Consider the following 144,179-nt stretch of genomic DNA (forward strand, 5'->3'; position numbering starts at 1 on the left):
AAGTCTTTGAGGAAAAATAGGACACTTTAATATTGTACAACTTTCATAGATAGGCCTCCAAGTAGGTTATCAATTTCCCTCATCCTTTGTTTTTGATAAATACTCCCTTCTCTCTCAGTTTGGGGTGGTCATTACCACTTAGGTTTATGGTAAATCCCAGAGAACAAAACTTCATTTCTAATCTATATTTATTGTCATTTTATTTAATCCTATATTTTATAGGGGAAAGGATAAGGATCCTATGATAGACCAATAAGTTTAAGGGCTTGAGTGATCTTTCCAGGACAAGCCTATACCATTCAGGACAATACAAGAATTACATCACTTGTGACCATCCAAGTGCAAAAGTGGTTATTTCAGGGGTACAGAACAATGCAGTACAGTTTATACCATTTCACTTCAGTTAACAAAGGCAAGCCCAGTTTCCCAAGTCCAAAGCCTGCCTGTGAAAAGACTCTCTAGAAACTAAATTATTATTATTATCATCATCATTAAATTCATTGCACATGTCATATTAATATAAAAATAATAAATATTGACAGTGTAAATCTATGTAATATCATTTGGCTTGCTAGTGCCACCTCCTTGCCAACTCTATAGAGGAGTAGGAGGTGAGTGAAGGGTACTAAGCAAGTTCAGGGTCAGTGAACACCAACTCCTGAGCTTGGAGTATTTTTTTTTACCATTTTTTGGATTTTGGGAATCCTAGAAAATGGGAACCATTGAAGTTTCTTTGTCTTCTGTTCTGGAGAGGTTTGAGAGGTCATGGAGATAGGGGGCAAAAGGTCTGGTCTGCCATCTTGGTCCTCATATGATCTCAAGACAAAACTTTGAAGGACTTAATAAGTCTGATCAATGAAGTGACCAGCCATAATCCCAGAGTACCAATAAGAAAGCTCATAAAGATGATAGATCTTAGATATAGAATGAGACATACATTTTTGGAAATAATCAGTGTAGGAATTTGTTTGCTTGACAATGTATATTTGTTATAAAAGCTTTGTTTTTCTTTTTCTTTTGTCTAGTGGGGAAGAAAATGAAAGGAAGAGAAAATAAACAATGGTTATTTGAAACATTAAAATAATAAAATAAGGAATAAATGTTTGGTAGCATCTGACTTTAATAAAAAGAGAATGGGTATGTAGTAAAAGTTATTTTCCTAAAGTGTAGCTCTAACCAAATCACTCTCCTACTTAATAATGTTGTTGTTGTTGTTGTTGATGATGATGATGATGATGATGATGATGGTAGCAAGTATTTTGAGAGTATTTTAATGTTTGCAAATTTTACACATCTCATTTGATCTTCATAAAAACCCTGTGAAATAGGTGCCATTATTACCTTCATTTTATATTTTAGAAAACTGAGACTCAGATAGGTTAAGTGACTTGCCTAGGGTCACACATCTATTTAAGTGTTTGTCATAGGTTTTAAACTCATCTTCCTGATGTCCAGTACATCAATATGTCCACCATGACACCTATCTGCCTCAAATAAGCTTTAGTAGGGCCCTTTCACCTCTTAGGATTAATTATTAACTCTTTTGGCATTCTAAATTCTCTGCAACCCAATCCCACCTTATCTTGCCTTATTATATATCACTTCCCTTCACACACACACTACAAAACTGGTCATCTTAATGTCCCTCCTACACACATACACAACAATCCATCTCTGCCTATATCCCTTTGCATTGACCATTGCCCATGTCTGGGAATATGCTCCACTTCTTGCCTTTACCTCTTAGGGTCATTAGTTTCCTTCAAGACCCAGTTCACATTTGGAACTGAAAATTAAATTGAATTTTTAAAAAGGACTCAGCATGGAGGCCCGGGGCCGGTGCTGAGCCAGGGCTGCTCACCATGCCGGCCAAGCAGCAGCGCTTCCAGGAGCCCGAGGTCGGCTGCTGCAGGAAATACTTCCTATTTGGTTTCAACATTGTTTTCTGGCTTTTGGGGGCTGTGCTGCTGATCATAGGCCTGTGGGCCTGGGGGGAGAAGGGTGTCCTTTCCAACATCTCCTCACTTACCCACCTGAGTGGCCTGGATCCCGTCTGGTTCTTCGTGGTGGTTGGAGGTATCATGTCTGTGCTGGGCTTTGCAGGCTGCATTGGGGCTCTTCGGGAGAACACCTTTTTACTCAAGTTTTTCCTCAGTGTTCCTTGGACTTATCTTCTTTCTGGAGCTGGCCACATCCTGGCCTTCGTCTTCAAGGACTGGATTAGAGACCAGCTTAATATCTTCATCAACAACAATGTCAAGGCCTATCGGGAAGATATCGACCTGCAAAACCTCATTGACTTTGCTCAGGAATATTGGTCTTGCTGGGGAGCCCAAGGGCCCAGCGACTGGAACCTCAACATCTATTTTAACTGCACTGACTGGAACCCCAGCTGTGAGTGGTGTGGAGTGCCCTTCTCCTGCTGTGTCAAGGATCCTGCAGAATTGGAACAACAGAGCTTCATCCATACGAAAGGCTGTGTGGGCCAGTTTGAAAAGTGGCTGCAAGACAACCTGGTTGTGGTGGCCCGGGTCTTTGTGGGCATCGCCATGCTCCAGATCTTTGGCATTTGTTTTGCCCAGAATCTTGTGAGTGACATCAATTCGGTGAAAGCCAATTGGTGAGGGCAGAGAGGGTGACTCTGAGCCAACAGCATCCAGTCCTCAGAGGGTGGGCAGCCCTGGCCGGTGCCACAATCAGCTGAGCTGATGAATTCCAGGGGTGACTTTAGCAGGCCCACCTTGAGGAGCCCCCACTCAGCACCAGGCTCAATGGCCCTGGCACCCCTGAGTTATTGCAGTTGGGTGAAGCTGCAGGGAGGGTATTTATATTTAGGTTACAGAGAACTGTACAGAGTGGGGGTGGGTATGTGTCCATACTGGGGCAATGTGAAGGGCGCAGCTGCCTATTCCCTCCCCTGGGCACAGCTGTGAAGTCCAGAGATGATGTCAAGGACTTCTGGGGTGGCTGGTTGTCATGGAAACAGTTCCATGTAATGAGGGGTAGGGGGGGAGAATAAAAGGTTCTAAATCTAGTACTGGTTCCTGAGAGTCCTGATAACAGGGACAGTATCATTCTCTGATGCTACCCAGACCGCAGTCCCTGGGGTGAGGGGAGGAGGGCGTGTGCTGGGGAAAGCTGGGGTGGGGAGGGGTTCTGCTGTTGCCCTCCACCAACCCCGTGGAGACTAATAAATTGTCCTCAACCTCAAAAAAAAAAAAAAAAGACTCAGCATGAATGCTACATTCTCAATTCCCCCAACCAGTGGTATATCCTTCCCACCCAAAAAGACCATTATCACTTATTTTTTTCTTTTCAAAATAGATATCTTCTTGTTTTACAAAACCTACAATTCTTCCTATATCATTTTTCCTACCTCCTTTAAAGGGAAAGCCATCCCATGAAACAAATAATAAAGAAAAGAAAAAATAAGTTAAAAGCCAATCAACATCACTAAAGTCTGAGATTATATGCAATGTTCTGTACCAATGGACCCCTACCTTTTCAAAGCTAGGAAAGATGTCTCCTTGAATCTTTTGCAATATTCAGTTTCAATTGTTTTATTGTTATCATTCCACTTACATTGTTGTAGACATGGTGCATATTATTTTCTAAGTTCTGCTTGCTTTATTTTGCATTATTTCATAAAAGTCTTTCCATGTTTCTCTGAATTTATCATGTTATTTGTTTCTTACAGCCCAGTACTATTCCATTACATTCTTGTACCATAGGTTTTTGCTTAGTCATACACTCCAATAAATGAGCACCTACTGTTTTCTAGTTCTTTGCTACAACTAGTATGAGAATAAATATTTGATTTATTTTGTAATTCATAGTAAATAGTATCTCTGGGTCTCAGGTAGTATAGACATTTAGCCCATTTATTTGCATAATGCTAAATTCTTTGCAAAATAGTTTTACTGATTTACAATTTCACTAACAATGCATTACCTACTAAGCTATCTCTTAAGATGCTTCACTAAACAAACACACACACGCACATGCCCATTTAGATATCCCATATGGATAGTCACATCTTACATGGATTTATATACACCTTAAATCTTTCTACAACTCTTCTAGTATTGACTCTTTCCACCATTTGTCATCTTTGTCAGTTTACTAAGTATGAGTTCTTGTAATTTGTTTCTCTTTTATTGTTAGTGACTTGGAGAATTTTTTCATATGATTGTTAATAGTTTGCAGTTCTTCTTTAAAGAACTATTATTTGGGGGGGGTGGCTAGGTGGTACAGTGGATAGAGCACCGGCCCTGGAGTCAGGAGAATCTGAGTTCAAATCCAACCTCAGGCACTTAATAATTACCTAGCTGTGTGGCCTTGGGCAAACCACTTAACCCCATTGCCTTGCAAAAACTAAAAAAAAAAAAAAAAAAAAAACTATTGTTCATATCCTTTGACCATGCAAATATTGGGAAACCTTGTATCTCCTTTTCATATATGTATATTTTTTGTCTCCCCTAATGCAACATAAACCCCTTGAGTACTGGGGACTATTTTACTTTTGGTCTTTGTATCACCAGCACCTAAAAATGAATTCTATTAAGTGGTTTACAAAATCCATGGAGTTTTCACTAAAAATTTTTTAATATTAACTTAATAAATAATTACAGAATATCATGTCATATAATTAAATTTTATACTTTATAATTAAAAGCACTAATCCTAAATTAAATTACCCTAAAGGTTCTGAGAGAAATTATTATTTTCTATCACATTAATAACCCATTATTAATTATCATTTAGGTTTTTTTTTTCATTCAGGGACCAACCCCCATAGGTTAGTAAGCCAGACTCTGAAGGGCATGAATGATAAATGAGATTGCCCAATCCTCCAGAAACATGCTTCTTGATCTTGGGCAGGACACCAACAAGTAGGAGACCTTGGTTCTCTTTAGAGTGTAAAAATAATCTAATCCAGATGAATTCCAGCCCTAAAGCATTAAGCCCATGCTCTTGCACCCCTCCCCTGCAGTTTAGGGTGACCCAGCTAATGAAGGAGAAAACTAACCAGAGCCTTCTGATTAGAGATAGATTCCTTTGTCCAGATTGCTGGAGGCAGTGGTCTCATGATTAGTATATGTTCTCAGCAAGAGAAGTTGAAGACTTTTAGCCCACCTCCTCATTGAAGAGCAACCTATTAGAGTTGATTCCTCCCATAGGGGCATTCCCAAAAAAATATTTAAAGTATTTGATATCTCCTTCAGGTATGTTTGGTTACCAAGAGAAACTGACAACAATTTATTGATTATTAGTTACCCTAATTAACAAATTGAATATTAATTATCCAAAAACTCTCTGGTTTTTCATTCATCTTCATTCTCAACTAATTTTTTTTAAATTGAAAGTGATTTGAGAAACAAAAAAACAATGGGAAGCACTGCCCTAAAGCAATAATGGTGGTTAATAATTTTTTTTATTTATTGACTGTTTAAAATGAATGGATTCTACAAAATCGACATTAAGAGAAAGAATTTTCCTTCAAGTAAAACTTTGAAGTACTCATTGAAGTGAAACCTTGTGCTTCAAGTGAAACCTTGAAGCACTCATTGTAAAAATGTACCTAGCCAGTGCATTGTCTTGAATAGTAAAGAAGCAGAAATAATATTTATTTTATATTCAGCTTAGGGATAGACCTGGACTATGATTCCAGTGGTACAATGAATTTCTAGATAAGGAAATTACCAGTTCAAATAGACAATGCATTAGAATCCTTGAGAATTAAGAGATGGTATTACTTGTCCAGAGTCTTAGGGCCAATACACGTCAGGGGCAGGATTTGAACTCAGATCCACATGACTCCAAACCCAGCTTTCTTATCAAAACAATTTTAACAGTGCAGAGGTTCATCACCATCCTGCCCTTGAATTTGACCCATTCAAAGATTAGAAAACATTCTTTTCCAGTGGTATAATGATGGCAAGAAATAATAATCAACAAGAATAACAATTCTCTCTAACCTCAAAATCAGGATACCTGGCTTTAAGCCTCAGCTCTGACCTTAGGCAAATTATTCTTCATTTCTCTGAGTCTCTGTTTCATTTGCAAAGTGAATAATTCTGGCCTACTACACAGGATTGATTTGAAGAAAGCATTGCAGAAGTCTTAAAGATCCATGTAAATATGAATTTTTATTGTATACATACTGTTGCCTCCTTACATTCCTAAACCTGTTCATAAGCCATCGTGTTACTGGAGTCTGCTAAAGAAGAAATGGTACCCAGGACTTTCTAGAACAATACCAATAATAAGTCATAGGCACTAGTAGATATGATGACTCTTGTTATTAATCTCAGCAAGAAGAAAGCTGTAATGGCAGTTGACACTCCCCAAATGAAGGTAGAAAGGTAGCCATAAATAGATTTCAAAAATTTGAAGTTGTACCATTATCCCTAGAGCATGTTTGAGATATAATAGTATTGGGAAGGGCACTGAACAAGGAATCCCTGCTTCCACAAACCATACCAAAGCTAAGGGAAAAGGCAGTATCTTAAATAAGTAATGTGACTGTACAAGATGTTTTTTGATGAGTTCAGATGCTAAAGGAACATATACAGCAGTATAAGCCTATAAGAATAGTATCAGGAAAGATAAAGTTCACAACCTGAGGATTGTGACAAATGATAAGAACTACAAAAAGGCAAGAAGAAATAAAAGGAGGGATACTACTCAGGACAACTGGAGTCAAAAGATGATAGAAAGCCAAAATACTCTACTGTATTTTGTAGTTCAAGAGAGATTCCTACAAAGTAAAATACAGAGTGAGGAAAGTAGAACCAAAATGAATAACATATGTTGTGACTATAATTAAAATGGAAATAAGACTAAAAGGGATCAGAATCCAGATCAAGTATAATGACCAATATTGATTACAAAGGAATAATAATAAACCACACTTTCCTCCTCAGTAAAGCGGGACATATTTAGAGAGGTACAGAACATTAAAATACTGGTTTATGGGAGTCAGGAAATAAGATGGTGGTTAAAACTAATATGGAATTATGAAAATAAACACTTTTAAGTATCTGCTATATGCAAAACAGTGATGTTATAAAAGCAGGTTGCACCAAACTAAACTAATTTTCTAAAGAATGGAATTCCCAGAATAGTCTATTTTATTTTAGCAGGCAATTTACAAAGTCTTTCATACTACACTTGTGGTCAAGAAGGAGAAATGTAAGCTGGATGATAGTATAGTTAGGTTTGTTTGAATAATCATAGTCAAAAAATTTTGAATAATAGATCCATATCAATACACAGAGAGAAAACTCTGAAGTATTAATGAAGTATATAAATGTATAATGGGGCTATCTAAAATGTAGCCATTTATTGTTCAGCATTTTTATCTGTATTTACCCTTGGTGAGTCTCCCATGATTCCCTCCTTAGACTTTAGACAACTGATAATGTCCAAAACAAATAACATAATCTACAACTTCCCCAACAGGTGGCACTGTACTCAAGCCACTAGTGGAGAGTGATTGGATCTGATTCCTGCAAAGTCTAGAAAGTATAGAAAAATACCCAGTTTCTTCAACTGTTCCTAAATAGCCAGAGTCATCTCTGTATTCTTCAAAGGTAAGGGAAATAGGTTGTTGATTAATAGTTACTACTGTGGAATCCTCCAAAGCATTGGAACCACTGATGCAACAATTCAGATTTCTAAGAATGGCAACTAAAATCTCTCTTTCCCCCACCAGGGAAACTTTTTCTATAAAGAGTCAGATAGTAAATATTTGAGTCTTTGTGTGCCAAAAGGAAAAATTGAAGATACTATATAATTACTAAGTAATATGAGAGAAAACAAATTTCTACAAACTTTTAAGTGATAAAGTTTAAAATATAATAACAAATGGGTACTTTTTTTTGCAATATTTATCTACCAGTAAGAAGAATGGAATTTTTATGGGGTTAATATTTTGCTTAATTAGGACCCAAAGTCAGTATTCTCTATCAATAAAATTGACCACAAATATTCATTGTTGATATTTTGTAACGAGATTTTACATATTTCATCATTGAAAATATCTGTTCCCACCAACAGATACCACCAGATACAGATATCAATCCACATGCATCTGATTTCAATTTAGCTGAAAGGCTAATAGTCTTTCTTCATCAGATCCAAGCTACCAAATGACCATTTATGTTGTTGCCATTGTTGTTCAGTTAATTTTGGTCACATCCATCTCTTCAAGCGATAACAAAGATACTTGACATGTTTGTCTTTCCTTCTTCAGTTCTTTCTATAGATGAGGAAACTGATGTAAATAGTGGTAAGTGACTGGATCATATAGCTAATAAGTGTCTGAGGAATTAGCCCTCTATCCACTGCACATTTATGGAATTGCTGTTATTCTTATATTTAAACCAGAGACCAGGGGAAACCAGACCCATGGCCCACAAAATCTTTTGGACTAGAGATGCCATAGAAAGCACAGGTGGGACTTGAAATTCAATAAATCTAGGTGCTTTGGGGGAGTGAATTAATTAAATGTTTAACCAAATATAGCAAGTTAATTTTCAAGTTGATAATTTTGTAGGACCCGCATATAATGTTATGAATATCCAAATGACCTCTGGCAGAAAAAAGGTTACTCACCCCTAATTTAAACAATAAGTTCCTCACATATCTAGGGAAAGATAACTTATCTAAAAATCTTCTGCAAAATTTTTTCCCTGTTTTCCTTTTTTTCTACTAATTTAATGTCAGTTTGAACAAAAACTTTTTAGTTTTATATAATTAAAATTGCATTTTTAAAAAATGATTCTATCTCTGATATAATTATAAGCTATTCCCCTAGCTACAAATTTGAACATTAAATTCTTCCTTCCTCCTCTATTTTGCTTATTTTATTACTTTTTACGTCAAAATTATATATCTGTTTAAATTTTATTTTGGTATAATGTATAAGATAGTGCTCTGTATCTAATTTCTGCCAAACTGCTTCCCCATCAGTAGTCTTTATCCATTTAACTAGAAACTGTATTTATCAATCACTATGCCATTGCAATTGTTAACTTCCAAATATTGGAAAACTTTTCTGTCCTGTTGATCAACTTCTTATTTAAGTTATACCAAATGATTTTTATGATTACTGCTTTGAATTATAATTTGAGAGTTGAACCTTGCAGGCCCCTTTCCTTCACACTTTTTTTCATGATGTGTTTAGTAATTCTGCCTATCAAAAACGTTTGGTGAGATCTTTATGCCCTAATAAAGGGTCAATTCTTATAAGGGGGTTATGTACATCTAAATACCTTTCTTTTCCCATAAACAAGCATCAGATATCTATCATCTCTAATTTTCCTGAAGTTCTTTTCAGGTCCTTAAATTCTTTCTGATTTATATTTTTCTCAAATTTGTCTCGGTTTCTAAAAGGAATAGGTCCTTGAAATTCCCTCATTTATAGTTTTGCTATATATTTGATGAATTTCTCTAAATATTTAGATGCTACTCTGTTTGGGGGTGTGTGTGTGTGTGTGTGTGTGTGTGTGTGTGTGTGTGTGTGTGTTATTGTCATTGATTCATTGATTGGTTATCTAAAGTGCCTTTAAGCATAATACAGTTTTTCTGTTTATCTCTTTTATTCAATTCTATTTGTGTTGTTTTGTCTGAGATCATGATTGCTATACCTGCTTTACTGATTTAGCTGAAGCATAGATTTTGTTTCAATCCCTCATTTAAATTCAATGTGAATCTTTAACCATTTCAGGTGTGTTTCTTGTAAACAAGTTATTATTGGATTCTGCTTTCTAAATCATTCAGCTATTAGCTGCCATTTTATGGATAAGTTCACCCCATTCACATTCACAATTATGACTATTAATTATGTCTTTGCTTTCATCATATCCTTGTATGTTTTATTCTCTTTGTATCTATTCCCTCCCCTTAGAAATTTTTTTTAATGGGGTAAAAGAATGAGAGTTTGCCTGACACTTATGTAAAACAAATCTGTCTCTGCTCTATTGATCCTTTTCCCTTCACCTTGTTCCATACTGGAGCCTAATTTGTTCTTTCTTCCTTTCCCTTCTGATTTCCCCCTTCTTAGCCCCTTCCAAAGTTAAAGTTTCTTAATCTGTCCTCCCCTCTATCAGTCTCTTCCCACCACCACCTTCTCCTATCCCTTTCCCTGCCTACTTTCCTGCATGTTAAAGTTTATTGATGTTGCCTGTTTTTAACATGGCCAATGAGAAAATTTTGTTTTGTCATACACATTTGTTTTTCTTTCTTCTAAAATTGGGAGGGGGAAGGAAGGAGAAAAGATAGCATTTTGCTGATTGAAAAAGCTAAAATTTAATTTTCAAGAATTATTATTCCCCTACCTATCCTCTTTTTCTATCTCCTCCTATAGTCCAATCTTTTTGTCCTTGTGAGATTGTATTCAATCTTCATTGTCCAGCTCAGATGAAATAGAGATTCATGGGATTCCAGTTTCCCCAATGCCTTCCTCCAAGTTTGAATACTTTTCATCTTACACACCTCTGTTATGTGAGGCATGATTTACCTTGTTTTCTCCTCTTTTCTTCCCCAGGATGATCCTTCCCATTTCTGTCTTCTAATACCATCAAAACAGAACACTCCCCTTCTCCCAGGCCCACTGTCTGTATTCTTTAACCCTTATGACTCCTGAAGGTATTAGAGTTCTGAGAAAATATGTATCTCTTATCTATTATTATATAAACAATTCATTTGACATTGTTCCTTCTGCTTGAAAAATCTTTACATTTCTTCCTTTCTCTTTACTTCATTATAAGCTATTCCAAAGTATTTCAACGTATATTCTCATTTCATCAAGCATTCCCTTGGAAATCCTCTATTTCATAATTTGTTAAACTTTTTTATATGATTTATATGATTTATTTTATATGATTTTATATGATTTTTATATGATTTATATGATTATTTGATGAAATCTATTTTCCCTTCTTAGAATGTTTTAATGCATAAAATAAAATGTAGAAGATTACAAAGGAAATGTATGTATATATGTATGTATGTATGTATGTGTGTGTGTATATATACACACACACACACACACACACATATATATATATATATATATATATATATAAAGATCTAATTTTTTCCATTCAAGTTAAGAACCCCTTCTCTATTTAATTAAAGATCTACTTTACCCTTATAGAATTTATTGACTTAGGCCTGATAGGTTATTCTTGGTTGTCTTTTTTTTTTTGTATTTTGAAATAACACGTTTTAAAATCTTTTTCTCCTTTGCAGTGACAGTTTCCAATTCTCCTTAGAACTAGTTGCTTAGAACTAGAATTCTTTCTTGCTGAACACTTGAAGAATTGCTTTTCTTTGACGAGGAAGCTCTGGATTTTGGCAATGGATTTCCTAAGAGTTTGCCTCTGAGGATTTCTTTCAGGAGGTGATGTAGGAGGTTAGATAGGTTAGTTTTACTTATACCTTATCCTCTGTATTCTAAGTTTTATTTATATCTTGTCCTCTTTTTTTTCAATGAAATCTGGGTAGTTTTCATTTATCATTCCTTGAAATCTCCAAGACATAAGGTATTCAAGTTTTTAGAGGACCATGATTTCCGGGTGGTCTCATGATTCTTAAGAGTCTTTCTCAAGTTTATGTTAACTTCCAAAATATAAACTTTATATTTTGGTAGGGTTGAAGGCTCCTCTTTTTGGAGCCAAGAGTTAGAATCAGTTATTCCCAATTATTTTGATATCTACAGGAGAGGTCATACTCAAGTGTTTAAAATAGTACTTGGTGTGCTTTCAAATCTTTTTTGTTTTGAAATTTTGTAGTTGTTGGACTTGAGTTTTGATATGTACTAAGTTTTTGGTTTTGGTTTTATTTTGGGGGGGGTTGGGTTTTTTTTTTTGCTAGGCATTGGGGTTAAGTGGCTTGCCCAAGGCCACACAGCTAGGTAATTATTAAGTGTCTGAGGTTGGATTTGAACTCAGGTCCTCCTGACTTCAGGGCCGGTGCTCTATCCACTACACTACCTAGCCGTCCCTGTACTAAGTTTTAATATGAAATAAAATATTCTATAAAAAATGTATCTTGCACCTGCTTATAAAAAATGGAGTGCAAAGACATTTTATTACTCTGGGAAATGGACTGGAAAGTATATGAGAACATGTGAAATTGCATGTAAAATTTTGTTATTAACTGATTATAAAACTGAAAAGCTAAATCTGTTGTACTTGAATGAATGTACTTAATCTGGTCTTAGTTACTTTGATTTAAATGTCTAAATTTTGTCTCTTGAAAAATATGTTTGACTGTAATTCATGTGTTGGGCTTTGGGGCCATTACTGGACTGCAGGGGTTGTTTGTGTGATTTGTGTTCATTATTTTATAGAATCATACCAATTTTATAATTTAAGTGATATTCAGATAATCCTAATAACTAGGGTCTCTCTCTTTGAACTGTTTTCCAGGTCATTTTTAAAAAATAATATATTGCATGTATTTCCTTCTATGTTTAAAATCTTTTGATTTTGTTTTTAGGCTTTTTGCAAGGCAATGGGGTGAAGCGGCTTGCCCAAGGCCACACAGCTAGGTAATTATTAAGTGTCTGAGGCCGAATTTGAACTCAGGTCCTCCTGACTCCAGGGCCGGTGCTCTATCCACTATACTACCTAGCCAACCCTGATTTTGTTTTAACAATTCTTGTTGAGCTGTTTTCTTTTGATTCCTAATTCTCAGGACAATTAGTTCATGAGTATTTCCTGTTTTCTGTTCTAACACATAAAGTCTTGCCTCTTTCCATCCCTAGTTTCCTATTTTGTTCCTTTTTTTCTATTTCTTCCATACATTCATGTAGTTTTTGCAGTCAATCCATTTTTTTCCCTCTTGGATTCTACTTGGACTCTTTTTGGTATTTATTCTTTGAGTACCTCTCTGCCTAAGGTATTTCTTGGCTGTATATTCTATATTCTTGGATGGTGTGGGTAAGACCTGATTGGTCTTTATTATTTTTTTTTTTGCAAGGCAATGGGGTTAAGTGCCTTGCCCAAGGTCACACAGCTGGGTAATTATCAAGCATCTGAGACCAGACCTGAATTCAGATCTTTCTGACTGCAGGGTTGGTGCTCTTTCCACTGAGCCACCTAGCTGCCCCTGACCTGATTGTCTGTAGTACAGTGCTTAAAACTAGGTCCCCTCTCCTGCAGAAATTATTTTCCTTTATCTCATGCTGTGATTCTGAACCAGACTGCCTACATGATAACAAGGAAGCCTCTTCTTCTGTGTTCAGGGTTCTGGGGCTACCCTGACACCAGAGTCTTTTTCTTCTGCTTCTGTGGGACCCTGGGTTCTTCTCCAGGTCTTTCTCCAATTGCAGTGTTGATCCAGTGCTGTCCCCTTACTGGACCTTTCTGTCCCCTTTCTCCAGTTGTTATTGAGGTCTTGGGCCACACCAGGCTGGTGTCCTTTCACAGGACTCTTCCTCTTAGTCACTCATTATCTTTTTTCCCTCACAACAGAGACTCTGAAGTTGCCCTGTCTCTGGAACTTGGCTTCTTCTCCTTACAGCAAACCTTTTACCTGCCTATCTTGTCTCTTTAGGTTCTATAAGATTCTGACAGTTTGTTTTAAAGCAGGCTTGTACTGGGTAGAAAAGTTTATATCTATTTTCTTTTATATCTTGTGATTGAATAGCTTTACCAGAGTGTTTGTGGGTCATCTGAATTTCTCTAAGTCCTAACACACCATCATCTTCTGAGATTCCCACATATTTTATTAAAGCAATTGCAACACTAGTTTTATCAGGAGCTCTATCACACTATTGATTCATATTGGTTTTGTAGTCAAACTGAAATCCTCTAGGACTTTCTGTCCAGCACAGGCTTGGATCAATATTTATTGGATAAATGAATTGACTAATCAAAGAGTAGCACATTGCAGGACTGGGCATTGCCAATGAGACTGTGATTTAAGGGTCTTGAGGGAATTTTCTATATTCAAATATATCTTTCTCTTTGAAGTTCCTCCATTAGCAAGTATTTCCTATGGACTGGATATTTGCCTTTCCTCTTTTAGAGTTCAAATCTTCCTTGGAAGATCAATATATAGGTCCCTAATGCCCTAGTTGATTTATTTGATATGAAAACAAATCATTTGGAGAATATTGACTTGACTATGAAAAGGGAAAGCCAAGGAATAAAAAAATCAGTCCCCTTACAAATATAAAGATTCTATTGTTGTAGATTTTTTTTTAAATTCTCAGAGACAAAGAGCTAGATGGATGGAAGGATGGATGGACAGACAGATAGTTATAATAAGGATCAACAGTTATCAGCAGAAACCCAAAGAGTTTTAGAGTTGGAAGAAAATTTAGATTTTTCTAAGCCTGTTCATGTAACAAATGAGTAAACAAACTCCTAGGCAATAGTTTTGTTCATTGAAATCTTTTGGAAGGGAAATTATCAGAACAGTTTCTAAATAAGCTCTACTTTATATTTCTAAAACTAGGTCTCAAGTGTTGTACAGTTTAAATTCCTAGATCCAAGGCTGGCAGTTACATTACTGAAAAAAAACTAAACTGGGGAGAAATTCAAGTTTTAAAATTACAGTTATTCCCCTAGATCCATAAGCCAAGAGTCATCCAGAAAAGAAAAAAAAAACTAAAGAAGAAACAACCATGATGAAGGGGCAGCTGCTGGGGTTGTTGCTGGGGCTATGTTTGGATAGCTTCCTTCTGTAGCTGATAGAGTCCCTAGACTCCCACTCCCTAAGAAATCAGAGAATGATCGGGCCATTCTACTGAAGAATCATGGATTATATCTTCAGTATCCTCCTGATTACCATATTACATAGGTCCATTTGTGCCTACAAGCCTTTCACCTTCACTAACGTAGAGTAAAAGAATTCTGCAGATCCTTTCTGGGAACACAAATGGTGGGTGCTACATGGTGGCCAGTAGAGAAACTCACACATACTCTAAATCTGGACAAATAGACCACAAAACTGGAGCTTCTGTTTATAATCTAATGGTTTGGTAGAGGGAACAACTTATAACAACCTTTTTATTTTCTTGGTCTTTCATGTGATTAACAGAAGCTAGATCTGAATCTAGGTTCTGTAAAGAAAATAAGGTTACTTTTTTGTAGTATCTGTAATAGCCCTCTTGAAAGGAATTAATCCTTAAGATGTGGAAATATTAAAAAGGAGAATTTAAACTTTGGCTTTTTTTTCTACTTAGGACTCATTCTGTCATCTGATGGGAGTGGGGAATGAGAACAGCAAAATTCTCTTGAATGACATAATGACAATTCATAGTTGACTTAGTCAAATTAAAAATGGAAAGCCTTTTTTCAGGGATCTAGTACAATTGTGCAAACTTGACTTTTGTGTCTGTTTCCTCATTCTTAATTTTACACTCTAATGCTTCCCCTTAAAAGCATTATCATAATTTAGTCAGGCTTGTCATATCTGTCTAGATGGCACTCTTGTTTAACTGAGAATGTTAAGTGTGCTTTTGTGTATATTTTTTTAATTTTTTTTTTTACTTAAAGCATTGAAGCTTTTTAAAGTACTATTTGAAAAGATCAAGACCTAAAGACCTACTTAAAGATGTGAGAATAAAGCTGAGGCACAGAAATCAAGGGTGGTACTTTGAATCTGGAAATTTTTTTTAAATGTCAGGTATTTTCTACATTTTTAGTTTCTAAAACTAGAAACTGAATCAAACATTCTATAGAGTTCCATTAATAATAATAATAGCTAACATTTAAATAGTGTATACTTTATGCTAGGAAATACACTAAGCATTTTACAATTATCTTATTTAATCCTTCCTATAGTCACTGGAGGTAGATATTAGCCTCACTTTACAGATGACAAATCTCAGGCAAACAAAGGGTAAGTGACTTGTCCAGGAAAACACAGCTTGTTGAGGATCTGAGGTCTCATTTGAACTCCGGTCTTCCTTTCTTCCAGATCAATACTGTGACTGCTTGTGTAATGAAAGGCAGAGCCCAAAGTTCATCAATTTGGAAGGGTGAATGAGAGCATTTTAAAAGAAGCTTCACATGTTTATTTGAAAATTTGTTCAGTCATTTTCCAGTTGTATCTGAGTCTTCCTAATTCTACTTGGAATTTTCTTGGTAAAGATCTTAGAGTGGCTTACCATTTCTTTCTCCAGCTCATTCTGATGTTTGCCCTTCATTCTCAAAGAATTACAACATCAGGGAGGTGATGTCATGACAAGCATGTGAATTAGATTTGAGTAAGGAGGGGGCTGTGCCAAGTCACCAGCCTCACTTTCTCCTCCAGAGTCATCTGGGTCCAATGAACAGATATGAATCAGGATGCCTGGAGATGGCTCTGGATGCAAGGTAATCAGGGTTAAATGACTTGCCCAAGGTCACACAGGTGACTAAGGCTGGATTTGAATTCCCATCCCCCTGACTCCAAGGCCAGTGTTCTATCAATCAGCTGCCCAGTTCATTATACAGATGAGGAAACTGAGGTAAACAGGATTAACTGACATGCCAAGGGTCACACAACTAGTATCTGAGGTCAATTTGAATCTAGATCTTCCTGAATCAAGGTCTAGCATTCTATCTTCTGTACCACCTAGCTGCCCCTATATGAGTGTTTAGACAAACTTAATATATATGTAGTTTTCCTATATTAGACTCCTTTAGATCCTTCCTGAGACTACCTGCTGACCTTCTGCTCTGAGCACCTTTCCATAATATTTGGCACCAGATTTAGAATTGACTCTCTATTGACTTTAGCCTCCTGCAGCTCAAAAATCTCGAGTTATTTAATAATATATAAGCTGCATCTGTATTAATAGAGAGAGTTTCTCCACCACTGGGTTCATTGAAATTTTATGAGAGGGAAATTATCAGAGCAATTTCTAAATAACTGTTTTATATTTCTAAAGCCTAGGTCTCAAAGTGTTGGACAGCTTAAATTCTTACACCAATGAAATAATCTAGCTCCACAATTGCCCTCCCGTACCCACTAAAAGGGAGAGAGCATAGATCACTGGGGCAGATAGAGAGGAACTCTCACCAAGGAAGGAAGAGAGAGAACAAAGAGACTGGAGGACCTGGCTCCAAAACCAAACCTCTAAAAAAATATCAGCAAGTTTAGGTAACACCCCTAACCTATGCCAAGCATTTTCATTTCAGTCATTTATCCACAACTTTTCAAACCCCAAAAGGGAGAAAATTAAGGGAAAATATTCTTCAAATGTCCCTGCAGGATATAAAAATAACTGAGCTATAATTGAAACTCTTGTAGTTAGTGTTAAATTTTAAATTAATTTATGTAGCACCAGGTAGAGTACCTGGTTAAGTAGCAAGAGAGATTTAAAAAAAAGCAACATGTAGCTTATCCTTATCATTAGATCTAGCTCATTGTTTCTACTAAATCTTACAAATAAGGGGAATCTTTAGAACAGTAGACTATTTTGTGGGAATTATTCATTCAGTTCTCACGCATCACCTGTGATGTGCAAAGCATTGTACTAGGCACCAACAATAATAGGCAGCATAGTGGGTAGAGCACCAGCCCTGGAGAGAGGAGGACCTGGTTCAAATACAGCCTCAAACACTTTCTAGCTGTGTGACCTTGGGCAAGTCACTTAACCCTGATTGCTGCACATCTAGGGTCATTTCCAGCTGTCCTTATCCATATCTGACCATTGAACCCAGATGGCTCTGAAGGAGAACGTGAGGCTGGTGACTTAGCACAGCCCCCCTCACTCAAATCCAATTCATCCAATTCAGTGTTTATCCTGGCATTATTTTCCTCATATGAATGAAGGACGAAAAAGATCATCAACACGTATATAGTGCCTGCGCAGTGACTATATCCAGGTCGATTCTAAGAGCTTTACAATTATCACCTCAATTTGATTCTCACAACACTGGGAGGTAGGTATATTATTATCCCCTTTTATAGATGAGGAAACTGAGGCAGGGGTTTAAGTGATGAGGAGGTGAAGAAGAAAGGGAAGGGGGGGAAAGAAAGATCACACAGCTAATAAGTATGTGAATCTAGATTTGAACTCAAATCTTACTAACTCCCAGGCTTAGTTGAGTATCACCTGCACCATCTACCTTCCTCTAGTATGATGTCCTTCACCTCATAATTCCTTATTCTTCCCTTCTACTAGAGGTCTGTGCTAGGAAAAGATTTCTTCATCCAACTAATGTACAGTAATTGATAGATATACTATCCCAAAAAACAAGCAAGCAACATCAACCAACACAAAGACTACATTTGACAGTGCAAACATTTCATGTCTGTACTTCGCAATTTCTCTACTAAAATTAGAAATTTCCTTCTCTTCTCTGAATCCAAGATTTATCATTATAATTGCTATGTTTCAATTTTTTTTGTATTCTTTTATGTCATCTTTGCTTTGGGTCTTTTGTTCTCTTTGTTCTTCACTCTGCATCAGTTCATACAAGTCTTCTCACATTTCTCTGGATTCCTCATATTTTCCTATACTGCAGTAATATTTTATTACCCTCATAGGACACATTTTTTTTCAATCATTCCCCAATCAATGGAAACTCATTTTGTTTTCAGTGTTTCTGATAGTCTCAAAAATGTATCTGTGATAACTTCGATGGAAATATACTTTTCACAATTGCACAGATATAATCTATGTTAAATTACTTGCTTTCTCAATGAGGGGAAGGGAAGGAAAGAATTTGAAACTCAAAATTTGAAAACTGTACCCCTAACTACAGAAAACTACAGTTTTCTATAATTTAGAAAAATATTAAAGAACGAAAAAATGTATCTGAGAAAATTTTGGTGTATATGGGGTCTTTCTATCTTTGATCTTCTCATGGTACAAACCTAGATATTTACACATTTTGACCTATACCTTAAAGGTCATACCTGATTTTACAAATGAAAAAATATGTCTTTTCAGAGTTTGTCCCTTCTTAAGCCTGGAATGCATTCCATTCTCACTTTACCTCCTAGAATTTCTTAATTATTTCAAGGTTTAGATATAATCATATTACATACACACACACACACACACACACAGCCTTCTATCCATCCCTCACTTGTTAGTTCTTTTTCTTACAAATTTTTCTATGTATTTTATACTTATTATTTGTATTTTTAGTGTTATCACCCAATAGGATTTAAGCTCCCTGGGGCCAGGGAGAGGTTCATTTTCTTTTTGTGTTTGTCCAGGGCTAGGATATTATCTGATATGTAGATGGTTTTTAATGAATGTGGGGTGAATAAAACCGAAGACCCGAGAGCATTAGGGCAATGTAAGATCTGGCACTAGAATTCAGATCTCCTGCCTCCTATACAGAATTCCCAACTTAAGACCTGCTGGATCCAGGTCCTCACATTCAGCTTTAACCTGGAGATCTGTTATTGCATCTCTAGAATTTCTTGCATCCCCACAACATATGAAAATGCATAGAAGTGCTTCCATTGCTGCAAATGTTTGCTTGGCTATATTCTTATGTGATGCTGAAATTGGCAATTATTTCCAATTGTCTTCATGATAATTGTCCACTGTTCCAATGTTTTGTATTTTCCCCCAAGATATTTTTGGAGTTTTTCTGTCTGATTATAAAAGATCTAACATTTTGGGATTCTTCTCAACTAATTTAACATGCCTCTTTCCTCCTGGAGTCATGCAGAACCCAGATTATGCTGCCAAAAATAACAACTAGCAGATCAGCAGGAGTTTGATTTCACAGAATCACAGAAATTCAGAGCTGGAAAGAATCTCAGAGGCTGGGAAGTGCAACTTGTCTCTCAAAAAGATCCCTTCCTATAACTGACAACTGGTCCTTCTGCAAGTTCACAAATAATGGAAACCCAATACCTCTCCAAAGTAACCCCTTCACATAGGAACAGCTCTCAATGTTAGGAAGTTTTTCACAACCTCAAGCCTAAATTGGTAATTTCCATCTTTTGTTCCTAATTCTGCTCTCTAGAGACAAGTGGTATCAGTCTAATGTCTCTTCCATATGATGACCCTTCTATTACTTTAAGAATCTTTAATTAATATGCTCAATCATGGAAGGGAGAGAGGGGGAAATGGCAAATATGAAAAATACAAATCAAAATAAAATCTCAGTTAAATGAGAAAAATGAAGTAAAATGACTACTGTATTAAAACAGTATCTGGAATGCTAAAATAATAATCTACACAGTACAAATGAAAAGGATATTTTGTTTTTAATCTATTCTTTGGATCATTGGGGACCACATAGCTATTTGGGGGAATAGTAGGATGTCACAACAAGATTCAGTATTCTGTCCAGAATTTTTTTCCTAACCTACTCCCTGCAGTATATGTTAGCTGGTCAAGTCTTATACCATGTGGTGGTACAGGACTTCACAAAACCAATGGGTCTAAGAAAACATGTTCCTACCCAAAGAGTCCAGCTATTGGGATAAAAACTCTGTTTGATAAAAACTGCTGGGAAAATTGGAAGTTAGTATGGAAGAAACTTAGATTAGACCAACACCTCACACCCTTTACCAAGATAAGATCCAAATGGGTACAGGATCTAGACATAAAAAAAACCAATACTATAAGCAAATTAGAAGATCAAGGATTAGTTTACCTGTCAGATCTATGGAAAGGGGAGCAGTTTATGACTAAGGAAGAGATGGAGAACATCACCAAAAACCAACTAGATGATTTCGATTACATTAAATTAAAAAGCTTTTGCACAGATAAAACCACTGTAACCAAGACCAAAAGAAATGTAGTAAACTGGGAAACAATCTTTACAACTAATGATTCTGACAAAGGACTCATTTCTAAAATATACAGAGAACTGAGTCATATTTTTAAAACAAAAAGCCATTCCCCAATTGACAAATGGTCAAAAGATATGCAAAGGCAATTTACAGAGGAGGAAATCAAAGCAATCCATTGCCATATGAAAAATTGCTCTAAATCATTAATTATTAGAGAAATGCAAATTAAATTATCTCTGAGGTACCACCTCACACCTCTCAGACTGGCCAATATGACTATAAAGGATAATGATCAATGTTGGAAGGGTTGTGGGAAATCTGGGACACTATTATGCTGTTGGTGGAGCTGTGAACTCATCCAACCTTTCTGGAGAGAAATTTGGAACTATGCCCAAAGAGTAACAAAAATACCACTACCTGAGTCTATACCCTAAAGAGATGATGAAAAAGGGTAAAAACATCACTTGTACAAAAATATTCATAGCAGCCCTGTTTGTGGTGACAAAGAATTGGAAATCAAATAAAATGTCCTTCAATTGGGGAATGGCTTAGCAAACTGTGGTATATGTATGTCATGGAACACTATTGTTCTATTGGAAACCAGGGATGGGAATTCAGGGAAGCATGGAAGGATTTGCATGAACTGATGCTGAGTGAGATGAGCAGAACCAGAAAAACACTGTATACCCCAACAGCAACATGAGGGTGATGTTCAACCTTGAAGGACTTGCTCATTCTATCAGTGCAACAATCAGGAACAATTTGGGGCTATATGCAATGGAGAATACCATCTGTATCCAGATAAAGAGTGGTGGAGTTTGAACAAAGTTCAAGGACTATTCCCTTTAATTTAGGGCGAAAAAACATATCTTATTGTCTGATCTTGTTATCTCTAAAACTTTTTTTGTTTCTTACTTAAGGATATGATTTCTCTCTCATCACACTCAATTTGGATCAATGTGCAACATGGAAACAAAGTAAATATTGACAGATTGCTTTCCGTAGGGGCGGGGGGAAGTAAGATTGGGGGAAAAATTGTAAAACTCAAATAAAATCTTTAATAAAAACAAAAGAAAACATGTTCTTCTTTCTGACTCCTTGCTTTCTATCACCATCCCCATTATTTGCCACATCCCACTTTTCTCAGAAATGTCTGTCACCTGTTCTAACAGGTAAGTGCACACATACATATAAATTTGTTGTTCTTCAGTTGTTTCAATCATGTCCAGCTCTTCATGATTTCATTTGGGGGTTTCTTGGCAAAAGCACTGGAGTGGTTTTCCGTTTTTTTTCTACAGTTCAATTTAGAGATAAGGAAATTCAAGAAAAATCCTATTTTGTAAAATGAGAGAGTTGTGTTAAATGACTTCTAAAGTCCCTGGTGACTAAAGGCTTATGAATCATATATTTCATATAGTAATAAAAATGTGTATATCCTCTATATAATGCTCTGTTATCTCGTCTCCATTCATATATATTGATGAGGGTTCTAAGGATACCTCTAAGTCATTGTCCTCTAACACTATTGATTGTGGACCCAGTGCCTTTGTGTACTTCTCACTATCAATTGCTAATGATTTTGTCTCCCTTTTAATCACTCTTTAATGATTAGTTTCCCAACATCGTTCAATTAATTTTCATCAATTTGCTTTTACAAAGGGATATTTGCTAGATATAAAAGAAAATAAACATTCCTTCTCCCCAATAGTTAGGGGTACAGTTTTTTTGAGTGACTCAAACTGAAAGCAATTTCTACAAAGCTTTTGACCCACCAATTTATTTCCAAATGTGACATAGCCAATGGACAACCCCCATCCTCTTGAAGGACCTGGCATCTTGGCTTTGAGGTCAAACAACTACTGAATTGACTCCTAAACACAGCTCAAGGCTCTGCCAGTAGACTGCCAAACCTCTTTAGGACTCTGGTTCCAGGACCTCTGGGGATGCCCCTCCTAATCTTTAGAAGCTAACAAAGTTATAGATTAAAGTTGTTTTAATTTGAATCCTTAAGCTTTAGTTTTGTAAACTTCAAAATGTTAAGAGTTCTTAAATATTTATAGCAGCTCCTGTTGTGGTGGCATAAAACTAGAAATTGAGGGGGTGCCCTTCAATTGAAGAATAACTGAACAAGTTGTGGTTTATAATTGTAATGGAATATTACTGTGCTGTAAGAAATGATGAGTTAGATAATCTTAGAAAAAAGAGAGACATGTACAAAATAATGAAGAGCAAAGTGAGCAAAACCAAGAGAACACTGGAGACAGTAACAATTGTTTTAAAAACTTTGAGTGACTGAGTCATCTTGATTATTAAAAGTACCCAAATTAACCACAAAGGACATATGAAGGAAGACAATATCTGTATCTTGAGAAAGAACTGTTAAATAGAAGCCAAAGCTCAAATGAATCTCCTCCAAACCTCCTCTGTTGAGGAGCTTACCTATGTTCCCACAGATACAAAAGCAACCAAACTGAGTTTTGAATCCATGTTCTCTAAATCTAATTCAATTGCTCTTTCCAATATACCACACTATTTAAGGAATCCCATTATACTTGAATTTGCTCAGCATTTCCCTAATTTCAATTCACACTGCATTTATTAATTTCTTGCTATGTGTTAGGCACTAATCTATATACTGTTGATTCAAAGAGCCTTCCCCAAAATTACGTCCAAATATTCCTTCCCTTTTAGAAGTTTACACATAAATTTTTAAATTAATGAAAAAAAGAATTTATGAAATATTTACTAGATGACAAGAGAGCCCGAACTCTCAAGCTCATATTCTAAACAGAGGAGACAACCCATAAAAAGAAAGTTCTGCTATAGGGCAGATGGAATACAGCAATAGGTTAGATGCTAAAACCCAGGCATTTGTGCATTAGATGACAGTACTGGTGGGGTTCAGGGAAGAAGAAAGGTTTGCAGGTAAGGCAAATGGTAGGAGAACCTTAGAGACAGCAGCAGGATTTATGTATAAAGACTAACAGAAGGAACTGAATTGGCAACTTCCATTAAACAAAGCCATCTTGCTATAAAAAACATTTAACAAATGAACAGCCAGACAGTCCAGATGGGTTCTGGGTGGCCAGGAAGGGAATTGTGGCAATCAGAATTTAGCTTGACCTGACAGAGATAGACAGGTGATATCTGCCTTTCTCTGATCATCAGAGAATTTGAACAATTCCATTCATTGTTGATAGTCTGAATTCTTATTTTTTTGTAATATTTGAAAAAAGAATTTAAAACATCAATACATAGAAGACCTAGATGAAAAAAGAGGGAATCAAAAATGACCAAAGTTAGCCACTGAATATAGATTTCTATATTATTCAACTTGACTGGAGTAATCCCTATGAAGAGTATCCCTATTTCAGAGTATCCACATTTTCCAGCCATTTTCCTTCCAATTTCCAATCCACCCTTTAGATGAAAAATGGATTGTGCCCACAATCAGTTTCTTCATATTTGGACCTTTTGCTAGCTTGATCCTTTTGGCAGCTTCTAATGCTGGGATTTGTTTGTTTGTTGTCAACGTATACATACCACTGATGTATAGAGCATTATCTGGTCCCCAGTAGATACCCATACTTCCTTGTGCCTTTTCTGTTCCATTATTTCTGCCAGTGCTCTTTATCTTGATAGAGTCCATCCCCATCAGTAAGCTATCTCCACCTTCCAAAGTCATATGTCTATCAGTCACCAGAACAGCCCCCCAAGTGGCCTTCCTCCAATTCTCTCCTGCCTCTCTGTAGGTTTGGCAGTTAAGAGTGATCCTGTCTGTTGGAGAATGGAGCAACTTATGTTCAGTGTAATTAATTGTTCCTTTGACAGCCATTTAAACTCAATGTCCTATTCCTGAACTTGCAGAAAATGTTTTCTTTAGAACTCATTAGATCAATTCAAAAAGAAGACATTCTTAATTAATATTTAATGTGTGTCATTCTTTGTAGGCATTAGAAATACAAGGATAAAATTTAAAAACTCTTCAGATCTTAAAGAGCTTCTCTCCTCTTTTGAGTGGTCCTATCTAAGGGATCACTAGGCCTCTGACTCAACTTCCTTCTTTTTCTTTATCTTTTCTGGCTATCCTATCCATAAAGCTTAAAACATTTACAGAAACCACTCATTTTCCTGATTGACTTCTAATTTCTGTCACTGCCAGAATGTTTTTCTGTTGTTTTTTTTATGAGTAGACTGAAGCATCTCCTTCCTGTTTCAAATTTAACACACTGTTAAGACAGTTCTAAGACCTAAAAATCTAGGAAAAGCACAGATGTTAACGATTTTGGTACAGAGTCAAAATTAATTCTAGGTAATGAAATGATCAAATTAAATAGAAACTCCCCTTTGTGCTGTAGCATAACAATTGAAGAATAATTTTTCAAAACCATTCATACTAATTAACTAATTATTTATGTGAACAAAGAAAATAGTTACCCTCTTACATTACATCTTTTAAACTCTAACACAAAAAATAACAAAAAACTGATGTCACTCAAAATAAGACAAATGTGTGTAACTGTAAGTGTTGATAATATATTTTAATATATATTTATTTATTTACTACAAATTTACAATATTTACTACAATATTTAAAACTCTATTTGAAATATAAGTTGTCCATTCTTTTTATTTCTTCTAATGAGCATCCATCCTAAGGAGGGAAACCAGGATGGTAAAAGCTCATAAAATTATGCCACATGAGAACTGGTTGAAGAAATTGGGAACATTTGACATGATAGTTATTTGAAGTTACTTGTAGGATTGTCATATGTAAAAGAAATTAAACTCGTTCTCCTTGAACCCAAAGGCTAGAGAAATGAGCAGAACAATAAAATTTAAAAATTACTAAAAATATCAGAATGCAGGTAAATTCAGTCACCAGTCAAATTCAGAGGTGGAAGATTTCTAGTGAGAAAAGAGCTATATACCAGCAAACATGATCAATGCTTTTGTGGTTGTTGTTATATTTAACTACACTTTGTTATACAAGAAGTTTCTATTAGGAATACAGCAATGGGAAATATTAGCAAGGAAAAACATGAAAGAATAAAAAAGATATTAATAAAAGTAGGGGGTTTAAAAAGTAGAAACTGCAAAATAAAAAAAAAAATTCCTAGCAATTAGAATTATCCAAAAGTATTCATGAGGAAGAGGAGGAAGAGGAGGACAGTAGTAGTGATGATGAAGATGGTGAAGATGATGGTGATGATGACGATGGCTAACATTTATATAATACTTTAAGTTTTGCAAAATAATAACATAGACAAACACAGAGAGAGAGAGAGAGAGAGAGAGAGAGAGAGAGAGAGAGAGAGACAAAATATAATATTCAGTTGCATTCATGTAAGGCAGACATGCCTTAGAACAAGAAGACCTAGGTTCAACTCACACCTGTGACATATACTGGGTTTTTTTAAGACAATTCATATAATTGGTTTAAAGTCTATATTGTATCATGGAAGGCAGAGATTTAGCTTTCCAAAAGTTTATGATTTGAACTTTTCTTAGTACAGACAAAACTAGAAAGGAATAGAATTCTCCCTTTGTTACCTCCTATGCATTCTCACAGGAGAAACTACTTATCAAATTTCTAATTTTCTTTTTCTTGCAACTTGGGGGCAAAACCTTCCCTCTAGAAACACAGGATTAAAAAAGGCAAGTTAAATAAAAGCAACAAGTCGGTCTCTGAAAATGGGGCTCTTTACCACAATACCACATTTTTCCTCTAGATGGCACAGTATCCCTTCTCCTTGGAATGAACCAGCTGGTTTTAAATTCCTACTACTGCAGTAATTTAAGTAAAGGAACTAGATGTGCAAAAGATTCCAAGATCCAAAATAACCCGGCCTCCCATTTGAAATGCTGCTGCTTCTTAAGAAATGAGTTAGAGTTTTCAGAGAAAAGAAATATTATCTAGAGGAAAATTCAAGAAGGTGGAGCAGATAAGGGTTGGTATCACAAAATCAAAGGACCATGAAAGGGACTCTTGGTTATTTCCCTACCTAATGGCAGGAATGCATTTTAAGCCCTATTAATGATGAGCAACTGGTGATTCTCAAAGCAGCCAAAAAGTAGATATTTAAATTTCATACCATCAGATTTGGCCATTTGTTCTATTCTGAGGAATTCTTTTCGGATTCTTGTTATAGTATCCAACAAATTATGGCATGACAGAATCTCAGGATTGAAAGGGACTGTTATTCCTTTCTAAATTCAGTTTAAGACTACATTAGCTTTTATCCAATTCAAATCCACAAGTTTTTATCTTTTTTTTATGATGGTCTATTATGTTTCAGGCATCTTTTTAATCAGTGGGCCAGCACCCAATATACCACTTCCATTTTTAACCACTTAACATCAATTTGTCAGTTTTTGTCAATACATATTTACTACAAATAAAAGTATTTAAATTTTTTTAAAGTAATACTTTTTTAATACAAAAATACTCATTATATAAGAACAAAGATACAAACATTTTCCCCAGTCCCCCGGGAGTATAATCCCCCCTACACCACTTGAGGTGATAGAGTGAATTATTTAAAGTTAATTCAGTTCCTACATTGCATCATTCTCACCATTTCCATATCTAGAGGCCACACAACTGCCAGATGAATCTTTCTGTTGATCTGGACTAGAGAAGGTCACTCCCAAAGATAGAAGGGTGTACTTGACTTCTTGGAGTATCAGTGCCCAGCTGGCCACAGCATCTGGGCTGAATTCCACTTCCTAGATTCCTGTAACTTGTGGTCTTGACCCAGACTGAAGATTCTACTCCATGAACCTTAAAGAAAAAATAAACAGATTAAGGAAGCCGAATGTCTTTAGGTCCATATGATTTGGGGGAAGAAGGCCACTTTTCCCTTAAGATATCTCATAGTCAGTCTCCTCACTGGGTGAAGGAATCACCTTACTACCTCAAGACACAAATGCAGTAGAGGCAAAAAGGATTTAGATAAAACTAATAGGTCTCTTTTTAATGCTTCTCAGCCAAATCAGAAAGTTTTCTCTTCATCAAATGGTTTAATGATCAGAAGCAATTACAGAAGGTCCACATACTTCATTCTCTCAAAGGCATTTTCCCTTTTAAGCTATCATGATTCTCCTGTTAGCAGCTCCTAAGCATCCTCCACATAAAGAGATGCCAATGGTCAGCCCCCATTTTATATATATATATATATGTCTTCTCATGCTTTTCAGAATTCCCTATATTTGTCATTTTTTAAGGTTTTTTTTTTTTGCAAGGCAATGGGGTTAAGTGGCTTGCCCAAGGCCACACAGCTAGGTAATTATTAAGTGTCTGAGACCAGATTTGAACCCAGGTACTCCTGACTCCAGGGCCAGTGCTTTATCCACTGTGCCACCTAGCCACCCTATTTGTCATTTTTTAAGGCATAGCAGTCTTTCACTATTTTCATATATCACAGTTTATTCCTTTATTCTTTAACAAATTTGCATTTGTTTTGTTTCTAGTTACAATGTTTTTACTACCACAATTTACTACAAATATTTTAGTACACATGGGGACCTTTCTTTCTGTCTTTAATCTCCTTGGGGTATGTGACCAGTTGTTCTGGGTCAGATCTAGCTCAGTCCAATACAATAATTCAGGATTGGAATTAGAATGTAATAAAACACTCATGAACATAAAATTAAATAACAAATAAATTTACTCCCAATAAGATTAAAAAGATACAATTTATTTGAAATGAAACCCTAATACCATATTTGCCAACATAGCAATACTGAGTCAGAGAATTCCTACCAATTTCTAGAGGCTAGGCAATTTGTGATTCAAGTAGCAAGGGAGCCCCACTAATGGTTCAAGCAAGTCAAGCTAGTCTTCATTCCCTCTTATAGGAAAAACTACCCTAATCTATGCAAAGCAAATATTCTCCCTTCCATATTTCACCCCAGAGTGGCAAGGTCCCAAAAATTCTCCAAAAGACTTTACTTCACTTAAATGACCTTGAGATGACTACTAAATGACTCTGACCTCAAGAAAAAGATGAGTGGTAGAAAACACTTTAAGGGAACCTAATAAAAATAAAAGAAAAATGAAAACATTCCTGGATCAAAGAGAATGATCTGGTTAGAGACATTCCTACCTAGAAAATTACATCATTAAATTACTCACATACCAATCCCTTTACAAATGCATTCTTGAATTTTGCTAACCAGACTTTTCTTTCTCAAGGTCTCTCTTAAGAACTTTGGAACAGATTGTGCCACATAGGAGACACCAGCAGAGGACCACCCAACATGGAATGCCCTCTTCAGAGAAGGTCCTGGTTCTATGAGCAAAGCAGAATTGAAGGAAGTGGCTCAAGAGAAATGTAAGATCTGCAAATTTAGAGAACCAACTATTTAATAGTTGATAGAGCATTCTGAGCTCATATTGGTCTGATCAGCCAAAGTACATTCACTGTAACTTGACTCTAGCATAGTGATGCCACTTTGGCCCTCTTCGAGAATAAAGAACATTAACCAACAGTCTGTACTTGGAAGAATTTATTCTCTTTTTCTTTCTGAAAATTGGAACATTTGTCCAACTGCTATTTCCCATAATTTTCAGCCAGGATAACAATTGTTGTTTGGTACTCTAGAATGTAGTCCATCAGGGTGCCTTGAAGATCTAGTTTCCTGAACCTCAAAGATTGAGAGAGGTCTAACTCTGGGAGATGGAGGACAGTACAAAAGCTCAAGGGACCCAAGGTGATACCAACTTTGGTTGCCAATTCTCCCCAAAAGGGGGGAAGGGGAAGAAGGCAAAACTTGACCTTTTCACAAAGCCCCAGATAAGTAACTAAAACTAGACAGCTGTGTAGATTAAGGAACACAACAATCAGTACAAGCAATTATTGTAAATAATTAGAATAAAAAGATCCTCCAATAGATGTGAATACCTAGTGCTTTCAAACAATCAAAGGAAAAAAACAGATTTTCTGCTAAGAGTGGATTAAATTAGATAAATCATTTTTAAGTTCTTACTATGTATTAGACACTGTCCTAATTACTGGGAATATAAATTACAAGCAAGGAAAATAGACTGTACCCTCAAAGAGTTTTTGTAATGGGGAAAAACAATGCATAAAATGATGCTAAAAGTTTGGGAAGAGGACATGAGTGCAGAGGGAAGGTAACAATGTTGGAATGGAAAAGTAATCTAGAGAGTCAGTAGTTCAGCCAGTTTAGGAGTGCATGGAACTTGCTCTTTCTTATCATTGTCTCTTACCTATCTTAAGAATGGCTAAACAAATTGTGGTAGATGAATGCAATAGATCTTTTTTGTGCCATAAGAAATGATAAAAAAAAAAAGGGGGGGGGTTATTCGGAGAATACTAAATTGTAGTCCTTAGTCCTTCATTTTCAAAGAGGGCCAATGACATCATAGCATGAAAAGAGCAGAACTCGAAGAACAATTTGCACAAAGATAACAACACTGAAAAGGGATGAATAAAAAGGCCAAAATGCAAATATTTGAAAGTGATTCTGAATATAGTACATCTAGAAGAGGGCTCTAGGAAAGGAATGTCATTTTTCTTATCTATGAGTCCACTCAGTTCCTTAACTTCTGGGATTTCTGGGTCAATAAAGGGGAACTCTGGACAGAAGCCAGAAATCAGAAACCATGACTACACAAAGCTCTAGCCATTTCGAGGAAAGAAAGGCATGGTGCAATATGACAAGAATCCTTTCATGACTTCCTTTTGATGAAGACCAGAATATGTCATAGGATTACAGACTGAGACCTGGAAAGGGACCTTAGGAACCAGAGTCCAGTTTTCTCATTTTACAAATGAAGAAACTGAGGTATAGAGAAATGAAGTGACTCCTCAGTATCTGAGGAAGATTTCAAACCAATAATTTAAGCCCAGGGAAGTACCCATTAAGGTATGATGCCTCCCCTTTACCTTTAAAGAACTGTCCTTTTGTGACTTGGGGACCAGACATTAATGTACAATGAATTATTGTGCAGGGAGAAAGGATGGGAATAAGCATTTATATGGCTACCAAGGGCTAGAAACTATGCTAAGTGCTTCGAAAATATTATTCCATGTGATCCTCACAAAAACCCTGCAGGGTGTTATTATCCCCATTTTACAGTTGAGGAAACTAAGGCAAAGTCATTTGCTCCAAGGTCACATAACTAATAAGTCTGAGGTCGTATTAAAACTCAGGTCCTCCTGACTCCAGACCCAGTGGAGTCAATCCTAGCTCTACCACAAATTTATCCACTTAATTTCCTCAGAAACTCTTGATCTCTCAACCCTACCAGGTGTGATTTTCCCATTTTTAAGGGATAATGACTAGACCCCAGTTCCATTTAATCCTTTAACAACAATTTGCTTTTATAAAAGTATATTTATTTCTATGATAAGCAAAAACAAACATACTTGCTTCCCCCACAATACCTCTAGGATATATATTCCCCTTCACTACCTAAAACTCTGAGGGATTAGGCTTATTACCTAGTTCAATTCTTTTCTAATATTGGTCCCACTAAGTTCATATCTGGATGTGGTCTGACTACTAGATAAATCTTCATCTCAGCTTCCACTGCCTTAGATCCAGGTCCCTCTAGGACTGTTGGACTGCCTTCAAGACCCAACCTGGAGCACCATGGTGCCCTCCTGACCCTACCATATTCACATAACATCAGAGAAGCTCCCCTCCTTCCACCTAAAAGGGAAAAAAAAATAAGTGAAAAGACTGAGGGCTGTTTTTCAGAGCCACATCCCTTCCCTTTCTCACTGGAAACCATGAATGACAAAGTTATCAAGATCCTTCCAAGAGCTACCAAGGCAAAAAGATAATTCTTGAGGTTGACCAGCCTTTTTTACTGCCTCTGAACCCAATCAGAGAGTATCCCCTTCATTACATAGTGAACTGACAGAACTAGTTATAGAATGCATACACATTCTCTACAATTTCTCCAAGGCATTCCTCTTATAGATCATCACAATTCTCTTGGAAGCAAGCTTCCTAGCATCCTCCACATGGAGAGAACTTATCGACTGCGCAAGTTGATGGGGTCCACACAGGACCGGAGACTTATATCACCTAATAAACATATAATTAAAAGAGGAGATAGAACAGTCATGGTATGAAGGTGAAGAAGGAAAGACAGACAATCATGTCTGTATTGGTAAAAAGAACTTTTGAACTAGAAGAACTTTGCTGGCATAGCTCTTTGTGAGGTAAAGATTGTTCTATTCTTTGTATTCTTATCCTTAGGGCTTTCTGGCATACAGTAGATGTTTAATCATTGCTTGTTGATTGATTAGACCTTCATGAAGGATTTATAGGAAAACATCATGGACAAAAGGCTGGAGGAAATGAAGCATACAGAATCAAAAGGAACATAGGAAGGTTTATATGAAGTAAAGAAGAGGGAAGTAATTAGAAGCAGTAAAACAATCAACACCTTTATCAGTGGACACAGAAAAAGCAATAAAATGAAATAGCTTGATGAATAATTATCATAACCAGTCTTGGCCATGGAGAAGAAATAAAAAAATAGGGAGGGATATGTACAGAAAGGAATATGAGCCTCAGAGTCATCATGGTGGAGTGGACAAAGATGTGACCTAAGAGTCAAGAGTCCTAGGTTCAAGCCCTATTTTCCACCTTCTAGCCAACCTTAAGATGTTTAATTCAGTGCTCAAAGCTGCTGAGACTATAATTTGTGGAAGTGTGGATTTGTTTTGAGAAATGAAGTTCCTCCCTAAGAGATTCCTCCATTGAGGAAAACTTAGGCATATTCAAATAATTTTTTTAAAGGATGTCAATTTTTTTTTTAAAAAGAATTGTGCAAGATGAAAGGGCATGGACTGATGAATGAAGTCCTCGCATCAATGAAATCATAAATCTATTAACTGTGAAGCATTTCAATAAGTCTAGCATAGGATTCATTATTCTTTTTCATTTCTAATTTCTTTGAATATTGCTCATTCAACATTTTTTCTGCTGGATTGGAATTACCTTTCTGAACAAAGGAGGATAGAAGATAATGTCACCATCTCTCCCCCTCTAGCTTCTGTTTTGGACAGAAATTCTGATATCCTCCCAGATTGATTTTTTTTTTTGACTATGCAAATAGGCCATTCTTTACCTCATTTTTTAAAATTTCCTGTCTTAATCACAAAATGAGTATTGCCTCAAACTGAGTTTAAATTAGCTTAAACAGGTCAAGAACTAACATTGTATTGAGGGCTATTTTCAGTCATCCTGATCCATAACTGGTCATTGGAACCAGAAGGCTCCTGAAGACAAAGTGAGGCAGATTACTTAGTCACCATTCCTGCACTTAAATCCAATTCACTTACATGTCTGAATGAAGAACAAATAGAAACAATTACTTGTCCATACAATTTGGGTAATAATAGTGACCAACTTTGCAAGTTTCTATAACTAATATATAATTATGAAGTCATTTCTCATTTCTAGAATGTTAACAGAAATATTTCATCATCTTTCCAGGAAGTCAGAAGTTCTTGTAGATGAGTCTTAATACCCCTAGAGGGCAGAAATATCTCACTTTAAGTAGAAAAAAAATTAATTAAAAATTATTGGATAGTTAACACTAATTTTATAGATTCATTTACACAAGGTTTTACCACATGCCACTAATTAATTTACACCCATGCTCTGGCTAGGAGATCTCTCCTAAGCATTAGTTTTTCTTGTATGGAGATCCCCAGAGATTTAGCTCTGTGACATTGAGATAAATGAAATCTAGAAGGACTCTTCACCACATCTTCCAAAATATTGAAATTATTCCATGGGGATCAAGACTTAGGACTACATAACCTTTCAGTTAGATACATATGGTCACCTATCCTTGCCTTCTAGAACCTACAATCCCTAAACATTCATAACTCAAGAAGAGAGCATTAACTTAAGATATTCAAAACTTCAAGAGTTCTCTGAACTCTGGAGGCAGTGCAGTGAATAGGACTCCTGGTCCTATATTTAGAAAGAACTAAGTTCAAATATAGTCTAAAACATCTGCTATGTAATCTTGAGCAAGTCATTTAACCTCAGTCTGCCTCAGTTTCCTCATTTGTAAAAAGAGATTCATATTCGTAACTACCTCCCAGGGTTACTGTGAGGATCAAATGAGAAAATAATTATAAAATGCTTATCACAATGCCTGGTGATGGTAAGCACTATAGAAATGTCCCCACTGAATGATCACACCTAAATGCCCATCCACCTTCACAGTTATTCCCTAGTATTTTATTCTTATTCCTGCCCACATTCAGTGACTGATTGAGTTCATTCTCTTTACACCATTCAATAACAATATCATACTCCATCACAAATATGCCCAGGAATCAGGTTTCACACCACCAATTCCAACAAGAGTCACCACTTTGTTGTTGTTCTTCCTTTATTCTCAGAGAAGACCAATAACACCAAGAAGTTGATATCTTGATTTGCAAGTGAATTAAAGTGAGACAGGGCTGGGCAAAGTTATCAGATTCATCCTCTCCACTACAGTCATTAGAGTCCAGTGGCAAGACATAGCTCAGGAGGACCTGTAATGGTTCCAGATGCAGTGGGAGGCCTTGGTCTTTGTAAACTAACATCTTGCCCAAGTCCCTTTGTCTGTTTGAGTGATTAAAAGCCAGACAAGAATTGCTGTAAAAGGTGGCCTCCTTTGCCTTCACTAAACAATCAGTCTAGGACTGGCCAGGAACCTCCTGTGGGTATATTGGTCTGGTAGTAATGGCAGATTGGACTTGAAATTGGATAAATTTAGTAACTTCTTAATTGCAAATTAATTAACTGTTCTCCCAATATAGCCTATGAATGATATTATCAGTATCTAAATGGTCCTTGGCAGGAAAAAATCGTGATCTAGGAGGAGGAGATCCTCAGTTTCTGGTCAGAAGAGAAACAATTCCTATTTTTACACACATGAGCCATCAAAACCCAAACAAGAAGCAAGTGAGACTCAGTGAGAAACAGTGATTTGTTTTTAAAGGCATAGTCTAGTGGCTCCTTTTGAATACCATTGGGTTTTAGTAAAGCCTGGTTTACCAGATCTATAGTTCAAGAAATCTTAAATGAAAACCAGTGAGACAAAAAGAGTTAATTGTCCAGTTTTTTTTTTTACACTAGGGTCCTAGATTTAGAAGATACATTTTCAGTTTTTTTCAGCACCATAAAAAAAATAAAATATAGCATCTAATTAAAAAGAGTAATCAAGGGGTGGCTAGGTGGGGCACTGGATAAAGCACCGGCCCTGGAATCAGGAGTACCTGGGTTCAAATCCAGTCTCAGACACTTAATAATTACCTAGCTATGTGGCCTTGGGCAAGCCACTTAACCCCATTTGCCTTGCAAAAACCTTTAAAAAAAAAAAAAAGAGTAATTAGTTAAAATTGGAGGGATAAAGTCCTTGGGATGCATACCTGGTACTATTTTGTTTGCTGAAACTACATTCCCTCAAGGAAAGAAATAAGCATTAATAAATACTTACTATGTGCTTTGCTAAGTACTTTTGAAATATTTTCTGGGCAAGTCATTAATCTCTGTGTAACTTAGTTTCCTGGACTGTAAAATGTAAAAAAAAAAAAAAAAAATAGCACCTACCTCCCAGAGCTGTTATATCAAATGAGATCATCATAAAAAGCTTAGTATAGAGCCTAATTATTATCTTCTTTGATCCTTAACAACAGTCTGGAAGGTAAGTTATACTATTATTCTCATTTTACAGTTGGGGAAATGACAGAGGTTAAGTTGACTTGTCCAGAGTCACACAGCTAGGAAGAATCTGAGGCCACATATTTGAATTCATCTGAACATGGCTGCCTATTCTCAAAGGCAGAGAGATTAGGGAGTGTCCTAATTCCCATGTCTCTCCCATTTGACTTAAAATTACCTTTCAGGAGATTTTGGTCCAAGGTAGAAAAATTACTGGGATGGATATCTACCAGCTTAGATTTCTTTGGGATGGTTAAGAGGAAGATCTGGATTTTGGATTCCCTGACAATAAAGGGAGAGGTTGCCTAATCTGGGAAGGAATTATAGGCCCTCTCATTTCTAAGTGATTTAATGGATTGTTTCTATTCATTCCTAATATAATAATTTAATAGGAGTAATTCATGTACTTTTATGTGCCTTTCAAGTTTTATATATTGTTTGTAAAGAACCTGTTGAAATAAAGCAGGTAGGGATGAATGATGGAGTTTTCTTAAGTGGGTAAGGATCATGTTGATCCAAGATCATAGACTGGATCCACAGCAAACCCAAATTGCAAAAAGACTCTAATCCATCCATGGGGGGTACAACCAGAGCAGTGAATCATAGCAGAGCCCATAGAAGCCAAGAAAAGCCTCTAAAAGCTGAGGGGATTTGATAACTGAAGTTGAGTGTCTTTCCCTTGCTAATAAATGGGGTCAAGCACTGGTCAACAGTAGGTACCCCACTACTCCCATCTGTGCACCTGAAGCAAGAGGTAAGACATTCCAAAAAAAAATTCTTCAGGATTCCTTCATACTAAAACAAAAATCAAACTGTACAAAACCATACCTTTCAAATAAATATAATAACCATCATAAAAAAAGAATTAGATGCTTCATTAAAATGGATTTCTAAAATAAAAGAAAAAGTGCTATTTATATTCTGCCAATAGACCAAGAAGAAATGGATTGGTTGTAAAAGAAGCAACAACAGATCTATCATTTATAATAAATTCTTAGTACATTCTTAGGTTTTCTGATCATTATTAATTGCATAGGAAACCAAATTTAGTCAGCCAAGAGCTACATGGAATAGTTGAGCCATCTGGAAAAGAGCAGAATCTTTGTAACACATGTAACTCTCAGAAAGTGCCAGAAAATCCAAATCAATGCATGGTTCTTTCCAAAAAAGGGGCCAGGCACAGAACTATAACTAGGAATGTTGGCACCAAGGACAAGAGGCAGAAAATGTGCCCTCAATTATAGGGGGAAGGTTGCAGAATAAGATGACCAGAAACATTCTTGCAAAATCATGTTATAGAGCATGATTAATCTGGTAGCTTCTATTTGAATAAAAAAAAATTATTGCTGCTCTTTGTTTCTAAATGAATTGTTTTGGAAAACACTTCATCCTTCCCCTCCCTGGCTTTGAAAGAAAAGCAATTAAGCAAAAAGAATGACATAGAGAACAAACTTCATAGAGTATATACCATTTTACCTTGCAGTCACTCACTTCTCTGCTGGGAGGACAGAGGTGTGTTTAATTATCCAACTCTAGAACCAAGACTGGTTATTATAATTATTCAAAAGTTTACTTCCTTTCAGTGTTCTTCTCAGGATTAACATACTATGAGGGAGGGGCAACTAGGTGGTGTAGTGGATAAAGCACTGGCCCTGGAGTCAGGAGTATCTGGGTTCAAATCCGGTCTCAGACACTTAATAACCTAGCTGTGTGGCCTTGGGCAAGCCACTTTAACCCCATTTGCCTTGCAAAAACCTAAAAAAAAAACCATACTATGAAGGAGTTACAAATTCTTTAGAAACAAAAGGAGAAAAGCCCCAACCAATAGATGATCACATAAACGTCACTTCTCTGTGATTACCCAAGAAAACACCCATGAAAATCAAATGACAGGATGTACTGAACCTTAAAGTAATGACTCAGTTGGGGAGTTTCTCAGTCAGATGCCCTTGATCCAAAGAACAGTCCTCTTCTCCTGCTTGGACCTAAAGAGAACAAACACCCCCACTGGATGTTTACTGAAATCTCCTCAAGAAGACTTCTTTCAAGATTTATCTTCCTCACCAGAGTTCCTCTCAACATCAACAAGACAAGGATTTATTCCAGTGGCTTGGCAGGAGACAAGATAAGATACTTCAATCAAAGATGCAAGCCAGAGCCATCTCATCAGCTAGCACTGTAGTTATTTAACACAGTTGAAACCCCGTCTTATCCTAAGACAACATGCTGTTTGGTTAGCCATGGGGTTTTCATGATTCTCAGTTGGGAATTGTCACAGTTTATTCTGGCAAGCTAGGTGGTGTCTGAAGAATGTGACTTCATCTAACACACCAAGTGTGAAGTTTAAAATAGCCAGAACTCTTCCATGTTATGATTTCCAGTTCCCCGGAGAAGGCAGGACCAGGTTCCTGGGGCTTTCCCTGGGAGTTCCCAAGCACCTGCCCCAGTCACCTACCATACTTGTTCTGTGGGATTTGTCAGTACATGATAGCCAGCAGGGCCACGAAAGCAAAAAGATTAAAGCAACAACTGAGGTGGCAAATTTAAAACTGGGGACATTTAAATAAATTGTACTTTTGAGTGAGCTAGATTTGTGTGAAAAAGTCCATAGCTTCTCAATGAAAAAATTGTTGCAAAGACCCAGTAGCCGATAAGCCACAAATATTCATATGCAAAAGGTCATATTGATTTATATTTATTGCCTGGGTTTGATTAGGACTTATCCATATTTATGATAGGATATACCAACACAGATGATAACATTGAAAAGTACAATTTCTATCCTAAAAAAGTTTTCATTCTAAAAACATGAGATTTGAAATGTGCATTATCTAAAAATTAAATGGGGTTAGGGGCAGTTTGGTGGTGCAGTGGATAGAGCACTAGCCTGGAGTCAGTAGGACCTGAGTTTATATCTGGCCTCAGACACTTAATATTTAGTTATGTGACCTTGGGCAAATCACTTAACCTATTGCCTGGCAAAATAAATAAATAAATTAATTAAATGAGGTTAGGCAGACTAGGAAGAAACTATATTATCTACAAAAAGTTAATCACTGAGATAGATCAACAAGGAGACAATAAAAAATAAAATCCTGAGAATTAGAGAATCTTTGGGCTTCCATATAAGAAAAAATTTCTAATCAATACCATCAGATTGTTTGGACTATGTCCTAGATAACTGAATAGAAATCTTATCTCTAGGGACTTTTAAAACTAGGATGTCAGAATAGGTAGCACTGTAGGTGGAGAATAAAGAAGTCCAAGAAGAACACTGTAAGTAAATCTTCACTAAGTCTGCATATAATTCCAGTCCTGCAATGCTTTGCTATCTGACCCCAAGCAATTTACTTAAATTCTCTGGTTCTCACTTTTCACATCTTTAAAATAGGAATAATAATTCCTGTTACCTACCAATTTAGCAACAGGATGGAAGATTTAAATCAAATACTTTGACTTCCTGGGCCAATTTTTTTTCATATTTGGCTTTGAAGAGCACAACAGTGTGTTTCCTAGAGTCATATATTTTTGTGTCGCTCACCTAAAGGAGTCTGACACAAAGTAGGTTCGTTGTCAATTGTTGCTGATTGATTGGTGCAGAAAAGGCTAGGTGATTAAAGAGCTGGTCCAAGAATAAGAAAGGCCAGAATTCAAATCCAGCCTCAAACCCTCCCTACCTACAGGACCTGGGACAAATCATTTAACCTGTTTGCCTGAGTTTCCTCAATAAAGACATACTAGTCCTACTTTCCAGGATTGTTGTTGATAACATTTGTAAAATGTTTAACTCAATGCTTGTACCATAACAGGTAGGTAATACTTGCCGATTCCCTTTCTTGATTAATGACCAGTACTCTTTAGCTATTATTCCTTCAAATATACTTATGAGGGGTTAATGAGAAATTACTTCTTCTACATTCTATTAAACCTTTATAGGATTTCCCATGGAGGACTTAGAGCAAACTCTTATCTAACTTAAAAGAGAATTGAGCTGAGCATCTGTTTTGGGGAAGAACCCTAAATAGTAAATATGGTGAGAATTTGCAAAGCATTTCATCTCTGTAGGAACCTGTAGGTTCTGAGGTCCTGAGGATGACCACAGGGAATATCAAATCATCCTCCTCCCCCCTCCCCAGACATTGAGGATACAATTGATTATAATAATGGACAAATGAAAGTAGAAGAGAGGTCAGGAAATAAAACAAGATTTAGTACAAATGTCAAAATTATATCTTGTTCTGGTCCCCCTAAGTACCCCACCACATCCCCTTCTAGTTGGTGTAGTAAGTGAAATTATAAGCAGCCAGTTTAAATTAGTAATAGCAGGAAGTAAGACTGCAAAGGGGAAATCTAGACGTGTCATACAGACCATCTCAAAGAGCAAAGGAGCATAATATGCAAACCATACTAACCAAAAATCACATTCTGAGAATAGAAGTTAAATCAGGGAAGTATTGACTTTGCTGTCAGGGTCCTTTGGTCCTACGATATATTTAATCTCAATTAAGTTCCAAATATCTGAAGTAGGACCTGCAACATCCCAAATGTTACTGATAACTTGGGATGATGTGGACATGTTAACTTTACAGTTTTATTGACAACTTTGAGATGATTCCTATTTGTTAATGAACTAACCCAAGAGGGCGAAGATAGGAGTCAGTATGAACCCCACAAAGCCCTATAAAATGAGACTCCAACTCTTTGCCCCACTCCAGCACTGACCCATCTCTATTGGATCCAGGCTGCTGAGTACTCCCATATCTAATCCATAGTTGTGTGAATGATTCTCTCTCCCCATCCTTTTTCCTACACTGCCTGTCCCTTGTCCTCTCACCTTCTGCCTCTGTACCCATCTCTATAATGATGTTTGGCCTCCTTCCATCTGTGCCCTATTAAAATGTGATTGCATCCTCACTCCCTACTGCCATCATAGTATTTCCCAGTAAATGGGCAGCTAGATGGTACAGTGGATAGGGTGACAACCCTGAAATCAGGAGGATCTGAGTTGAAATCTGGCTTCAAACACTTACTAGCTGTATGACTTGGGCAAGTCCCTTAATCCTGATTGTCTCCCATCCAGGACCATCTCCAGTTGTCCTAATCCATATCTAGCCACTGGACCCAAATGACTCTGGAGGAAAAAATGAGACTGGTAACTTAGCAAAACAGCCCCTCACTCAAATACAATTTATGTGCATGTCATGGTATCACTTCCCTGGTGTTATGGTCTTCTTTGAAAAGGAGCAGGGCAGCTAGGTGGCACAGTGGATAAAGCACCAGCCCTGGAGTCAGGAGTACCTGGGTTCAAATCCGACCTCAGACACTTAATAATTACCTACCTGTGCGGCCTTGGGCAAGCCACTTAACCCTATTGCCTTGCAAAAAAACCAAAAAAAAAAAAAATGAAGGAGCTTCATCCCAGTAAATAAAAAAAAACCCAAAACAAAACAAAACTAGGTGTGCCTGCCTCATTTCATAATTTCAAAAATTAGTATTTCAGTGAATAATTTAGAATTTTCCTCTTTTCTTTTTCAAGGGGTTTACTCTGGGAAGAAATATCCTTCCATGCACTTGAGACAGGGAATGTTGAAGGCTCTAAGCAGATAAAGAGGCTGCAGTCACTGTCTCCAATACATACACAGTGAGCTGGTCAGAGCTGGAAAACTAAGGAACAGGACTGAGACCAAGGCATGGGGTGTCAGAACAGGTCAATGAGCAGAGGTAGGGACAGAGGTAGAGATGGACAGAATTAAGCCTAAGACTCAGCTGCCTGGGAAACTGCAGCCACCAATGACAATGGACAAAGTGGGCTCAACTTCCCAGTTCTCCTACTCTGTTTTGTTCAGCTGCAGGGGTTGTCCAGGAGGGTTCCCAAAACAAAAACATTCTTCCCTTATTCTTTCTCATTATCTACTGATTAGGAGATGGGGGGGGCAACAGATTGATCTGCTGACTGGAAGGAGGGTTTTGGGGGTAGAAGATAGTTTTTTTATAGTTTTTTTAACTCTACCTTATTTTAATAAACCACATACATGACCAATGAAAAAGCAAATATCTGAGTCTTCAGAATGACACTGGTCAACAGAGAGGGAAATATACCACATGGGTTGACATGGATCTAGAGACATAATAAGAATTTCATAATTTTTAATATAATAGATTCAATTTAATATAATACATATGATCAATGAGAAAGCAATTATTCAAGTCTGTAGAATGAGACTGTTCAACAGAGAGGAGAAAATACCACATAAATTGATATGGGGCTAGAACCATAATAAGAATTCTGTAATTTTTAATATAACACATTAAGTTGGAGAGCTTGACATCCCCCACCTCCCATCCTTCTCATACTGGCAGGCTGGTATCCTGCCAGTATGAGAGTACAGCTACATTTCCTCACACACACACACACACACACACACACACACACACACACCCCAGTTAATTATTTTAAGTAGGTTTATAGAAATAAAGGTTGGAAAGCTAGGTGGCGCAGTGGATGGAGCATCAGTCCAGGAGACAGGACCTGAGTTCAAATCCAACCTCAGATATTTAATGATTGCCTAGCTGTGTGACCTTGGGCAAGTCACTTAACCCCGTTGCCTTAAATAAAGTAAAATTTTAAAAAATAAAAATAAAAAATAAAGGCACCTGACAGTGTGGGCAGCTATTGCTACTAAGCACCTGAAATGTTCACCTGGAATCCCCTTCAAAGTACACAGAGAACTGAACTGCACCAGTGTAACATAAGTATTGCAACCATGGAATTTTCCTTTAAAAATCTGATATTTTCAGTCTTAATGGACTTGCTCATTTCATCAGTACAACAATCAGAAACAATTTTAGGGTATCTGTGATAGAGAATACCATCTCTATACAGAGAAAGAATTATGGAATTTAAACAAAGACCAAAGACTGTTAGCTTTAATTTTTTAAAAAGTTATCTTACTATGTAATTTTTCTATCTCATTATTTTATTTTTTCCTTAAGGATATGATTTCTCTCTCATCACATTCAATTTTGATCAATGTATGGCATGGAAACAATGTAAAGACTGTTAGACTGCCTCCTGTGGGGGCTAGGGGGAGGGAAGCAAGACTGGGGGGAAACTGTAAAATTCAAAAAATAATAAAAAATAAACATCTGATCTTTTAAGATTTTCCATAAATGCATTTTTGACCATTTGGAATTCCTTAATCTCATTTAGGACCAGACAGGAGAAATATAAGATAGATATAGGATATAAAGCAGCTGTAATTTTGACTGTTAAGGATTCATTCCATCATAAGCATGCCCCTTTTCTTTATGACCATCTTTTAAAATACAAAAAAGGTGACCACACTCCTGTAATTCCTGTTACTAGGGAAGGCTGAGACTGGTGGATTTTTCAATGGCAAGTAGGGGAAGGAAGGTAGAGGGAGGGGAGTATAAGAAGGGACTAATAAACCCAGATCGGCAATGAAGCCTTTTAATAGGGTAGGACCACGAGTAGCTGATGAACTTGTAGCTTGAATGAGATAAAAAAAGACCCAGTCTCAGAAAATAAAAATCAGATATAAATAAGTATTTGAAGAGGTGCGTCTTGTTAATCACTAACATCTTGGTGTGAGTTTCTTTATTAAATCATTTCCCCTCCTTTAGAGGCAGGCCAAGGAGCTGGGTACCCATAGGCAGGACCTCTGGAGGTTAGAAAATGATGGTTGCAGTTTCCTTGGAAATGATGACTAGAGCAAATATATTCTGTGTGTTTAGGGGTAGAAGAGAACCAAAAGGGGCGATCTCAAGTTTAGCAACAGTTCAGTGGAATAGGGGTCAAAGTCAGTGCAAACCAGGGAAAGGGAGACCATTCTGGGAGTCTGCTGCTATTTGTGTACTAAAGGGATTTCTTCTTTTGTTCTAGTAACTACCTTCTATTTACTTATTGAAGTAAAGGACCTCTCAGCACACTGGAACATTTTCAACAGTCAGTGTTTCCAGAAAGTTCCTAGTTAATCAGCAAAAGGGAGGAGAAAGAGGGGCAGGTTATTTTTACTGTGATGTGTTTCTTTCTTAACTCTTTTTCCATTTTCTTTTCTTTTTTTTCTTTTTGAAGATTCCTCAATTGCTTGGGAAAAAAGTATTCTGCCTGTAATGGAATCAAGAGACTAGGACAGGGGCAGCTAGGTGGTGCAGTGGATAGAGCATCAGCTCTGGAATTAGGAGGACCTGAGTTCAAATCCAGCCTCAGACAGTTAATAATTACCTAGCTGTGTGACCTTGGGCAAGTCACTTAACACCACTGTCTTGCAAAAAAAAACTAAGAGAGACAGACAGACAGACTAAAACAGAGCACTAGGAGCACTGGGAGGTAGAAGATGCACAGAGGTAAAATTTAAGCATGATAAAGAAGGGGAAAAAAACCTACCAAGTGAGTTGGACTGCTTTGGGAAGTAGTTTGTTGTTTCTCTAGATCAGTGGCACGGTGGTTAGAGTGCCTGAATTGGAGTTAAGAAGACCTGAGTTCAAATCATTCCCCAAATACTTAGTAATTATATGTGATCCTAGGCAAGTAGCTTGACTTCAATTTCTTCCATGGAAAATTGGGATAATAATAACATTTATTGTTATGTGAAGATCAAATGAGATCATATTTGTAAGACCCTTAGCATCTGATACACGATAGGTCCTTACAGACTGATTAATTGATCTTTTTTTCTTTCTCTTTGTTGCAAAAAGGATTCTTCTTCAAGAAAGATGAGACATGATGACCTTCCATGCTCTCCTGTGGTTCTCATTCTAGGACCTAAGTTGGTCTCCTAGCTATTAATTATGTGAGCAGATCCTCTGAGTCTCAATTTCCTCATCTATAAAACAGAGTTAATAATGATATTTGCACAACCTACCTCTCATATGAGTTATTAGTATTATTGTTTTTATTACTGTTTTGGTAATCTATGGGTTTTTTGCCCCATCTTCTTTTAGCCTGGTTTCCTGCTCTAATCTCCACTGTTATCCTAGTTCAAAAGGGATGGGGAAAACCATGCCAGGAAATGGGCAGCTGGGTGGTACAGTGGATAGAGCCCCAGGCTTGCAGGCAACTAAGATCAAATCTGGTTTTAGGTACCTTGGCAAGGTGGCCTCCGTTTCCTCATCTGTAGAATGAGCTGAAGAAGGAAATGGTAAACCACTCCAGGATCTTTGCCTAATAGGCATGACCCCAAATAGGGTCATGAAGAATCAGACAGATTGAAGTAATTGAACAACCTGTCAGAGAAAGAAAAGGACCCTATTTGTGGGAAGGGTCTCTTAACCCAAAAGTGCAAGCCACCGAGGCAATTGGACCACTGAATTCAAAACTGTGACTTAAGCTATCTTACACTTGCACTCATCCCCATTCAAGAATATTTTATTTCACCTGTTTTGAACATCCACCACTCTAAGCTTCTCTTGCTTCCTTATATCAAAACCTGTTCTTCCCAGAAAACAGGTGATAAATGGTTCAAAGCAAACAGTTCAGGCTATGTGTGTAAGAGAATTCTCAGAGCAGGGATGCACTTCACGATCCTCTATCTGTGATGGTAATCTAAGGATAAATCCTCAGGGATTGCCTGAGACACATAGAGGTCATGAAACTTATTCAGTTATTTAGACCACTACCATACTCTTAAATTGTTTGCATTAAAGCAAATGTGAATGTAAAATACTAATGTAAAATATTGATTTTGTTAAGAGTTATCTGAATTTTAATGAGAATTAAAGTTTTAAAATATTGAGATGTATTAGAAGACTTGCAAAGTGAATTGATGCAAAGTGAAGTGAGAACCAGGAAAGCAACTACAGTATAATTGGAAAGAACGACAACAAATCAAAATTCCTAAGAAATTATAATAGCCAAGTGTGACAGCAGAAATAGATCTGAAGAGACACTTGCTACTTTTCTTTTTCTTTTTTTTTTTTGATTTTGCCAGGCAAATGGGGTTAAGTGGCTTGCCCAAGGCCACACAGCTAGGTAATTATTAAGTGTCTGAGGTTGGATTTGAACTCAGGTACTCCTGACTCCAAGGCTAGTGCTCTATCCACTGCGCCACCCAACTGCCCCCACTTGCTACTTTTCTTTGCAAAACCGGGGACTATGAGTGGAACACTATAAATATATACATACACACACACACACACACACATATATATTTGGATGGATATAGATATATAGAGAGAGAAAAGGGAAGAGAGAGAGAAATGAAGGTAAAAATATATTTTAAATTGAAATAATTTTATATGAATACTCAGACTATAAGACTAGCCTAAATTTTCTAAATCCTCTGCTAGGATGTAATGCTTTGCACATAGAAGATACTTAATAAATGTTTATTGCTTTTTTTAACTTTATTTTTTTCATCTTGGACCCCCCAAAAAAGAGAGGAGCACCTCCATATAGATAGGAAAGAATGTAATTGTATATGAAACTGTGCTCTCCATTTCATATCAATTGTTTCCATTTTTAAAATATACAACAAAATCCATGCTGTGTATCATTCTGAATTGCCTTCTGGTCTCCCTATATTTTTGAAAATATATTCCTTAATTAGTCCCATCCCATTGAGCAAATAAAAAAATTCTTCAATATATATCTACCACATTCAGTAAAAAAAAAAAATCCATTATCAATGTCTTAAAATGTATGTCTCATTCTCTTGCTTAAGTACATTTGTCAGAAGGAGGGGGGTGTGTTTTATTTTCCTTCTTTTAGTCTTATAAATTATCTTTGCACTGATCAGAGTTCTAAATTTTTCCACAATTCTTTTCCCCTATGTTGTTGATTTTGTTTTATAGATTGTTCTTCTAGTTCTTCTTCCTTTCACTCTACATCAATTCATAAGTCTTACAAATCTCTAAAATTGTCCATTTCATAATTTTTATGATACAATAATTTTATATTGTATTTTATATTCTATCATATTATGCTATATTTTGCATTACATATGCAATTTTATATCACAATTTGTCTAGCTATTCTTCAAAGGAGAGCTCCTTAGTTTCTGATTTTTGACTATATTTCTCTGCATATACATTATTTTCCTCTGCTTTGGATTCTTTGAAATGTTGACCTAGTAGTGGTATAAGTGGCAGGACTAGTAACTTTCTTAGTTCCAAGAACAGTTTTCCAGAAGTTAGATAAATTTATAGCTCCACGAAAAGTGTATTGGTGTAACAGTATTCTCAGAGCTCCTCTAATCCTTTTGTGATTTTGTCATTTTTGCCACTCTGATAGTTAGGAAGTAAAACCTTAAAGTTGCTTTAATTTACCTTTCTGTAATGTAACTTTTTCATATGATTATTGATAGCTTAGAATTTCCTCAGAAAATTGCCTGTTCCCGTGCTTTGATCATTTATCTATTGAATATTGAATTTATCTATCTCAGTCTTATAAATTTGAATCAATTCCTTAATCTTGGAAATGAGACTTTTATCAGAGAAACATCAGAATGGCTGTTGGTCATTTTTCAGCTCTTCATGATCCCACTTGGGGTTTTCTTGGCAGAGGTACTAGAGTAGTTTATCATTGTCTTCTCTAGCTCATTTTACAGATGAGCAAACTAAGGCAAACAGGGTTAAGTGACCTGCCCAGGGTCACCCAGCTAATAAGTATCTAAGGCCAGATTTGAGTTCAGGAAGGTGAATGCTCCCAACTTCAAGTCAGACATTTTATCTACTGTGCCACCTTAGCTATCTTTACATTAGATTAATATCATGTGCATTATTTATCTTAGGTTTGTAAATTTTATATAATTCAAATTTCCCATTTTGTCTCCTGTGATCTTTTCTACTTTTTGTCTAGTCATGAACTCTTTCCTTTTTATTTGCCTTATATTTTGGTTGAGTACCTTAGATTAGTGCAAGGATCTGAAAGAAAAAAAATTTTTTTCTGCTTTTTAAACCAGAATTGGAAGGTCAAAGGTTGACCAGATGGTATTGAGTGTATGTGATAGGTAGAGTGGGTTGGGAAGTATGGGGGAATGAAGGTTACTACTCTAGAACTTTCCATGTGACTCTTGGGACAGCAGGAAAGAAAGAATATAAACTAAAAGAACATAATGCTCATACTTCCTTAAAAATGATGTTGGTCTCCTGGAATCCAAGGTTTCTGCATTAGCAAGAAATATGGCAACACAAAATATGAGGGTGGCCACATCTAAGCATTCTTTGACCACTCACTCCTAAAGTAAAAAAAAAATCCTAATTGTATCCATGTGACTACTCTCTCTATTGACATCAAAACCCTTAGCAGACAGTTTCATGAGCTGCTGTGGCTAGCTATGTGATGAGACCCTGGATGATGAGGTCTTCTCAAGTGGGCTCACTTGGTCCCTGGGCACCTGAAACCTTCCAGGTTGGTAGAACCTGTTAGAATGGGTGTGCCAGTGGCATAACTTTGGCCCAGGGTCACTCACTCACCTTCATGTCTCATAGAATGTGTGTGCTTCATATATCAGAGGTAACCTACCCTAATGGAAAGAGGTGACCCATACCTGCTCTGTGACTTTTCGGCAAGTTGCTCAACCTATAGGTGTTCAAGCAATCTTTCATCACTGTAAGTCAGACCTGGAAGGGTGAGGGGAATTCACTCTCCACCCTGTACCCCATCTCTACCTCAATATTCTAGTGAAACCAAGTCTAGTTTTTTTTAATTCTAGATTAAAAGAAGCACGTTACATATAAAATATGATTTGGGGCGGCTAGGTGGTGCAGTGGATAAAGCACTGGCCCTGGAGTAAGGAGTACCTGGGTTCAAATCCGGTCTCAGACACTTAATAATTACCTAGCTGTATGGCCTTGGGCAAACCAGTTAACCCCATTTGCCTTGCAAAAAACCTAAAAAAATAAAATAAAATAAAATGTGATTTAAAGACAAAAAATGGTCTTTTTTGCTTGATTTTGTTCTCTGATAAACAGCCACATACAAGATCCGGTGGGTGTGTTGAAAAGGAAGTGGAAAGTTGAAACTGTCTGGTAAGTAAATAAGGAAATGGGTGTTTGAAATGATTGGATTCTGGGAGTTAGATGGTCGTAATGAAATCCAGTATTTTTCACTGCTTTCTGTGCCTTGTGTGGATGATACCTTTCCTTCTTAAAGATGTTGAATATAAAGAGTTTGTTTTAAAAAATAAATATATATATATATATATATATGTATGTATATATTAGTTCTATGGAATATATATTAGCTCTACAGAATAGACATGGAAGAAACCTGGGTTTATTCTGTCCCTCACCTAGCAGTATCGCCAGATCCTCTGTAGGTCTCTCCTCCCACAGTGCTAGTCTATACTTTTTCTTTTTAGTTTTTGACTCCATTTTACTTCTGTCTTTGCTATTCACAACAAAGCTCTGAAATATATAAGAAGTTCCCCCATATTGGACATGACCACACTGGACCATTGGGGAACCCATCTGCCTCTCAGTAGCCCTTCCTTATTCCCAAAATTTATATTTATGTTTCTTCCTAGGAACTATTTCTGGGGTCCCAGAAATTATTGTTCCTTCCTTTCCACATTGGACTGATGAATAAAATAGAGATTATTTATATAACACTTCAAGGCTTACAAAGTACTATATTATTATTCCCATTTTATAGATGAGAAAACTAGGGCTGACCTGTTAGAGCCTCATAGCTAATAATTAATAGAGGCAGGATTTGACCTTAGGTCTTCCTGACTCTTAAGTGTAGCATTCGGTATACCTTGCCACCTAGCTGAATAATTCTGCCTTTTGTACATTTATATCCATTCCCCCTCAATATCCAGAACAGAAGTGGGAAGTAATATTTTAATCAATGTTAATTATTTTACATTGTCACAATCACACCACTGACATTAAAATTTCTTTTGATATGCTTTCCATTAAAATCCTACTGGTCTGCCTGGTGTGAAGGTGAGATTCTAGGTTCAAAAGGCTGCCAGGGGATTACAAGCCTTGGCAGGTTCTGCCAAACTGGAAAGTCTTCATGGATGGGTCTGGCAATTACTACTTGTGCACAAAAGATGTGAGTCAAAGCAGCTAATGTGAGAATTAGTCTAGCTGAGGCCCCAAAAATAGTTCCCAGGAAAAAACATAAATATCAATTCTGGGAAGAAGGAAGGGCTACTAAAAGGAAACTGGGTTCCCAAATGGTCCAATGTATCCTGATATGAGGGTACTTGTTATAATACTTCAGGGCTTTGGCATGAATATCAAATGGAGTCAAAAACAGAAAAGGAAAAACATAATCAAACTGCCAAAGTATAGGTTGTTCAGACTTGTCCTGCTCTCAAAAAGCAGATTAAATTAAAGTTGGTTGATTTGCCAATCTTGGTCAAACCCAGGCAGAACTATGAAATTTATCTTTGGCTACATGTGACTTCCCTTTTCTTTGCCTCACTCTCATCTCTTGTGACCCTCACCCCTACATCTGTTGGGCAGCTAGTACCCTTATACTTCCCAATGAATGGGCTGTCTCTCCCTTCAGAGACATTGCTCTCCTTGAGCAATGTCTCATAATTCTGGCAAACATTAGAACTGCTATTCACTTAGGGTCAGGATTTCACTTTTATGTTAGACTCTCTGCTAACTGAACCAAAACAATCTGATTTAAAAAAAATTAAGGTATCAATGACTATAAACCACTTAAGGTGATAATTCTTCAGGGAGGTATTTCTACTTTTAAAATTTTGCCCATCAGATCAAAGGAACAATTACCTTTTTTTCTATTATTTTCAAATTACATTTATTTCCTTTTTAAAAACATTTTATTCCCTCCCTCCAGTTACATGCAAAAATAAGTTTGAACATTTGTTTATAGAACCTTAAATTTTGTAATTCTCTGGAACTTTTTTTTTTTTTTTTTTTTTAGTTTTTGCAAGGCAATGGGGTTAAGTGGCTTGCCCAAGACCACACAGCTAGGTAATTGTTAAGTGTCTGAGGTTGGATTTGAACTCAGGTACTCCTGACTCCAGGGCCGGTGCTCTATCCACTGCACCACCTAGCTGCCTTGGAACTATTTTCTAATAGTAGAGACTGGTAGTCTAATTTTAAGAGAAATATGTCTATATTAACAGAGATAGAGACAGAGATAATAGAAGTAGAGATAAGAGAAAAGTAGGGATAGAGGTAAGCATAGGGATTATAGAGATAAGGAGATTTTTTTCCCACCTCCTCAATATAGAGCACCTTGGTGATCTATGGTACCAAAGTTAGGGGCAGGTCCCTAGGGTCCTGGCTTATCTTTATATTACACAATTACAATAATGATAATAACAAAATAAGGATAATAAGAGGTTTGCTTGGCAACAAGAAATTTCTACTTCAGGAGCTACTAAATAAATTGTCTTAGAAACTTGACACCAATTTATTATCAGGTAAATAAGATGTAGGGAATTTCTCTAATCAAAAGTGATGTTAGAGGGGCAGTTAGGTGGTGAGTGGATAGAGTACTTAATAGTTAGACACTAAATAACTACCTAGCTGTGTGACCTTGGGCAAGTCACTTTACCCCCACTGTCTTGCAAAAACATAAATAAATAAAATGTTCCTTATTTTTTAAAAATCCAGGTATGTTAGAGAGTGAATACAAAGAGAGTATTGTTTTTACAAAAGAATCTCCTGGAGAATGCTTTTGATCCAGTGAGCAGTTCTGCCAGCTATTAGCTTTATGACCTTAAGAAAATTAACTTACATTTTTTGATCTTTCTGACTTCCCTGGATCACTTCATCTTCAAAATGGGAGCAGAAAGGCACCTCAAAGAGGACACAGTCCTGATAATCTTGTGAGGCCCTTTCTGTGAATTACGCACATAAGTCTATTTTAAAAAGTTGGACTTTGTGGGACCATTGATTTAGAGCTAGAATGGGTCTTAGAAGTCATACAGTCCCAGCTTCCTCCTTTTACAGATGAAGAACTGAGGGGTCAGAGAAGTTATTATTTGCCCAAGGTCACCCAGTTAGTAAGTAGTTGCAGCAGGGTTTTAACCAAGGATTTCTTGACCCTACATCCAGAGGACTAATCACTATGCTATATAATTTTTCAAGTATGTGGCTATTGTCTAATTGTTAATATTATCTCATTTGAGTCTTTCAGCAATCCTTGGGAAGCAGGTAATAATAGTATTCCTATTTTACAGATGAAGAAACTGAAGCAGACAGATGGTAAGTGACTTGGCGGGGATCATTCAACCAGGAAGGGTCAGAGGCAGATTTGAACTCAGTGCAGGTCTGTTGCACTATCTACTATAATTATGATGGTTTGTAACCTGTTCCCAGTTTACGCTACCTTAGCCAATTCAGAATACCTAGGTGGCCCAATAGATAGACTTGGAATCAGGAAGACTCAGCTATGTGACCCTGGACAAGTCATTTAACCCTATTTGCCTCAGTTTTCACATCTGTAAAATGAGCTAGAGAAGAAAATGGAAAACTGCTCCAATATCTTTGCCATGAAAATTCCAAATGAGATCACAAAGAATTGGAGATAACTGAAGCAATTCAACAACATCCAAGTCAGAACTTAGAATTAGAGATCTGGAGGAAATCTTACAGATCCTTACCATCACTTCCATTTTACATAAAAAGAAACTAAGATTAAAAATAAGAGCCATTCTCCAAATGATAATGATCAAAGGATATGAATAAACAGTTTCCAGACAAAGTAATCAAAGTTATCTATGGTCACATTTTTTTTTTTGGTTTTTGCAAGACAATGGCGCTAAAGTGACTTGCCCAAGGTCACAAAGATAGGTAATTATTAAGTGTCTGAGGACGGATTTAAACTCAGGTCCTCCTGACTATAGGGCCACTGCACTACCTAGCTTCCCCTCTATATAAATTTTGATTAGAGGAATGCAAATTAAACAATTCCGAGGTAGTACCTCACGCTAATATAGCAGATAAGGAAAGTGATACATGTTGGAGGGGGTGTGAAAAAACTGAGACACTAAGGCATTGTTGGTGGAGTTGTTAACTGATTCAGCCATTCTGTAAAGCAATTTGAAACCATGCCCCAAGGGCTATAAAACAATGCAATCTTTGACCCAGCAATACCACTACTAAGTATGTATCCAAAGACATTAAAAAAAAAGGATAAGGACTTATATGGACAAAGATGTTTATCACACTCTTTTCTGGTGTCAAAGAATTGGAAATTGAAGGGATGCTCATCAGTTAGAGAATGACTGAAAAAGTTGTAGCATATGATTGTGTTAGAATACCATTGTAATATAAGAAATAAGGAACAGAATGGTTTCAGAAAAATCTGGAAAGACTGATATAAAGAGAAATGAACAAAACCAGGAGAACATCATATATATGTTAACAGAAATATTGATGATCAATGGGTGAATGATTTAGCTATTCTCAGCAATTCAATGACCCAAGACAGTTCTGAAGGACTTATGAATAAAATGGTATCCATTCCTGTGGGGGAAAAACTGACAAAGTCTGAATGCAGATGAAAATATACTTTTTCTTTAATTATATTTTTCTTGGGAATTTTGGGGGGAGTTTGTGTTTTTTATTACATAATTAATATGGAAACATGTTTTTTGTTTTGAATGACTGCACACGAATAACCTATATCAATTGTTTTTTTCATTGAAGAGGATGGAGACGGAGGAAGGGAATATGAAATTCAATTTTAAAAAAATGTTACAGGGCTTGGCTAGGTAGCACAGTGGATAGAGCATCGGTCCTGGAGTCACAAGGACCTGAGTTCAAATCCAGCCTCAGACACTTAATAATTACCTACCTGTGTGACCTTGGGCAAGTCACTTAACCCCACTGCCTTTCAAAAAAAACAAAAAAAGGTTAAAATTTTGTTTTTATATGTCTTGGTGGGGGAGGGGGAGAGATAAATTAAAAAGGAAACAAGGCCAATAGAGGAAAGTGGATTAATGGTAGTTTATAGCCTCTTGGAAGAACAGGTGTTCTTGAGGGTGCTAATAAATTCAGATTGGTTAACAGTGAGAGTAATGACTGTAATGTGGGCCTGGGCTATATTCCAATGAGGGTAGATGACTTGGATCACCCAAGTCTTGGTCAAAGAGACTTATCAATTTTCATATCACCTGTCTGATAAAGGAGAATTCACATTTTCTCAGACTTGTCTTAGTAAACACAAAGAACAGGAATCTTCCTATTAACCTAAACTTAAAATGTTACTTCTCTGGTCAGATCTTTAGTCTGTGTATTTAGTCTGAGATTTTGCTCACTGGTTGATTTCTGGATAAGGAAATATAAACAAGGAAAAACCATGGTCCTGATGCAATAATTAGTTATTAATATAAGAGAGAAATAATCATTTTCTCAGAGGATCAAATGAAATAGATGGAATATGAAAAATCACTTTATATTCCTTAAAGCATCATGTAAATACTGGCTATTATTATTTTTTCCCCAATGTAGCTTTTTTTAAAATTTTTTCTCTTAAATAGTATTTTATTTTTTTAATTACATGTAATTTTCAACATTTATTTCTGTAAAATTTTGAGTTTCAAAATTTTCTCCTTCCCTCTACTCTCTCTTCCCTCCCCAAGACAGCAGGCAAACAGATATAGGTCACACATGCACAATCATGTTAAACATATTTCTATATTATTCATGTTGTGAAAAAAGAGACAGAGCAAAAGGGAAAAAAAACAGAAAACAAATTTTAAAAAGTGAAAAGAGTATGCTTTGATCTGTATTAAGAATTCATAGTTCTTTCTCTAGATGTAGATAGCATTTTTCATCATGAATCTTTTAGATGTTTTCTAAAATTCTTTGATCACTGTACTGCTTCAAAGATTTAAATCTATCATAGTTGAGCATCATACAATACTGATTAGATATTATATTTAAGCATGAAGTCTATGTACAACTACTTGGACTTCAATCCTTTACTTGGAGCTATTCTTCAGTTGTTTCATGGCTTTTTGTGACCCCATTAGGTTTTCTTGGCAAAGATACTAGAATGGTTTGCTTCATGAATTCCAGCTCATTACAAATGAGGAAACTGAGGCAAACAGGGTTAAGTGACCTGCCCAGGGTCACACAGCCTAATAAGCATCTGAGATCAGATTTGAACTCAGGAAGAAGACTCCTCCTGATTCCTGGCCCAGCCCTCTACCCTCTGGGTCAGCTACCTAGACTTTAGCAGGAAACAGTGGGGCAATTGTGGAAACCCTTTGAATAGTACAACATGTAAATTATATCCCTGAGTCATAGATATGATTGTCTCAATTTCTTCTTCTATGAAATGAAAATAGCCATATTTGAGTAATGTATCTCAGTATATTTTAAAGTTCTCTATATAGATATAAGTTAGTATTTCTGTGTTCTAACTCAAAGCAAGTTGGGCTTGAATTGTCTCCAGAATTCTGATAAAAAGGGTAGAAATTGAGGAAAAATGAGAATTTTAGTCCTTGTAAGAAAAAACTACCTAACAATTCAGAATTATCCATCAATGGAATGTGTTTCCTTGAGAGGCAGTGGGTCCTCCCAACCTGAGGTCTTTGAGTGGAGGATGGGTGACTTCTTAAGTATGTTGTAAAGATGTCCAGAGTTACAGGTTAACTAGATGACCTATGACACCTCTATATAGTAAAGCTGTCAACCATCTTAAAATGAGCTGCGTTGAGATACTTAGAGAGATATAAAAAGTCCATGAACATGGCCTCAGACATTTAATACTTAGTTGTGTAACCTTGGGCAAATCACTTAATCCCACTGCTTTGCAAAATAAAAAATTCCATGAATGACATATTTTAAATTTTACATGGCATCATTTTACTCATGGCTTTCCAAACATTTACTAATTATTGGTCATTAACATGTTCAATATGTTCAACATGTTATTAGTTCTATTTTTTTAGGAGAGGGGTCCAAGGAGCATTAAATTACTGGACCAAGGAAAATTTCTACACTACTGGCCATATCAGAACTAATAAGTGACAGAACTAGTTGTTTTCTTCTCTGAAATACATCTTGTCCCAGTGAAGCTCTACTATCCTAGAGAAGTTAGTGTATTTACTCTATCACCATGCTTGCAACTGAATTGATTCTTAAAAACTGTGTTCCACTATTGTTCTATTAGAAACCAGGAGGGATGGGAATTAAGCATGGAACTGATGCTGAGCAAGATGAGCAGAACCAGAAGAACACTGTAAGCCCTAACAGCAACATGGGGGTGATGATCATTCTTGATGGACTTGCTCATTTCATCAGTGCAACAATCAGGGACAATTTTGGGCTATCTGCTATGGAGAATACCATCTGTATCCAGAGAAAGAATTGTGGACTTTGAACAAAAACCAAAGACTATTACCTTCAATTTATAAAAAAAAAAAAAAAAAGAAAACATTATCTTCTTATGTAATTTTGTTATCTCTTATACTTTTTCTTCCTTAAGGATATGATTTCTCTCTCATCACATTCAACTGAGATCAATGGATACCATGGAAACAATGTAAAGACTAACAGACTGCCTTCTGTGGGGGGGGGAGGGAAGCAAGAGGGGGGGGGGAATTACTAAACTCAAAATAAAATCTTTCTAAAAAAAAAGAAAACTATGTTCCTTTTCAGTACTTGGCTGCAAACATGAAGATACCATAGTAATAACCACACAGTTTTGTATACACTATATATTTAGAATTTGATAGAGAATCAGTTAGAAACATTAAGGATCTACTAGGTCTTAAGCACTGTCTTTAAGCACTAGACATACAAAAAGATAGTACTCTCAAGGAGTTTACAATCTAGAGGAAAGAGAAATAGACAGTAAATGGCATTATTACTTCATCAGTTTTTGTTATCTAGAAATGCCATGGCATTAGGAAAATTCACGATCATACTGTAAATTTCTATAACACTTTTCCATTTAAGTAGTATTTTCCATATCTCATGGTGGGAATTAGTGTCAGATTATGATGGTTTTGCCCCACCTTGTGACCTCTCTGTACTTATTTTTTCTCATTGAATAAGTTTGAGGTTTGGATTAGGTTACACTGAAGTCTCTTCCATCTCTAAATCTATAACTACTATTCTCATTTTTTTTCAGCTAAAACTCAGAGAGATTTGCTAACTTCCCTAGGTTATGAAACTGGTAAATTATGGAATCATAAATAAAAACTAATTCTTCTACCCAATCCATTGTAATTAACATTACACAACAACAAGGCCTTCTTTGCTATTAAAAGTATGATTCTAGATAATCAACATGTATTCAGGTTCATTCCCTTAAAAAGGTTTTTTAATTCATTCCAATCCTCCTCCAGATTTTTAAGAAAAATTTTTATAAGCCTAAATACATGAAATGATCATAATTCTAACATCTACTCTGAGAGACTTTTTCCTTATTTTCTTCTTTGGAGTTTTTTTCTTCTTTTTTTTTTTTTTAGTTTTTGTAAGGCAATGGGATTAAGTGACTTGCCCAAGGTCACAGAGATAGGTAATAATTATGTGTCTGAGATTGAATTCAGGTCCTCCTGACTCCAGGGCTGTTGCTCTATCCACTGGACACTTACTCCCTTGATACAGACTAAGATATAACAAGATAATTTCACATTATTAACAACAACATTAGCAAAACCCCACTGGCATGGGGATCCTGATATACTTCAAGCTTTTTTTTTTCCAGATTGAAAGAAGAAATCAGTGAATAATCAGAGCAGTGATCCTTACGGCACAATGATCTAAACATTCTTCAGGTCTTGCTTTCTGAACTATGATGTTATCTAAGAGATATTATTTAGAAAATGTTGTAAAATGAAAATAAAGAAACAATGAGTCAAATGATCTCTGAAGTCCTATGCAGTTCTAAATTCTGAAATCCTGTAACTATTACTCATCTGTTCATATTTAATGCTGGCTCCATGGCCAACTTCTTGGAAGGGAGGTACAATGCATACTCCACATCATATGGCCAGAATGAATGGGTTTGTGCAGAAGGGATTTAGAATTGGTAGATGGGGAAAGGTAAAAGAACAGTGAGGAAGAAAGAAAGGAAGAAAAACATTGAGAAGAGTGAGGAATAATGAAGGGGAAGATGGAAAAGAATGTTACAGGTGTGCCAATAGGTTTGTCAAAGCTGCAGTTAGTGGCATCAGTGCCATAGGGTGTCTATACCTTAGTAAATCATTGCACTTTGACAAACATTATCAAGAGACAAGTATAAGATTCTTCAAGGTAGTAAAGATACTTTACTAAACAAAAATGTAATTGTACCTGTCCTCAAGAAGCTAACTTTCTTATAGGCGTAAGACAGGTACACAAATACCAGGTGACTTGGGGAAATCAAATCAGAATCCGATAAAATTTCGTGAAAGAGGGTCTTGAGTTGATCCTTGAAGGGTAATAAGGATGATAAAATCAGAGATGAGGAAGGAATCCATTTCAGATTTGTGAAAGTGCCCAAGGAGATAAAAGCAAGTTAGAAAATAATTTGAAATCCAATTTGAAGAACAGAGCATGAATGAAAGGAAAGAATGTTTACACATTAAAGTGAAACCTAAACCTTTAGGTAGAATTGGACCTATAGCTTTCTTCTGTTTAGTAGATGGTTAATATACTGTTGGCTATCATAAGCTAATATTTGGCAGTTTTCCCCAAGGAGATTTGTAGGTAGATGTAATTGTTAATTAACCAGACTCTTGCCCCACTTGCGGACTCAGAAAAGAATAGGGTTCTCTAGGGTGGTATAGCAAGAAAGAAGAAAAATTAAAGCTAAAAGAAAAGCTAGAAGTTACAGAATCAAACTCTCTGAAATGCTATCTTCTACATCAAGCCTTTCCTGATCCCCTCAGCTTCTAGTGCTTCCCTCTACTTCCAATTTATCTTTTTAATGTTTTGTGTATATTTCACACACATTCAAAGGAATGTAAACTCCTGGAGGGCAGGATTGTTTCATTTTTGGTTTTATAGCTCCAAAATCTAGGACAGTGCTTATCTCAATAAGTGTCATTTGGTTGATTTGTAGATAGTTGGTATAATGTTTAACTTATAATGGAACATTCTTAACAGTGTGATTTTTGGTGAATTTCATTCCAAAGGCACCCTCTCCCCATTAGCCCTCATCAAGTCTAATTTTACCCTATGGAAAATTAGGCAGTTCTAAACTTTAGAACACCAGATAGGTTGAGACTCCACACATATATAAACACACACACATAACACATATATAAATACATACAGACATCTGAATACATATGTATGTATATATATATCTAGATATGTTTATATCTATATATCTGTATATCTATCTATATATAGAGATAGATAGATACAAATAGGCTTTAAAACCTCAAGAGAGTCTGTGACTCTATCCACACATCTAAAATATACATATGCACACATATACATTGGAATACATAAAACACATGACTACATATATATATATATATATACACACACACAAATATATGTAAATATATAGAGATACACAGAATATACATATGTGGTTATATATATGTATAAGTATATGCGGTTACTAAGGACTCAAAAACAATGAATGAATCAATCTCTACCCTCAAAACATTTTCATCCTAATGGAGGAAATAACAAATACATTTATAAGCAAACACACAATACATACAAATAAATGCAAAGCTGTTGACACTAGGACAGTTTGGTTGAGGAAAGGAGCATATGGAAATCAGAAAGGCTATATATACGTGATGCTTGAACCACATCTCAAAGGAAGACAGAAATTCTCTGAGGAGACTGGAAAGTAATGAATGTATTTTGGCATGAGGAACTGTTAGTGCAAGGACAGAGAGGAGGGATAACTGCCTTGCATAGAAAAATAAACAAAAAAAAAGGCTGGTTTTTCTGGCTCAAAAAATTCAGAAGGTGAAATAATAGACATTGAAGCTGGATAAGATGGAAAGACCACACCATGAAAGAACAAAAGATCAAGAACATCAAGAGATTTAATGAAAAAAATGCAAAGAAAGGTAGCATAGCCTTACCAATTCTAAAACTATATTACAAAGCAGAAATCATGAAAACTATTTGGTAGGGGCAGCTAGGTGACACAGTGGATAGAGCACCAGCCCTGGAGTCAAGAGTACCTGAGTTCAAATTTGACCTCAGACACTTATTAATTACCTAGCTGTGTGGCCTTGGGCAAGCCACTTAACTCCATTTGCCTTGCAAAAAAAACCTAAAACAAACAAAAAAAAAAAACCAAACAAAACTATTTGGTACTGACTTAGAAATGGAGTGGTGGCTCAGCAGAATAGGTTAGGTCCTCAAGACAGAGTAGTAAATGATTATAATAATCTACTATTTGATAAACCCAAGACTCCAGTTTCTGGGATAAGAATTCACTGTTGGTGGGATAGCTAGGTGGCACAGTGGATAGAGCACTGACCTTAGAGTGAGGAGCACCTGAGTTCAAATTCAGACTCAGACACTTAATAATTGCCTAGCTGTGTGGCCTTGGGCAAGCCACTTAACACCATTGCTTTAAATAAAATTTAAAAAAAAACCAAATTGCTGGGAAAACAGTATGACAGAAATTAAGCATAGATCCACATCTCACACCCTAAAATAAGGTTGAATTGGATACAGGATTTATACATTAAGAGTGAGACCCTAAGCAAATTAGAAGGGCAAGGAATTGTTTATTTGTCATATCTAAGGAAAGGAAAAGAATTTATGACCAAATGAAATAGAGAATGTTATGAAACACAAAATGGATAATTTTGATTCCAATCAATTGAAAAGTTTTTACACAAAACAAAATTAAATGTAAGATTAGAAGGGAAGAAGAAAACTAGAAAACTTTTTATAGCATGTTTCTGATAAAAGTCTTATCTCTAAAATATATAGAGAAATATAAGACTACAAGACGTTCCCCAATGGGTAAATGGTCAAAGGATATGAACAGTAGTTTTTCAGATAAAGAAATTAAAGTGATCTATAGTCATATGAAAATTGCTTCAAATTCTTGTGTGAACTGATGCTGAGTGATGTGAGCAGAACCCCAAGAACATTGTAACCATTAACAGTAAGGGTGGCACAGTGGATAGAACACCGGCCCTGGTGTCAAGAGTACCTGAGTTCGGATCCAGCCTCGTGATTGCCTTAGTGATTGCCTTGCTGTGTGGCCTTGGGCAAGCCACTTAGCTTCATTTGCCTTGCAAAATCCTAAAAACAAACAAAAAAAAACAGCAAGTGTGTGAAGATCAATTAGATGGACTTGCTTATCTCAGCAGCACAATAATCAAAGACAATTATAAAGGCCTTGAGAGAGAAAATACCATCCTCCTGCAGGGAAGGAACTTCAGAGTCTGAATGCAGATCGAAGCTTACTATTTTCAGTTTTTGAAATTTGTTTTATATTTTTTTGGCTTCCCCCCCTCTCATTTTTCTCCTTTTTGTTCTGATTCTTCTTTCGCAACATGATTAATGTGGAACTATGTGATGCAAACGATAGCATATAAAGGTGGAGGAGCCAATCAGACAAGTCTCGGTGCTTTGGTCTAGGCAAAGATCACTGGTTTGGTATAAGGAAGGTGCACGAAATAACAAGCCCACAGCAGGTGCTGCGGCACACCAATCAGCCAATCAACGTTAAGGATCCACCTGGCACAGTTCTAAGGACTGGGGTGGGGCACAACGTGTACAAAACAAGCTCCATTGAAAACTTATGAGGAATGATAAATCGGCACTGGAATTAAGGGGGGAGGGGGCTTCTCGGTTTGCGGGATCTGTAGGAAGCTGGCGAGCCGAGGGCACGGCTCTAGCGGCCCCTCCTGATTGGCTGGTGGGCAGCTCCTCCTCCTCCTCCTCGGGCGCCCATTGGACGCTTGATCAGAGGCCGCCTTCACACCTGGCGGACAACCGCCGGGGTGGCCGTGGCCCCGGCCCCGGCCCGCTTCCTCCCTTCGCCGCTCCGCCGGGCCCTGCCCGGGGGGCCAGGTCCGACCCGCGGGGCGGCCTCCCGGCTTCTGCCCGCCCGGTGGCGGCGGAGGGGTCGCCTCCGTGTTTTCTCTGCAAAGGCCCAGTGGATCGGGAAGCCCCCCGGCACCCCCCTCCGTCTCAGTCTCTGCTTGGAGGGCCGCCCGCCCCCAAGACGCGTCCCCAGGCTCGTTTCTGGCTCGTGGGCCTCGGGCCCCGCTTTGCGTGGGGCAGCCGCATGCGCCTGCACACAACTGGGGCCATGGGCTCGAGTTGTGGGGAGGCAGGTGCTCTTCCACAGGAAGAAAGACATCTTGAACGATTTAAAGGAATGCTTAACGTTGCTCTTTTTAACGTGTAATGGGGAGGAAATAAAATATTCAAATGTATGATTTTTAAAAGATGAACTATAATGAGGGCCGACTGAGAGTCTCCACAGGGGCCGCTGGGTGGGCCAGTGGGGAGAGCTCCAGCCTTGGGTTCGAATGTAACTTAACCCTGTCCTTATTAAAAAAAAAATTAAAAAAATAAAACTCTCCATGGAAATTACTGACAATTGTTGAAATAAAGGGGAAGATTGCCATAAAAAACTAAAGTTTGTCTTCAAGCAGGTAATATTTGATAAAAATACTTGTAGACTTCTGTATAGTAAAGCATTTACACTACAAATGTTTACAGAAAGCGATGCCTTGCGCTGGGGGAAATAAGTTTAGGGAATTAAATTCTTAATGCAGGATATCAATAGGGATAGCCTACTTCGAACAATCATCATGCAAGCAATTATTAGTCAGTACGCAAACGTTCATTAATACGAAGTGCTAAGCTCTAAAAGTGATTTACAACATGTTTTTGTACTTATGAACTGAAAGCCCCCTCCCAGCCGGGACCCCTGGGTACGCACGCGCCGAGATTTTGCTCCTTCCTCATGAAGCCACGGGGGGGGGGGCTCTGAATCAGCGGCCCCCCAGGCGCGTGCGGACCCCCTCAGCAGGTCCCGAGCAGCCCCCAAGCGCCACGTTCTCACTTGGGAGCTAAAAGTCTGCCTAAAAGGTGCAAAAAGCAGACGGTTCGGGACATGCGGGCCCCCGGCAAAGCCCCCGAGGCCGGGGAGGCCCGCGTGCGGCGGGGCAGGGCTCCGGGGCCCGGGCCCCACGGGACGCGCGCAGGCCCCGGGCTCGCGGAGAACAGGTGCGCCCCTCCCCCCGCCCCGCCCCCGCCCGGCCTTTGTGAGGCCCGCGCCGGCCTGGGCAGGGGCGGCGCCGAGTCGCGGCCGGAGCCCGGGGCGGGCGGCTGGCCTGGGAGGGGGCGGGGGCGGGGGCGGGCGCGCTCGAGATGGCCTCGGAGATGAGCTGCAGGGTTCGCCAGAGGATCAGCCGGCTGGGCCAGGTGCGGAGCCGGGCCGCCCCCCGCCCTGCCTCCGCGCCGCCCCCCGCCCGCCTTCCCTCCGCCCCGCCCTCGCCCCGCCTTCTCTCCGGGCCGCGCCGGCCTTAACCGCCCCCGGGCCCCGCCCCGCCCCGCCGCCCGCCCGCGCCCCCCTCCCCCGCCGCTGGGCCGCCCGGGTCTGGCTCCGTCCCGCCGTGCGGCCGCCCTGACTCTCGCCCTCTTTCCCTCCTTCCCGCAGAGGATGTCGGGCCCGCAGATCAACTTCGGCCCGCTCAAGGAGCCGCTCGGCTTCATCAAAGTTCTCCAGTGGGTGAGTGGGGCCCTGGGCCCGGGCCCGGCGGTCCTCGGCGACCCCCCGGCCCGGGCTGGGACACGGAGGGAGGAGGCCCGGCCCGGCCCGCTCGAGTTGGGCCCGGCAGGCCCGGCCCCGCCCCGGAGCTGAGCTGGAAGCGGCGGGTGGGGTGGGGGTGGGGGCAGGAAGGGGCCCCCGGGGCCCGCGGGGCCCGGGCGGATGCGGCTGGCAGAGGGGCTCACCCGGCGGCCGGGCCCCGGGGCCCTCCCCGCCCCTCGTACCTGCGGCCCTGGGCCCGGCCCGGGACAGAATGCTTCCTCTCGAGGTCTAACCGAAAGCCGATCCCACCCCCGGACCCCCGACCCCCAACCGCCTTGAGGTAGGAGCCCAGGCCGGGGGGCGCTGCCCAGCCCGGGGGCGCTGCCCAGCCCGGGGGCGCTGCCCAGCCCGGGGGGCGCTGCCCAGCCCGGGGTCCGCAGCCCCCGCGGCGGGGAGGGGGCACCGGCTCAACGGGGAGCGAACTGGCAAACAAAAGACAGTTTTTTCCGCGAAGCACAAGTTCATTAACTCATTGACTTTCAGAATTGAAGTCCATCCATTAAAGAGGGAATTTTTAAAAATGATTCACCAAGACTTTGGGAAAAACTCGCAAATAATATCTATATAGATTTCTCTCCATATATATGTATATATGTATATGCGCTTCCCTAATTAATAAAGCGCTTCATGAAGACTTTAGGAACTTGGTCAGCGAGCCTCAAAAGTTTTAAAAGCTGTTTAAAACCATTAAAGCCGAAACCTGGGTTTTTTTAGCCTTAGTGCGGTTTGATACTAAAACTTGTGGCACTTGGACTTGGGGGACACCCGAGTCCATAGATTGGTGGGCGTGTGGGTATTTACAGAGGGGCGGCCTTGAGCTCCTGCCTACAGAGGACTGCCTTTTCTCCCTGCCTTTCTACACCCACGGTCTTTAAAAACTTTTCGGAAGCACTGATTTCATCTTGCAGATTTTTTTTTAATAAAAGAAAGATTTTATTTATTTAGAATTTTACAATTTGACCCCTCATCTTGCTTCCCTCGCCCCCACAGAAAGCAGTGATGAGAGAGGAAAATCATATCCTTTTTTAAAATTTATTTAATATTCTCATTTTGTACAATTTTTTTATACATTAATAAAATATTCTTGTTTAAGAGTAAACAAAATACCCCCCCCCAAGCTAGACTCACTTGAGCGATAAAGGGGAGAGAAAAAAATTAAAAAACATCATATGCTTAAGGGGAAAAAAATAAAGTATAAGAGATAGCAGAATTACATAAGATTAAAGGTAATAAGTCTTTGTTCAAACTCCACAATTCTTTCTCTGGATACAGATGGCATTCTCTATCAAAGATACCCCAAAATTGTCCCTGATTGTTGAACTGATGGAATGAGCAAGTCCATTAACTCCCATGTTGCTGTTAGGGTGTACAATGTTCTGGTTCTGTTCATCTCACTCAGCATCAGTTCATCCTTGCAGATTTTTTTTTTTTTACATATACTCATAGGGGTTGGAAATTTTGCTGGACATCAAAGAATATTGAAATAGTGTGTGTTCGGGAGGATGGTTTTCAAGGCTGTATTTGTGGATAGCATCTTGTAACAAGTAGGATAAGTTTGCCCCAGATAACATTGACAATAATATCTCTTTATCATTGTGTTTTGGTGAAAGGTGATAAGCACTTCGTTGTGCTCCCATCACCATTCCCTGGTCTGTGCCTTTGGTGAGTGTTTCAGAAAACTGAAATTGTGCCAAGAAACACTTTGAGTTCAGGTTGAACAGTTTGTTATTTCTTTGGGCTTCTAGAATAAAATAGGAATGGTGCTGGTTGGGAAAAGCCATTTGTGAAATCAGATAGGAAGATGTTTGCTTTTTTTAAATATTTGGCAATCTGTCATTTAGCTCATGTACAAATAAATTAATCTCTTCCTCCCCCAACCCCCCCCACCACTAAAAAAATCTACTTATAAAATTTAGAGTGAATTTATCAGGAAGTTTGAAAAGACAAGCTATGGCTCTCTGGTGACTGTCCTTTCTGACACTAGAGAATATTTGTGGTTATAGGGCTTTGTGTTTAATATTGAGCCCAGTATTTGGAGGGGGGGGGATAAACCAAACAGTGCTTGACACAAAAATAAAAGGAGAAAAAGTCACAAATTATTAAGTAGGTTTCTTTTTGTTTTGTTTTGTTTTGCAAGGCAGTGGAGTTACGTGACTTGCCCAAGGCCACACAGCTAGGTAATTATTAAGTGTCTGAGGTCAGATTTGAACTCAGGTCCTCCTGACTCCAGGGCCCATGCTCTATCCACTGTGCCACCTAGCCATCCCAAGTAGGTTTATCTAATGTAAAATTAGAGCTGAAAGGGACTTTATAGAGTTTCTTCAAACTCCTTTATTTTACAGATGAGGAAACACCCAGAGCAATGAAATGACTTGCTCAAGGTCACATTTAATTACTGATATTAGAAGGAATGCTTCTGACTCATAAGTCTGATGTTTTCTTTACTATACAAGTCTTGTTTTTTGTTAATTTAATAGGTTAAATATTATAATACTAAATAGAATAAACTTGCAGTTAATGCTTTCTAGATTATACAATTTTTTTATTCTTAGATTTATTAATGTCTTTAAAATTGTGATTCTCAGAATTTCAAATGCATCCTTATAAAGTGAACAATTTTAGAATGCTTCTAGTAGGACCAATAATAACATCATATAAACAGAACTGGAAGGGGGGGGTTATCTATTTCAATCTATATCAATTTTATAGATGAGGAACCTGAGACCCACAGAGGTTGTTGTGATTTGTTCAAGGTCACTGGAGAAGTAATATCGGTGCCAGGATTCAAAACCTAGGTTCTCCAGTTCTAAATCTAGTGCTTATTCCATTGCCCCACACTGTTTCTTTAAATATGCTTTGAGTGGCTATGCATTTTCATGGGAAATAAACTTTCTCAAGATACCCAAATGGCTGACAGATCCTTAGGAGAATTTTATTGCAACTGGTTGAATTTTTATGGGAAGACCGCTTTTAGCATTATTAAATGCTAATTCTTTGAAGGCTAAGTCACTATCGAATTTAGTTTTAGTTCTTTGCCAGTCCCTTTTGATGCCTGTTGCCTGGGGGTGGAGTGGGAACTTTCTGTTTTAAAAGTGTTAAAAAGCAGTCTATGTGCATTTACACCTTCTAGAGTGATGAATATTATTAAGTTTAATTCTTGGACATTTTAATTGTTTTACAGCACCTTCAATTCAAACACCCTAGGACTTTGTGATAAACAATTTCGTTTACTGGTCCTCATCTCGCACCCTACTCTCAGTGGCTTTGTTAGACCAAGGTTTCAGTTTTGCTTAAAAGTGAAGTATAACTCTCACTAGTATAATAACAGGTGTTGTGAGTAAGTGTGTGTTTGCATATGTGTGTATACATATAACTAAACATATATTGCCTTGCAACATCTAATAACATGGATTTTAAATATTATATTTATTTTTCAAATTAGGAATCTGAAACTCAGGGAGAGGTTAAGTGAGCCCTAGCATGTAATAAATGGAATCCTGTTTGTTTTCTCATCTTCATTTTTGTTATGCTAAAGCTAAAAATGTTTTTGTAAATAATAAACTACTTCTGATATTTTATTACTTAGTATTCCATAAAATACTGGCAGCCTTAAGAACATTATTTCAATTTGTTTAGTATCTTTAAGTTTTTGAAGACCAAATTTCTGTATAAAAGACTTTTCTCCAACTCCCGACTCTTTATCATATTGAAAACAAGACTTTCTAAGACATGATTAGCCCAGTTTTTAAATAAGATCATTTTTAAAATTAAGAATTGCTTCTTCATAGATTTGGAAACAGTTTTCTAAAAAACAGTTGTCTAGGGTCCCAGCTTTTGAGTTTGGTGTTTGTGTGTGTGTGTGTTTTGTGTGACCCTGGGCAAATCACTCAATCTGGATTGCCTCTAATCCAGGGCTGACTCCAGTCAACCTGATTCTTATCTGGCCACTGAACTCTGATGCCTGTAGAAGAGAAAGTGAGACTGGTGAGAAGATACTACCCCCCTACCCCCCCCATCCCAATTCATGTGGTTGTCATGGTCATCTTCAAGAAAGACAAAAATAGTTTTTCCCCAGTTTTTGATTTATAGAATAATTAATTAAATTAAGATTTGGGGGACAACCTTGTGTTTTATTTGTAATATGTAAAGGATTGTAGAAATAGTGTTTGTATTTTATTTTGGACACCAGAAATGCTAGCTAGTTTTACTTTACAAATTTGCTTGTGAATTCAATTTTTGTTGAAAAGCAGTTATTAGATTTCAAAAATTTATTTCATCTGAGGTATTTTCTAAACATTTTTTATTGTTAATTAGATAATAGGATTGGAATTTGAGGTTGCAAAGAATTTTAGAGATTCATTCCCCTCATTTTACAGTTTGAATTTATTGCTTGTCCTTCTGAAAGAGAGTGACATCCTGAGAGTGCTGCCTTGATATATGAGTGAATTGGACTTAAGAGAGCTGGGTAGTCTTCAGTCTTAGCCCCACCTCCAGAGTCATGGTAGTCCAATGGTAATTTAAGGTCGTTCCCAGGCCTCAGTTCCTGTAAGCAAAGCCTTTTCTATTACCTAGAGCTAGGTAAAAATAGAGACCAAAGATTTACCATTTTGTGATTTACCATTACAAAAGTACTAGTTTGGAAGAGACTCTAAAATTTCAGGTTCAGACTGAAAGCAATTGCTGTTTAGTTTACATTATAGTCACACATTAGGTGACCTAAACAATGAGCCTTGGAAGCTGGGGGGCTGTTATTGACCCTTCAGTGAAAACCTGAGTTATTTGGATTTAAAGGATTAGTCCAGTAACTCCATTTGAAGCACTATGGGACTGGTCCTTGAAATCTCTGTACTCCTTTAAAACTATTTATATTTTCAAGAAATCAAATATGAAAACTCAGGACCAAAAGACCCAGTTTTTCCAAAGTGAAAGACCATGGAAATAGAAGATAGCCTAAGGAAAGGCCATTGAGTATAGCAGTTAAGAAAGCATTGGCACCTTTGATCAGAAATATCAAATATATTATTTTCTTCAAAATAAGGCTGTTAACTACCATGTTATATTTCACAGCCTGACTACCAAATCCCTATCCAAACAATATGTACCAGTCTCCCCTTTGCCTCTCAGGAAATAATAAATAAAATCTGTGTACATTACAAAAAACATCACTAAGTATCCAATTTGTTATTGATCTAATCTTTAAAAATCACTTTAAAAAAATAAATCTTACACCTACACAAAACCACACCCCAAGTCAGAAAATTGCTAATAGAAGCTGGAGAAGCAATTCAATCATTTCAGAACCTTAGAGGATTTTACATAATCAATGTTAATGTTTAGTACTGCTAATCTGTAATATCAAGTAAAATAATAATAGCTTGCATTTATTATAGGGCTTTATGGTGACATTTAATCCTAAATACTTTGTGACAAGATAATGCAAGCATTAGATACATTTTCGGTTGAAGAAACTCCAGCATAGAATGGATTAAATTAAATATTTTTATCATGGTCACACAACTAAAGTGCAGAAGGTGAAATTTTGAATTCAGTTCACTTTCTTCAAATGCCAACATCTTTGTGCTATTAGATGAGTCATTTTGGGAGTGAATTTAGGAGAGTGAGAGAGTGTGTGTGTGTGTGTGTGTGTATGTATATGAGAGTAACACCTAAAAGTTGAGGTTCTTAAAAGTGAGAACCTCTACCCTAAGGAAATATTAGTTGTTCCAAGAAAAGTTGAGACATCGTTATAAGGATTTTTAAAATGTGGAATAGATTAGCTGCAGTAAGTTCCCTTTCATGGGATCTCAGTTTTTAGATGTAGTTTTCTTTATTGATCTTATTTATAACATCTGGCATAAAGTCCAGGAAAGAGGTATTTAGTAGGTGTCTTTTATGGGTCATTTTATTCCCACTGCTAATAAACCTACACCCTACATAGATTTCCTTTAGTTTCTGAGGCAAAGATCGTCTTGCCTCCCCAGCTGTCTTTCCTAATCCATTCTATACTTTTTTGCCAGATTAATCTTCAAATTTAAAAGTTGTAGCTTACTATTTTGGTAATGATAGTTAAAGACTTTCATTAAAAAGCCTTTTATTTATCCATTACTAAATTCTTCAATCAGATTCCATATCATGACAAAATAGGAAACTGAATTAAGTTTTCAAGAAATTATTTTAAAAATTAATATGCCATCTTCATTCCCATTGAGCAAATTTTAATAGATGAAAAACTAAACATTCAATATCTGTTCGCATAGTATAAAAAAATTCCATATTAGCCATGTCCCAAAATATATCTTTTTAAAGTTTGTCATTTGTCAAGAGCCGAGTGGCTCATTTTGTAGTCATTTGCACTATTGATGAGAGTTCTAAAGTTGTTTTTCTCTAGAATGTTCCCAAAAATATTGTTCATATAATCCTGTTCACTCTAAATTTATAAAGTTCTCCTCTGAAATTGTCCACTATCATTAAATTTCCTAAGAAAATAGTGATAGTGTGTATTTATTGTTTGTTAATATAAACATTTCCCATTTTTTAAACCTCTTTATCTCTTCTTAAAGTCTCTTAAAGTCTTTTTTTTTTTTAAGGTTTTTGCAAGGCAATAGGGTTAAGTGGCTTTCTCAAGGCCACATAGCTAGGTAATTATTGAGTGTCTGAGGCCGGATTTGAACCCAGGACTCCAGTACCGGTGCTTTATCCACTGCACCACCTAGCCACCCCTGGTTCACTTCTTAATGAAAGTACTGGTAACTTAAAGGTAGAGAGATTCTTTATATTCTGATGATTTTGTCCTTCATCTTTTTTTTAATTTTATTTTTTTTGTACTCAAAGATTTTATTGATTTTGAGTTTTACAATTTTTCCCCTAATCTTACTTCCCTCCCCCCACCCCACCCCATAGAAGGCAATTTGCCAATCTTTACATTGTTTCCAGGCATTGATCCAAATTGAATACGATGAGAGGGAAATCATATACTTAAGGAAGAAACAAAGTATAAGACATAGCAAGATCAGACAATAAGATCGGTTTTTTTCTAAATTAAAATTAATAGTCCTTGGTCTTTGTTCAAAACTCCACAGTTCTTTCTCTGGATACAGATGGTATTCTCCATCACAGACCGCCCCAAATTGTCCCTGGTTGTTGCACTGAAGGGATGAGCAAGTCCATCAAGGTTGAACATCACCCCCATGTTGCTGCTAGGGTGTACAGTGTTCTTCTGGTTCTGCTCATCTCACTCAGCATTAGTTCATGCAAATCCCTCCAGGCTTCCCTGAAATCCCATCCCTCCTGGTTTCTAATAGAACAATAGTGTTCCATGACATACATGTACCAGTTTACTAAGCAATTTTCCAATTGAATGTCCTTCATTCTTGAAGAAGACCATGACAAGCAAGTGAATTGGGTTTTGAGTGAGAGGAGCTGTGCTAAGTCACCAGCCTCACTTTCTCCTCTGGAGCCATCTGGCCGACTGATTCGAGGAAATCAGGGTGAAGGGACTTGCCCTGTCATAAAGCAAGTTAAGAGTATGAGATCAGATTTGAACTCAGGTTCTCTGACATAAGGGCCATTGTTATACCCACCACACCATCTAGCTGTCCTCTCTATATATGTCCTACAAAAGTGGTGTCAAACTCGAATAGAGGGGCGGCTAGGTGGCGCAGTGGATAAAGCACTGGCCCTGGAGTCAGGAGTACCTGGGTTCAAATCCGGTCTCAGATACTTAATACCTACCTGTGTGGCCCTGGGCAAGCCACTTAACCCCATTTGCCTTGCAAAAACCAAAAAAAAAAAAAAAAACTGGAATAGAAACATCTTTATGGATCCATGTTTGTCTTAGAAAACCTGGAATAAATGTTATCCAAGTTGTATTCTTTATTTTATTAAACATTTCTCAGTTATATTTTCATTTGATTTAAGTAGCACTTGAGTTTTGCTGTCCTTGAATTTGACACCTCAGTTCTAATATTTTTTGGTATATTTTGATATAGATTACCCAGTTATATTCTAATCGGGATCTGGTCATACTAGTAAAGTTGTCAGCTCCATGCAGTCTGTATTTGTGTGTTTGACACCTTTGCTCTTTTGATCTAATGCCTTATTTTTTTCTTATTTTCCAGCATTTTTTGTTGCCCTACTTGATCATTACTTTTGCATGTAAATTATTGATTACTAAAGTGTTGTCTGTATACTCACTAATATAGATTTAATTCCTCATAAAATTTCTCTGCCTTCTGAACTTCAGCAGCAGACCTTGGTGAACAGACTGAAATTATCTTCAAAATTATCTTTATGCAGATGTTTATCTTCAAGGTGATACTATTGATATCACCTATGAAATTATATTTCTTGTTTTGGATGTATGATGAAAACAGATTCTATTCTATCTCCTTTATTTACCTATTCTGAAAGAAACAATGAGACTTCCTTTGATGTATTCCTTGATTTAACTTCATTTTGTCTTTTGGTTCCATTTTTGGTGAAAATTTCAAGATTGATATGGTTCAGTTCCTTTTATAATATGAACAAAGATCCCATGTTTATGGCTATCGATTGTTAATACTCTGAAAACAGCTTCTTAGCACTCTTTGTTCTCTGTAGAATCAGAAAAGGAACTAGAGAAAGGATCCTAAAGGACTAAGGATATTTCATATTTTTGTGGCTTAAGGAATTCATGCACCCATTGACTAGCCTACTGATGATAAGCCTCTTGTTGAATTAGCTGTTTCTCCAAAAGTAGTCATAGTCTCTTGCCAACATCCTATTTGGAATGTTTTCTACTTTGTTACAGCCTGTACTTCATTGAGAATCTAGGTTCTAGGCTAACTATCCTGACACACAAAAAAAGACACCAGAGTACAACTTTATAAATTTCCAGTAGTTTCAATTATGTGTTCTAACCCAGAGATCTTTTAGGATCCTGTTTATAATCCAATGTGTTAGCTATCTCTAGCATTGTCTACTGCAAATTTGAAAAGTATGACATTTATGCCTTTTAAGTCATTGGTATTATTTTAAGTACACAAGACCAAGGAAATTACTATCGTCTTCTCTCCAAATTCATATCTATGTCTAGTTTAATAAAGTAGATTAAATGAAATCTTTCTAGTACAGTTAGCCCATTTTGCATTGCAGTTTTCCCCATTTCCATTTTTGACTGTATTTTGGGTAAACCTAAGAAATTGGGAGTTTTGGGGGTAGTTTTATAGAAGTCACAGATGGCACACAAAGGACAACAGAAGAATGATACAGGAAAAATTTAAAAACTCAGAAATTCATAAAATAACTGTATAAATGCATGTATAGTATTGTATAATATCAACATATTTTATCTTTTTATACCATAATTCAGACTGCTTCTCTGGTATGAAGGGAGAATCAAAAACTTTTCTGCAGATTTTCTACTTAATGGGAGATGAAGCTACATGCTTAACCTTGGTGATGTAGAAGGGACAATTGTTCTGCATTTCTTAGGTGTTTTCAGTAATTTTAAATTTTTATTTAAGTGACGGTAAATTAGCTATTAAATTCTGGAAATTATTTTACAACTTGAAACCCTAATGATATGACTGATGAATGTTATTATTTTCATTCCTTTTTGTGACGTTCTCTACTACAATCTTATCACTCTTTTGTAGACTCTTATACATTAATTCAGTCTTTAACTTTACATCTGTTCACCTGCTCTCCATTCTCACTGTTGGCATCCAAGTTTGGGCCTTGATTTCTTGTCAGGGTGATTATAATTGTCTCCAGTTATCCTTACCCTAATCTTCATACAATCTGAACAAATATTTATTACTCACTAGTTCAAAAATCCTTGAAATATTGCCAGTAAAAAATGACATATTGCTTTGCCTTAACCAATACTTTGACCTTCCATGGTATATTTTTTTCCATTCTATTTTCTCTTCTTTAGTCACTGGCAAAAAACAAACTGAAATATTAGATGTGTCCTGATAGCATTTTGATCTGATTGCATTTAGAGTCCATCTCATTTGGAATGTACTTACTCTCAGTATTGACTACTGTTGAAATTCTGAAAAAGCTCAGATGCTGCCTTTTTTCTCTATTCTCTTCTGTAACAAATACCCCCCCCCCAACTTTCCCATCTCAGCTTTCCAGGAGTACCTTGCTTAGGCCCCCTTCCTTTCCCTTAAAATGTTTTAATTCACCTCTCTACCAATGATTTCTAGTTTCCCTCTCTAATTCCATAGTTTACCCCATCTATAATTTAGTAAATAGTTGCTAATCTTTAAGGAGATAAGTGATTTTGCTCATGGATACTCACCTAGTTTGAGAGGTGGTTCCTAAATCTTGACTCCAAGCTAAGCACTCAGTCTGGTTACGCCACACTATCTCTGTCATGTCTATTTCTCCTGGCCTCTCCTATTTGTTTATAAATATATCCTTTCTTTAATTGTAAACTGTATTGGACTAGGACTGATTTTTTTAATCTTTGTGTAGGGACAATTTAAATATCTTGGATTGTGGGGAAAGTGCTTTGTAAATCTTTAAGTACTAAGCAAATATAAGCTAACAACATAAGCTGCTCACTTGATAAATTTATAATGCCATCTTATGAGGACTATCATATGATTGATTGTGTTGTTTAACTTTTGGGGCCTAGCTTTCTCAATTCATAACCACCTTGAAAGCAGAGACCCTGCTTTATGATCTTTTTGTGTCTTACAAAACTTGATGGTACATATAATTAATACTATCTGATTAATTTTTTATAGTGATCTACTGGTTTTGAAGAGAATATAGAGAAGATTTTCAGCTTATTAGGCAGACTCCTCCTTGGGGAATTTGGTCAGGAATGGGGCAGATATGGAGGGGGTACAGTAGTAATTTGTCATGAGAGGGAGCACCCAATTTGATGAAATTACAACTTGACTGGAGAATATGTAGCTTGGGAGAATTCATTCTATTACAGTTTAGATTATATTTATTGAATCCTTAAAGATGGGAAGGACATCCCTTTGTCAAATAACTTCTTTGGGAGGGGGAGAGAATGAGCATGAGACAAATTTAATAAATTGTAAAACAAGTTAAAAGATAAGAGTTCATGAAATAGACAATTCTGAGTTCAACACTAGAGGCTGTCACCTCTGGTTCTGTGAAGGGGTAAGTATTTAGGAATGATTAGAGGAATCAGAGGAAGAGGTGGCATTTGAGCAAGAACTAGTTGATCAGAACATGAAGGGGACAAAGTACATTTTTAACTCCCTGCCTTTACTCCATTTTTTTTTTAATGCCTAGAATGTTGGGGAGGGTGTGTAAAGAGTAATGAATAGTTGAGTTTGGGTGTAGTATAAGGTATAGGAAGGAAAGGAGTGTGAGATAAAACTGGAAAGGAGAGGTTGAGACCAGACTCTAGAAGTATTTTGATGTCAAACTAAGGAATTTGAAATTTTATCTATTGGACAATAGGGATCTACTGGGAAAAAAGGAGGGGCAATTAGGCTTCCTTCAGTTAAAGAATACTTGACTTTGAATCTTGCCTCTAATACATAGTATTCATAGATCTCAGGTCAAGACAACTTAATTTTGCAATTTCCTCTCAATATTCTGTAAGACTTAGTTGCAGAACAGTTGCTGACTTGCCTTGGTAGAAAGGAAGTTTCCTCACTGGCAGTTCATACACAAATGAAATCACAAGTGTCTGATCCAAAAAAGGGGGGGGGATGGAAAGTCATCAGAAGTTTTCAAATGAGAATGATAATTTGTGATGTGTCCAACATTTGTAAAACAGTGCTGTGAAATAGGAAATAGAAATACCTTCTGGGATTTTAAATGACTTGTGCAAGGGTCACACAGGTAGTGAATATCAGAAAGATAAGATTTGAACAGGCAGCTGGGCTGCCTAGTGGTTAGAATTTTGGGCCTGGAATCAGAAAGACTCATCTTTGTGAGTTTAAATCTGACCTCAGATACTTATTAGCTGACAAGTCCCTTAACCAGCCTCAATTTCCTCATGGGTAAAATAAACTGAAAAAGGAAATGGCAAAGAACTCTAATATCTCTGCGAGGAAAACTCCCAAAACAGGGTCACAGAGAATTGGAAATGACTGAAATACAATAAAAGGATTTGAACCTCTATACTCTGACTGAGAAACCACATCTCTTTCCATCATTCCAAACTGTCTTCTTTTTACTCCCTCTTTCCTCTTTCTCCAGCACTTAGAAGGTATGTCTTCCATTTAGTCAGTATCTTCTTCTGAATATTTTAGAAGTTTCCAAAGGCATTTTCACTCTTTTAGTTTACCTTTCTGTTTTCTGTCTTCCTCCAGGGTCTTTGAATCAGGTTATGGAATTTGTCATTTGGGGCTGTGTTGCCAAGAGAGAGTGGAATTTTTTTTATAATCTCTCTTAAAGTCACTGTTATTCTATCTGGTTAATTTTGGGGGCTTTTTTTTTTTTTTAGATTTTTGCAAGGCAAATGGGGTTAAGTGGCTTGCCCAAGGCCACACAGCTAGGTAATTATTTAGGTAATTATTAAGTGTCTGAGGCTGGATTTGAACTCAGGTACTCCTGATTCCAGGGCCAGAACTCTATCCACTGTGCCACCTAGCCACCCCTTTGGGGCTTTTTAAAACACATCAGGTATTAGTGTATGATTCACATGGACTACATATAATATATAAACCTTCATTGTCTGATCATAACATAGTAAGTTATATTCAATAAACCTATCTTCTTTGTTATTATTGTGCAATCTCTGCTGCCCCCCCCCCCCATGTAGTATAATTCTCTGCATCAGTAGATTTCTGCAGGTTACTATGTGGGTAGTAAAATGCTTGTCACAGTACCTAGACACCTCCAGAGTCTAAAATTTTTTAAGGGTCTGTCTGTCTATATGCATCTATGTACACCATTCCTCAATTAATTCAGCAGACCCATAATTGTAAAGTTGCAGTATTAAAGGTGATAGGTAATGAAGTCCTGAATTAGGATGATGGTAAGGAAAGGAAAATGAGATGTATAAACAGGATATAATAAACTATAACAGTATATAGGTTAAATTGTAAAGATTTGATAATTAAATATGTCAAGTAAAGGGGGAAGAATCATATGATTTAGATTTTGAGATTGGTTGATTGGAAGAATAATTGTGTAATGAACTGATTCAAGAAGTCAGGAAGGGGAACATAATTTAGGGTCAGAAATGCCTTGGTTTTGGTTATGTTGAATCTGAGGTTCCAACGTACATTATTTGCTTGATAATATATACAATAAGTAGTTGGAATTTCAGGTTTGAAGTTCCACAGAGAATCATTTTAGTAAAGTGTTTGGGGTAGAATCCAGATTATTGGACTATCAAAGTAGTAAAAATTGGTGTAGACAACTCTGTGTAGAGCTTTAACAGTGAAAAAGAGAGCTATAAGGTAGCTCTCAGTGATGTCAAGGTTTGACTCTGACAAGAAAGAAAAGTATTTTTGTTGACTGGAAAAGGAATTGAAACGCAGATAGAAATATAGAATACAGTTGTGAAGCTTATGTTCTAATTAGGGAAGACAATACTTAAAAGGTGGGCTAGTAATCTAAGGAGGTGTGTTTTTGAATGGGAAGTCAGAGAGAATGGGGATTGAAATAAGCATCTAGTCTTTATTAAGCAACTAGCCACTATTATATGTCCTAAGCAATAGGACTATACTTAGAACTAAGAGTTGGGAAAAGGAAAGGCCCACTAGAAAGATCAAATGAATGCTTATGAATCAGAGATACAGGTAACACTGAATGAAAGAAAGCTTGAGTCCTGGAGCCAGAAATAGAGACTGGAGAGCAGGGAGCCTACCAGAGAGATAGCTGGGAAAATAGTGGGTGAGTTTCCAAGCAAGAAGGTTTAGGACCAGGAAGAAATAAAACAAAAGTCAAGAGCAAAGAAAGGGAAAGAAGTGGTAGCAAGGGTTTTAAGGGTATGGATCAAAGGAGTTGAGGGAATTCCTTAATCTTTATCTTTGTGATATTCTGAAGATAGCTATTTGCGACTGGTAAAAAAGAATTAAAACGACCATTATAAGGGAATGTTTTAGATGTAAGGTTAAATATAATAGCATTACTATGATGTAGAGGACCCATTCAGTAGGTTGCTGTGATGAGAAGATTATTGGACCTTGGAGCCAGGAAATAATTGAATTCCATTTTAAGATGCTTAAATGTCACTTAACCTAATGAGAAGTCAAAGTCTCTGTTTCCTATTCATTAAATGAGGACAAAAATATCTATAGCATCCACTCTTCAGAGCTGTTGTAAAGGACAAATGAAATAATGTATGTAAAATGCCTTTGTTAGACCTTTAAGACATATGAAAATGTCAGCTTTTGTTATTATAGCCCCGAAACCTAGAAAGCTGATATGGTGAAGGTTATCCTTGTTTGGTCAATAAGGTTGGTGCAACTAAAAAGTGATTGAGGAGTTCTGGGGTATCAGCAAGACTGTTGATGATTATACCAACTATGAATTCTCTGAGGAGGTAAGTAAAGTTTAAAAAAAAAGAAATGAAGGGATTGGAGTTTGGGATGAAAACGAATAGTCTCTTCAGGAGTATTTTATGAAGAAAGAGAAGAGACTGTGGTCAGAGGAGAAATTTAAGAATTCAAGATCCTGGGGCAGCTAGGTGGCACAGTGGATAGAGCACCAGCCCTGGAGTCAAGAGGACCTGAGTTCAAAGTCAGCCTCAGACGCTTAATAATTACCTAGCTGTGTGGCCTTGGGCAAGCCACTTAACCCCATTGCCTTGCAAAAAAAACTTAACACAAAACCAAAAAAGAATTCAAGATCCTGGAAGTGGAAACAAGAATAAAAGGGGCATTTAGATTAGATGATTAAAGTCTTCAAAATGTGAATTTTATTACACAAGAGTGGAAATAGTCAAGAAATTCTATTTAGATCATCAGTTTGTTAGCCAATTTCTATATCTCTGAGCAAAGTGGGAAAGTATTCTTGAAGGAGGTAGATGACCTCAAGTATAAGCAGAGGATGTCATAGTATATGTGGTATGACTCCCCAAAGAACATGGATTGCTTGGTATATAACAGTTATGGTACTTCAGGATTTATGAAGCAGCCTCCTCACAAAAATTTTGAGATAGAGAACTTACTTTTCTCTTATAATTTTACAAAAGGAAGCTGAGGTTGAAAGAGATTAAGTGACTTCCCCAAGAGCACACCAGTAATAGAGTTAGTAGGCCTTGGAGGGAGGTGACCTCTTTTGAATCCTGACTCAAAATTCAACATCCTTTTTCTGCACCTGAGTTGGGAGGACTAAAAGAAGAAACTGCCCTCCTTAGAGAGTGCTTCGGTAGAGCTTAATGCAAGTGTCTTATCTAGAAAGGCAAATGAAAGTGAAGGTAGAGTAAGCCCAGCAAGGATAACATTCTTAATCTAGTGAAAGATCATATTAGATAAAATTAAGAATCTATCTGAGGGGCAGCTAGGAGGTTGCAGTGGATAGAGCGCCAGCCCTGTAGTCAGGAAGATCTGAGTTCAAATATGGCCTCAGACACTTAATAATTGCCTAGCTGTGTGACCTTGGGCAAGTCATTTAACTCCATTGCCTTAAATAAATTTTTTTTAAGTAAAAATTCCTTTTAAAAAAGAATCTATTTGAGAAGATAGGTCATTGGTATTTATCAGCAATCAATTGCTTATGTTTTTCAGTCTTTTTAATAAACAGAAGTAATTTGCTATTGACAACTTTGACAACTACAACAAATAGTCATTGATCATTTAAAGTGCTAGGCACATTCAAAGAGAAAAACACTGGCCAAGTATGCCCTCTAAGTACTTAGTATTTAGAAGGAAAGAACATCTACATAAAAAGTAAAAGATAATTTGAGGAAGAAAAAGACACTAAAAAATTGAGAAAGAATCTGGATAGGTTTCCTTGAAAGAAGAAAAGGATTCTGAGAATGGAGGTGAGGAAGGAGTGCATATCAGCTGTAGGGGAGAGTCTATGTGAAGTCATGGAGAACAAACAGTATAGCCTCTTTAAAAGTAAACTTATGTGAAGAGAGAGTAATGTGCAATAAAACTGGAAATGTAGGTTAAAACCAGATCATGGAAAGAGTCAAAAAGGGAACTGTTTTTGAGCCAGGGTAGTCATGTAAGCAAGAACTGTATCTTGGGAAGGTTAGTTTAACCCAGCATACTTTGGTGGTGCATACTTTGAAGAGGGAATACATTTGAGTGGATTGTAATTGGTCTTCAAGCATTTATTATGCATTTAACATATGCTAGATGTTGTTGATAAGTATAATAGGGCCAGAAAATGAAGCTGGAACAGAACGGATAATCTAGGAGAGTCCTGAAGGGAGCATTTTAGGCTGTTTTAAATTTTCTTTTGTTTTATAGATTGCCATGTTTCATACAATAGCCATATTCTCTTAGGTTAGGAGTCTTTAGAGATTAATCTTCTCACAGAAGGGAGCAGTCTATTCCTGGGATTACAAGCAAAACTTTATTCAATTTGTAGTCCTTGCTGGCTAGTTCATGTTTAATGCTGAGAACCAAGGGTCAATCCCATGCCACAAGGAAGGTGTTTGAGCAGGACTTAAGGTTATAAGATTTGGTGGACTGCACTTTTTAAATGTATGCTGGTTTTCTCTTCCCAACAGATTTTAGGTATTTCATGGTAGCCCTTTTTAAAAAATCTTTTCATAGTGCCTGGAACATAATGATGATTTTTGGGGGGGGGGGTTGAGAAAAGGAGAAGAATGTTTGGTTGGATTTAAAATTTTTTGTTAATTGTTTCAGGGAAAAAATTAGAAGAAAAATATGCTTTTTTAAAAAGTAGTTTTTATTGTTCTTTTCTCAAAAATGCCATCTTATGTCCTAAATATCTTCCTCCCACCCTCTAAAGTTTACCAACCTTTATAACACAGATGGAAGAAGGAGGAAACAGTTATAACTACTCAACACATCTTTTCAGTTTGATAGTGCAGTATTCACGCCCTAGTCCCCTCACCTTTGTAATATTTTTCTAAGAGAATTAGAAATGAAACAGTTGCTTAATTTGGAAATATACAGAAGTTCATTTGAAATAATTTTGGCCTTCAAAAAAAAAACCCTAAAACAAGTTATTTTCAAGGAAATGTCCTTCATTTGAAATAATTTTGGCCTTCAAAAAAAAACCCTAAAACAAGTTATTTTCAAGGAAATGTCCTTTATAATGCTAGGAAAAAATAAAAGCCTAATAGAAACACAGTTTGCACACGCAGTGGCTTTTCATTCTTGTAAGAAGACAAGAATGTCAGCCTGTTTTTTTTTAATTTTTTAAATATTTATTTTGATTTTACAATTTTCCCCTAATCTCGCTTCCCTCCCCACAGAAAGCAGTCTGTTAGTCTTTGCATTGTTTCCATGGTATACATTGATCTAAGTTGAATGTGATAAGAGAGAAATATTCTTAAAGGAAAAAATAAGTATAAGAAATATCAAAATTACATAAGATAACAGTTTGTAAACTCCACAGTTCTTTCTCTGGACACAGATGATATTCTCTATCCCAGACAGTCCCAAATTGTGCCTGTTTGTTGCACTGATGGAATGAGCAAGTCCACCTCACACCTCTCAGATTGGCCAGTATGACCAGGAAGGATGATGATCATTGTTGGAAGGGTTGTGGGAAATCTGGGACACTATTACACTGTTGGTGGAGCTGTGAACTCATCCAACCCTTCTGGAGAGCTATTTGGAACTATGCCCAAAGGGCAACAAAAATGTGCATACCCTTTGACCCAGCAATACCACTACTGGGTCTGTACCCTGAAGAGATGAGGAAAAAAGGGTAAAAACATCACTTGTACAAAAATATTTATAGCAGCCCTGTTTGTAGTGGCAAAGAATTGGAAATCCTGTAAATGTCCTTCAATTGGGGAATGGCTTAGCAAACTGATACATGTATGTCATGGAACACTATTGTTCTATTAGAAACCAGGAGGGACAGGATTTCAGGGAAGCGTGGAGGGATTTGCATGAACTGATGCTGAGTGAGATGAGCAGAACCAGAAAAACACTGTACACCCTAACAGCAACATGGGGGTGATGATCAACCTTGATGGACTTGCTCATTCCATCAATGCAACAATTGGGAACAATTTCGGGCTGTCTGCAAAGGAGAGTGCCATCTGTATCCAGATAAGGAGCTGTGGAGTTTGAACAAAGTACGAGGACTATTCCCTTTAATTTAGAAAAAACCAGATAGCTTATTGTCTGATCTTGTTACCTCTTAGACTTCTCTTTAAGGATATGATTTCTCTTTCATCACACCCAATTTGGATCAAGGCATAACATGGAAACAAAGACTGACAGAGTGCATTCGGGGGGGGGGGGGCAAGATTGGGGGGGAAAATGTAAAACTCAAATAATATCTTCAATAAAAAATAAATTTAAATTTAAAAAAAAAAGAATGAGCAAGTCCATCAAGGTTGATCATCACCCACAGGTTGCTGTTAGGGTGTACATGTTCTTCTGCTTCTGCTCACCTTGCTCAGCATCAGTTCATTGTCAGCCTATTTTTTTTAAAAACTCTTTCCTCTTCTAAATTTTATGTCAATCCATTCAACCCTCAAATCCTCTTGAACAGCCTCTCCCATTATTGTCGACAAAACTCCCTTTATTTTTCGTGTCTCATTAACTACTCTTAAGCTAATAGAAACCCAAGATACTTCTTTTCCTATCCTTAGTAGTGCTTTCTTTCATGCCTTACTGTTTTTCCAGATCCTTCCCTTCCTTTTCTATATAATATGCTGGCCTCCTTGCCATTCTTTGTTTTTAAGGAATTTAATATCTGACTCATTTTTCTTCTCCACTAATCTTTGCCTTGTTATTTATGTGATACTAATCCAGTCAAAGGACTCCAACCTATCAATTTATCAACTTTTTCAGCTCTTGTGATTTTTATCTCTGCTTTACCTTCTACTTTATAAGACTGTTCGTTTTCTTTAGCCTACCCATCACATTCAATTTTTAAAGTTTAACTTGTTATTGAGAATTTTCATTTAACATAGCTGACAAATTTATTTCTCAAAAGCAAGGAAATTATTTTAATTTTAACATTAGTCACCTACTATATACCAGATGGTTAACTGAGCCCCAGGGATACAAATACAAAGATGGGGGTAGACCATACACAAAAGGAAACCTAAAAAGTATGTGAGGCTGCTTGTGGGTTTGAGGTTGGATGGTGCTTTGGCAGGGACTGGGCCTGATGGGAAAAAATCCAAAAGCAGGATAACTGATAGGAAATGGGAATTACAACTGATGGTAGGTGCAACTGTTAGTTAAAAGAAAAGAGGTAGTTTAATGTTGTCTTCCTTAGTTGTCATTGTAAACATTGGTAGAGTTTTTTCACTCATCACTTGATACAAGTTTCCCCTTATTTCTTTGAGTCCTCTGTAGTTATTTTTCCTTATGATGCAGGGGTTTTTTGGGGGGTTGTTATTCATTTCATTGAGTTTTAGGAGGTATGCTTTTTCATTTGTCATTGGGAGTCATGAAGGTCTAAAGTCTCCCCCCCCCCCATTACATGTATGGTTTCACCACTCATTTTTTTGTAAGCTTTTGAGTTACACATTTTTCTCCTTTCCCTTCCCATGACATTAAGCAATCTGATACAAGTTATACATGTACAACTATTTAAAATATATTTCCATGTTAATTAGTCATGTTGTGAAAGAAGAATCAGAACAAAAGGGGGGAAATTTAGATAAAAATTTTAAAAAAAAAATTTAAAGTGAAAATAGTAGTTCCATAGCATATGGATGGTATTTTCCATCACAAATCTTTCTAGTGTTGTCTTGGTACATTGTAATGCCGAGAGGAGCTAAGTCTATCAAAATTGATCATCACACAATGTCTTGTTAATGTGTACAGTGCTCTGCTTCTGCTCACTTCATTTGATCGATTCATGCAAGTCAAGGGGTTTTAATTTTTAAAAGTTGTTTTCATCTACAATATTGTAGACATTTTACAAATAGTTCTGATTCTGTTCATTTCACTTTGTATGTAACTCTTAACTCTTCTCATTTCCCATATTTAAATTCATTGATTGGTCTTATCATTTCTATCTTCATAAACATCTCTCATATACTTGCCCTTCTCTCCAACCACCTCCTCTGCCTCTTGGCTTCTTCCAAGATTGTGCTTATAGCTTACTTTGTCTAGAGAAATATTTCCTGATATATTGCACCTCTTCCTCTATACCTTCCCTTTAAGAAAATCTTCCATGCAGAGGCAGCTAGGTGTCACAGTGAGTAGAGTTTGTCTAGCCCTAGAGTCAGGAGGATCTGAGTTCAAATCCAGCTCCATACACTTGACACTTACTAGTTATGTGATGCTAGACAAGTCACTTAAGCCATCTCCAGTCCTGTTTCGTATCTGGCCATTGGATCCAGATGACTCCAAAGGAGAAAATGAGGCCGGTGACTTAGCCCATCCCCCTTCACTCAAATCCAGTTTATATGCATGTCACAGCATCACCTCCCTGATGTCATGGTCTTCTTCAAAAAACAAAGGACAAATATCTTCTTGTTGTGCAGAATTGTTTGTATATATATATGCTTTTTCAGCCATAGACTGTGTTCCTCAGTTACTGAGCCTGGGACCATTTTTTCCTCCCAGTTAGCATATATATCACAGGCTGTCTTCCGAGTCCATAACCTCTTGTAGGAGATGAGTAGCATTGATTCATTATAAATCATCTGGATTATTAGTTGGTCACTGCTATGATAAGAGTTCTATAAGTCTTTCAGAGGTGTTCACCTTTTTTGCTAGGTTTCTCTGAAACCATCCCATAAAAATACAGAATATTCCTTCACGTTCATATTATGACTTGTTTAGCCATTCCTTCAATCACTTAATTTACAAATTTTTGGTGCCATAAAAATAGCTGCTATAAATATTTTCTTTTTATGAGTACTGTTTCTCTTTGATCTCTTTGGGATATAATACCTAGCAGAGCTAACACTGTAGATCAGAGATTATGTATAGGTTTTTGGACAAAGTGGCAAATTGTTTTCCAGAATGAATCAGTTCACAGGTCCACCAATAGTACATTAATGTAGATATACACTTTGTTTACAAGTGCTACAATTAAAAGTTTATCCTTTTAGAGGTGTGTGTGCTTAATATTGATATTATTGGGTCAGAGGATATACTTTATTTTTAGTGGCTTTGTGCTCCCAAAAGTGCTTTTTATTATCACTTCCTCCTATACCCCCCCACATTTAATTGCCATTTTACTTTTTCCTCATCCTTGCCAACCAGATGAATATTAATGCATATCCTCAAGGTTCAGTATATAGTGCTCTTCTTATTAATGGTTTGGAACATTTTTTTTAATTTGGATTTCTATCTGAAAACTGAAATCCTATTTCTATCATTTGACCATTGACCTATTGGGGAATGCTTCTCAATTTTATTTATTTTAATCAATTCTCTATATATTTTTAGTATGAGACCTTTATCAGAGAAGTTTACTAAAAAAAATCACCAGGCCTTCTCCATTAACTGTATTTCCCTTCTAATTCTAACATTAATGCTTTTGTTTGTGCAAAAATTTTGCAATTATACATAAGCCAAATTGTTAGCTTTGAAAATTTTCTATTCTATAAGCAAGTACTCTTCCCTGATCCACAGTTGTAAAAGGTATTCCTTCTGTTCTTCCTTAAATTGTTTATGATAAGATTTTTTTTACATTTAGGTCATGTATCCATTTTTAGTTTTTTGTGTTATAAGAAGGTGATCTAAACCTATTTTTTTCTGACTGTGTTCCAGTTTCCCAAATTTGGGTGATGGATTGAGTTTTATGTCAGGAATCTCTCTGTGAGATAACCACAGGATTTTTAATTTCATTATTGATATGGTCCATTTTGTGTACAATTTTACTACTGTTGACCTACTACCACTTTCCATGAACCTAACCTCTGGAATTTTCCTATTCAATTTCATTTCTTTTCATGTCTCCTGACAAGTCTAAATCTTAGAGGTTGTGCAGTCATGCCACTGGACCCATTCCACATTAATGTTAGCTGGTTTCAATTGGTTGCCCACTAATGTGTGGTGATTTCATCTTTTTTTTTTTCATTTCTCTATTTAGATTTTATAATATGCATAATTGGATTGTATTCATACATTATTTATAAATATGTAAATTTGCATGTATCAGCAATCAAAGTAGATTGTAGATCACTTGGAATATGCTACTTTGTGTACACATGTACACTTCCCAAAAACATGTATATTTAGATTATATGCCTTATCTCCCTAATTAGATTGTAAACTACCAACTGGCCCTTTTTATCCTAGTACCTTGCCTGAGTATATTTGTTGCTTACTCTATCCTTCTCTGATTTATTCTTTAAATAGACACAAATCATAGCTTCTCATGGTCTTATTAGATGGCTTTATGATTCTGTGTAGCAAAAAACATAACTTTTGGTGGCAACTATTGGTTTGCTAGGTCTGTCATCTAGCTGTTTGAAGTAGACTCCCTCTTGTTCCTCTGTAAGCATTAAGTACCTACTCTTCTGGAGATAAAAAAATCAACAAAAAAATAGTCTGCATCCTGAGGGAGCTCACTATCTAGTAGAAGGAGACAACAAATAGACAAGTTATATGTCAGATAAATTTGAACTAATTAAGAGAGGGAAGAGGATTGAGAAAGGCTTCTTGTAGATGGGATTTTAGTCAGGATGTAAAGAAAACCAGAGTCAGGAAACAGAACTGAGGAGAGCATTCCAGTCAGAGAGGACAGCCAATTGAAGGGTTATTGTGGGGGGTGGGGGTGGGGAGTAAGATGTAAGAAGAGTGGAAAAGGTAGAGGTCTAGGTTATAAAAGACTTTGCTGTCCCTCTAGCTTAGTAGGACTTAAATCAGAGTTTTGGTGCTTTATTGGTATGTTCTACACTTACAGTCACCTCCATACTAGAATGAAACATCTGAGGATTTTAAGGAAGATTACTGTTGTACTATTAGCTTTTGAATCTGTATGGTACAGTGGAAAGAATGCTGGAGTTTGAGACAGAGCACACCCTAGTTCTTCTACTTACTAGGTGGCCTTGGGCAAGTCACTTCCATTTCCAGCTTTATTTCTGTGATTTAACTTTTCATGTGACTTTGTGTTGTTACTACTTCACAACATGTTTTAGATGAACCATCTCTTCACACATATAGCCCAATGCAAGTATTGTGAAAGATTACTGTATTAGTAATTAGTTGGATTTAAAATGTCTCAAAGGTAAAGTATTTCTCTACAATATTTTTCATATTTGGTAATTCTTAAATTAAGCCTTCTAAACCCCTTAAAGCATCCATTTCCTCTGGCCTCCCTTCCCACCCCAGTATTTGCCTCACCTTTCTGTTATGCCTAACTTGAATAGTTTCTTGTAAAAAAGGATTAGAGGTATCATGTTTAATTCTTAAAAAGCCATGAGACTGTGTACTGAACTCCACTACAGTATTCTAATGGTAATATTAGTTTTCCTTAACATTTAATAGGTTTCCATATTAATTAAAAGTAATCTACCATACTGTACTTGCCTCTCTTGGTAGATGGACTTCAACATAGTAAACCATGTAAGATGTTATTTATGGGTCAGTTATACTCACTAACATGTAGTTTTTTAATCCGTTTGTCTAAACTATGTTTGATTCTAGTTCTTTCTTTAGTATTCTGATAATTAAGATTTTAAGACTGTCCTATCTCAATTTTTATGTAGGTAGCTTCCATTTTTTCTTTTGCCACCTGCGGAGGTTTTAAGGGCAAAACGAGTTTCCTAGTTTCCTGCCACGGTCTTGATAAAAATCAAACAGTTGAAGCTCACTTTGCGTATCCATTCAGGTAAGTGTGTTTATCCATCCTCTCTCCCACCCCCAAGTTTTTCTTTAATATTTTCCTATCTGCAGGTTTTAGTTTTATTAATGTTGACACAATAAGATTTTCAATTATAAATTTGCTTCATATTTGTGTTTTTGTATTTTTAAAAAAACAAGATCATCAAAAATTCTGTTCACAATCAAGTTAGGAATATATTTCTGTAAAATCAAATATATGTGGTTTCTTCTGTTGGAATAGAGTGTTATCTCTCAAACAAAATTTGATTCATTTAAATTTGGTTTGGACTCTTATCAAGTGTGCCAATAAATGTTTTAACAGTTGGCTCTTGGGGGCATCTACAGTACTTTAAAGCCCAAACAGTCAACAGAACAGAAGCCTGTATCACAAAGTAGAATTCAGGGGCAGCTAGGTGGTGCAGTAGATAGAGCACCGGCCCTGGAGTCAGGAGTACCTGGGTTCAAATCTGGTCTCAGACACTTAATAATTACCTAGCTGTGTGGCCTTGAGCAAGCTACATAACCCCATTTGCCTTGCAAAAAAAAAGTAGAATTCATGTATGTGTATTTAATTCTAGTTAATAACTAATTTTTACCAACCAAATTATTTTACTATCACACATAATTATTATTAATTTTAAAATTGTCTACCAGAAAGAGAGAGAGGCAGTCTGATGTTGAAAGAATATTAGTCTAGGAACAAGGAGAGTTGGATTTTAGTTCTAGCCTTGCCATCAACCATCTTTGGGCAATTCACATCCTCTCTGAGCCTAAATTTCTTTGTCTTTAAAATTAATGGGACTGTATTAGATAATTTCTAAGGTTCCTTTAGCTTTAGCATTCTGTGAGTCTGTGATGTGAATTTGATTGGGCTACTTGGGCTGTTGCTTCTTACTATGAAAATGTATTTAAAGCTCTTTTTTCCTTTGATAAACCTAATTGCTTTAATTTTTTTTTCAGGCTGAATCAGATTTCACTTTCTACACAAGATAATAAACAGCTGTGTAATGAAACTTGGAGCAGCTTTTATCTTATAGGAGATTTCTCTTCTTCTGCCCAGTTCTATGTTACATTTGCCGTCTTGGTCTTTCTATACTGCATTGCTGCACTTATACTTTATATTGGTTATATGAACTTATATCGGGATAGTCGAAAAATTCCCTTTATTGTAAGTTATATTCATATTAATATAATTTTCGGTTTTGAGAAAAGTAAAAAAATTTCTTCCAAATCTGACTTGAAATATAGGTTATTATTTATTGGAATTCTTAAGGTTCCTATTTTGTAAATCTGGAGTATAAGTTAAACTGATAGAGATTAGCTTCAATTTTTTCAGTATAAAAATTCAGTTAGGTCAGTATTGTAGAATCAGAGATTATTCTAATATTTTGAACAGCTTTTCTGAAGAGTAAACCTATAATTCAACTCCAAAGTGGGGAGAGATTTTTTCCTTTGTAATTTTAGATCTTTAAATAGTTTATTGAGTATAAAAAAATGAAAGGCTATTAAGTATACTCAGCTTTAATTCTCAAGAAGTACCAGATACTCAGAATCTCAAAGCTAAGTCGTTTTCATAGTTCTTTTCCCCCTTCTCTCATTCCCCCCAAAACAAAAATCTTAATAATTTAATTCAAATTTACATCTAAGACTTTGACAATCTATCTCTGAATTCTCTACTTTTTTATTTGTATCATCCATGAGTTAATATTCTGAGTTTGTGATGCTACAAAAGTATTCGTTTTTGACATAATTTGGTTGTATGACCAAAAAACTTGTTCAATAGACCCAGGAGTAGAACGTGCAACCAAAACTGGAGAGAGCAAAATCATTAATTATCTTCATAATTCCAGGCAAGGTAGAATGCCATATGAAAAATGCCTATAGTTTGCCTTTCATGTAATTAGGATTTTTTTAAGTATGTCCATAAGCTCATGGCATCCAGTACTGTAGACTACTGGTCTTGACATGGTATCCTTCACTGCTATTAAATATCATGGTTCATAGAGGAGGAGACAGTCAACGTATTCCATAAAGAGGCAGGAAGAGCAACTACTACAACAAAAACAAAAGGAAGCTAAAATACTAAAGATAGCTTTAGAAGGGGAAAAAAACTCTTAATAAACTACAGCACAAACAAATAAGAAAAACTTATTCATTAAATTGGGAATTAATTTAAGTATTAAATATTTGACTGAAGAAAAAACTTTAGGATCAAGGATCTTCCAGAACTTTAAAAGAAAAGTTCTTTAAAAAAAAGATGAATGCCATAATGCAGTAAATAATAAAAAGAAAACTGTCTAGTGAAGCACATTTAGAGAATCCACAAATTGCCACAAGAAAAACAGACTTCATAGCAAGTTTTGCAAATGACCAGGAGAAATATCAAGGAGAAATGTGTCTAAGACAGGATAATTCCATATTCATGAAAAATGAAAAACTAAGGCAGTTAAACTCTGCAACCCAGAAGATCAAACTTTGTAAAGCTGAAGGTACTCATCAATTGGAATAAATGATAAGATAGGCTCACAAAAAGAAGGGATAAAAATTCATTCTGACGAATTTGAAAAATCAATCTTAGTTCCTAAACTGGTATTCAACTGAGAATTCTGGGAGTAGAGAATAGAAGTGCTTTCATTATGTCATTATGATTCTTAGAGAACCCTCTCGATTCAATCTACCCATACCCCTAAAATAAGTAGAAGAGGAATATATTCTACTCTTATGTAGGCAAATATAACCTCTTCAATTTTACTGAAACTTGGTGTGATGAGATACATATTATGTCCTTTGGAACCTTGGCTTTAAGAGGCAGAGAGACAAATTTATACTAGATATAATCAATCATTAGTGAATGGACTCCCAAGGCAGTCATGGTTTGTTGGTTGCCCCTCAGTGGAGTTCTTAAAGTAAAGTTGTAGACATGGATCTGAAAAGGAACTTTAGAGGCTAGGTATTATTATATATGGCTAAGTATTATTATATAGAGATTGGACTAAAATGCCCTCCTAGGACCTTTCCACCTCTGACATAGTGTGATATTTCTAAGAATTCTTAATTTAAAGAAGGTATTTGCAAGTACTGCCGTTTTTTTTTTAAATTAAAGGGGATTGAAATTACTAAGACAGAAGTAGTTGGTAAAACAAGCAGTAAAATATTTTATTTTTGTTTTTGCTGCATGGCTAACAAGAAAAACAAATGGTAAGTATGAAATGTTTTCGTTGTCTGAATTTGCTTATTTCTTTAGAATCTTACCTTATTTTTAAAATTCTTCTATATCTTACATACTAAGACTAAGTCCTACTTGTTTGGTAGGAACTATAGACTAGAACTCTCTAAATCATCTTGGTAGCCTTTGCTGACTTTCCAAGTTTGTTTTATAATTGTTATGACCATCCTATTCGTGATTTATTTAAGTAAAACATCTTGTAATTTTCTCATTTTAAGTTTAAAAATTCTACTATACATTAATAAACTACAAATTTAAAAGATTATACTGAAAATAATTTAATCTGATTATCAGAGGATTTAATTTTATTATGTATGATTAAGAGACTTTTCAAAATCCTGAAGTGCCTCAGGCCATTGTTCTGTTGATCAGCAAGTATATTTTAAGATTCTACTATTCCGCCAGGCACCGTATACTAGGACCTAAGGTTAGCACTTGCAAAGGGCTTAGGTTTTAATGGGGGAGACTACAAATACAAACAAAGATATTTACAGCTTAAATGTGAAAATTTTTAAGTAGATATAAACTAGTTAAATACAAAGAAGTCTGAGAGAGAATCCTAGCAAGTTAGGGGATCATGAAAAGAATCATGTAGTGTAGGGGTGGCTAGGTGGTGTAGTGGATAAAGCACCGGCCTTGGAGTCAGGAGTACCTGGGTTCAAATCCGGTCTCAGACACTTAATAATTACCTAGCTGTATGGCCTTGGGCAAGCCACTTAACCCCATTTGCCTTGCAAAAAACCTAAAAAAAAAAAAGAATCATGTAGAAGATTGTGCTTGAGCAACATCTTCCTGAAAAGAGAGAAACTCTGAAGTAGAGATAAGGTAGAGATAAGGAGCGAATTTATTTCAAACAGGTGGAAGGATCAGGGCAAAGACACTGGACCTGTGGGGAGTTAAGGAATGTCCTGTAAGAAGCCCAGGAAAAGGTGAATTTAGCCAGATCATAGAATGTGAAAGGCAAAGTGTTATTCACCAATGCTGGAGAGATAGGATGGGAGGTTCAGTAGATTTTTTTAAAATTTAAAGAGAAATCTATGTTTTGTTGAGGAGATAGTAGGAAGCACTGGAGTTGGTGGAATAAGAATCATATAGTCACATTTGTGCTTAAGGAGAATTACTTTAACAGTGTGTAGATTGGGTTGAAGTGGTAAGAAGATGTGAGGCTGATGCAGTTTCATCTAGGTAAGAGGTGACAAGGATCTGAACTAAACTAACTGGTATTTGTGTTATGAGAGAAGTAGTCAAGATGCAAGAAATGTTATAAAGGTATTATGTCAAGATTTAGTTGACTGTAGGCTGAGGAACAGCAAAGAGTTTAGTAAATGCCAACATTACAAACTTGAGGGACAGAAAGGATGGAGATGCCTTCAGAAGTGTTTGGGAAGTTTAGAAAAGGGGGAGAACTTTAGAGAAAGAAGTTCAGTTTTAGATATACTGAGTTTGAGATGTCTGAGACATTCTAATTGAAAAGTGATTTGGTGATGCACAGGACTCAGCAGTGAGACTGAGGTTGAATAAATATGTCACCAATGTACATTCAATTGGCTTCTAATAACGTTACCAAGAGAGATTATCTGAGAAGAGCAGAACATAACCAAGAGTCATATTTCCAGGTATACTATGGTTGATGATCCAAAAAAGAAGATTGAGAAGTTATGAGAGAGTATGAAGAAGGCAAGGGTGGGATAAGAGTGTCATGTGTACTAGATAGTTCTAGAAGAATGAAGACTGAGAAGAGGTCATCAGAAATTTTGAAACAGTTTTGTCTAAGAAGAGAGTTTGAGGGGGAATGGTATGGTCTAGTGCAATGCTGATTAATACAAATTCTTACAGATTGTTGAATGAAAGTATAAGAAATACCTAAACTTTCAGAGAGGGTAATAAGATTGATCATCTCTGTTCTCTCATACTGTTTCTTAGAAAAGTCTGAGTATCTGAGTATCTATTCATGGGATTTTAAAAATAATGTGTAATTAGACTTATCTGATGTATTAATAAGTACATAAGTAATTGTTTTTCTTTTAGGACTTCCTTATTACTATTATTACTGCTTTCTTATGGTTGGTGGCCACTTCAGCCTGGGCTAAAGCTCTGACAGATATTAAGATGACCACAGGTGAAAATCTTATTGGTCAGATTCAAACTTGCAATAATAAGGTGACACACTGCTACTTTGACTCTGTGACTAGTATGGGATCTCTGAATGTATCTGTGGTAAGTATATAATTTTTCGATAGATTTCGTTTTGCTTTTAAGAATTGTACATATGGAACTTTGTAAAAAAAAAAAAAATACAGTTTGACCACATTCCTGAAGATAGATTCTTTTCAGTGACTGATAAATTTTAAATATAAACTTTGTGTTTATGTTCATTTGAGATAGAATAGTAGAAGTCACCATTATCCTGCTATTTTTCAATTCACTCTTTGGGATTTAGGTATCTTTTTCTTAGTGTTCTGAAGAGTACTTGTGGTAGTGTGGGTTAATTTCACTCTGACCCAAAATTCACTTCTCTTAATAGGGAGTAGAGCATGGTTTGAAGATTCCATTCCACATTCCTCCATGGAACTTTGGATCTTGGGGAAAAGAGGGAAGGAGAGAAAAGAGTTTTTCTAATTAGAAAAGAGACTGAAAAGAAAGCTTTGAAAAGACTTTAGAGCATAATTCCTTTTCTCTAGGAACATAAGATACCCCTTCCATGTCAAATAGAGATATCCTGTTGATTTGCTTCTATCCTTAAATCATATGCTCACCATAGTTTGGGTCCTATGCTTTTTAATTTGTATGGTTTTAAAATTTTTCATTGAGAACTTAAGGGGTCAAATTTTACTTTACTGTGAAAGAAATATACGTTAAATTTCTAGTATTTTAGGATTTCATGGGAAAAGAGATGTCTTCTCCGAATGTTGTAGGAGGAAAGTATTTTAAGTCCTTTTTTTTTTCCTCATAGATATTTGGTTTTCTGAACTTAATACTTTGGGGAGGAAATGCTTGGTTTGTATATAAGGAGACCAGCTTGCACCATCAGTCAAATATTTCTACCCATGGCGGAGGAACAGTTGCACCTCCTACAGGAATGTAATTAAAGAAGAGAACTACACTGTGTGAAATAAGAATCTGTTCTACAATATATTGCCAGCAGGTTTAGAGACATTGCAGTTTGTTTCTAATAAAAGTAATGGCGTTTGCAATAAATTGATGGATTAAAAATTCCGCTAGTTTTTACATGAAATATGTGCCTTAGATACAAATTCTGGATGTAAATGTTTCAATTTGTAGACTCAAAAGATCTAAGAATTTATTATGAGATTGTATACGTAAAAATGAATGTGTAGTTTCTTCACTAAATTTTTTGCATAGCAATAGTGTTTTATCCCATAGGCCTTAACACATGTATCTTTATTCAGGAAGGGATGTATTATCCTATTTTTTAAAAAAGGAAGAAACTTTTGAATTATACACTACTGTAAGTTTGTACAGTTCATTTGCCTTAAGATCTGTCTTTATTTAAAAAAAGGCTTATTGCTTTATAAATACAGCATAGTAGGAAAAGTGTTTAGTTCAGAACTTAAATCTAAATACTGTCCCTCTTAAACAAAAATTCCTGAATGCAGATATGGATTTTAAAATAAATAACCTTCAATACTTATTAGTTGTACAAAAAATTGTTTTGAGGTTAGGGATTGGAAATTTAAAGCGTGCATAAATGTTCTTTGATACAGTTAATACAGAAATTCTGCAATTTGAGGTGTTTATATAATGCTAGTTGGTTTCATAGACTCAAGTATAACTCTAAATATGGTTCACCTAGATCTAACTTTGAAAACTGCAGGCATATTATTAATATCTATCCTCTGTTGTTACTCATGCTACTTGGTTTCAATGTGGGTAATCCTACAAGTATAGAAAAAAATTGAAAAAAGAGGAAATTTTGTTTTTTACTTTTGAAATGCATTTAAATATTTAGAGTCAATGAAGTTGTTATTAGAAGTTCAGCACTGATATTATGAAAATAAGAAATGAGATCCAAATTTCATTTTTCTTAATGTTCTCATTCTTACTACATAAATGAATGATTTTTTAAAATTATGTGTGGTAAACAAAGGAATACAAGTGAACTAGCTACATAATGGGTGCCTGTTTCTTTGTTCACATATTTGGTTGTATTGAGTATTTACAAGTCATTCACATTATTTGCTTATCTTTATAGTTGCATTGTACAGAAATGGAGATTTTTTTTCATCCAAAATGATTGTTACTTTGTGAAGCACAGCTCACTGTTAGCACATTTTTGTTGCCTTTATTCATGACAAGAATTGTCCATGTGAGAAATGTATATCTTTTATGCAGCCAACTTAATAAAAAAAAAGTTGAAAAGGAGTGAATTGGTTCACAAGTCCCTTACCTATAGATAGACACACATAAAAATTAAGATAAATTATGTTTCTTCATTTAGGCATAAATGTATTCCCTCTAAAAAGGGGAACTAATTGAAGCTGATTTCATCTAATATTTTGGCAGGGAATAAATCGAGGTAGAGTTGGTAACATCTTCATGTATGGTATAATTCTATCTTTCCCAGTACCATTTCAAAGATTATATAGAAACTTCACTAAGCAAAAGTATCCCTGGGTTCTTGCAGGCAGTATCATTAGAACACATGCTTTCGTAGATACTACATGTTATAGCAAAAAACATTGGATTTAGAATAAGGAAATTCTGAGTTTGAGTACAGATTTAGACATTTAATTATTAGTTTTCAGAGCATGAAAAAGTCACTTCACCTTTCTTAATCCTAGTTCTCATCTTCCAAATGGAAATGACACATGAAACACTAGTTCACAGGATTTTTGAAGTTGAAATTATATATGCAAAAAGGTCTTTGTAACCTTTAAGTGCTATATAAGGATTGACTACAACTGCTATTATTAGCAAGTTAGAAAGATTTCAGTTCTGGACCTGGAAATAGACTACTACCTAATTAGGGAGAGGATCACTAGAAGGTTGGTCCCAGGTGATAAAAATCTTATTTGGCATGCCATGAAACAGAAAACCATACAATATTCATTTATATACAATCCCTTTTGCAATGACAGTAACCAATGTTCCAAGAATCAAATCTGAGTTAATCTATGAATGGTAACTTAGATGTTAATAGATTTGGTCTTTGGATGAACAGGAGTACCATTGGAGATGAGACATAGTAATACTGACTTTTTAATGAAACTAAGACAGGATAAAAGAAGTTTTAGTTGGTTTCATCATATACCCAAACAAAAGAATGGACACTAAGTCATCTTACTTAAGTAATTCACAATTAGCCTGAATAATAAGTAAAATTTTGCGAAGAATCTGGCAAGTTGTTCTAAACTTGTTTATATTTTGTCAGTACTTAGTGACTTTAGGTGAATACAGAAAACAGTCAAAGGAGCATATAAATTTATCATAACTACTAGAGAGCCAGAAGGTGTACTGAATATGGCAGTAATCAGATATCTCATAAAAATGAAATAACTGTCTTACCAGATAGAAAATTAGTTGCTTATGTAAGAGCCATTTCAGAAATTTCTGTTGTCAGATTAATTACAGCAAAAGTCAATCTTGGGGGCGGCTAGGTGGCGCACTGGATAGAGCACCAACCTTGGAGTCAGGAGTGCCTGAGTTCAAATGCAGCCTCCGACACTTAATAATTACCTAGCCATGTGCCTTGCAAAAAACAAAAAACAAAAAAAGTCAATCCTCAATACCCATATTGGACAGCATCCATTCTAAAAACTCCAACCTAACCTATTCAGAGTAATTAGTTGAAATGAAAAATTGATAATACTTTGATTCTTAATATCAACATTTCCTACACCAATATTCACTTCCTCAATGGATATTTCAATTTTATGAAAGCTATGAAAAGATAAGAAAAAATAATGGATAGTGATATCTGTGTTGATCTATATGCCTACTTTTCTCTTTACAAAGTCTTCATGAGAATGAATCACACACAGATGAAGGGGGGGATCCTTAATAAAAATGTGTAAGAAGACCCCCAGGCCTTGCAAATGATTTTCTATAGCATTCTTCACTTATAGTTGATTAAAAGTTATAGAGAAATTAATTCCTGCTACTTAAGTTGTGAGATTTTTTTAAAAATTTATTTGGAATAGCAAGACAGCTCTAATGTCTCTATTTATTATAATAGTTTGAAGTTAGAGTTGCAGAAGAATTCTTTAGGGATGATAATTTCTCAACCCCTTCCTGTTGCAGATGAAGGCTCAGGGAGGCTATGATTTTCTCAGTCATACATGTAAATAGCAGAGCAAAGAATTGAATCCAAGTTGAGTTTAAATAAAGTGCTTTCAAAAAGCTAGAACTTTATGATTGTCTTTTTAATTTTTTTTTTTAGGTTTTTGCAAGGCAAACAGGGTTAAGTGGCTTGCCCAAGGCCACACAGCTAGATAATTATTAAGTGTCTGAGGCTGAATTTGAACTCAGGTACTCCTGACTCCAGGGCCGGTGCTTTATCCACTATGCCACTTAGCTGCCCCGTCTTTTTAATTTTTAAAAATTTTTTAGTGGTTTTTAATATGATTGTCTTTCCCCACTGATTCCATCCAATCTTCTCTCTATAAAACCATTCTTTGTAACAAATACATGCAAACACAAATAAATGGATTGACTATGGCTGAATGCTTCTCAACTCAGTTTACTACCTGTCTCCTGAAAGATTTCCTTTAATACCAGTTCTTTGTAGTGTCAGTACTTTTCCCAGGAGCTATGCTTCCTCCATGAAGCTTTCCTTCCATCTTTACTTGTTAGTAGTCCCTCTGTCCACTTTCCTTATTCACTTGTGTGCTTTTTGAATCGCCAGCACCTAACAATTCTTCTCCCCCCCCCCCCCCGCACCACCACCATCCTATAGGATAAGTCCTGAGTCAGTGTCTTCTATACCTTACACACAATTGTAAAGTTCTTAGAGCATTTTGAGACTCTATAGTTAATTAAATCAGGGTTGGACTTAATCCATACTTTATTTAACAAGGGCTTAAGTACCCTGGGTGATGAGCTAAAGGGGAGTATGGAAGAATGTGTGTGTTTGGGGGGCGGGGTACAAATGGTTCATGAAATGATTAGGCTTTGGATGATACTTTGGCTCATGAGGATTGTGTGTCCTTGGAGGATACTTGAAAAGGAAGTAAGATTAAAAAATGATTATAATTTAATGTAACTCAAGAAATATACTTCTAATGAGACACAAGAGGGGAGGGTACTTAGTGACTTTAAGGCAATACTGCTTATCAAACAAGTTATCAATCTGTGATTGTACTTTGATAGTACTTTAGTTTATTAAATAATCTGTGATTGATGGTACCTGATTAATAGTATTTGATTGGTGCATATCTATAATTTTAGAGGGAAAGAAGAGAGGGTATGAAACTGAATAAATTCTGTTCAATAAATTTGGCCCAGAGGGAATAAAATACATTCCCACGTAGGTATAAAAATTTATCCTATTCTACAGGGAAGGGGGACTAGAGAAAGGGAAAGAAAAGGGAAGAAGGGACTGATAAAAGGGAAGGTGAAGTATAAGTGAAAATAAACTGAAAATTAAATTTTAAAAGAAAAGGTAAAGGGGGGAAAGGGAGTAAAACTTTGGTAAGGAATAAGAGAAAAGGAAAGAAAAATATAAATGGGGAAAGAGCATGGAGGGAAATCCAGAATTAGTCTCATTAAAAAGAATAAGGAAGGAAACTACATCTTCTTAAAAGGCACCACAGGTAATGAAAGTATCATCATTACACATGTATGCAGCTTAGTGGTATAGTGTCTAAATTCCTAGAGGAAAAAAACTGAATTACAAGGAGACTGATAGCAAAACTTTAATAATAGGGGACCTCAACTTCCTCTCTCAGAACTAGATAAATCTAACCCAAAATAACCAAAAAGGAAGTTAAGGTGAATAAAATCTTAGGCAACCTAGATATGATAGACCTCTGGAGAAAACTTGTTGGGGATAGATAAGAATATACCTTTTTCCTCTGCACCTATACCAAAATTGACATTTTACAGGACATAAAAGGCGGAAATAATAAATGCATACTCAGATCCAGACACAATAAAAATAGCATGTAATAAAGGGTCATGGAAAGATAAACTGAAAATTAATTGGAAACAATAATTTTAAAGAATGAGTTGATCATGGAAATAATAATTATAGCCAAGAAAATGAGATATACCAAAATTTATGGGATGCAGCCAAGGCAGTTTTGAAGGGATACCTTATATAGCTAAATGCTTATATAAATAAGAGAAAAAGATCAATGAATTGGGTATGCAACTAAAACTAGAAAAAGAACATTAAAAATCTCCAATTAAATACCAAAATCAGAAATTCTGAAAATAAAGGGAGAGATTAATAGAATTGAAAGCAAGAAAACTATTGATCTAATAAAGAGTTGGTTTTATGAAAAAGCCAATAAAATAGACTTTTGGTTAATCTGATTAAAAAAAGAAAGATAACCAAATTACCAGTATCCAAAATGAAAAGGGTGAACCACTAATGAAGAATGCATTGATCAAAATTGAATGTGTTGGGAAATCACATGCTTGAGAAGAAAATAAAATATTAGAGACAGCAAAATTATGTAGTACATAAGACACTTTAAAAAAATTGAAGGTAATAGACTTTGGTCTTTTTTTAAATTTCATAATTCTTGTTGGAAGGGTTGTGGAAAATATGGGACACTAATACATTGTTGGTGGAGCTGTGAACTCATCCAACTATTCTGGAGAGTAGTCTGGAACTATGCCCAAAAGGGAACAAAAAGTGTGCATACCCTTTGATCTAGCAATACCACTACTGGGTCTGTACCCTGAAGAGATGATGAAAAAAGGATAAAAACATCACTTGTACAAAAATATTCAGAGCAGCCCTGTTTGTGGTGGCAAAGAATTGGAAATCAAGTAAATGTCCTTCAATTGGGGAATGGCTTAGCAAACTGTGGTATATGTATGTCATGGAACACTATTGTTCTATTAGAAACCAGGAGGGATGGGAATTAAGGGAAGCCTGGAGGGATTTGCATGAACTGATGCTGAGTGAGATAAGCAGAACCAGAAAAACAAACTGGAGTTTGAACAAAGACCAAGGACTATTACCTTTAATTTAGGAGGGAAAAAAACCCGATATCTTATTGTCTGATCTTGCTATCTCTTATACTTTGTTTCTTCCTTAAGGATATGATTTCTCATCACATTCAATTTGATCAATGTATACCTTGGGAACAATGTAAAGATTGGCAAATTGCCTTCTGTGTAGGGGAGGGAAGTAAGATTAGGGGAAAAATTGTAAAACTCAAATCTTTTTTTTTTAAGGTTTTAGCAAGGCAAATGGGGTTAAGTGGCTTGGCCAAGGCCACACAGCTAGGTAATTATTAAGTGTCTGAGACCAGATTTGAACTCAGGTACTCCTGACTCCAGGGCCCGTGCTTTATCCACTACACCACCTAGCCACCCCTATTAAAGCACTTCTCACTCAAAATCAGATCTACACATAGTCCCGTGCTTTATCCACTACACCACCTAGCTGCCCCTAAAACTCAAATCTTTAAAAAAAAAAACCTCCACAATTCTTTCTCTGGATACAAATGGTATTCTCCATTGCAGGTACTCTAAAATTGTCCTTAATTATTGCATTAATGGAATGAGCAAGTCCGTTAAGGTTGATCATAACCCCCTTGTTGCTGTTACAGTCTACAATGTTCTTCTGGTTCTACTCATCTCACTCAACATCAGTTTATGCAAGTCGTTCCAGGATTCTCTGAAATCCCATCCCTCTTGGTTTCTAATAGAACAGTAGTATTCCATGACATACATAAATCACGATTGGTTCAGCCATTCCCCAATTGATGGACATTCATTCGAGGTGAATTCTACCAAACATTTTAGGAATAATTAATTCCTATTCTACACAGCTATTTTTAAAAATGAACATTGATGCAAAAATCTTAAATAAAATTTTAGCAAAGAGATTACAGCAAGTTATTACTAGTATAATATCCCATGATCAGGTTGGATTTATACCAGGTAGGCAGGGACAATTCAATATAAGGAAAACATTCAGCATAATTGAATGTATCATTAGCAAAGCTACGATTATCTCAATAGAGATAATGAAAAAGCTTTTGATAAACTACAACATCCATTCCTATTAGAGACACTAGAAAGTACAGGAATAAATGGAATTTTCCTTAAAATAAGTATCAAAACTATCAACATATTATGGAGATAAACTAGGAGCATTTCCAATAAAATCAGGAGTGAAACAAGGATGCCCATTACCACCATTACTATCAATATAGAATTAGAAATGTTAGCTTTAGCAATAAGAGAAGAAAAAGAAATCGAAGGAATCAGAACTGGCAATGAGGAAGCAAAGCTTTCATTCTTTGCAGATTATATGGTGGTATACTTAGAGAACTTGAGAAAAATTATCTCAAAAACTCCTTGAATCAATTAACAAATTCAGCAAAGTAGCAGTATATAAAATAAACTCACATAAATAATCAGCATTACTATATATGAACAACAAAGCTCAGGAACAAGAGATAGAAAAATTCCATTTAAAATAACTGTAGACCACATTAAATACTCCCAAGGTAATGCCAGATACTGTATGAACACAAAGCACTTTTTTTTTTAGGTTTTTGCAAGGCAAACGGGGTTAAGTGGTTTGCCCAAGGCCACACAGCTAGGTAATTATTAAGTGTCTGAGACCATATTTGGACCCAGGTACTCCTGACTCCAGGGCCGGTGCTTTATCCACTATGCCACCTAGCCAACCCCTATATATTGTCTATTGTTTCTTTTCTTTTTTTTTTTTTTTGCAAGGCAGTGGGGTTAAGTGGTTTGCCCAAGGCCACACAGCTAGGTAATTATTAAGTCCGAGGTCACATTTGAACTCAGGGACTCCTGACTCCAGGGCCGGTGCTTTATCCACTACTCCACCTAGCCACCCCTATTAAAGCACTTCTCACTCAAAATCAGATCTACGCAATTGGAAAAATGTCAGTCGCTCATGCTTAGGTAGAGCTAATATATTAAAAATGACAATTCTACCCAAATTAAATCTTACTCAGTACCATGACAATCAAACTACCAAAAAATTATTTTATTGAGCTAGAAAAAAATGGTAACAAAATTCACCTGGAGCAACAAAAGGTCAAGAATATCAAGGGACCTGATTGGAAAAAAAATGTAAAGGAAGGTAGGCTTTGCTTTACCAGATCTAAAACTATAGTAATAAAGTGAAAGTCATCAAAACTGTCTGGTACTGGTTAAGAAACAGAATAATGAAGCCGGGAATTAGGATAGGTTCAAAAGAAAGAGTAGTAAGTGACTACAGTTTGACAGACCCAAAGACATTAGCTTCTGGGATAAGAACTCACTATTGGGAAAACTGGATAAATAGTATGGCAAAAACTAGGCATCGGCCCACATCTCACACCCTATGTCAAAATAAGATCAAAATGGGTGCAGGATTTAGATGTGAAATGTGACACCATAGTTAAATAGACCAAGAGATACTCTATCAGAGCTATACAAAGGGGACAAATTTATGACCAAGTAAGCATTAGAGTACAGTATAAACTGCAAAATTAATGGTTTTGACTATTATTCAAGTAGGTTTTTGCACTAATAAAATCAATGTTGCCAAAATTAGAAAGAAAACAACTGGGTAACAATCTTCATAACTAGGAGTTCTGATAAAAGTCTCATTTCTAAAATATATAAAAAACTGCATCAAATTTATAAGATCACAAATCATTCCCCAATTGATAAATGATCAAAGGATATAGAGAGTTTTCAAATGAAATTAAAGCTATAAATAATCATAAAATGCTCCAAATCATTATTGATTAGAGAAATGCAAATTAAAACAACTCTGAGGTATCACCTCATACCTATCAGATTGATAAAGATGAGAAAAAGGGAAAATAATCAATGCTGGAGAGGTTGTGGGAGGATTGGGACATTGATTCAACCTTTCTGGAGAGCAATATGGTACTATGCCCAAAGAGCAATAAAAATGTTCATACCCTTTGACCCAGCAATTCCAATTCCAAGCCTGTATTCAGAAGAAATCATTAAAAAATGGGAAAAGTTCTACATATTCCAAAATATTCATAGCAGCTTTTTTGTATGGCAAAGAATTGGAAATTGGGTTGATGGCCATCAATTGGGGAATGACTAAATGTTATGGTATATGAATATTATGGAATATTATTGTTCTATAAGAAACCACAAATGGTCAGACTCTAGAGAAGCATGGAATGACTTACAGGATCTGATGCTGAGAAAAGGGGAACAACCAGTAGGAAAATGTACACATTAACAACAACATTGTAATATGATCAACCTTGATGGAACCAGCTCCTCTCAGCAGTTCAGAGAGTTAGGATGACCCTATTAGACCAGCTATGGAGAATGTCATCCTCATCCAGAGGGAAAAAAACCAAACCAAACCAAAAAAAAAAAAAAAAAACCCAAAAAACCCCCCAAAACAAAAAAGAAAACCCTTCAGAATCTGATGAATACTACATTCACTTTTTAAAAATGAAAACATTTTAAATTTTAAAATTAAAAACATCTATTTCTTCACACCAAAAATGACTAATCTGTAAACATATTTAACAGAAATGTGTATGTACAATATTAACCTGACTGACTGTTCGCTGCTGAGGGAAGGGGGTGGCAAGTGAGAGTGGAAAGATATGCATATATGGATGAATGTTGAAAACTTTTCATTACATGTATTTGGAAAAATAAAATATCAATAAAAAATAATCTAGGTATTGGATTGAATTAAAGTAGCAATGTGAATGGAGAGGTGGGAAGACATGGGAGAGATGGATATAAAAATCAAATCAGATAATAAGTAGATCAATTTGATTTATTGATTATAAAATTCAATGAGCATATAATATAAAAAGGAGAGCAAATGAGGTAATATTTGTGACAGTAGCTGGCACATATTACTTGACAAATGATTGTTCCTTTTTCTGTCTATTCCTTAGAAATGGCAAGCTTTATGGAGTGAGGAGAAAGAAAATAATACTGAGATTTCAAACCTGTGCCTCTGACAGAAGTAGGGAAATTTTGAAGAGGAGAGAGGAAAATCACAGGAAAAGATGTTTAGTTTTTTAGACATGTTAGATTTTGAGATCTTGCCAAGACATCCATTTTAAAATATCCAATATTGCAATCAATAATGTGGGACTGAAGCTTAAGAAATACAGGAAGGGGAAAGAGATTAAGGAATCACAGATGGACAGCCTCACTGGTACCTGGGAAATATTAAAAGACTGCAGGGATTGGCTCTGGTTCATTGGGTAGATCTTGAGGATTTGAGAGTTCACAGACAAGAACTATATAGGATTGCAACAAATATAGATTAGTATCCAAACAACAAAATCAGAGATATATTGAAGTAGTTTGTGCAACTAAATTAGGCAGTATACCTTCACTGCTCTAAGAAAACAGGTTTGGGAACTGAGGAATTCTTTGGAAATGCAATCAACTTATTGATAAATTCATATATTTTTTTAAAAATTCAGTTTTAGATTGAGTTTACTAAAGGTTAGACAACCAGTGGTGGTTACTGTACAGTAACTATACAGTTATGTGTATGTGGGTGTATATGCACATATCTTCTTTCTGGGAGGATGCTAAAAGTACCCAAGAAAATTCTCTACTTAACTTATTTTTCAAAGTGGCAATAAGGAAGGTTTAAAATAATTAGAGGAGGTTGCTTCATCTTGTCTGTTGCTTTTTTCAGAAATATGTTAAATTTGTTTTTCAATGATAAGAACTATGAACTTACTGCCCAAGCCCCTTACCTGTCACCACAGGCTAAAGAATCCCTTTATCACCTTAGTATAATTGATTTACTTGTCAATTTGAATCCCCCAAAATCTGTCATCTTCACCTTAAATATTTCCCCTTGCATTATCCCCATAGCTCCCTTTGAGCTCATCAATCCCAATTTTAGAAATATTCATTACACAGGTTTACCTTTTCAGTGACAACAGAAGAAAGGCAAAGTGTTGTCTTTTTCAACTGATAGTTCTATTTGCACAAGAAGTCAAAGGTGCAAATCTGAAGTGACCTTTAGTGTTTACAAATGTTATTCCCTTAATATTATCCTATTGTTTTTAAAAAAAGGACAAAAAAGATTGTCTCAGAGAATGAATTGACAATGAGTCTAAGGAGCACAACTAGGAGAATAGTGTATACGAGAGCAAACCTGAAAAACACCTCAAAAGTTTGATTGGAGAAATGATTGACCTGGTCTCCGGAGGATCCTTCCTAAGAGAGGGTTTATGGACAAAAGGTGCAAAAAGAGAAAACTTTTATGCCCATGGTCTGTGCAGATTTATTTTAATTGACTATGCTAATCTGTTAAAAGTTTTTGTTTCCTTAATGAGCTGAGAAGAGAGGAGTATTAGTAATAGTTACAACAAAAAGAAAGGAGGGGGCTAAAATATTTTTTTAAATGTATAGTTGAGGGGCGGCTAGGTGGCATAGTGGATAAAGCACCGGGCCTGGAGTCAGGAGTACCTGAGTTCAAATTTGGTCTCAGACACTTAGTAATTACCTAGCTGTGTGGCCTTGGGCAAGCCACTTAACCCCATTTGCCTTGCAAAAAAAAAAAAAAAAAAACTAAAGAAAAATAAATAAATGTATAGTTGAGGGGCAACTAGTGGATAGGGATAGGGATAGCTAGTGAGGATAACTAGTGAGGCACAGAGGACAGTAGAACACTGGCCCTTGCATCAGGAGGGTCTGAGTTCAAATCCAGCCTCAGATACTAATTGTGTGATTCTGAGCAAATCACTTAAAAGAACAGAGTTGAACAGTTTGATAGTCAAACATAAGACCAAATAGATGCATAAAAGGTCAATATGAAAGAAGTCATAAGGTGAAACATGTGACTCAAATTACTGGGGCAGAGAGAAAAAATACCTATGTATGTGGGGGGAAGGGTATGATGTGAAAGTTATGTTGAGATGATCTCAAAAAATAAAGAGATGAGGGCCGGCTAGGTGCCATAGTGGATAAAGCACCTAGTGGATAAAGCACCGGCCTTGGAGTCAGGAGCACCTGGGTTCAAATCCGACCTCAGACACTTAATAAGTACCTAGCTGTGTGGCCTTGGGCAAGCCACTTAATCCCGTTTGCCTGGCAAAAACCTAAAAAAAAAAAAAAAAAAAGATGAGAGAGATGCACTAGGAAAAGGAAGGGAGGGAAAGGAGGAGGAAAATTATCTCACACGAAAAGGAAAAGCTTTAATTTCATGATAATCTGAATTGGTTCAAAGAAGGAAGAATATATGAAATGATGCAGAGTGAAAAAATGTATAATTAAGCATAGAAGAAAGCACAGATAAGACAGTTTTGAAATTAATATGTGGAAATGCTCACCAACGGTTTTTATGTTCAAAATAATAAAATTTAGAAAAAATTAATTTGTTAAAACACTGAAAAGTGAAATAAACTTCCTGTTGCTCCAGAGTACTTAACAGTATCTAGTAGGCTGTTAGATCTTTGACTCCCATTGAATCAAATATTTACATATTCAGAATTAAGAGTTTATTTTAGTATGTCTCCACTTAAGCAAAGCAAGTTATACTTTTTTTCCCCTTTTTTGAGGGGATGGGGGGGGATTTGCAAAGCAATGGGGTTAAGTGACTTACCCAAGATCACACAGGTAATTATTAAGTGTCTGAGGTCACATTTGAACTCAGGTCTTTCTGACTCCAGGGTCACCTAACTATCTCAGCAAGTGTACACTTTGAAAATGAAGGCCAGATGGAGGTTAGAATTGGGGTATGCACTTACTAGAAGAACCCCATCTGTTTTTGAATGTGTCTTAAGATGCCACCACCACTCACTTTTTTTTTTCATTTATTTATATACTGTAAGTCTGCTGAGGAGAAAAATACTTTCTCCTTCCTACCACTTTTGGCACTTGGATCCTCATTCCCGGCTCTGTGACCATTTATCAACATTTTCTTTGAAGCTGATTTGATTTTTCCACTCCATATGTGACTTTCTATGAGTCCCAGATTCATAGCTCTGACTCCAGAAGATTCCTCAGAGACCAACCCCCTTCATTTAACAGATAAGGAAAAAGGGGTCCAGAGAAATTAAAGAGATTGCCCAAAGTGATCTGTCACTTTTTACCAGTTTTCCTGAGAAAACAATAGATTGTGATATCCACCTGATAGGCAACAGGATCAACCAGACTTTTCCATAGATCCAAATCTCACAGATCCAGAAATCCACTACAATGGGCCAGATGGATCCCCAGAGTGGGATGCTACTAGTCTCTCCCTGTCAGTTGGGAAGAAAAGAAAACTGATACAAGCAGGTGGATACAATGGGAAAAGTAAGAAGAGAGCTAGGTTCAAATTCTAAAGTCAAATACACTTGACTTTGGGAAAGTCTTTAACCTTTGGATCTGTTTCCTCATTTGTAAAAGGAGGGTCCCAAGTTAAAGGACCTCAGTCTTCTTTCAGCTCTAGCTCTCTCATCCTATACCCTCCATCCAAACCCTTTTAACCTCAATAAGCTCCCTGTGCAAAATGTTCCCATCTCACTTTCAAGTCAAGATATCATGGAGCAAGATTCAATCAGCCAAGGAGTAGTTATGCTGAGTGCTTACCAGGAACAACATACTGAGCTCAAAGTTGAATATATTAATATTAAAATAGAATAGCTTTACTCTCAAAGTACTTAGGGCAGCCAATACAAAGCCATAGAATGAGAGAAGGAAGAACAAGGAGGTTACTTCCATTGGCTTGTGGAGTGCCCTTTTTGCATTATCAATTATTACTTTTTAAATAACCAGAAACAAAACTGACATTTATGCAAAGCTTAGACTGCAATCAGGATCTGAATGTGGTCAGAGCCCCAGAGTCTAGTTCCAGGGACAGAGGACAGAGCTCAGCAGTCTCTCTTCACTCCCCTCCCTAGGTTCAGCGCTTATGCCCTCTCAATGAGGAGGAGTGGGGTGGGAAGAAGGGAACTCAGGGTTTTGGAAGTAAATGTTGAAACTTGTTTTTGCTTGTAACTGGGCGGGGGGATTTTAAAAATAAAAAATAATAATGTTAATAGATCTTGTAGATTCTCCATGTGAATCACCCCCCAAATTTGGTCTTTCTCTTGATATCACAATTCAAAACTCTGAAATTACTCTGATTACAATCTATTATTCTATCTCCCTCTGCCTTACTCCTGTTGAGACTTGTTCTTTATCCTGAGCAATCAACTCCGGTCATTTATGTTCTCCTAGTTCAATCCCTCTATTCCTGCCAAGTGGTGTAGTGGATAGAGCACTGACTTTGGAGACAGGAGGACTTGAGTTTGAATCTGGCCTCAGATACTTTGACAGTTAACTTAAACCTGACTGCCTCTGCATCCAGGGCCATCTCCAGTCATCCTGATTCATATCTGACCACTAGACCCAGATGACTCTGGAGGAGAAAATGAGACTGATGTCTTAGCACAGTACCCCCTCACTCAATTCCAGTTCATAGGCTTGTCATGGCATCACCTCCCTGATGTCATGGTCTTCTTCAAGAATGAAGGACAACATCATCATCTTCCTTTCAGACTAACCCTGTGCCTGCACTGTCTCTTTTATTATTTAAATTGTTTTCTTGTGTGTGTGTGTATGTGTGTGAATTTAAGAATTATCAATCAACACAAACTTTCTAAGAAATGAACAGAAGGGGATTGAATAAGAAACTATGAATTTGTGTTATATAAATTCCTTTCTGTGTTCTTCCTTTCTGCGTTCACTGCAAATCAAGAGCAGAATGGTTTTCAATCTAAGTAGGATTGAGTAGATATAATGAAGCCCAAGGAGGCCAAGAGAATGTAGGCCAGCCATTGGATACCATCTTACTCTCCCTCCTCTCTATCTTGCAGCTTCTCCATTTCTTTTCATACTTCTTATCCTTCTTTCCTCTTTCCCATTGCTTTCCCTTTCTTCCCTCCTTACTTCCCTTTTCTCCCCTCCTTGCTTCCTATCCCTTACTCCTTCTCATCCTCTCCCTTCTTCCTTGCCCCTGCAGTGGTTTAGATTTTGATGGCTTAGAGTGAGTGTAAATAGCAATTGTTTCTGTTCTGGCCAGAAATTCTGAGGATCTTCCTCTCCCAGATTGATTCTCTTGTGAAGGCAAACTAGGCCATCTTTTGCTTCAATTCTCAACTAGCCTTTAATTACTGAATGGACATTGCCTCAGACAAACTGAGACCTAGGAAAAAATTTAGTTTAAAAATACCAAGGGTTGAACTAAATGATCTTTAAAGTCCCATCGCATTCAGACATTCTGAAAAAAAAATTCCTATCCTGAAATTTTGACTTTTCTCCTGATTGGTGATGCCCTAATTCCATTAGGGACAACATGGACAACATTTTCATTCCAGGCTTAGTCCTGTCTCCTACATCTGGGGCCATCACCAGTCTTCTTGTCCTATATCTGCCATTGGACTCAAATGATTCTGGAGAAGATAGTGAGTGACTAGTGACTTTGCATAGACTCCTGCTTCACATAAATCCAATTCATTTTTCTTTTCTTTTCAGATTTTTCAAGGCAATGGGGTTAAGTGGCTTGCCCAAGGCCACACAGCTAGGTAATTACTAAGTGTCTGAGGTCGGATTTGAGCCCAGGTCCTCCTGACTCCAAGGCCAGTGCTCTATCCACTGCGCCACCTAGCTGCTCTCCAGTTCACTTTCAAGACAAGACATCATCCTCCTGATGTCAATGGTCCTTTTTGTGAACAAATGATGAACAAGCTTCTTCCTTTCTCAGTTCATGTTATTCATGATCACCTGCTGTCTAACCAAAATCCTCCTTTCCCCTTTGAACACTTTCTCTCATCAGCATCCACTTTAGTCCTATCTCTCCCTAGTTGTTTTCTGGCTTTTTTCTGCCCATTTTTAAAAATTTTAATTTTTTTTTCTCAGTTGCATGTAAAATATTTTTTTCACATTTTTTTTTGAACATTGAGTTCAAAATTCTCTTCCTCTCTTTCTCTGCCCTTTCTTGAGAAGGCAAGCAATTTGATACAGGTTACGCATGTGCAGTCATGTAAAACATTTCCATAATAACCTTGTTGCAAAAGAAGCCATTGAACAAAAATAACCCAAAAATAACAAAGAAAGTGAACAAAGTGGACTTCAATCTTCATTAAGACTCTTTGGCTAGCATTTTTCATCACAAATTATTTGGTATTGTTTTGGATCATTGTATTGCTGTTAAGTCATTCACAATTGATCTTTATTTAACATTGCTGTTACTGTGTGCAATGTTCTGGTTTTAACTTACTTCACTGTACATCAGTTCACATAAGTGTTCCCTAATTTTTCTTAAAGCACCCTCTTCATCATTTCTTATAGTACAATAGTATTCCAACACAACACAACCACAACTTGTCCAGCCATTTCCCAATTGATAGGCATTCCTTCAATTTCAAATTATTTGCCATAAATATCTTTGTACATATAAGTTATTTTCCTTTTTCTTTGCTTTCTTTGAGATACCAACCCACTAATGCTAATTAGTTCACAGTTTTATAGCCCTTTGAACACAGTTGCTCTCCAGAATGATTAGATCAGTTCACAATTCCACCAACAGTACATTAGATGACTGCTCTTTCCATGTATCCTCAGGAATCCCAATTCTTTAGTTGACAGATTTCTGTTTATCTTGGACCTTTTCCTCTCATATTTTTTCTCTGTCCTCCTTACTTCCCAACCCCCAAAACTTCCTTACCTACCTGGTTGCCCTCTCTAGTATACATTGGCTGAGGGAATGCAATAAGTTTATACCCCTTCCTCTTATCTATGGACCCTCTGTCTATCACTATCACTCAGCAACAGCCTGGACTTTAAGATTCATTCTATTCAGATATATCAACCTATCTAGATCTTATTGGCAGTAATCTACCAGTTCTCAGGTCATTTACCTACCTTTCTCAAGGATTTCACTACCTAACTTGTCCTCTTCCCCTCCACTCCTACTTCTGTATTAACATTTGAAGTCTTCAGTTTACATGTTAATGTCATTTCAAGCAGCCTAACTTTCCAGTTCATTGACTTTCTCATTAGAGTGCATTGTACCTCCACTACACCTCATTCATCACATAGGAATAGTTATCCCCTTGGATCTAGTCAGTCATCACCTATTATCTTCTCTTTCTGATTTTGACCATAAATTAACCAGTTCAATCAAAAACTTTCTTCAAGTCTCAAATTGATTGATCTATTGTCCTATTGCTAGGTGACATCTTGACAAACTCCCAAATCTAGTTTACCACCACCATTTGCCTTTCCTGTTCTTACTTATGCAACTTAGAAAGAGGAGGATATCATAAAATCAGGCTATATTCTGATTACACTATAATTTATGTTATCTAATCTCATTTTATGAAATAGTTCTTTTTTTTCTTTCCTAATTGGCCCTTTATCAACCCCCACCCCCTACCCCATCATGGCCAATTCAAATCTTTTTTCTGCAAGCCTCCACAACTACCATCTATCCCTGTCAATGAAGTATCTCTCTTCATCCAAGAAAAGAGACCTTCCAAAACAAAGTTGCTCTTCTACCCTATTCTATTCCTCAAAATCGCAATGTCACCCCCCATTTTCTCTTCCTTAGCTCCAATCGGATGTAGAACTGGTCCTTTTTACCTTACCAACTTTCTACTTGTGCTCTAAATTTCATCCTCTCTTGTCTTTTAGAGGCCTCAGTCATGCTGCAATTTTTGATATCTGTCCCTTCAACAAGTTCTTCTGTTGCCTTAAACATGCCCTATGTTCAAAAAACAAAAACCTTCACTTGACTGCCATTCATTCAGACTAACCAGTAATTCTCTTCCCTTTTCCAGCTTTGGTTCTAAATTCATTGTCTACATTTCCTCTCCTCCTCTATTCCCTCTAATTTCTCAATGTATTTCCCACTCTCCAGCCGGTCTGGAATATTATAAAAGACCTTCTAATTACAGCCTCCAGACCAAACCATCCTCCCCACAGCTGTCAAAGTAATCTTCCTCAAATGTAGATAATACCATGTTATTCCCCTGCTACAGTTGTTACCTGTTGCTTCTCCAATTATCTAAGCTCCCCTGATCAAATCACAACCTACCCTTCCAGGCTTACTGACCATTGTTCCTTTGTGCACACTATATTCCAACCAGTCTATATACAGAATATTGTTAATGTATTTATTTTTGTTCTATGCCCCCACTTCAGTACTTTATTTCCCCTTCTCCATGAGATCTTTGTACATGTAGTTCTCAGTGCCAGGAATATAAGCTCCCCTCCCCATCAGAAAACCTGGCTTCATTTCAGGTTCAGCTCATCTCCCTTGGCAAGCTTTTCCTAATCCCCTTCATTGTTAGGGATTCCTTCCTCCTCATATTATCCTGTTTATGCCTATCCAATTCTATTCAATATAATTCTACAAACATTAAATTACTATTAGCTTTGAGCCTCAGTTTCTCTTTTTTGCAAAATGAGAGGGTTGAACTAAATGATCTTTAAAGTCCCATCCCATTCAGACATTCTGAAAAAAAATTCCTACCCTGAAATTTCAACTTTTTTCCTGATTGGTGATGCCCTAATTCCATTAAGGACCCCATTGAGGCTTATTTTCATTCCAGGCTTAGTTCAGTCTCCTGAATTCTCTACCACTTCCTCATCGGATACCTTGCCATCAGACCCTTGACTGTCCCTACTCCTCTTCCCAGCTCTTCTTTGTATTTCCATTCCTCATTGCTTAACACAATTCTTGCCCATAGTAAGTACTTAATAAAAGCTTGCTTTAGGTGTCTTTTCTCCATAGGAGAATCCTAGGCTTCTGAATGGGTAGAGAATTGGTTAGGGGCAAGAAGAGGAGCCTGGACATACAGAATTGATTTGGAGAATATTGATAGAACTTTTATAACATAACATGTTATTTTACTTCATTTCATAGTTTCCCCTCAGTTTTGTAATAAATATTCTTAATTCTGGCAGTGCCGTGAAGTCTAGGCCAGACACAATGAAATATTCTCATTCTTTATGGTTTCTGGGGAAGACTGGCCACAATGGGGGAAAATACCTTGCTCCCCAGTTCAGGGGACACATCTTCACATGGCTTTTGGAACTTGAGAGGAATCATTCCCTGGCTTCTGAGTTCATCTAGTTTTCCAGCACATCTTCACTATTTCTGTAATTGCTTTAAACATTCTGCTCCCTTACATATTGACTCTTCCCACTCCTTGGAAAGTTTACTTAGGAATGTACTGAAGAGGATTAAGGGGTTAAAGTTAAAAGGGAAAAAATGGGTTAGAAATAGTTTATCCTTGCTGCTGGAGAAGAACATTGAGTGGCAAGAGTCCAAAAGATTCCAAAAGAAGACAGCAGCAAAGGTATTAATACAGAATAACCCCAAAGGGTACAGTTTCTTTTAAATTTTATCTGGTGGCAAAATTATTCAGCCAGGTGGCACACTGGAGTCAGAAAGACCTGAATTTAAAACTAGCTAGGTCATCCTGGGCAATTCACTTAACCTTGTTTGCCTCAGTTTCCTCATTTGTAAAAAGCTGGAAAAGGAAATGACAAACCACTCCAGTATCTTTGCCAAGAAAACCCCAAATGAGGTCACAAAGTGCCAGACACAACTAAACAATACATGGCAAAATCTTTCTCTTTTCCTCATCATAGAGTGTCCAAAAGCTTTAAACTCATGGAACAGAAGACTTTTTTCCCCCTTCCTTTTTTGTAGGGTGGACCGTGAAACTTGGCAGGGCAAAGAGTGTTAGGTAGTGTCAGTTTGGATCTATTTTTCTCTAATGTACAAGTTGGTGGGGAGAGTAAGAGAGAGAGGGAGGGAAGAAAAGGAAAAATCAAAGATTCAAAATCTCTGGCTGGAGTCCCATGTGGGAGGTTGCAGGGAAAGTTGAAACAGTTTATCCACAACCGGCTCACTCAGTCAAGGTCAGATTAACAAGAGACAATTGGAGGAAGCTGCTGAACAAACTAATTATATACAGACCCCTGGCAGCAATCAAGAGAAGGCAAAAACTAGCAGGGGATAATAAAAAGAGTTGATTTGGAGGCAGAGTGTTGGAGCTGGATGGGACCTTCTAGACCTCCTCACTTTCTGACTTTCAAGGGCAATCTATGGAAACCAACTCTGCTCCTTCTACCTGAGTGATCTTGGGCAAATCACCAGTTGCCTGAGCATTAAATTAGGCTCTTCCTCTTTAAAGTGAGGGTGTTGGACCAGGTTATTATAACTCCCCCCTCCTGATGCAGGGTCCTATGGGATAAAGTGACATGTCTCTCAAAATCTTCTATTCCAAGCAGCTTGGTCTCACCATACTTTTAGTAAGTGGGCTGTTTCCCTTATTACCTGGAATGGCTTCCATTCTCTTCTCAATCCACTTAAGGCAAATATTTTTCTTTTTTTCCCCTTACTTCTTAATAGCAAATATTGACTAGGTCCAAGGAACTTTGATAGGTGCTGGGTTAGGAACTGAACTTCCGCTTTCATGGGGAAAGGAATCATTCTCTCTTGAGGCAGGTCCAACCCATCTCTGCATCTTGAAAGCCTAGAAAGGTTACTTGGATTATTGAAATATTAAATGACTTTTGTCCAGGATCACCCAGACAGTTAATGTCAGTAACAGAATTTGAACTCAAGTGTTCTGGCTTTGAAACTAATTCTCTACTCTAAACTTTCTGCCTATCAACTCTCCTCAGTGCAGGGGATATGAAAACAAAAATGAAACAGTGTTTTTTATATAAACAAAAAGATGGATAAAACTTTATTTATATTCAGGTAAAAACATTAACCTTCTGAAGTAAATTATTGCAGATTTGAGAAATCAGCACATAAAACAGTTGGACAGAGCATTGCTCATAGGTGATTTATCTGGGTTCAAGACAAAGGCTGAACTGTTTGTTTCAAGCTAGCATTGAGGGGTAGCTAGGTGGCACAGTGGATAGAGTACCCAACATGGAGTCAGGAGTACCTGAGTTCAAATCCAGCCTCAGACACTTAATAATTAACTAGCTATGTGGCCTTGGGCAAGCCACTTAACCCCACTGCCTTGCAAAAAACTTAAAAAAAAAACCCAAAAAGCAAGCTAGTATTGCAGGAAGAAGTAAGGAAGGGTTAAGAGAAAAGAATGAAAGCAAAACTATGAAAGAGTTAGCAATGGAGCTAACATCAAAGCTGCTCTTTAGCGGAAGATAAGGAAATGTATTCTGGGATGAAAGACAATGAGAATGCACACAGATGGAAAATGCTTTGTTCTGTGTAGGGATTGGTTAGGAATACAGTTCAGATGAAATCTGGGTGGAAAAATTCAGTTGGATCCAGATTGTGAAGGGCCAAGCTCAAGAGTCCTATATACTATGGGAAAGGTGTCTAAACAGAGGCATGATTTGATTGGTCTTTAAGATTATTTGGGCAGCTGAGGAGATCATGGATGAGGGGGGGGAAAGACTTATAAAATTTGTAACAGGAAGCTCTTTTAATAGACCAGGTAAATAGAGGGCAGCTAGGTGGCACAGTAGATAGAGCACCAGCCCTAGAGTCAGGAGGATCTGATTTCAAATCTGACCTCAGACACTTAATAATTGCCAAGCTGTGTAACCTTGGGCAAGTCACTTAACCCCACTTCCTTGCAAAAAAAAATCTTTTTAAACCCTAAAATAAAAAAAAGAAGGACCTTTCTTGATTACTCTGGCCTTCCTTCACCCACTTCTGTAATCCCATAGAATTTTTGTTTGTACCATATATTTTAACATCCAATACAAAAAAGTTTTATATAGTTTGTTATTGTTTTATGCACATTTTTAGAATAGCCTGTGCTAAAATAAGCTACTTAACTACGGGGACATGGTCTAAATCTCCTTTGAAGCCCTAATGATGCCTAGGAATAGTAGTACAAAGGATGTCCTCAATAAATACCTGTTGATAATGAATCCACTTAAAGTGTCCATTAAAGCTAAACTGCTGAAGGTCAGTGCCATAGAGTGACCTTCTATAAATCCTTCTCTAGATCCTGGATTAGACAGCTAGCCAGACAGAGCAGTGTGGTGAATAGAGCCCTGGGCCTGGAGTCAGGAAGACCTGAGTTTAAATCTAGCATCAGACACTTCCTAGCTATGTGACCCTGGGCAAGTCACTTGACTCTATTTGTCCTAGTTCTTTAACCATAAAATGAGCTAGAGAAGGATATGGCAAACCACTTTGGTATGTTTGCCAAGAAAATCCCAAAGGAGGTCACAAAGAGTCAACTATGACTGAAGCAACTTGACAACAACAAATAAATCTGAACTTCCATCAGTCAGTCAATATGCAATTATTAAGTGTCTACTTTTTCCTAAACATTGTGTTAAGTCCTAGGGATACAAAGAAAGGCAAAAAAACATTCTTCCAAGAAAGTCACAGACCACTGGAGAAGATAATATGATAACAGGAATGTACAAATAAGAAATATACAGGATAAATGGGAGATAATCAGCAAAGAGAAAGCATGTGCATTAAAGAGGCTCAGGAAGGACTTTTAATAGTTTGTTCAGCTCATTAATCCTTTCCTGGAATATGAATCAATCGCTGCCTCTCCTCAACTTTGAACTCCACTCCTCTCCCCACCCCAGTCTCCCCTACCCCACTCCACCCCACCCCGAAAATAATGTTTACCAGCTGGTCCCCAAGGGAATGAAAAAATACTCTATATTAGCATTCTTTTCCAGGACTCAGGGTTAGGATTCCTCCCTGCTCTCCATAGGTCTATTTTTATTCCTCCTTCCTTAGCTGCCAAAGTAATCTTCCTAAAGTCAAAGTTAGACAAACCCCCCATCTCAACAAACTTCTCATGATGGGGCTCCAGTGCTAGAAAGAAGCCTCCTCTTCCAGAAGCTTTAATCTAAAGCATTGGTCATTTTCAAGAAGAATGTTGGCGATCAAGAACTTTCTGAACTTTCTGACTGAAAGGTAGGACAGTGTGTACACCCATCTTTTGGGAGTCATGGCCCCATCCCAATTATTTATATTTAGACTTGCCCCATTACAATTTCTGGGCCCAACAATATTCCTGCAAATATCCCATTGGGCATTCAATCAATAATTTTTATTAAGTACCTTTGGGCCAAGTACTCTGCAAAGACAGAAATCGTTGCTGTCAAGGTGTTTATATTTTAATGAAGGAGACCTCTATAAATATGTATAAAACAAGGTATCTACAGCTAAATGGGAGATAATCAATAAAAGGAAGACACTAAAATTAGAGGGGATGAGGTCGAAGGTGATATTTTAGCTGGGATTTAAAAGCAACTGGGGGTGGACCTGAGTAAGGAGAGTGGCATGGGGAAAGTCATTGAAAATATTATGAGTCTGAAAACAATGTAAAGACTAATAGAATGCCTTCTGTGGGGGGTGGGGGGAAGGAAGCAAGAATGGGGAAAAATTATAAAACTCAAAATAAATAAAATCTTTCTTTAAAAAAAAAAAATATTATGAGCTATTTCCAGGTCACAACCAACAAGAGAGAGAACTAGACATTTTCTCTGATCCTCATAGTCTCTCAGACCTTTCCAAAATAGGAATTATGTCTCAAAAATAAAACAATTTCATTTGTCTACATTGTCTAGGACATTCAGAACCCAAAAGAATGTTAAAGAAACAAAACTATGAACTAAAATGTACTCTGAGCTCATGTAACACCCCTTCCCCTTCTGCCCACCTTGCCACAGTACTGTCAGCAAGATCACACTAGCTGATCTAATGACCTAGTTCACAAGTGAACAATGAAACCTATCTCTCTACACTTCCATTCCTCCTCCTTTCCTTCCCTTTTTCCAGTGTTGTGGAGATCTGGAGTCCAGGTTGTAATTGGAGGTAGCTTTGCTGACTAGAAAGCTTTTTGAATGAAGAACCTAACATACAGAAGGAGCCAGTTCTATTTATGGAAAATCTCTTGGGCAAAGAACTAATATGGGGTACAGTAAATTGCTCAGTGTAGGAGTAGGCTGAAATACTTTGATATTTAATCCCTAGGAAAACTATTGTCAAAGGGGAAGGAGTCAAAAATGTGAATGACAGAGAAAACAAGGATTAAAAAATAAAGACAATTTACTAAAGCTCTCAGAAGAAGGTAATTCAAAGATCTTGTACATAAGTATATAAATCAACAGAGGAAATAGTAACAACAGAATGGCCACCAAATCTAATAAACAAAAATTCAAATACCTATAAAAAAATGTTGCAAAACAAAGAAAAACAATTCAGTGCTTGAGACAGAAGACCTTGTAGAATCCAAAAGAAAAAAGGGAATGCAACATACTGTTCCTGAATGGTTTAAAAGAGAAATAAGAATTATGTGAGTAGAATTCATGGTCTACACAACAAAAATAATGATGGAATAGGAAAATTGGAATCTACAATGCCAATTCTCACCAAAGAAACAAAAGAGAGAACAATAGATTCGGAATGTAAATATGTAGGAATGAAAGAAAATTCTTTTTTGAAACTGAGAGGAGCAAAAAACTTTTAACAGTAAAAGGAAATATGCTTACTATTTAAATATTAAGTTCCAAAATACACTGATATTAAAGACAGAATGTATGGGGATTGTGTAAGGAATTTAGATATTCCAGAAGAACATAATAAGACAAAAAACTTGAACAACAATACAGGAAGACTGTTCAGAACTTCTAAATACAGAAAATGAAATACCAATTGAAAGAATTCATAGATCACTTCCAGAAGAAAACTCAAAACTGCAAACTCCAAGATGTAGAGTGGTTAAATTTAATAATTCAATTTAGAAGCTGCAAGTTCTGCCAACAACCTAGTCAAAGAGTTTTAAATACAAGGGAAAGGAAATTTGAATAACTCAAGACTTTTCTGCAGGCAACAAAATATGCAGGAGGAAATAAAAGAATGTGCAGTAGAGCTTGGGATGTAACCTAGGGTGAACTACCTTGTAAATCTGAATAAATGAAAAAAGATGGGCATTCAAAGAAGCATTTGAAAAAGTCTTAGAAAGAAAACCTTCAAACGTGCCAGACATCAGAAACAAAGAAAGTGTGAATGAATGCAGCAACCAAATTCAGCAGCAGAGTAACAGCAGAGAGAGCAGTAAGAGACTTCAAAAGTATAAATAAGGACATTGGAGTGAGGACAGAAGTAATATGGAGATTAAGCATGGAGTGGCAGGCCTGGGGCATTATGATGGAACTTGACTACAGGTGACAGGTGAATCCTTTTTTTTTTTTTTTGTGAAGCAACATTCCCAAATAGGACAGTCATTCGTGTAAGGGGGGATGGGAATGGGGGAAAAAGAAAATGTGTGATGTACATGGACTAAATCAAGAACAAACAATGAGGGGAAGGTGACCCTCGTGGTCTCTCAGGAAGAAAAGAACCCATAGGGAGGTGGATGAGGAGGAAGGGGAAATAATTGAAAAGAATAGTGAAAAGAGACCTTTTTTTTTTAGTTTTTTTGCAAGGCAAATGGGGTTGAGTGGCTTGCCCAAGGCCACACAGCTAGGTAATTATTAAGTGTCTGAGACCGGATTTGAACCCAGGTACTCCTGACTCCAGGGCCAGTGCTTTATCCACTGCAACACCTAGCCATCCCGAGACCTTATTTTTGTGATAGGAGGGGTTTCTACTGATAACTATTGCTATGTGTAAAACGAGATATTCTGTGAAGAGAGACAGGACATTGATGCTGGGTGTTGTCTGGGGAATTTGTTGCTTAAAAATACCATTCATCCTTCCTCAGGATGGAGTGGGAAAAGTTGGAAGCCCTAGGGGCAACTTAAACCCGGGGGGAGTGGGAGGGTATGAACCCAAGGAGATTTTTGAGGCAAATGGGGAAAGAAGGTAATGAGAGAGAAGTATAATCAATGGTGGGCTAGCTAATCAAGGTCTTGGGTGGGGAAATCCTACCTTGGGACAGTGAATTCTGTCACCTGCAGGAAGTACCATTCTAGGAGAGAGACACAAAATCTAACTGGCAAACTCTGCAAAGTCCAGGTGGAAACTGATTAGAAGAGAGAATCCAGAATGAACATCTCAGAAATTTTTTGTTTTTGTTTTCCCAAATCCACCTTTTTGTTTAATTTTATTTCTATAAAAAAGAGGTAGCCACTCAAATCTCCCTCTTAGCTCTATGCAACATGCAATGCAGTTTTATAAAATTAGAAAATTTTGTTCCTTTAATACATCTTTCTATTGTTTTGTGATGTGTTTAAACATCACAATATGTGGAAGAATTTCTAATATATTGCAAAGTTAAAACAAAAATAAGGGATGGGGAGGATAGGGAAAGCTGGAATAGATGCCAGTAGTTTAAAATAGAAAGAGCATTATGATGTCTTTGCACAGAAGTTGTCTACCTTTGAAAGGACAGAGTATGTTCACTGCAGTTGGCTGGAAGAAAACAGGATGATGGACAAATAGGCAGGTGGGCAGTTAAAGAAGGATCAGAAAGAATCAGCCAACTAGGCTCTCTCCAAGAGTTCTTTCGTATTTCTTCTCCCATCACCTTGGAGAAAGGAAAGCATTACAAAATGGAGATGCTAGAGGGGGGTGGGATTGGCAAAGGTACTCTTTTAGAAGAAGGTGGGGGGGGGCAGGAATGAAGCTAGGTGGGTGGGGCATCTGGGAAGACCTGTGTCAGGTCCATCTGCCCTCCTCTTAGGCCCATACCTCAGAGTTTTGATTACATCAGGAAGAGAGAGAGAGAGAGAGAGAGAGAGAGTATAAAATTGTAGGGGTCATGAACCAGAGAATGAGAAACCTACCAAATAAAAAGAAGGGAAGTAGAAATCTACTTAAGATGAAAAAAGAAGGGAAGAATTAAATAGATGAAAATAGAAAAGAAAAAGGAATTAATAATCAAAGTCTCAAAGAGAAAGGAAGGGGGAAAGAGTCAGTAGAAATAAGTAGGGCTACCTTTAAAAAAGACTGAGCTAGGGGTGACTAGGTGGTGCAGTGAATAGAGCACAGGCCCTGGAGTCAGGAGGACCTGAGTTCAACTCTCACCTCAGACACTTGATAATTATCCAGCTGTGTGGCCTTGGGCAAGCCACTTAACCCCATTTGCCTTGCAAAAACCTAAAAAAAAAAAAAGATTGAGCTAAAATAACTGAAGAGATAGTTAAGCTAAAATAACTGAAATTAAATTAAAATTAAATAAATATTTAAGTTTTAAATGAATAATAAAATATTTTTAAAATTTTAAATAAATATTAAATATTAAATAAATAAAATAAAAATTAAGTTAAAAATAACTGAATTTACAATGAGAAAAGGAAATATCATGATTTGAAAAAAATAGAGACAAATGGAAGAAGATGTAAACCTAACTCTCATAATATTTTTTATTTTAATTTTGAGTTCCAAATTGTGTTCTTCTGTCAATCCCTTCCCATAATGCCTGAGAAGGCAAGAAATATGATAACCATTAAACATGAAGTTATGTAAAATATATTTCCATAATAGCCAGCTTGCAGGGGGAAAACACCAAAACTATAGAAATATAAAAAGTTTAAAAGTATGTTTCAATCTGCATTCAGGATTCATCAATTCTCTCTCTGGAAGTGGATAGCATTTTGCTCATAAATTCTTTGAAAATTTTGTAGATTACAATTAATTATTTCTTATGTATAATATTTTCCTAGTTTTGTTCATTTCACTTTGAATCAATTCATATAAGTCTTCCCAGGTTTTTCTGAAACTATCTTGCTTGTCATTTCTTATGGTATAGTAGAATGCCATCACATCATGTACCACAACTTATTCAGTCATTCCCCAATTGATTGACAGCCCCTCAATTTCCTATTCTTTGTCACCACAAAAAAAAAAAAAAACCCGCTACAAATATTTTCATACATATGGGTCTTTTCCTTTTTTCTTTCTTCTCTAGGATACAAAACTCATAGTGGTGTGGCTATGTCAAAGCATATGCATAGCTTTATAACCCTTTGGGCATAATTCCAAATTGTTCTCCAGAATTGTTCTCCAATACATAGATCTTAGTGTATTAGTATATATATCTTTTCACACCACCTTTGCCTTTTATTATTTTCCTTTTCTATCATCTTGGTCAATCTGATAGGTGTGAGGTCGTACCTCAGATTTGTTTTAATTTGCATTTCTGTAATCAGTAGTGATTTACAGTATTTTTTCATATGATCCATAGATAACTTTGATTTATTATTCTGAAAGATACCTGTTTGTATCCATTGACCATTCATGGGGAATGATTTATATTTTTATAAATTTGACTCAGTACTCTAAATAGTTGAGAAATGAAACCTTAATCAGAAAAATTTGCTGTACATGTCCCCACCTCTTTCCTGCTTTCATTCTAATTATATGCATTGGTTTCAATTGTATAAAAACACTCGTAACTTTAAATGTGAATGGACTGAATAGTCCAATAAAATGAAATGGAGGAAAATTATTATGCAGCAAAAGAAACTAAAAATTCAGGAGTTGTAATAATGCAATCTGACAAAGCAAAAAACAAAAATTTAAAAAAAAAAAACTACACCTTCAAGTAGAGGACTCAGGTGAAGCATAGAGAACGGAGGAGAAGGGTAAATTATGAGGGACTTAATGATGATGAACTGCATGTATTCCTGCATAGAAAAACGATACTGATAATACTCATATGAGCCTTCTAATTTAATAGAGCAGGTAGAAGGAGCTTTTATAGATGAAGCACATGAGAGACTGAATTTGAAGATATACTATATTGTAAAAATGGAGTCAATGGCTAAAAGGGAAATGTACTGGGAGTAAGAGAAAGGAGAGGTGGAATAGGCTAAGATATTTCATATAAAAGATATATTTTTTTGCCATGAGCTTTTGCAATGATATGGGAGGGGGGGAAGGCTAGGGGGAATGAGGGAACCTTCAGTCTCATCAGAAATGGCTGAGAGAGGAAACAGCATACACTCAATAGGGTCTAGACATCTAGAGTAAAAAAGACAGAAGGGGACGGGGAAGAGGGGGATGTGGGTGATAGAGGAGAGGGTAGATCATAGGAGAGAATAGTCAGATATAACACATTTTCTTTTTTACTTTTTGCAAGGTGCTGGGATTGGATGGCCTGCCCAGGACCATGGGGCTGGGTGGTTGCTGGGTCTCTGGGGTGGTATGTGGGCTTGGGACTTCTTAGCCCCAGGGCCAGTGCTCTGGCTGCTATGCCACTCAGTTACCCTATAGCACATTTTAGAAGAGGGACAGAGTGAAAGGAGAGAGAAAATATAATAGATGGTAGTGGGGTGGAATGGATGGAGGGGAATTACAATCAACAACAGCAACTGTGGAAAAACATGGAAGTAACTTCTGTGATGGACTTATGATAAAGAATGTGATCCACCTGAGACAGAGCTGATGGCATCAGAACACAGACTGAAACATTTTTTTTCTCTTTCTTTTACTTTATTTCTCATGAGGGTCTATATTTTATGGGGCAGGGGTATTAGGTTTACTCTTAAACAAGAATATTTTAGTAATGTATAAATAAAGTCATATGAGCCAAAAAAAAAAAAAGAAACCAGGAGGGATGGGAATTCAGGGAAGCATGGAAGGATTTGCATGAACTGATGCTGAGTGAGATGAGCAGCAGAACCAGAAAAACACTGTACAGCCTAACAGCAACATAAGGGTGATGATCAACCTTGATGGACTTGCTCATTCCATCAGCGCAACAATCAGGGACAATTTGGGGCTGTCTGCAATGGAGAATATCATCCATATACAGAAGAAAAAACTGTGGAGTTTGAACAAAGACCAAGGACTATTACCTTTAATTTAGAAAAAAAACTGATATCTTGCTATCTCTTTTACTTTTACTTCCTTAAGGATATGATTTCTGTCTCATCACATTCAACTTAAATCAATGTGTACCATGGAAACAATTGTAAAGACTAACAGACTGCCTTCTGTGGGGTGTGGGGGGAAGGAAGCAAGAATAGGAGTAATTTTGTAAAACTCAAAATAATAAAATCTTTCATCGAATTACCCCTCCCCCCAAAAAAAGAACTGATAAACTCCAGATATCTTAACATCCAAATTCATAGTGGAAACATTAACTAAGCTACAATAAGACATAGACATAAAACATCATTGACATGAGAGTTCAATTTTGGATAAGTAACAAGAAAAATAAACAAAAAGGAAATTGCGGAACTGAACAAATTGCTGGAGGAAACAAGATAAAAAGTTTATGGCATCTTCTAAATGGGATGGAAGGAGAATGTACATATTTTTCCATCACCAAAAAAGAACTTGATCTTGTATTTGAACAGAGATATTGTAAACAGAAAAAGACAGAAGTAATAAAAATATCTTCTATGCATTAAAAACAGTCACTCTTTCAAGTACTATAAAAACACAGACCCAGATGGAAACTTAACATCTTAAATGACAAGTGGGTCAAAAGCAAATAATAAAAATAAATTAATAATTATGTGAAAGAAAATTATGATGATGAAAAAACATAACAAAATTTAGGGCTGCAACTATTGCTTTCCTTGAAAGAAAATCATATGTCTACAAATATACATTAACAAAATAGAGAGGATTAATAAACTTTAATATGCATTTTGAAAATTAGGAAGCCAACAAACAAGTCTAAAATGAGCACAAGAGATGACAAAGAAATAAAGTAGAAATAATAGACATAAATAAAATTAAAATTTCTTCTTTGAAAAGACTGTTAAAACTGATAAATCTTTAGCTGATCTGATTAAAAAAGAAACGGGCAGAAAAAAATCAAATCAATAAGGTAGCAAATGAGCAAGGAGAAATCATAACAAAACCAGGAGAAATTTGAAAATAATAAGAGCATAGTATGGATAATTATATGCCAGGAAAACTAAGACTACAAAAGAAATAAAAATATTTCTTTAAAAATATAAAATATTGGGGTGGCTAGGTGGCACAGTGGATAAGAGCACCAGCCCTGGAGTCAGGAGTACCTGAGTTCAAATCTGGCCTCAGACACTTAATAATTACCTAGCTGTGTGGCCTTGGGCAAGTCACTTAACCCCATTTGCCTTGTAAAAAGAAAAAAAACCCAAAAAAACTAAAGTGTGAGTATATATATATATATATATATATATATATATATATATATATATATATATATATATATATATATATATATATATATAAAATATTCAAACTAACAGAAGACCAGATAGGCCTTCTGAGAAAATAGATCAAGCCAAAAAAAGGAGATGAAATAAAAACTTTCTTGGCCCTCATGGATTCATGGAATAATTCTATCATTTTAAAAGAATATTTAGTATAAAATATCCTCAAAAAATGAAACAGAAAGTGTCTTCCCAGAAACTGTCTATAAGATAAAATTTAACTAACCCAATAAAGATAAAATAGAAAGAATACTTTAGATCAAAATCCTGTCATACTGCAGTGATTTATTCAAGAATTTATTGATGAGGGCAGCTAGGTGGCACAGTGGATAGAGCACTGGCCCTGGAGTCAGGAGTGCATGAGTTCAAATCCGGCCTCAGACACTTAATAATTACCTAGCTGTGTGGCTTTGGGCAAGCAACTTAACCCCATTTGCCTTGCAAAAACCTAAAACAAACAAACAAAAAAAAAAGAATTCATTGATGAAAAAGATGGTTCTACATTAGGAAAACAATTAATTAATCTACTAAAACATAAACATGCAAAATCTCTTAATTATCTCAAATGCAGAAAAAGCCTTTGACAAAGTAAAACCTTTTATGCTAAAAACCTTACTAAATATAAGGATAAAGGGATCTTTTTAAAAAAAAACTATCATAAAAGCATCTATCTAAACCCCAAAGCAAGCATCAATTGCAATGGTGATACACTGGAACCTTTTACAATAAACATAAGAGTGAAAGCCAGGAAGTCTAATCTCTCCACTATTATTTTATATAGACCTGGAGATGCTAGTAACAATAGTGACAAGAGACAGAAATTAAAGGCATAAAAATAGATAAAAAGGAAATAAAACTATTTTTATTTCCTGATGAGGTAATGGTATATTTGGAGGACCCTAGGGAATCGGGAAAGACACCAATTGAGATAATAGCTTCAGCAAAGTTGCAGGCTACCAAAATATCTTCCTCCCAAAACAACAGCATAATAGAAAGGAAAATTCCTTTACAAATAATTACAAAAGACATAGAAAATCTGGACATAAATCTACCAAAGCACAATGACTTGTACAGAATCTATTACAAAATGCCCCTTGAAGAAATAAAGAACAACTTAAGTGGCTGGAGGAATATTTAGTGCTCATGTAAAGATTCTGCCAATATAATAAAAATAACAATATTACCAAAGGGATTTTGCACTTTTAATGCTGTACCAATTAACTTATCAAAGGGATATAGAACTTGATAAAATAATAAAATTCATTTAGGAAAAGAAAGGATCTAGAATACCAAGGGAAATGACCAAAAAAAAAAAATAAAGCAGAAGGAACAGTACTTTTTGTCCCCAATGTACATTATAAAGTAGCAGTCATCAAAACTATTTAGTATTAGTTAAAGAATAGAGAAATAGATCAACAAAATAAACTATACAAGGGCAATTTAAGAAAAAATGGAATTCAATAATTTAGTCTTCAATAAAGCAGAAAACATAAGTTATTATTTTTAGAAAAGAGTCCCAATTTTATAGAAACTTCTGGGAAAACTAAAAGCAGTCAGTCAGAAATTAGGCTTAAATCAACAACTTGCATCACAATCTACAATATAATATAAATGAATATGCAATCTTAGTCTGAAAGATCATGCTGTAAAAAATAAGATAAGAAGCAAATCACATTTCACAGACATGGGTTAAAGATGTATTCTTAACCAGACAAGAGATGCAAATAAATACAAAGGATAAAATAGATAGTTTTGTTCATACAAAACTGAAAAGTTTCTTCTCAGTCAAAATTAATACACCTAGGATAAGGGAAACAGAATCCAGAAAACATACACAATAATCACAATGTATATACTGAGAACAACCGTGGACCAAAAAAAAAAAAAAAATCAAAAGTGAATGTAATAAAATTATAAAGACCAAATATGACTCAAATGAAGAAATCAGAAGACACTTCCAACTCACATCTTCATGGAGGTGAGAGATCCCATGTATTAAACACAACATATTTATGGACTTTTTCACTGTGTTGTTCAGTTTTACTTATTTTTCCCTTTTTCTTTATCTTTTAGAAAAAATATGTAAAAAATTAAAATTCATAAAAACAGTTTAAAAATTTAAGAAAATTAAAAAAAGAAAAATTCTAGATGCAGCAAATGGAATGTCTGGCTCAAGAAACAGCAAGGAGAACAGTATCATTGAATCACAGAGTATGTGGTAGTATTATGACGTTTGTTGTTGTACTTCATTCTTAAAAAGGGGACCAAAGTGACATCACTGTGTGTCTGACAGATCAGGCTAATACGAGTTTGAAAGACCGTATCATAGATTGGGCACAAATAGTTTGTATAAACATTTGGAATGGAGAGTAAAACTATGATGGGCTGACTATGTTGTTCTGTTTTTGTTTTTGATTTTTGTTTTTGTTTTGTTTTATTTTGTTTTGTTTTTGCAAGGCAAATGGGGTAAAGTGGCTTGCCCAAGGCCACACAGCTAGGTAATTATTAAGTGTCTGAGATCAGATTTGAACCCAGGTACTCCTGACTCCACTGCGCCACCTAGCCACCTCATGACTATGTTGTTCAAATACAAAATGCACACTTGCCAAAAAAGCCTATTTTATGGAGAACTCACCAAGGGCAAGTGCTCAGGGGGATCAGAAAAAATGATACAAGGACATTCTGAAGGGCTCTCTCTTAAGAACTTTGGAATTGATTGTACAACATGGGAGACAATGGCAAAGGACCACCATCATTAGAAAGGGTGCTGTGCTCTATGAGCAAGACAGAATTGAAGCAGCTCAAACAAAATGTGAGATGTTCAAGTTTAGAGAACTCGCTCCAGATGTCCATGTGAACTATTTGTGACTGACCTGCGGTAGAGCATTCCGAGTTCATTTTGGTCTGACAAGCCACAGTCTGACACCCTGTAACTTGACTCTAATATAGTGAGGTCGTTTTTGGTCTTCTTTATTAATGAAGGAAAAGAACCAAGACAATTCAAATGGAAAGAATTCAGGTTTCTGGCATGTCATTGGTATACTGTCCTGGTTTCGCAGCCATACAACAATCAGCAGAATGGTTCTGTAGCCCTTCAGTTGTTCTCTCCCATGCTTTTCTTTGAAAGCTTCCCAACATTGAGCTAGCTCTGGGAATGTGTATTTCAACTTCATCATCTTATGTGTACATCCCTGGTAATGGTATGGGTGCTGTCTTTTGATTTGAGCATAAATTGGATTAAGTGAGGCAGAATTGCCAAAAGACACCAGCCTCACTCTCTCTTTCAGTCACTGGAGTTCAGTAACAGGACAAAAGTCAAAATGACTGGCATGGCCCAGGATGCCCAGTTGATGACCTTGGTATCTTCAAAGTTTGATCAAGCTCTAAGTGCTTCACAGTGTCTGTGATGAAGGTGGCTAACCTTCACATCAGAATGGATAGATAAGAACAACTTGTTCCAATGGCCATGAAAGCAGCAATCTTTTGATCTAGCAATAGCACTACTAGATCTTTGCCTCAAAGAGATCAAAGAAAAAGGAAAAGGAACTTTAAGTATAAAAATAGTTATAGTAGTTCTTTTAGTGATGGCAAAGAATTAAAAATTAAGGAAATGTTCATCAACTGGGGAGTGGTTGAATAATTTGTGCCATATAATTGTGGAATACTCCTATTGTGCTATAAGAAATGATGAACCTGGAAAGACTTACATAAACTGATAAAAGAGAAATGAGCAGAACCAGGAGAAAGTTGTACATAGTAATAACAATATTGTATAATGAAGAATTGTGAATGATTTAGTTATTCTCAGCCATAACAATCCCAAAGGACTCATGATAAAACATGCTGCCGGGGGCGGGGGGGGGGACAAAACTGATATTGTCTGAATATAAATTGAAACATACTATTTTTCACTTTCATTCTGTTTTTCCTTTTATGAAACGATTAATAGGAAATGTTTTATATGATTACACATGTGTAACCTATATCAGATTACTTACTGTCTCGGGGAGGGGGAAGAAAAGGAAGGGAGCTTAAAACTTTGAAAAAAAAATAAGAATTGTTTTAACATCTAGTTGGGAGGAAATAAAAAAAATTTCAAAAGAAGAAAGGAAGTAGGGGGTAGCTTCAGAAAAATAAATAGCAAGACCTATATGAACTGATACCAAAATAACAATAACACATGATCAACCATGAGAGACTTAACTACTCTGATCAATATGATGATCCAGTTACAATTCCAAAGGACTCATGATGAAAAATGCTATCCACCTTCAGAGAGAACTCTTAGTACAAATTGAATTCTCTCTCTCTCTGTCTCTCTCTCTCTCTCAATATGACTAATATGGAAATATGTTTTGCAGGTTTTCACACGTAGAACTGATATCATTATGTTTACTTTCTCCAGTGAGGGGAGGAGAGAAGAGGGTAGGAAGGGAGAGAATTTGATCTCAAAATTTAAAAAGAATGTTAAAAGTAAATAATCAGTTTGTTTGGCTCCAGTCCCCTCAATTTCCTCACATGTTAACATCAAACTTGAAGTCAACAAGACCTTGGTTTCAATATCTTCTCAGACATCAAACTAGCTATGTGACCCTGGGCAAGTCACTTAATCTTTATGACCTTAGTTTTGTCATCTTTAAAAGGAAAGTTTATTTTAAAAAATTGAATCAAAAATAAATTAAATTAATTTTTTAAAGGAAGGAATTGAACTCTGTGGCCTCTCAGATCCCTTCCAATTCATGTAAATTCCCACCATTGTGTTTACTTCTGTGCCAGCTACAGGCAGCAAATTCTAGGTTCCCACTGGTGTGAATAGCACATTTGTCATTACGGCTGGTCACCTTATGCTACTGCAGATAAATATAGAATGGCATATACTCTAGTCATTGTGTTCGTGGGGGCCTGGAGTGTTCTTTCTGAGACCCAGCTTCATGACAAAGGGTTATTTGATAGGCATCCCTCTGGACCAGAGTGGAAGGAGCATCTCATCACAGGGAAAGGGCAGAGCTGATGGGTCCAGCTCTTGCCCAATTATAGCTCGCCCTCCTCAGCTCTGGGACTGGGCCACTTGGGCAGGGGGAGAGGTGTGATCAACAGATGACCCTAAGAAGAATTCTTCCCTGAAAGCTTCAAGAAAGATTTTTCTTCTCTAAATTCCCTTCCTTCCCCTGTGTTTCTGGAGTATAAGGAGGAGAAGAGAAAGGGAGGCTTGAGGGCCTAGGCGGAGAGAGCAGGGAAGAGGCTTCTCGGTAGGTTTCATTTTCACAAAATGCCATTTCAGAGAGGGAGGGTTTACATTTTTGCTCCCTGACGCATTGGAAAACTGAGAACACGCCTTGGGGTGACTCCCTCTAGTGGACTGCAGCTGTTCTTGTTTAGTGCAGATTGGGGGGGGCTGGCATTAGGCTTCCTTGCTCTCAGTACTTCCATAGGGTTCTGCAAGAAGAGAGCCTAGGAATTCCTGGTTTTAATGACATCTCCACATGACCAAATCAGAGAATATTAGAGCTGAGATTTTAGTCCCTTCAACTTCCAGATCAAAGAACTCATAGGATCATAGATCGATAGCTGGAAGGGACCAAAGAATCTAATTGATTTAATACACCCATTTTCATAAATGAAGAAGCTGAGGTCCAGAGAGAAAATAGACCTAATTATGATTTGAAATAATGTATGGATTTCAAATCTAGGACTTGATATATGCATGAAGGAGGAACAAACATAAAGCTTTGTTCCACTCTTGCTTGGGGAAACAAAACCATAGCTTGCATCCCTCTTGACTTGTTGACTCTAGACTAGTCCAGAAAATTTACTGGGGCTTGACTATGAAGTGTTCTCAGCCTAGAGTAAAAAAAAAAAAAGTTTCTGCTATTCCTCAGGGAGAATGGGAGGGAGGGAGGCATGTGGACAGAGGGACAAATAGCTGCCCAAGAGAAGAAAGGAATTCTCCAGTCAGCCTGGGGAAACCTCTCTGTTCTGTTACTCTCATCATCATCCACACTGAAAAGGTCTGAAAACCATGAAAATTAAAAGATGCTACCCTGGATATAGAAAAGTCCCACCCTCACCAAAATATCTCTTGGCTTTCATCAAGCAATTGGGGTTACAGATGGGATGTATTGGGCCAGATGGAGTCACAGAATCGGCAGAGGGACATTAATGCCATTTTAAGAACTAGGAGGTTGGGGAAACCAAACATAGTCTCATAGGCTTAGAGCTAGAAGAGACTTTTAGAGACCCTCAAATATAGGCTCCCCACCCCCTCACACCTCTATAATGTTGCTGAGACTTAGCCAGGGTCACATAACTAGCAAGTGTTGTGGAGGCAAGATTTGAACCCCAATCTTCCTGTCTGATTAGGCCCCCCATTGGCCTATTTTCTATTCAGTTTATATTGCACCCATTCTTTAGACACAGAAAACTATAGGAACTTTGGAATTCTAGTCCTACAAGCAATTGCCATGTAACAAATTGCAGTGATGGGAGACTACCAGACAGAGGTCCCAAGGAAGACAGGCTATTCTTATTTCCAGAATTCCACCTACCCTAAACAAAAGTTCAAAGAATTAAGTTTAATCTGCAGGCCACTAGGCAAAAGGCCATATCACCCACATGGGTTAGGGATATTTCTGTCCCAATATCTCCAGCACCTAGCACAGTGTCTTAAACATAATAGAGGCTTAATGAGATTTCTTGGTTGACATATGAACTGAGGGGTGACCCAGTTTGTGGATGCAGACATCATTCCAAAGGGACTTCATGGAAGGCTGTCCTTACCACTCAAGGCAGAAGGTTCAATCAACATAGGACTGTCCAGCCAGCAGTCTGAGACACTGGGATCCATCCCCAGAGCTCTCCACCAACCACATGCTAGGATCTGCCAGGGACTAGCGCTGCAGCTAATGACAAACTATCTCATTCTGGGAACAAAGTAGGGCTTTGTGGCCCAGCGTCAGCATATGCTCTCTCAGGGCAAGGCTCTGGGCTGCTCTGGTCCATCCTGCCCAGAGGAGACAATGGAGCTATAGTTGAGGTTGGGCACCAAAGGGAAAGTCAGTTGTGGAGAGCTGCAAAAGGGAGCAAAGTTACCAACAGAAGCCTTGTCCAGACACGCCTCTCTCCCATTGAGGGGGAGGGAACCAGCCCAGCTGGACTGGTTTTCTGAAGGATACTAGGCAGTGATTCAAAAGAATTAACTTGAAAGCTTATGCAGTCTGGCAAAAACCCAGGCAGGCTAAAGAGTTACCTATGTGGGCATAGGTCCTACTTTTAGTCCTCTGGGCCACTTCTTTCCCCCCAATCACTTTGAAGGTATCTATGTGTCCAGGTACTAAAAAAATAATTCTAAGGAAAATTAGAAAATTATTTCCTTTCCTTGTCATCTCTAGGTAGCACCATAACTAAGACTTAGGGGACTAGGGCTTTGCTCCAAGCTGTCAAAATTTGATGTGATGTTATGTGATGTGTGTGTGTGTGTGTGTGTGTGTGTGTGAAACTAACAATATTTATTTTCCTTCAGCAGAATAAAAAACAATCCTTCATTCTTGAATACCTCGTTTTTAAGAAATAGGTAAAATAAGAAGATACCACTTATTTTGCTTTCCTCTTCCCATCAAGGCTTACTCATCTCACCCTAAGTAATAGAGGAACTTCACTGAATTCTGTTGTTCAGTTACATCCAACCCTTCCTGACCCCAAATGGGTTATTCTTGGCAAAGATACTGGAATGGTTTGCTCTTTCCTTCTCCAGCCCATTTTACAGATGAGGAAATGGAGGCAAACAGGATCACACAGCTAATAAGTGTCTGAGGTCATATTTGATCTCAGGAAGAGGAGTCTTCCTGATTCCAGATTCAGAATTCTATCTATTACATCAATTAGATGTCATTTAAATGGAATTCTATCATCTACAAAAGAACAGAAGAGAAGAGTGATGATATCAGCAAATATAGAGAAGACAGAGGTAGGCTTTTCATGGCAAACATAATAATGTCTGTGACCTGATGATTTTTTGAAATTTGACTGGGTTGAAGTACCTTTGCACATCAGGAAAAGTTTATCCAGGCTATCTGGCAGTTCATTTTTATGTTGCAAAGGATATATTTCACTTTCCACAACTCTCTCATCTTACTTTTTTTCTGCTAATCTTTTTCCAGATGACTGTTCTTTACCAGATTCCCTTTCATAAAGAGAACTGTGCTTAGTCAAGAAAACCTGTGTTCAAATATTGCTAATATCAATAATTATGGGGTCTTGAGCAAGTCACTTAATATCTCTTTCTGACATATCTAAAATGTAGGTGGTCTCTAAGGTCCCTTTCTAGCTCTAAATCTATGGTTTGATCTTGCTTGCCATAAGCCTTCTTGGACCTAGAAGCCCAAGGCTTCCTCACTGGGGTATCTGCAAACAGGTAAAGGATATAATTGAATTGAAAAAGCAAATCAAGCCAAGAGTTGGGAATGAGCTCCCCCCATGTCTGTGATTTTACATTAAGATTTTGCTTTCCTAAACCAAGATAGCCCAGAGAAACCCAACTTCTGCTTTTCCTGATAGTTCTGTCCTTATGAGGTCATATATGGACTATTATGTTTAATTGTAGGCAGCACATTTTAGAAAAGATACAGATAAATAGGAGTATATACAGAAGATACTGGGAAAATGACATTTGGATTGGAGACCAGCCTATAATAAGAAATGATTGAAGGAACTGGAGATGTCTAGATGAGAGAAGTTTTAGGAGCAGTATTCAGAAAAGATATTAGATTTATTTTTGCTTTACTTCAGAAAGTAAGCAAAAAAAATAGGTGGATGTTACAGAGAGAACAATTCAGACTTGATATAAAGAAAAACTTCCCAATAATCAGAGTGGTTCAAAAGTGGAGGGGTGGGGCAGCTAGGTGGTAGAGTGGTTAGAGCACTGGCCCTGGAGTCAGGAATCCCTGAATTCAAATCTAGTCTCAGACACTTAATAATTACCTAGCTGTGTGACCTTGGACAAGTCACTTAACACCCTTTGCCTTGCAATAAAGTCAAAAAACAAAAAAGGTATGGAGGGGATTTATTAGGAAGTAATGATTTTATAACTCCCCAATAGTACTCTTTAAAAGGAAGCTGAATTACCACTTATTAAGAATGTTTTAAGAGGGTTATATGACCAGGTATAGGATGGAAGCTAGATCATACTTTTAGATTTTGTAATGATCTAAGATCATCTGATCCACAGGCATGCGCATAATTTGTACCTGTTGTAGGTTGCCAGGTATTCCAAGTTGGTGGACAAAGATATACATAATAGTTGTTATCAAGGGTGATAAAACCAGTCCTAGATGGTATCTGACATTCAGGGCTCCCTTGTCCCACCAGACAAATGACAAATAGTTTGTCCTGATTTCACTTGATGTCTTTTTGATTTTTTTGACTTCTAAGGGGAGGAAGGAGGAAGATCTTTCACCTTGTTTGCACCACACAAGAAAAGGAGGGGGAAAATGGGAAAAGTTGAGCTCTTTTTCCAATTTCTAGATGCCAACTCCCCTGTTCCTCCTCCTCCTCCTCCTCCTCCTCCTCCTCCTTTCATACAACCCTCATGAGGGTTGATTTGAGTTGATAGGGGTTAGGAAGCTAGAGTCCTTTTTGATATAGCCAAGGTGAAGAAGGAGGTGATGCCATGGCAAGTATATGAATTGGATTTAAGTGAGGGATGCTTTTCTTAAGTCACCAGTCTCACTTTCTCCTCCAGAGCCATCTGGGTCTAGTGGCCAGACATGAATTGGGATGACTGGAGATGGCCTTGGATGTGAGGCTGTCAGAGTTAAAAGACTTGCCCAAGGTCACACAACTAGTGTCACATGTCTGAAGTCAAATTCAAACTCCTATCTTCCTGACTTCAAGACCAAGGCTCTATCCCCAGCACCACCTACCTTCCCTTAGGGGAATCCAAACAAGAGATCTTTTGCTTTCCTCTCCTCTCTCCAAAACTCCACCCTTCCCTTACTTGTTAAAAGGATCTTAGCTCAAAACTCCTATCTTGGTTAAATTGGTCCAGAATTTCTTTCTACCCTCTCTTAAAGGGAAAAGGGAGAAACTTAGTAAAGAAGATGATTCAGTTCTCTATAGCAGGTAATTCAGGCAGCTGTTTCTTTATAAGTATCCCATTCCTTCATTTCTTACAATTATTGTCCGTGCTTATGAATCTCCCTCAATCAGACAGCTGCTAAATCATTATATGATATGATGAATGATCAAAGTTAATAGAAATTTGAGAAGGGTGTTTAATCCTTTTAATTTCAGAGGGAGCTGGGCAAAGGGGAGGAGGAAGGAAAAGAGTATTTGTCTCTAAAGCTTGTCTATGCTAAGCCTGAGTATGGACAAACTTTGGAATTGCTTAGACTATCTCCTAATTATGGGAAATTTCTATTTGGCTACATGTATAATTGTGATACTTATTAGCTATATGAGCCCAAAGGAAGCCAGTTCTATTAAAAAAAGTTTTTTTAAGTTCAGATGCCCCAGTTTAAGAACCCCTATTCTAGTACCTCCCTTTTGCCTTTGGTATTAAATACAAACTTTTTGGCTTAGGGTTTTTACAATATTGACTTGAAAATACCTTTCCAGAGTGATATACTACCTCCCCTTGCACACTCAAAACAACAGATGAACCAGTCCAACTGCTAATTCCCATTCAAGACATTTCAGTCTCATCTCTGGAACTCTTGGCTAGAATGCTCTTTCTCCTTATCTCTGCCGCCTGGATCCCCTATTTCCCTTCTAGCCTCAGCCTTTGAGCCAACTCCTACAAGAGAGTCTTGCAAGAGACTTTACATTATTCCTACAGGTCTAAATGCCCCTCCTCAGAAACCATCTGATATCTATTTGGAATCTATTGTCCATTTTCTTATCTTTGTCCATCTTTCTTTTTGCCCTTTTCCCTAATAGAGGGCATATAACATGGCAATGTCTGCTTAGTTTTTGTCCATGTATCCTAGGCATCTTGGCACAGTGCTTGCCACATTATAGGTGCTTTAAAATGTTTTAAATTGGATGTGAAAAACCAGACTCCCTCTCTGTAATTGTACATAGACATGAAAGATTTTTATATAAAATAGTAGAGGAAGAATCAGAAACTTTTTGACCCCCAAGTGCTTCAGGAAGAGTTTACAGGTACCTGTGGGTGATACTAACCAATTATAGGCATAGGCAAGAGATTAGAAAAAAGGCAGAAGAAATAAAGGAAGACATTAAAGAAGGTATGGTTGGGAGTAGTTTAGTGACTACTACATTACTAAGGGGACACCCATCTCTATCCCTTGACTGCATTAAGTCATCCTATCAAAAATTGTGCTTTAAGGTATTACTCCAATTAAAACATCCTTATAGGTCACAGCTGTCATGGTCCTACAGCCAAGGGTGACAAAGGTCTTTTTTTTCTTAATAATTTTTTTTACCCAATCAAAAATGAAGACAATTATTAACATACATTTTTTAGAAATTCTGAGTTTCAAATTTTCTCCATCCCTTCTTCATTTTCTCCCTCCTTGAGATGCTAATACATATGCAACCATGCAAAACACATTTCCATAATATCTGACTTCTATTTTCAAAAAGAATAGAGAAGGGCTCAGGTGCTGTAGTGATAGAGCTATTACTGACTCTGGGGCAGAGGGATATCATTACTTAACTCTTTATTGTACAATGAACCTCAGAAAGCTTGCAGCCCAAGCTTTTTCCAGAGTATTGGACAACACAGGGATGGAGAGGGGATGTGAGGGGGGGGTGGGACACAAGTAGAGGTGGAGGAAAAAACTCCAACTTGGTAAACCTGAGTCCCCCAAGCTTTACATGCCATGCTTCTTTGTTACAAAGAGATTTCAACAGTCTTCTTGCATTCTCACTTCCAACAGTTAAGAGACACATCATTAGGATGCAATGGATAGAGCACCGGCCCTAGAGTCAGGAGTACCTGGGTTCAAATCTGACCTCAGACACTTAATAATTACCTAGTTGTGTAGCCTTGGGCAAGCCACTTAACCCCATTTGCCTTGCAAAAAAAAGAAATCTAAAAAACCAAAAAAGAAGTCCCCCCTCACTCATTTCATTCAACTTAGATCAATATATACCATGGAAACAATGCAAAGACTAACTGACCACCTTCTGTGGGGGGGGGGGGGGGGCGGGGAGAAGCAAGATTAGGGGAAGAATTGTAAAACTCAAAATAAATAAAATCTTTCTTAAAAGCAAAAAAGGCCCCCTCAGAGGTCTGGGATCTTCCTAGTTTATATATACATATATATATATATATATATATATATATATATATATATATATACACACACACACACACACACACACACACACACACACACACACAACACACACACACACAACACACACACACACACACACACACATATATATATATATATATATATATATATGTATATATATATGTGTATATATAAGCATCTTGTCTCCTAGATTGTGGTAATAACACATGCAAGGTAATTCAGTGGGCCCTAGTATATTCCTTATGAAACTATTCACACTCTCAGATTAAAGTCACTTTACTGGCATCTCTCCCACATACCATTCTTACACTAATCCTGTTAGGGAGATATTGAACACAAAGGAAATCCCTCCACCAATGGGGCTTCCACCTCTCTGGGTCTTAGTACATAGTCTTCCAGAGTTGCTATGGCTTTAAAAACAAGCAAACTAAAAAACAAACAAAAAACCCCCCAAAAAACCAATCAACAAATAAACAAAAAACATCTGGTGGCCAAAATAAGTTAAACCATTTTAATATTCCAGCCTGGTAGGACATGCCAGCAAACACTTTCCACTTGCTCAGTCTTCAAGATCCCACTTCCATGTCCTGAAGAGGCATCCAGTGAAAGGTGAGGCAAATCATTTGACCCCTTCAACATTTCCTACACTGTTCCCCTTCTCTCTATTCATATCATAGTAATCCTAACCCAGATCATTAACACTTCTCACCTAGACTATTCCACTAGCTTCCTAATTGATTTCCATTTTCACTTTCTCCCTTCTGTTCTACATACAGGCGACAAATTGATATTCCTCCCTAGTCTTTATATTAAAAAAAGAAAATCTTCTGTTTAATATTTAAAGTCCCTAATAACCTGCTTCCAATCTACCTTTCTAGGCTATTCCCAGTAAAATACCCTACCAGGAAGTTCATCATCCTTCAAGATGGCATCAGCTTTGGTACTTACTCTTCATTGAGAGAAATAATTATTTCTTTCTAATATTAATAACTAATTATCAAATCAGAACCAAATTTTTTCCTCTTTTCTGCTTCCTCTTCCAGAAATCAATGTGGAGAAAACTAGGACAAAAACTTATCTAGACTAAGATCTCATCAGACAGGAAAAGAAATTCTAAGTTTAGGCTAATGGATGAATTCCTGTTCATTGAGTTTTTTCAGAGAGGTCTGGGAAAATACTGATTCTCCCTTTTGTCAGATGGGTGATTGGAAATTGATAAGTCTCTTTGATTAAAACTTGGGTGATCCAAGTCAGGTACTCCCCAACTTTCACTGGAATATAGCCATGCCCCTCACTGTAATATTCATTCATTCATTATTGTTAAGCAGTCAGAGTTGATTGCCATCCTCAGGAACACCTCTTCCAAGAGCATTTGAACTGTGAGCCCACCACCATGAAGCATCTTTGGCATTAGACAGTTTCACTGCCTTTTTTTTAAATTAATAAATGAGCTAGCCTTCTTAATAAAACGGTTAAATTACCCAGAAACATTGTTTGTGTGACTCCATAATTTTTGGCATTTATTTTGTATCTAACTTATTTTTACTTATCTGTAACAAGTTGTAACTCCCTTTCTCCATTAGAATATAAGTTCCTTGGGGATAGGAACTTATCCTCCTCTTGTCCATTCCCAACATTTAGTAGGGCCAATACCTGATATAAGAAATGGTCAATTAATATGAGGTTCCCCTAGTTCTTGAGGATCTGAGAGTTTGGGTGTCATGTCCAACATCACAAGGGCAAGAGAAGTTGAATCAGTATTTGATTTATCTTTGTTTTGGAGGCAGTTGGGGTTAAGTGACTTGCTCAGGATCACACATCTAGTAAGTATCTGAGGTCAGATTTAAACTCAGGTCCTCCTGACTCCAGGGCTGGAGCTCTATTTACTGAGTCACCTAGTTGCGCTTCCTCAGCCTCTCCCTCCTAGAATCAGTATTGGGTTTTCTAACTCTAATTCTTTCTTCCTTTCTACTTCATTTGAGAGTAAGGACTCTTATTTAATATAAAAATATTTCAGAGGTGCTCATGTTCTAAAAATCATGCTATGGGTATAGGTGGATTGAGAAAACAGATATTAAAAAATAACAGTGAATTGAGTAGCATTTTTAAAATGAATTTTCATTTTACTTATTGAAACATCTACATACATTTGAAAAAAAGAATAATACATTTATGCATGAGACATTCAGGCTACAGAAATTTTGTTTGCTTTTTGATAGATTTGCAAATGGATGCTTTGGGGCCCTTTCCCAATAACTTTATGATCTTCAATATCATCATTCCTGGGTTCAGTAGTCCTCAGCTTGGAAACCATTGCACTATTCTACCTTGCTTCTTAGGAAGATCTAGTGAAAGGAGTTCCCATAAGCAACTGAGGCTCACAGGTTTTTCTATGCATTTATTATGTCTCTCATCACAGCCTTCCCCGGTCTATAACTGAGACATTCAGATACTCGACTAGTATGGGCACCATTATAGATTTTTGCTATCTTTCCTACCTTTGGGCCTGACCCCAGTGAAAGATAGATGCTTTTGATTGTAACAAACAATACCCCCAAAGGTGTATCATTTTCTTCACTTAAAGGACCCCTTTTCCTTAGTCACTGGAAATGTCTCAAAGTTGGTTGGGGTAGGGGGGGAAAGGGAGAGGAGTATAAAGGGAATGGTGGGAAGAGAATGAGTAAGGAACAGATGGTATATACTAAGGCTACCAGATTTTTTTCTTCTGTTAATTTGAAAGTGGTCTTATTTGCATTATATTTGCATAAATTTACATACAAAATCAAACCGAGTCTGACTCCCCCAAAATATGCAAAAATGAATTAATTGAGGTCATCTCTCCCAATTGCATTAAAACCCAATACTCAGGTCTTGAGTCCTATGAAATGCAACACAAATTTTTAAACCCCATGGAGGCAAAGGGAGAGAACTTGGTACACTATTATTTCACAGTAGGGATTAGAATAAGATTACTATTTTCTTAAAGTAGCTAAAAAAATGTACATGGTCCCGAGGTCTAAAGTGAGCGAGGTTATTTTCTCCTCTACTTTTGTTTTTCTCTTCCAGGGGAACTGTTTTTCCAGAATATTCACTAAAACCAGGCAGAGGGCAGTTCTAAGGATGAACTGGATTAAATGGCATTCTAGAATAATGGTTAGGAACTTTGATTTAGGGAAATGTGTGTCAAATCTTGCTGTTGATTACTTAATTGGTTATATGATCTTGGAGGAAATTTCCTCATCTGTAAAATGGGTTTAACATCTAAATATTCACAAGGTAGTAGTGAATCTCAAAAAAAGATCTTAAATTTGAACTATATAAATGTTACCTATTAAGACTATTAGAAACAGGAATAACAAACATCAGAGACATTCAGTACATTAAAATAAGAACTAGATTGAGAGTCAAAAGATCTAGGTTACTCAATATTTCTGGAAACCTTTCTATTTTCTCAGTGGTAAAAATGAGGTACAGTATCCCCTTCCCCCACTCTCAGCTGCTCTATTAGATTGTGAGTTATTTGAAAAGAGGGTAGAAGGAAGGAGAATGTAGTGGAAAGAGTACAGGATTTGGAATCAGGATATTTGATTTCAAAAACTGGTTCTGATGCTTATTAACTGTATGATCCCAAGTAAAGCCACTTAGGAATGGCAAAGCACTCCAGTGTTTTTGCAAAGAAAACCCAAAATGAGATCACAAAGAGTTAGACATGACTGAAATGACTGAACAAAAACAAAACAAGTCACAATGGAGTCTTTTTGAACTGCACTTTCCTTATCTATAAAATAAGGATAATAATATTTGTCCTTACCTCATAGGATTATTGTGAAGAAAATGCTTGGCCAACCTTAAAAGCTTATATAAATGGGAGCTAAATTATTTTATTTTTGTATTTCTAGTGCCTAGAATAGCACCTCCAATATACCAAATAATTAATAAATGTTTATAGACTTTGACTGATTCCTATCAACACAATGGGTCCATTTATTTTTTAATGGATACTTGAGAACAATTCATTGTTGGGAATTTTCATCAGAGAGGGGCTAGGTTGGAGTAGAGGAGCCTCTTAAAAGACAAAATGAAAGATCAGGAGGATGTTGATCATAGATCTAGAGCTGAAAGTAATCTTTATTCTTTTACCCCTCATTTAAAAGATGAGGAAACTGAGGTCTAGAGAGTTTAAGTGACTTGCCCAAAAAACTTATGGCTAATAAATAAGAAAGCTGAGATTTGTACTCAGGCTCCTTAATTACAAACAGCATTCTTTATACTGTACCTTTCCTTTCAGGAGCCAATGTCAGACTGTATGATCATAAGTAAGCCTTATTCCACCAATTGATGCCTTTTACCCTGACTTGTATCCTTGCTTCTCTATACCTGTTATATTCTAATCTTTCCCCCTGGGTTCCTTTGAGCTATCCAAAAAGGGCTAAATTTTTGAGAGCCAAGGTGACCCTTGATTCAGCATCAGAGGAAAGATTCAGGCTTTAGCCACTGTGGGTTAAGTCCCATTAGAGGAATAGAAGTGAGGTTAAAAAGACAGCCAAAAACACAGGAGGAATCAGCTAAGTGGCTCAGTGAGAGCCCTGGACCTGATAAAAGGAAGATTTGAATTCAAATTTGGCCTCACACAGAGCTGTATGAACCTGGGTGAGTCACTTAATCCCTGTTTAACTTAATCCACTGGAAAAGGAAATGGCAAAACACTCCAATATCTTTGCCAAGAAAAACCCATGGACTGTATTGGTGTGCTATGATCCACAGGATTATGAAGAGTTGGATAACTAAATAATTCAAAACAACAAAAACCTACAATGTTCACAGTCCAGGTCATATGTACAGCTGGAAAAATTCTCTGATCTTTGCAATGAAATATTTGGTCTCTGTGATTTATAATGTTCCAGATAGTGGTGTCTTGTGGATGGATACACAAGAGACAGAACAAACCCAATGGTTTGATAAAACAATACAGCAAAATAATGGGTAGATAGATCATCTGATTATTTGGGTATTTCTAGACTTTATTGATCTTTTGATTCCCAAGCTGAATTTTTTTTTTTTGAGTTTTTTCAAGGCAAATGGGGTTAAGTGGCTTGCCCAAGGCCACACAGCTAGGTAATTATTAAATGTCTGAGACTGGATTTGAACCCAGGTACTCCTGACTCCAGGGCTGGTGCTCTATCCACTGTGCTACCCAGCTGCCCCACAAGCTGAATTTTTAAAGGTTACTCATCTGACTGGGTCTCTTGAACCCAGAAATATTTCATGGAGTTTTTGAAGTATTTGATGAGTATGTATGTATGTATGTGATTGCAAAAATATGACCTCAAACATATCTCATGGATCCATGACCAAAGTGGTCCTAGAAATCCTAGATTTCTGCTGTTCCTTATCTTTGGCAAAAGCCAGGGTAAGGAATTGGCTGTCTGCCCTACTGCTACCCACATATCCCCTCTCCCTCCACTTTCACAGACATACCTCAGAGATACTGCAGGTTCAGTTCCAGACCAATACAAAGAAACAAAAATAACAATGAAAGGGGTCACAGCAAGTTTTGGTTTCCCAGTACATATAAAAATTGTTTACATTATGCTATATTGTGCAATTATATTGTTTAAAATATGCATACCTTGATTTTAAAATACTGAATTGTTAAAAAATGCTAATTATTATCTGAACCTTCAGTGACTCATAATCTTTTTGCTGGTGGAGGTCATTGTCTATGTTGATGGTTGCTGACTAAGCATGATGGCAGTTGCTGAAGGTTGGGGTGACTGTGGCAATTTCTTAAAAATAAGACAATAATAAAGTTTGCCACATTGATTGATTCTTCCTTTTACTTGAACACAGGTCTAATTTCAAAACTGCCGAGTCTCACAGAATAGGAAGGCCCTAGGAAAGGGAGAGAGATGGGAACAACAGGTTGGTGGAACAGTCAGAACACATACAAAATTTATCATTTAAGTTCATCAACTTATATCAGGTGTGACTTGTAATAGTAGCATCAAAGATCACTGAGCACAAAAAATTGGAATCACTAAAATGTGACCCAGAATTGGAAAAATGGACAATAGACTTGCTTGACACAGGATTGCCACAAATCTTCAATTTGTAAAAAAAGAAGCAGAATCTCTGAAGCACAACAAAGCAAAGTGCAATAAAAAGAACTAAGACTATACTTCTTTCTTGGGTATTAATAATCAAATAGCATTTGATTTGCTTCTATGAAAAGTCTGACATTTTACCATGATATGGCTCTACTTAGAATTTCTATGATTGTGAAGCATAGGCTACCTAGAGAGAAGCTACCTTCTCTGAATTCTACTCCCTGCTTCTTAATATTCATCTATTTCAGTCATATCTACATTATTTCTAACCCATTCTTGCCATTTTCTCTCCATTATGCTCTCTGGAACCCTTGTTTGTTTGGGTTTTTTTGAATTCTTAATTTAATGTTTATTTATTCTCATTTTGTACAAATAATGTTTTTTTATGCATTAATAAAATATTCTTGTTTAAGAGTAAACGAAATACCCCTCCCCCAAAAAATATAGACTTGCTCGAGCGATAAAGTAAAGGGGAGAGGAAAAAAATTAAAATTAAAAAAAATAGTAATAATTGCAGGTATGGCCAGGTGGTGCAATGGAGAGAGCACCAGCCCTGGAGCCAGGAGCACCTGAGCCCATATCCAGCCCCGTACACCCAATAATTACTCAGCTGTGTAACATGCAAGCCACCCCAACCCCACTGTCCTGCAAAAACCAAAAAAAAAAAAGAAAAAAAACCCAAAATAACATAAAATAGTAATAATAGTAGGGGTGGCTGGGTGGTGGACAGAGCATTGGCCCTTGAGCCAGGAGCATCCGGGTCCCAATCAAGCCTCAGACACCCAAAGATCACCCTGCTATGTGGCCCCAGGAAGGCCACCCAGCCCCATTTGCCCTGCACACCCCCCAAATAATAATAATAATAAAAAATGTGCTTCAGTCTTTGTTTCAACACCAACAACTCTGTTGCGGGTGGATCATATTCTTTATAAGTCCATGGCAAAAGTTACTTCCATATTTTTCCATCATTGCCATTGCTGATTGCAACTCCCTCCTTTCTTATTTCTCCACTATCATGTACTATATTTTCTCTCTCCTTTCACTCTGACTCTGCTGTAGGGTCACTGAGTGGTGCAGCAGACAGATCCCTGGTCCTGGGGCCAAGAGGCCCCGAGCCCCCTTATCACCCCTTAGGCCCAGAATCCACCTGGCCCTATAGTACTGGACAGATTATCCAATCCCAGCCCCTTGCAAGAAGTAAAAGAGAAAATGTGTTATATCTGATCACTCTCCCTCCGTGGTCCATCCTCTCCTCCATCACTCACATTCCCCCCACTTGCCCCTGTCCCCCCCTTCTTACTCCAGATGTCTATACCCCATTGAGTATATATGCTGTTTCCTCTCCTAGCCACCTCTGATGTGAGTGAAGGTTCCCTTGCTCCCCTTGCCTTC

General features: G+C 36.9%; 1 protein-coding gene, 1 long non-coding RNA gene and 1 pseudogene across 3 annotated transcripts; 2 read left to right on the plus strand and 1 right to left on the minus strand.

Moving 5' to 3' along the window:
* Positions 1–1,861: 1,861 nt before the first annotated feature.
* Positions 1,862–2,624, plus strand: LOC141493882 (tetraspanin-17 pseudogene; annotated as a pseudogene).
* A 22,629-nt stretch (positions 2,625–25,253) lies between these two features.
* LOC141493078 (uncharacterized) lies at positions 25,254–62,634 on the minus strand. 2 transcript variants are annotated; one of them, XR_012470108.1, is made up of 5 exons: positions 62,222–62,634; positions 60,476–60,567; positions 40,464–40,564; positions 37,339–37,418; positions 25,254–27,502 (listed from the first exon to the last, which is right to left on the minus strand). It is a non-coding gene; the product is annotated as an uncharacterized LOC141493078 (long non-coding RNA). The 2 variants fall into 2 exon arrangements; XR_012470107.1 differs by lacking the exons at positions 37,339–37,418; positions 40,464–40,564 and having other exon boundaries at positions 62,222–62,606.
* Positions 62,608–94,540, plus strand: SYPL1 (synaptophysin like 1). The gene is made up of 6 exons (XM_074193945.1): positions 62,608–62,706; positions 62,942–63,013; positions 86,817–86,938; positions 87,892–88,099; positions 92,186–92,374; positions 93,111–94,540. The coding sequence occupies exons 1-6, from the start codon at positions 62,653–62,655 to the stop codon at positions 93,240–93,242; spliced, it is 777 nt and encodes a 258-aa protein (XP_074050046.1). The 5' UTR covers positions 62,608–62,652; the 3' UTR covers positions 93,243–94,540.
* Positions 94,541–144,179: the final 49,639 nt, after the last annotated feature.

This window comes from Macrotis lagotis, chromosome 7, assembly GCF_037893015.1.
Source record: "Macrotis lagotis isolate mMagLag1 chromosome 7, bilby.v1.9.chrom.fasta, whole genome shotgun sequence".
Classification (NCBI taxonomy): Eukaryota; Metazoa; Chordata; class Mammalia; order Peramelemorphia; family Peramelidae; genus Macrotis; species Macrotis lagotis.

Bases quoted from the DNA above. Each gene is read 5' to 3' on its own strand.
- SYPL1 (XM_074193945.1), top strand. From the start codon at position 62,653: ATGGCCTCGGAGATGAGCTGCAGGGTTCGCCAGAGGATCAGCCGGCTG. The intron at 62,707-62,941 runs GTGCGGAGCCGG...TCCTTCCCGCAG, and splicing joins GGATCAGCCGGCTGGGCCAG to AGGATGTCGGGCCCGCAGAT. The intron at 88,100-92,185 runs GTAAGTTATATT...TTTTTCTTTTAG, and splicing joins GTCGAAAAATTCCCTTTATT to GACTTCCTTATTACTATTAT.